General features: G+C 40.2%; 5 protein-coding genes across 6 annotated transcripts; 3 read left to right on the top strand and 2 right to left on the bottom strand.

The window, feature by feature from the left end:
• The first annotated feature begins 1925 nt into the window (after positions 1-1925).
• Positions 1926-15443, top strand: THSD1 (thrombospondin type 1 domain containing 1). The gene is made up of 5 exons (XM_081346738.1): positions 1926-2253; positions 3720-3859; positions 5224-6174; positions 10883-11050; positions 12235-15443. The coding sequence occupies exons 2-5, from the start codon at positions 3802-3804 to the stop codon at positions 13596-13598; spliced, it is 2541 nt and encodes an 846-aa protein (XP_081202864.1). The 5' UTR covers positions 1926-2253; positions 3720-3801; the 3' UTR covers positions 13599-15443.
• A 21-nt stretch (positions 15444-15464) lies between these two features.
• LOC308679525 (fibrinogen-like protein 1) lies at positions 15465-38793 on the bottom strand. The gene is made up of 8 exons (XM_081346740.1): positions 38700-38793; positions 28143-28232; positions 27375-27585; positions 24599-24758; positions 22379-22476; positions 19441-19529; positions 18267-18457; positions 15465-15656 (listed from the first exon to the last, which is right to left on the bottom strand). Exons 1-8 carry the CDS (start codon positions 38721-38723, stop codon positions 15476-15478), a joined length of 1044 nt encoding a protein of 347 aa, XP_081202866.1. The 5' UTR covers positions 38724-38793; the 3' UTR covers positions 15465-15475.
• Positions 38794-48799: 10006 nt separating this feature from the next.
• Positions 48800-82282, top strand: LOC308677849 (phosphatidylinositol 3,4,5-trisphosphate 3-phosphatase TPTE2-like; the record flags this gene model as incomplete). Its single annotated transcript, XM_081344546.1, has 18 exons — positions 48800-48837; positions 51403-51483; positions 53574-53621; positions 54516-54677; positions 56020-56139; positions 57086-57185; positions 58405-58468; positions 62767-62831; positions 65368-65428; positions 67000-67081; positions 69415-69503; positions 70261-70322; positions 71050-71130; positions 72083-72188; positions 77041-77138; positions 78244-78339; positions 81063-81133; positions 82180-82282. 18 exons carry the CDS (start codon positions 48800-48802, stop codon positions 82280-82282), a joined length of 1527 nt encoding a protein of 508 aa, XP_081200672.1.
• A 1665-nt stretch (positions 82283-83947) lies between these two features.
• SLC25A15 (solute carrier family 25 member 15) lies at positions 83948-102460 on the bottom strand. Of its 2 annotated transcripts, XM_081318009.1 has the most exons (8): positions 102439-102460; positions 99582-99657; positions 98489-98617; positions 91866-92124; positions 89027-89164; positions 87901-88070; positions 85995-86153; positions 83948-84210 (listed from the first exon to the last, which is right to left on the bottom strand). In XM_081318009.1, the coding sequence occupies exons 3-8, from the start codon at positions 98541-98543 to the stop codon at positions 84089-84091; spliced, it is 903 nt and encodes a 300-aa protein (XP_081174135.1). In that variant the 5' UTR covers positions 98544-98617; positions 99582-99657; positions 102439-102460; the 3' UTR covers positions 83948-84088. The 2 variants fall into 2 exon arrangements, with proteins under 2 accessions (XP_081174135.1, XP_081174134.1); XM_081318008.1 differs by lacking the exons at positions 99582-99657; positions 102439-102460 and adding an exon at positions 102032-102274.
• Positions 101970-119598, top strand: MRPS31 (mitochondrial ribosomal protein S31). Its single transcript, XM_081317995.1, has 8 exons — positions 101970-102091; positions 102963-103239; positions 104296-104520; positions 107662-107808; positions 112709-112843; positions 113782-113846; positions 116352-116501; positions 118838-119598. Exons 2-8 carry the CDS (start codon positions 103148-103150, stop codon positions 119095-119097), a joined length of 1074 nt encoding a protein of 357 aa, XP_081174121.1. The 5' UTR covers positions 101970-102091; positions 102963-103147; the 3' UTR covers positions 119098-119598.
• The last annotated feature ends 13316 nt before the right edge of the window (positions 119599-132914 follow it).

Below are 132914 nucleotides of genomic sequence, written 5' to 3'. Positions count from 1 at the left end.
TTCTATATTAGTTTTATATTGTATTTTATGCTGCCCTGTAAACCGCCCTGAGTCCTTCGGGAATAGGGCGGTATAGAAATTTAAATAAATCATCTATCTATCTATCTATCTATCTATCTATCTATCTATCTATCTATCTATCTATCTATCTATCTATCTATCTATCTATCTATCTATCATCATTTCTAGCCACAGATGGCAGGGCCTATTTCCTCCTCTAGTCTAGCTTATAACCTTTCCCAGCTGAACAGGCTCTTATAGACATTATTGAGCCCTTTGCAATAGTTGTTTAACGTTTCACCCATTTTCAGATCAACTGAAAGGCCCTTCAGTTAGAATTCGTTAACAAATCATCATTTGTCCTGTCGGTTGTCAAAACCCAGATCCAAGGGAGAAGTCTTGCCGGCTACTTTTAGCTTAGCTTTAGCAAGTGAATGTGATCGCTGATGTGTGTTTCTGTGCAGAGGTAAGGAAATATGTGTATCCGGTTTCTAGCTCGCAGGAAAAACTCAGTGCCCGGACAGCGACCCTGTAGCTTTCACCAGCAAAAACGTTTCGCCTGTCAGGCTTCCTCGCAGATAAGTCAGTCCGTCACACCTTCCTGAGGTAATCGAGGCAGCCACTTCAAAAATCCCCGAAAAATACGTTGGGGGGGGAAGGGGGGAGAGAACCCCCCACAAAACCTCTGAAAAACAGCTTTTATCCGTGGGCTGTTAGGCTTTTAAATGGGATATAATCTCTGTGAATTTAATTGTTTTTAACTTTTGTACTTTGTTTTTTAATGTTTATTGCCCTGTACACCGCCCTGAGTCCTTCGGGAGAAGGGCGGTATAAAAATTTAATAAATATATAATATATATAATTTACGCAGAATTGACTTGGGAGGCCGGTGTGTGGTGTAGTTGGTTCACATGGCGTGGTAGGATGGAGGGTTTGTTGTCACTGTGTGTTGAGGGGAGAGAGCACGGGGGTGGGAGAGGCTCAGATAATCTCAATGTACACATTATTATTTTTATTATTATTTTAATTCCATTTATATCCCGCCTTTCTCCGAAGACTCAGGGCGGCTTACAAGCTTAGCAGTAGCCTTCATTCTATGTATATGCCTGCTTATTAGGGCTTTCACACACACACCAAGCGGCATTATTACAAAGTCAGCTTATTGCCCCCAACAATCTGGGTCCTCATTTTACCTACCTCGGAAGGATGGAAGGCTGAGTCAACCTTGAACCTGGTGGGACGCGAACCTGCATGTTGTACTTTGACAATAAAGGTTTATTTATTGATTTATTATTCTCCGCCTTCCGCGCCAAACCTCCACCTGTCTCCAAGCATTCCGCCCGCAGCGCACGGGACCTCCGGACCCTCCCACCTCGTCTCTTTCCCGCCCTCCGGCACGCGGAGATTTTTTCAGGGAAACCAGACGAGCGCGGGCACTGCGGGGATTCCCTCATTTCGCCCAGAGCCCGGCGACGAGCCCAATTCTCTCGGTTCCCACGACGACGTGCTGAACAAGCACGGGCGAACTTCTGAAGCAAACGCGCGCGTTCCGCTGGTCGGTGGAAAGTCCCGTCCCGCCCCGCCTCGCCTCGCCTCACGACTAGTCCCGCAAATCCCAACCGGGTGGGGGTGGGGGAGGGAAGGGGGCGGCCTTCTCACGCAGAAGGGCGAGCGCGGTGAGAGGCGGCAGGACGCGCTTCTTTCCTGACCCGCCTGGGCTCGGCGGCTGCGCCAGCGCTTTCCAGTGGGGCGGGCCGGCCAGCCAGCCTGTCCGCTTCCCGTCTCTCTCTCTCTCTCTCTCTCTCTCTCTTGCTTTTTGCACCACGCCCAAGGCCAGAAGCGCATCTCTCTCCGTTCCAGCTCGGGCGCGTCTCCTTCGGGAGCCAGGAGGAGAAGTCTGCGCGGTGCTCCCGCTCCAGACATGAACCCCCAAGGCGGGGAGAAACGGGCGAGAGGTCGGCGGCGAGGCCAGCTCTTGGCGCCCCCGCGGCTTTTGCTCCTCAGCTTCTTCACCTGACGCCCCGGGGGCCGCGGAGGACGAACTCCTTCCCTGAGCCGACTGGAAAGGTTTCCCTTGGCTGGGAAAAGTTGGGACTTGATTGCCTGGCGCTGCCCGGTCGCGCAGCCGAGGAAACGGCGCCCGCCGTCCTTCCGCGCCTTCGCCTGGCTTCCTCGGCGGTCTTCCTCAGGCTCCTCCGCCTGGCGTCGCGCAGTTGCTGGATTCTCGCCGCTGCCCAGCGCGCTTTTCAATCGGTAGGTAGGCAATGAGTTATGGTCGGTGAAGAAGGAAAATGCGTTCGTTCTCTCTCTCTCTCTCTCTGTATGTATGTATATATATATACATGTATGTATATATATATATATACATGTATGTATATATATATATATACATGTATGTATATATATATATATACATGTATGTATATATATATATATACATATATATATATATATATACATATACATATATATATATATATATATATATATATATATATATATATATATATATATATATATATACACACACACACACACACACACACACACACACACACACACGACCCGATTTCACTGAACCGATCAACTCCAGAGCAGAAATATATATATGGAGGGTTGTTTTTCTTATTAGCTGGTTTTTTTAAAAAGGTTTGTGATTCGTTTATGCACCAGTCCGTTTCTGCTCTGGAGTTAGTTGATCGGTTCAGTGAAATCAGGTCGTGTGCAGTTGAACATGAACTCTCTATTTCTTGTCCCAACATGATTTTTGGATTTTTCTCTTAGCCTTTTCATTGATTGCTCTAATACTCTCTCTGCCTTTCTCTCTCTCTCTTTCGCTGAGTTTCTGAGCTACCCAATAATTTCCCAGCAAACTAATGAAGTATGTAATTGAAATCCAGATACCCCTAGGCTACAGCAGCAAACATTTAAAAGAATCAAGGCTGGAGCAGGTCTGCAGTGGGAAAATAAATTGATCGTACAGAGTTAAAATAACTTTAAAGGACTATCATAAATACAGAGAGTGATATGTTATTGTCAGTACTGAAAGTATGTTAAAAGGGTCTAGCTCAGCTTTGTGTCCTGAAATGGAAATGTATTGTGCATGCATATATCTAAAAAATTTTCTGTGACCCAGAACCTTTGGTTAAATACACTGATAGGGTCTAGTCTGCTAGAGGCATGGATTGTTCGTGGACTTCTCATGGGATTCTGAAACCACTTTTCTGCAGGTATATTTCTGTTTTAAAACAAGGGCATTGCAGTGTAAGAACATTTTGAATTGCTTATGGTGCCAAGGCACGTTTTTGGATGATTTTGCCATGCTATGGCAACACAATCTGTATCTAGTCCAGGCTAGCCCAGCCTACTTATTGAGGTGTATTCTTGCTGAGATCCTAAATTCATTTAGTTAGCTTTTGCACAACCTATTTAAGTACAGAGAAGCACCAGTTCCAAATGTCTGGTTCCCAGAGGTCTTCCTTGTAGTTATTAAGTTTCTTATTTCCATAAAAGTCTCAGTGAGAGCTATATGGTGGAGACTGATCCTCTAGCCACTGAGACCACAGACTATGCTGGAAGAAGATGATGGACATTAGATTGAAAACAGAACTTCAGGGGAAAGTGATACCTTGGAAAGTCTAAGAATTAGAACTGCAGGTCCTCCCAGACCTAATAGGCATCCCTTTCTGATATTGTATGTCCATGGCTTTCAATTTCAGAGAAATGTGTAAGAACTGAAGTTTATTTTGGGCTGGAATAGGACATGAAGAATAAAAGGAGTCGGGAGATCACCAGATCAGGATGAAACAGAGGTTGAACATTTTTCCAAACCTACTTCTAGTTGTGCTCTGTGACTATGGTGAGTATACTGTATATCATAAAATTAGCTACATCACTCTTGTCATTTTGAAACGTGATACCCAGATGGAGGGAGTGGCAAATCCCATCATCCCTTGATGTCTAATAAAAAGCAGCAGATTGAAAGAGGTTCAGTAGGTGACTTGAGGAAACTTGAGTTGTTGTTCTTTCCTATAAATTTTACACCCCTGGAGGAAAACTGGGGCAAGCAGACTAGCCTGCTGTCCTCCCTGTTTTCTCTGCCCTCCATACGTGAAGGGTGGATTTTCTTTGAAAAGGACCCTCTCTTAATGGTGGTTTTAGATGGTAAGGAAGCAGTCAATGTCATGGATCCAAAATCACATTTCTTAACAGCAACAACGTCGGCCACCATCGAATTGAAGCAAGCAGAAGATAAAGTCTCTTACCTTGCTATATAAAATAGTTTTAAATGTTTTCTTTGGTAAATATCAAGGAAACTATTTAAAGGTTTAGCTACTAGCTTTTAGGTTAGCTAGTGCATGTTTTTAAATGTTTAACTATCTAGAAAAACAGATGTTCTTTCTAAAAAAACATTGAAATCCAGTACGGGACAGAGAATCAAAAGTAGTGGAGGTAGGTTTGGCGGCTTTAAAATTACGGTATTTGTTTGTTAGAATGGTAAGGGAGAGAAGATTTAGGAGGGAGGAGTGGAGACAGTGGGGGTTTCTTGCTTGTGGTTAAGAGATGTGCTTACTTTTGTTAAAAACAGCTGAGAATGAGAGAATTAAGGGACCTAGCACATTATAAGTGCCAGTTCATTACTGTAGCTGAATTGTTGTATAATTCAGCAATTGTACATAGGCATATACTTTGGACAGAATTACTATTCTGAAAAACAAAATTGGGCTGTTTGAATCTTTCATCTGTTCTGCATATGAACATTGGTATTAAATTACATTAAATTGGGATTATAATAGAATGACAGCGTTGGAAGGGACCTTGGAAGTCTTCTAGTCCAATCCCCTGATTAAATTTAAATTAAATTGGGATTGTAAATTAAGCAGATAATAGGCTGTGAGCTACATGTTATGTAGATTAAGGTGTTTAGCAGCAACCTTTAGAGCTATAATTCTAGCATCCCTTCCCACAGAGTATAGTTTTCAGGGATGTTGAGAACTGTCATGCCTTAGGTCAGAGGTGCCAAACTGGCAGCCTGCAAGCCACACCCAGCTCTGCAATGGCAAAAAAATGTCACGATACGTCACATGACGCGATCGAGTTTGACACCCGTGCCTTAGGTGGACTACTATACTTGGTTATATTAAATTTCCCCCAAATCATGTAAGCTCTACTTCTTCATGTTCTTCTCATTAATTATACTATCAAATTCCTTTTATTTTCCAGTTCTCGGAGCAATCAAACTTCTCTTGGAGCAACAGACTCATATAGCTTTAAGCAACGTTACAGTATCTGTTAGTTTTCAGAATTATTATGATGCTAATGACACACTGAAAAACATTTCTGTTCTACTCATGGAAGCCAGCACCAACCAAATTGTTGCCCAAAAACAGCTTCCAGAAGACCAGCGTCAAGGTGTGGTTGGTTTTGAGTGTTCTCACTTTACGAACGCTGGGAGTTACTGGTTCAAGCTGGATTCTGAAAACATCAGAGGACTTAATTCCCAACAGAATAGAGGAAGTGTTCTACTCAATGTGAAATGGCCTACATTTAATTTTGATCTGAGGAGGATTTCAGATAGTCATGGGAATTCCTTTCAGCTTGGACTGTTTACTAATGAATATTTATGTCCCATAAATGCAACAGTGATTTCTCTGGATGTAATTCTAACCAGCGACCTATACGAACTAGGGACATTGATCTCAAATGAGACACTGGGCCTGAGAACAAGGAGAAGCCTCTCTCTCTTTGAGTTGCAATCAGTGACATTGGACTGCCCTGTGATTAGCCCGGAAGCCTACATTACTACATTACTGAAATCAGCAGAGACAGGTTCAGTCATTGCTTCATCAGGACCTATAGATCTTGTGGGCAAATTTGGATACAAGCTTGTTGTATCAGAAGAAGTGTTTTGTGAGTCTTCGGTTGTGGCTTCTGTTGTTTTTCCTCCGTGCACATCTTCTGCTGGACGCATTGCTGTATTTAAGTATAACCCGTTGGGTCAAATGGTGTCAAAGCTCTATGAAAACATCTTGAATCCAGAGGACCATCAAATAGAACTCAGTTGCGCATTGTTTGACAGTGGCACAAACAAATACTGTTTTGAATTTAGCTCTTCCAACCAAGTGAATTCCACACCATGGGCAAAAGAATGTGTACGAATCCAGAGGAATGTTGGTTTGTATTACTTTTCCAAAATGTCTTTATTTTAAACAGGAGGATTTCAGTGTCTTTTTGGATGCATATTCCTTCTGGAAACTAGAGTATAATACAAAAGCATAATCCATCATCTTTTATAAATAAGTCTGCATCGGGGTTGAACTACACACATAGGATAGGATTCCTGCTAAATATGGTAAAATTTTGCATTGACAGTTTGCTAGATGGATGAACGACAAGGGGAAAGGATTGTATTCTATGTTCCTATAACTTAAAGGAACGAGCAGCTTATGAATTTTTAAAACATGTAGATAAATTGTGTATTCTATATACCATCTCTCTTATGTATGCAGTTCTGTAGATGAGGCTGAACTATACCATTAAAGTCTTGCCTTTCTTATTTAAAAAGAAAGAAATTTTCTTGTACTATCCCCCCCCCCCCCCGGCTTCTAAAGTAGAGGTACCAGACGTGAGCTGCCAAAATCCACAAGATGGCTGCAAAGAAAAATATAGGTAGTCCTCAACTTACGATCACAACTGAGCCCAAAATTTCTGTTGCTAAGTAAAACATTTGTTAATCGAGTTTAGCCCCATTTTATGACCTTTCTTGCCACAATTGTTAAGTGAATCACTGTAATTGTTAAGTTAGTAACACGGTTGTTAATTGAATTTGGCTTCCCCATTGACGTTGCTTGTCAGAAGGCCCCAAAAGGTGATCACATGACCCTGCGTCCCTGGAACTATTGTAAATGCATGTCAGTTGCCAAGCATCTGAATTTTGATCACGTGACCATGGGGATGCTGCAACGGTCGTAAATGTGAAAAACAGTCATAAGCAGGGCTTTTTTTCTCATAGAACGCTCAAAACGGAGTTCTGGCACCTTTTTTCGATGGAACCTTGTAGGATAGGCAAGGCGGGTTGTATGACGTGTGTGAGTTCCGGCACCTTTTTCTTTTACAAAAAAAGCACTGGTCATAAGTCACTTTTTTCAGTGCTGTCGTAACTTTGAACAGTCACTAAATGAATGGTTGTAAGTCAAGGGCTATCTGTGTTTCCCCCCGCCCCCACCATCTAGTAATTGTCCAGATTGTTGCAGCCCAGATCTCATAACCATCTAATCTGTATCCCCTGCCTCATTCCAAGTCATATATCTTCTCTTGTTTTATCTAAATATTTTTAAAAAATATTCCCCATTCTAGGAAACATATACTATATGATGAGGAGGAGGAGGAGGCAAATCAAGTAAATTTAAATAATGCAAAGATGCAGAATTTTAATGGGTGAGCATTAGCCTCAGATCCAGGTTAGTCACAAAATATTCCAGGTTGCCTTGGGCAAGGCATGGTAAGCTGCTTTGATTATCTACAAGACTTTATAGTGAAAACATTAGCCAGAAAATGAAAGGAGTATCCAGTCACAAGAACTTGCCAAGTTGCTCTGGTGAGATACAAATTATTTGCTGAACCAACTGGGAAAATATGTCTCTCTCAATTAATTATAGCAAATGTCCAAAGAAATTTGATGATCCTGATTGCTATGTAACATGCAGCACGTGTCTTTTTTTTAAAAAAAATGTAGCCTTACATTGTCTTAGAAAGAAATGAAATAAGAGCCGTTTTGAATCTCTTCACATAGTACATAGATGGTCCTTAATAAGATTATTGTGTAGATAATAGATCACACATGGTGTCTTGCAAATGTGCTGGGATTACAACTGCCAAGATTCACAGACCAACATATCTGTAAAATGCCAGATTGTGACAGGGTGATATAAGGACATTATGGCATTCTGTGCTAGGATTCTCCACCCAAATTCCTACATAGGACCATAAGTTTAAGTTTCCATTGCCCACCAATACAACTTGTGTGTTTGGTCTAATTTGGACCGACTCTTCAAGATATATATATATATATATATATATATATACGAATGAGTTCCAACTGGGAGAGTGGGCTGTTGCTTGGCATTATTAGAAATACCTTTTCAGGAGGTGAGGGCACAAGGCAGTCTCACCATGGCTGTTGCATGATGCTTGCTCAAGAAATAATTCTGGCAGTTGAATAGGTGGCTGCTTGCTACTGGACCTTCTACTTTCTCTGTGAGAGAAGGCTTCCAGGGTAAGCCATTGAAAATCATACAGTTGTCCTCTGGGGTAAATTGTCTTATTCATGAAGTGTTCTACAATTATGAAGAAGTTGTGGTCTCTAATTGCCAGGCTTTTTTTCTTCTTACTAGTTTTGCTCTTTTGCTTCTCAGCAGCCCAGCATACAAAAATTAAACACGACTTCTATGCCAGGAAATGAATCACCTCTTTAATTTCTCAGTTTGAAAGTGTTACTAAAGGCTCAGAGCCAAGACTGCCAGCATAAACCCTCTGGTAATTCCAGTAGAGCTGCATTTTCCCTCTTGACTCCATTATCTATCCAAGCAAGCTCTGCTCTTACTTATAGGAAATGAGAATTCTGATAGTGGACAAGTGGGAAAAATCACGCCATAAACAAGGTAACTGTCATAAGACATCATGATCAATATATTGGTACAGTTGTCCCTATTTTGAGGTTATTAAAGACCTTCCCAACCAACTGCTTCAAATCACTTGCAAGAATGATTTCTCCCATCCTAGCAACTCATTGACCAGGAAGGAAAGAAGGAGAAAGGAAATGGGCCAAGGGAACACAGTCCTGACCCAACAGAGATGAAAGTGACCCTCAACAGCATTCTTGACTCTTGATATAGAGGTATTTGCTGACCAGGTTCTTCTGGTATGGTAAACAAGTGTGACTAACCCGGGAGCTTTTAATCTGGAGAACTTTAATGCAACGGACAAACGGATGTTTCTGGAAGTTGACTAAAGCATTCCATTTGTTCCTAGCAGCCCCAGAAGATAGGGCTCATTGTTAATTTTCATTTCTTGAAATATCTTCTCTGCAGATATTTTAGTGGAAAGGTAAGAAACCTGTAGCCCAGTAGTATTTAGATTTTGATACAATCTAAATTGCTTACATAAAATTGGATCTGAATCAAGGCAGGTCTGTTCTTTTCACGAGGTTATTTTTTCCTCCTGTCCGTAGAGGAGTCATCTGGAGATTATAGGCCAGAACTAGCATATTACAGATATTTGCTTAACAGGCAATTGTTATAATTGAGAAGTACTATGTTTGAGCAGACTTTTGAGCAGCACAATTTTTCATATGGTGTTTGTCTACATTAAGCACTCACAATGTGAAATTTAGAAATTTATAGAACATCAAATCATTTATTGGACCAGCTGCTCAGGATTGCCTACTTTGGTGGGCAACAATTCTCTAGCCTTGAATCACTCCTGCCATTTATTATATGTACCTTCTTTAACTGGAGGTGCTGAGGGGCGGAATCTAAAAGCATCTGGATAGAAAAGGTTTGCTCCATCACCACATGTGACTCCTCCATCATTGTTACTCAGAGACAATCATTTAATACTTCAATACACACGACGTATCACATATTAGGAGTTAGCTGTGGAGACCTTCCCCCCCCCCCCTCAGATCAGACATTCCCTATGTTGGTTTTACCTGTGCAGAATGTTGAAAGCCATCGAGAAACAGGACAGCGTGAAGATGACAACATTCTATAGACCATAGAATTAGACCATACTATGTTGTAGCTAAGAATGCTTTTGGCTTTCTCTTTTTATATTTGTGTAAAATGTATCTAGTAATACCCAGTTAGTAACACTTTTAATCTCTCTAGCATAAGTGGTGGGGCAGAAGTGCTGCTTAAGACATAAAAGTCATTTTACAGATAAGATAGAAGCAAGGATGGGTTGCAAGGATAAAGAGATATAGCTTGTGGAAGACGGTAGAAGCTTGATCTACTGTATATATTTTTTATCTTATGCCTTCCATTAGTTTGACTTATTAGTACTCATTTTCTTCCTGCATTTTGCATAACGTTTTTTACCCCTAAAAGAAAAGTGTGATATATGTAGGCATATGTATATAGATACTGTTTCCTGCTAATCAGCCTTGGGTTAGTTTCTGGTCAGTGGAAAAGCAAGTTCACAAAAATACACTTTTCCTGAAGGGTCATCAGCTTCAGCTGTGTTACCCTGCTGTATAGCATTCACAAGTCCCAGGTCTTCTGTTACCATTTGCTCTCTGGTTAATTTATCACATCTTTTGTCTACTCCTTAACAACGGAAGTCACTAATAGTCTATAGGTAGTCCTTGAGTTACAACAGCTCATTTAGTGACTGTTCAGTTACAATGGCACTGAAAAAAGTGACTTACGACCATTTTCCACACTTCCAACCATTGCAGCATCCCCATGATCAGATGATTAAAAATATCGATGCTTGGCAACTGATTCATATTAATAACGGTTGCAGTGTCCCGGGGTCACGTGATTTTTTACAACCTTCTGATAAGCAAAGTCAATGGGGAAGTCAGATTCACTTAACAACTGTGGTACTAACTTAACAACTGCAGTGATTCACTTAACAACTGAGGCAATAAAGGTAGTAAAAACGGGGCAAAACTCACTTGCTTAGCAGCATAAATGTTGGGTTCAATTGTGGTTGTAAGCCAAACCTATATTTCGTTTAGGGATAATTCAGTTTCCAAAAGGAATTTGAATCCATCTACTTTCTAGAACATAATAAATTATTCTTATCTTGTTTTTTCTGCAGGATGTTGATAGCTTTAAGAGAATGGCTCTCTGTAGTAATGTCATTTATGTATTCCTAGGAGGATCCTGGAGCACTTGGCAAGCCTGGAGTTCGTGTAGTGCCACTTGTGGAGGTGGCATTCGTAAGCGTTATCGGGAATGCCTCATGCCTTCCCCAGTCCACATGATGCACGGTTGCCCGGGAAGGCAACAAGAGACTTCTCCGTGTTCTTTGGAGGAATGCCCCAGTACGTAAGCTTGATGTTTCAAAAACACTATAGTCTATACTACTTTGCATTATTTTTGTATGTATTCAACAGATCTCTGCCCAATATATTGTCTGGGGACAACAGTCAGCATGGAAGTCTAGGGCAGGGAGGATTGAAGGAAGGAAACCCAAGTATAGAGTTGTGTCTGATTGGCACATATGAATGTATTCGTGTAATCAACATTTCCCAGGGTACTGCCATTTAAAGCCTCCTAGAGTCCAGTGAAAATGTGGTATTGTAGAAACAAAGTTGCAGGCCCATACATCTAGAGAGCATTGGGTTGGGAAAGGCTGCCATATATTGTTTACATATTGAGCTATATCCATGCAACGGGTAGACTTGTTAACCAATTGATGTCATATGATTTTTTTTGACTGACAGCTATGCAAATACTGAGACTCACTGCATTTAACAGTTTTTAACCTTGCCTCCAGGATTACAAAGTTCCTAAGAAACTCAGGATAAGCCCTATTTGGAATTGCTGTCCACAACATGTCAAACTAAAAGATTTAGGTTGGTACAGAGCTTGCCGTGTTTTAACTAGGTTGACTGCGTGTCCTACTTTAGAGAGAATATTTCTGTGTTTGGTGTTGTCCGTTTCCTGGTCAACAGAGCATTCTGTGGGCCCAAATACCTGACTTGGTTGAGATGGCAAGCTTATTCCTTTTACACAGTCTTAATTTACATAAAAATATTTCACAAAATCATGAACACGAAGAGCACCTCCAAAATGTCCAAGTAAAGTAGATTTTTACAATAAGTGCCTTGTTTCCTGGCTAGCCAGAATAGCCATCAAGTTGTTCAAATGAGGCTGTCATTATTGCACAAATAGCACACATTTGTACTATGTTTTGATAGTGTAATACATTTTAGTTGTGACAGAGAGAAAAATGGCTCCAAAGTTATTTTGGAACAGCTGCAACACCACATCTGAATTAAAAAAAACAGTGATTACAAAGCTACATACATCCAAGCATCGGAAATCAGTCTTAAAACGGTTGCATTTCAACCTGTGAAGTTCTGGCATACAGTGATATCAGAAAGCCAATGCTGAAATAGTTAAAAAGTGCTTTAAGGCCATAGAGTGAGAATCGGTAAGTAATTTGTTGGGTTGATTGGCAGTTATAAATTGTGTTTTCTGATGTCTTTGCTCTTTGTTTCAGTCACTACAACTGGCCTCCTCACACCATTATCTCCTGAAAGAGCTGCCAATAATTTGATAACTATCACTGGGATATCGTTATGCTTATCTATAATCTTTGCAACCATCCTTATCACCTTATGGAGGAAGCTTTGCAGAACCCAGAAGTGCAGCAGTCCAGTTAACTGTGACTCCACTCATTCACCTGGCTTTCGAAAAAATTCCGACGAAGAGGATATTTGCCCAGACAGACCTCAACAAGAAAGCTTTTCTGAGGGAGAAACCTCTTGTTTTTCCCCAGGAGAAGCTTCTGACATAACCTTGAATTTCAGGAGAAGCCTTCATTTGGTCCCCGAAGATGGAGGAGGATTAGCTCATGAGAATTCGCAGTCCAGTGCCCATAAAATCATCCCTCCCATTTATAGCTATCGCCTCGCCCAGCAGCAGTTGAAAGAAATGAAGAAAAAGGGACTTACAGAAACAACCAAAGTTTATCATGTGGCTCAGAACCCTCTCATGGACACGATGAAAACAGAAAACCAAGAGGTAGCTGCTGCAAGTAAGTTTAGAATAAAATCTCCATTTCCAGAACAGCCACCTGATTATCTAAGGTTATCAGGGGATAGACCCTGTTCTAGGATGGATTGCACATTATCGCAGGCCAATTCTGTGTTGAGCCCCAATCATTCCTTAATGAGAAGAAGCCACCACAGGTATTGTGATAACAAAGGAGAGTCAACAGAAAGAGGATACCAAAAAAGTTCACAGTTCAGAAGAACAGCAAGTTTCCATGAAACTAGAAAAGCAAAACCATTTCGGAAAAGAAGCATGTCTACCCTTACACAAAGTCAGACTTCATTCAACCACTGCAGGGCCAAACTCTGGAATCATGTTATGGAAAAACAACATTGTGTTAAATCTAAAAATACAGCACAGAACACTATGGAACTTGAATTGTATCACAGCATTCCTTTAGCCACAGAGTCATTGAGTTGGGGGGGACCTATTCCTCACAAACAGAAACTTCCAGAGAAGAAACCAGATCTGGTTCACCATCGTCCTCTGGGATCTTTTGTATCTTGTGCTGATAAATCAGAACATAAGAGAACCAGAAGTGGACCTTTTTTATATCCTGCAGGTGCTTGGAGGAAGGAGTCTTCTTTCCTAACTCTTAAGGATGGTCACCAGAAATTGGAGACTCTGAGTCCCTCACAGTATAGAAAGAGCAAATGTCAAAGCTTTCCATCTGATACTGGGTGCCACTTCTATGACAACACTTCCTTTGGTTTGATTGACTCAGAACAACAAATGTTTGACCTGCCTGGATATCTTGAGTTAAATGAAGGTGAAACAAGTACTTTAACTGCTGAAAATTTGGTGATCTGAAATTCTTGTAGGCAAATGGGAAGCTGCGGCATTAGCAACTGCAAAAGCTCTTAAACTTTCAAAATGTACTTTAACAGTAAACTCCTTAAGAAGGGAAGGAGGCCTAATTATCATTCCATCGAAGCAGGCCAAATACTTGGAAAAAGTAAATGATACCCTAAGACAAAAATAATGACTAAATATGTACTTGTGCAGAATCTCTCTAAACTGTCCCAGAAATAAGATGCTTTTAAGGCCAAAGTTAGCCTGTATGCTTACATATTCAGTTTATAGTATTGGACGTTGGTATTGGAGCATATAATACATTTTAAATTGGTTAGCCTTACTATCCTCAGAATTCCTTGTCAGTGGCTGCTAAGTGACTGTGAAAATGTCTGTGACATTCTACACCGTGGCATTCACTGGCCTATAAAATCAGACTTGGAGGTCTGCATTTGGTAATAGTTAAAGAGGTTAGTGTGGTTGCAGGCACAGCTGGAATATAGCCGGTCTATTCATTTCTATTGGACAAGCACTGGATGCTTCTTTAACCACTGTTTGCATCACAGCAACTCCAATTACAAAGTTGCCTGTTAGACGTCCCCTCATGCTTCTCTTGTTTAGTTGCAAAGCAAAATTCTGATTCAGAAGAATCCACCTTAAAAAATTTTATTCTCCTTAACAAGGAAACATATCCTTGTCAACATCCTTTGCAAACTTCAATAAATTTCAGTTGAAGAAACTTTAAAATTAAGCAGTTTGGTTTTGGTTTTTCCCCACTGGCACATAGTTATAGAAAGTGTTTCTTTCAGAAAATGCATGTGAAAAAAATAAAACGTGAAACAAATGTTATTAGTGTTTTGTAACAGACAAATTCTAGACATTGATAAACAATGAGCTAATGTTTATTTTTATGCTGTTTGAAAGACGACGATATAATTGTGATTACATATTTTTGCAATGGCTGCTACTTTAATTGCATTAAATATGGCTGATGTAAATGGACTTAATAATGTCTCACACGTTAGGAATTAATATAATTGTTCACATTTTACCAGAAGACTGAGAGAACATCCATCCCAAAGCTAGGCTTAGCCCATCATGGAGTCGTAAAATTTGAAACATTATAAATTGAAAAGTTACAGCTTTAAACACATGGTGCTTATTCAGAATAATTTTTTTTAAAAAAAACCTTTTGTGAAAAATGCACGTCTAGCTTTATACATGATTAGGCAGCTGTCAAGATTCACCTTTCTTTCCTTTTTTTTCAATTTAAGAAAGTCACCAGTTTTGAAAATACAAATTTAAAAAGGACAAGGGGATGCCAAGTAAACCTGCCTTTCCGATCTAACATTCTTTATGGCTCTGTGGCAGCAGCCAGAAATCCTTTCCTTAGAACATCTCTGATGGGATTCACACAGATTGGTCTCATGCTCTCTTTATGGACCTTAAAACCCTTTCTTCCCAGTGACTCACAGACATTTTTCTGCATTTCCCCGAAAGGTGGTTAATTTTTGAAAGACAGGGAACAAAATGAATTCCCAAAACAAATTTAAAAATATGCAATGCTGTATTCAACAAGTGACTATTTTTTTGTAAAGGAAAGGTAAATAATAAGCAGAATTGTCCTTTGTGTGCCCTCAACAAAGTACAAGTCTATTTTTGAGGGCATGTTCTGTTTGTACGAAAAGCCATTTTTAAAAAATTGTTAGCTGGTGCAATGATACAGGAATAATGCAATGCTCGGTAACCCAAAGCAAAATCTGATTTTCCTCCTTACCGTGGCATGCTCCTTACGGTAAGATTTTTTTTCAGTGTGCTAAGTCTCAAGCCAAGGACCACATATACAATAATTTTGGCATGCCTGCTTCTCTTTCTCAAATGTGCCTGAAAAGATCTCAGTTGATTTCACCATTTCCACTCTCTCCATCCAGAAAGGACTGGAACCTGATTTTCATAGCTGTATATTTCAGGGAATACCACAGGCCTCGCCACGTTGACCAAACCACTCCGTTATCCAATGGCCCAGAGTAGGTCCCCTTCTTGTAATATAGTCCATTAAGATTTGCTGCATGGCACCTTGTGGAAATGTCAGAGGGGGGGAAAAACATGTTAATGAAAGGTCAGGGAATGGCCCAAGTGCATAGTAATAGTTAAAATGGCATAAATCTTAATTGGCGATATTACATTATGACCCATTGGTGTTAGAACTCTCCTTCAACCAGGTGACTTCCAGCTGCATTGGAATAAAACGGGGGATTCTGGGAGTTGTGTTCCAGCCCAAGTATTGTGATTCAGGGTCAGCCTGTGGGTTCGGCAGTTGGGTCGGACGACTCAGAGGAGGAGGGGGGTGTTGAAGACCTTGCTGAGGGGGTTGAAGATCTTGCTGATGATAGCCCCCAGCAAGGCCCCTCTCATCTGGTCACGACGCAGACCCAGCTGTGTGAGCCTGACAGCGTGGATGAAGATGACCCACAGCTGGCCCTGTTCAAGGACGCCCGACGCAGGAAGCAGTCAGTCAGGAGTAAACAGAGGGAGGCAATGGGGCACCTCGGAAGGAGGCACAGAGAGGCCACGCCCTGAACTGTATTTAAGGGGAATGTGTGGGAGGGCTGGTTTGCTGAAGGCAACCGCTTGGATTGTTCCTGCGTCTTAGCTCGTGTTTTATGGTTGGTGTCTTGTCTTGCTCTTGTTTTATGTGAATAAATTTGGCAGGCGTAATTCCAGCCTCTTGCCGTTTGTAAAGGGGTCGTCCCTGCTTTTGCTGCAGGGCCGGTAGCAGGCTGGTACAGAACACCAACAAGGGCACCAGATCAAGAAAGTAGCATACACTTTTTGTTTAATACGAAAAATTACAGTTTAACTAGTTGCTGTTAGATAAAATTGATCATTTTCTACAATAGAACCACGAGAGCTGCTTTTCACCGCCACTTAGCCTGTTGCCTGATACTGTATTTTCATGAATTTATGCTATTTCCATTTGAGGGGCCTTCAGTAAATGGTAAGCCTTTAACTTAAATGGAAGATATATAGGAAGAAAAGATGGATGAAGAATTGCAGGATTGGAAAAGTAACCTATACAATGGTGCTTAAAAGTTGTAAACATTTTTGAATTTTCAGTATTTCTGCGTAGATATGACTAAAAATTTGATCTGTTCTCCTCACAATACTGAAAACTAGATAGAGAGAACCCAAATTAAACTAAATGAGTCAAAAACATTGTCTCGGACATCCTGCCTCATTTAAAAAATAGAATTCTGGGTATTCACTATCAAAGTCTGATCATCACAACATGTGGAGCTATGTGGAAGGGTGTCAAACAAAGGAGCTTTCTGAGGATGTTTGAAAGACAGCTGTTGATACCCAACTGGAAAAGTTTACAAAACTATTTCCAAAAGGTTGGGACTCTTACCGGTCAATTGCCAGGCAGATTGCGTAGAAATAGAGGCAATTCAACACCACGGTTACCCTTCCCCAGAGTGGTTGACCAACCAAGATCATACCAAGAGAACACTACAGAAAGTCTCAAAGATCCCAAGGGTAATGTCTAAGGAAATAAAGGTGCTCCATCACTGAAGGCTTTCATAAAGTTTGAAAGGGGATAGGGTCTCCTGCCTGAGTAGGGGGTTGGACTGGAAGACCTCCGAGGTCCCTTTCAACTCTGTTAGTCTGTGTTCTAACAATTTTTAGAAACATTTAGCTGCTGGCAAAAATAGTTATTGTAGTGGGTCCGACGCAAGGAAGAGATGCCAGCCGGAGTACGTGTTCAGCTCTTTATGGGGGGGGTAGCGTACTGGAGAATGAGGGTTACCTGGCCTCCTTAAATACCTAGCCAGGTAGGCGGACAGCCAATGGGGTTGGCCCTAGGTTTCCCGCCAAAACCGTTCAGGCCAACGCCCCCTGGTGGCTGTTGCTATGCAGGTGCCTGCATACATAACAGTTATTGCTGCCACATGAAGATACACCAGTTACTGAAAGCAAAAACTGACATACTGTACTTTTGCCATGCAGAAATACTTAGCCTTCGGTCATGTTTCTCAACAAATCAGTGAACAAGTATAATGCCGTTAATTGGGTTCTCTTTATCTAGTTTTAGGACATGTGGAGAACCGATCAAAGTTTAGGTCATATTTGGCAAAAGCACTACATAGTTTGGCCCATGAAGAGACGCAATGTACTTCTGTTCGTTGCAATTCTCCTTGTCCACCTTTTGTCATGTGTAATTGTGTTAATTATGGTAATCTTTTTTTTTCTAAATCTGTTTGCATTTGAGTATATCAGCAGTGGAAAGGAATGGAGGTCCTTGCAGTCCCTTCCTGAAAACATGGAGGTAATGCTGGTGCCTGCAAACTAATTTGTGTTCATCGCTTTTCATAGTCCACCTTCTCTTTAGGGAAAGTGAAGATGCCTCTCTTTTCATCCTGTCCCGGATCTTGAGGGATAAATTAGGCTAACTGAAGGTCTCAGATAACACTGTGAGCTTCCTAGCTGTGCAGAAGTAGGAAACCTGGACTTCCTTGCTTATCTCTGTACCACATTTGTCTTTTTCTAGAACTGGCAATAGGTACATCTGACCGTGACACACAAAATAACAAACAGCCTCCACAGATTCAGACATCCAGGAGGGAGATCTGTCTCAATTGCCCACTGTTCATGTGACTTCATTAGGGTTGCTGCCAATGAACTCACCTGTTAAACCACCAGCCGCATTTGTTCTCTTCTGCACAGTTGCCTGCTAGGAACCTGTCATGGTCCCGGTCAGGAGCAGAGAAAGGCATGCCGTTGAGTGATGCAGACCATTGGCTCTCAAAGTTGCTCCCCCCAGACAAAGCATTCCCAGCAGTCCCGGAATAAAGGCCAAACCATAGCATGTAATTGTTCTGAAGGAAAGCCACAGCACCTCAGGTTACTAAGATTCAAGATTAAGGAGCGAGTCATATGTCAGAGACTGCTACCACCACAGAATATTTACAAAACCACAGAGCCCAATTACATGGAAGCCAGCTTTTCTTAGGCTTGATTGGCCCCCAGTTCAAGCTTTGCATGGATTAGGCAGAAATTGGAGCATTCCACAATCCCCACCCAATGGCACTGATTAAATACTGAGCCCCTATACGAACAGGGTTTAATGGCCCACAGATGAAAACAGCAGGCAGACATTCCCTGCCTAACCTTCGACCACCTCTCCCAAGCACCACCAATGTTCTTCTGACCTTCTTAGCCTTTGGAAACAGCTTTCTAAATGCCAACCCCTTATTTGACATTTCTGCATTTGAACGGAAGAAGCGATGGCAAGTGGTAATTATGGAGAGAAGAGGAGCCATTTCCGGTGATGAAGCAGAATGCAACACAAAGGTCATAACCTCCCTGCCTTCTTGACTGATTCCCTGGGATTGTGGGATATTAGATCATTAGGCAGTAGCACAACCACTTTAGTCCTAATATTAATTTAGATAAGACTACAGTCTTTCATATTATTGAAATGCCAATCCCAGAGAGATTAGAAAAATATTCTGGTCCCATAAAAGTTTCCAAATGTATAGTTCGTAGTAAACTGTATTTCACCTCTTCCGGTGATCCTAGTGGGTTCTTTAAAATAATAGTTACAATTTTCTAGACTTATATTCTAGAAGCTCTTTGATTTAGCAATAAGACATTTTCTTTCTGATTTTCAGCTCAAATGGACTGGAGATCGCTTCAGTTTTTTGTTCAGGAGGACCTAAATATAGGGTTTTGGTTATATATTTCATTTACTGTATTAGCTCATGAGGATACTGATGAGATAGTGTTATATTGTCTGCCAGCCTCTCATAGGACATATCATTAGGACCAATTATTCATTCTCATAGGTCAGGCTACTCACTGTCTCATTCCTGATCTGGAAATCATCATAAATTGCGTATCGTCTCTCTCCATGCCAGTCCATTAGATCAATTTTCAGTGAAATTCCTCCTAAAATATTTTTTTTAAAATAACACCTTTGGTTAATAAGGAGCATCGTGAACCCTTCACTGCAACTATTGCAGGAGTGAGCAATCTTTCACTTGAGTGACCACATTTTTAAAATATTATTTTTGGTGGGTTAGAACTACAGGGCAGGGATGACATTAAGGTGTCATGTAAACTGACAAGACTAATTTTTTTATTGAGCTGATGATAAATACGTAAGGTGTGCAAAGCATGATTAAAGGCTTTGTTCTATCTTTTTTCCTCTTGAACTTGATAGAAAACTGTACAAATAGTGATTTGTTGCCAATCTTTAGCGGGGGAAAATCCTGTTGGGATCACTGTCCTGGCCAGCAAGGCAACTGCTGTTGTTCCAATATTTTTGTAATGATGTTACATGCAGAAAGAAAAGCAAATACTACACCAAGAACTGAAAAGCAGCACAAGGACAATCCACTCTCTTCAATTGTTCCGCGTAAACATTTTAATTTTTATTCTGCCTTTCATTCTGGTGAATACTTGGGCACTGAACAAAATTTAGAAAAGAAACCTACTATGAAAGTTAAAAACAGAAATTACAATTTGTGTTAAAATTAATACTGGTATCATTTAGTAATGAAAAAAATTAGCAAAGTGGTTGCATTTTAGAGATTTTTATAAATGCAGAAAGACTGAAGACTAGATGCAACTCCTAAAACAATAGCTGGAAAGTCACGCAGAAGGGCCGCCCAGAAGGGCCTGCCTTTGAGAGTGGAGAAAATCCAAAAGGGCTGCTCCTGAGTATCTTCAGAAAAGGGCTGATAATCCCTAAGAAGCTTAGGCTCTAAATTACAGGATCAAAAATTAGTTATGACCACCATAACATTGGGCCTAGGAAACTTTGGAAGCAGGATGTACCTTGATTAACCACACAAAAAAAAGCAGTGTCCAACTTGATCATAACAGACTGCCAGGACATCCTAGAATTTTAGATTAGGACGAGAGCTTGAGAAAACACCATGGAAGAAGCAATGTCTAGCTGTTTGCATCTTGTTGCTAAGAAAACCACATGCACGTTCAATGATGACCCTAGGAATCAAGCTTGACATGAAAGAAACTTTCAGTCAAACCCAATGGAAATAGCTCCAGATAAACAGTATTAGTCAGATGTGGATGGAACTGCAAATCTACATGTTGATAATCCTAGATTATATGAATCGGAAGGAATCTTAACGAGAATCTAGTCCAGACATGTCAAACACAAGGCCCGGGGGCCAGATCCAGCCCGTGAAGTGGTTTCATGTGGCCCGCAAAGCCATCCTGGAAACGGTGAGGGAACGGCCCCCACTGCCTTGGCCCTGGTCCAGAGACCCTCCTTCTGCCAGAGACCCTCAGATCTGTCCCACTCCTGCCCAGGCCCCTATAGGCACCCTTGATGCGAACAATGTAGAGCTGGCCATGCCCACCCTGTAGGCCATACGCACTCTAGCCACCCCCACCCAGTAGGCCACGCCCACCCTGGCCATACCCACCTGGCCCCTTGAGGGCAACCGCAATGCTGATGCCTTGGTGGAGCCTTGGTGGAGCAGTGGGCTAATGCCTCCTTAAGTAACACCAGCTGCCTGCAATTAGTGCAGGTTCGCATCCCACCAGGCTCAAGGTTGACTCAGCCTTCCATCCTTCCGAGGTAGGTAAAATGAGGACCCAGATTGTTGGGGGCAATTAAGCTGACTTTGTAATAATGCCGCTTGGGGTGTGTGTGAAAGCCCTAATAAGCAGGCATATACATAGAATGAAGGCTACTGCTAAGCTTGTAAGCCGCCCTGAATCTTCGGAGAAGGGCGGGATATAAATGGAATTAAAATAAAAATAAATAAAATAAAAATGCGGCCCTCAATGAAATTGAGTTTGACACCCCTGATCTAGTCCAACCTGCTGCTTAATGCAGGAAGTGGCCATCTAGGTGCCAAAAGAAAAACGCCCAACAAAGGGCAAGTGGACAACCACAACAGGTCTAAATAAACTCTAGATGCTCAACAGTTTCTGCCATTAGGAAATTCTTTCTAATATTCCACCTGATTTCATTGGAATGTATTAGTCTTGGTCTGTCCTTGGTTTCAACACAGAACAGGTATATCCTACCTTGCATATAACATTATTTTTAATGTTTGTAGTATACACTGCTCTTATATCCACCCATAATCTATTTTGCACATGCCCTTTTTTAAAAAAAACTAAACATTTAACTATTCCTTGTAATGCTTGGTTTCTAGACCCACTGACATCCTGGTAACTTTCACATGTTAATGCAATCTGAGATCCCACTGGCATTTTTAACTGCTGCACCCCACTGTTTTTCTTAGACAGGGAAGAATACATTCCACCCCTAAGGAGATATTAATAGTCTTCTAACGGAACTAAGTCCTGCTCTGGCAACTTTAATCATAAATAAGATTATCTTGAGTCACAAAGAACAAGCATGGGCAATCTGACCCATGGAAGTCTCCACTGGATGTTGAATAAGGCTCTGAGTTCAGGTAATAAACACCCCACCTCTGACCCCATGTACACCCCATACCAAGTCAAGTCTTGGTAATATACTATACTCCTCTTCCCAACACCTCAACACCTAAATATACCTAGATTCTTACATTGCCTGTCCTTGATGTTTACCAATACTATGCTCCTTGCCATTTTGTGGGGAGGTAAGAAGAAACTTGTCAGACATATTCCTACCACTACACATAGTTTATCCTTAATAGACTCTTCCAGAATTTATCATAAGAGAAATGAAGATCTAAAGGCCTGCATTCACTAATGGGCTGATAGAAAGCATTACTTTATCTGTGTTTAAATTTATTAGTAGGTATCCTTACCATTGAAAAGAAGATCATAAATCTTATCATTACCAAGCCAATACTCATCATCCTTGCCCTGCAATTGTCCAAATCCTTCTTTGTAATCAAGCCATTCTCTGCAGCAAAGAGGTGTACACGTATTAGTCTCAGTAGACAACTTAGTGCTAAGTAATATGAAATTATAAGATTTCAATGATCATTACCTTTATATCACATCTTTCATCATAGAATTCAAGACACTGTAAATGAGATCTTTAAGGAATATTACCTATGACTTGCTGTAAAAAATGGCAGTTATCATATGTCTTCAGGCCATTCGCTCTGATTACCAACCAATTGCCTGTAAGCCTCCAATTGGATTGTGCTAATTTTTTGTTTGATTAATTAACCTATTAATTAATTAATATCTCACTTTTATTATTTTTACAAATAACTCAAGATGGTGAACATAACCAATACACCTTCCTCTGCCTCTTTCGCCACAACAACAACCCTGTGAGGTGTTGGGCTGAGAGTGAGTGACTGGCCGAAGGTCACCCAGCTGGCTTTCATGGCTAAAGCGGAACTAGAACTCACGGTCCCCCACTTTCTAGCCTGGTGCCTTAACCACTAGGCCAAACTGGCTCTGAAATACAACTCTCAAATACAAGTAGATGACTATATTTCCCCCTTTTTCTACGGCAAGAGATAGTCAGACATAGAAGCTTGATAAATATCCATGTTCTCAGTTAATAGGAGGTGGAACAAAGGTCATTCTCCTCTGCTTCATGTTTTCCTTTCTTTTTATATATACTGTGTGAAACTCTGTGTAAAAGAGCTTTGCATCAGCTGAGAATAGCTCTGGACCTGCTTGACTTTGCACTGTTGGCTGTACTCAGTAGCCAAGTCAAATTATTTTTGGTCCAGCTTGATTATACTTGAAACCATAGTAAAATTAGACATCGTTTGTGTTGTTACAGCCCTGTAGAAATTATGCACTGAGCTGCTTTTCCATCACTCTGTCTCTTTTTTTCCACGGGAGCTTTTCAGTATAGTGAGTGCAGCTTATCAGCACTCCTCAAAGCAATGCTTCATGCTTGAAGACTGGCAGAAACTAAGATGACTTGAGGATACTTCCACATCACCGCCATTTCTATTTTCCAGTCCCCCAACAAAAAAGTTTGGATCTCGTTTTAATAATCATTCCCTTGATCACTGAATGCTGAGATAACAGAGAGAGAACGCTGTGAGTCAATCGGTGTTCACAGCTGAAAAATAAAGACCACCAATAATGTTGCCCGTTGTGTTGCCTCCTGAATTACTGCAGATACAGGAACAACAACCTTATTCTTTCTGTGCTTCATATTCAGAGAAATAAAATCCATTTCTAGGGCTTCCCCTTCCACATTTCTACCCTACAATGTTTGTGCCTTGTTTGGGGGGGGGGGGAACCTAAGTAGTTTCTCTGAGAAAAACAACCTTTCTGGTTGCATAGCTGCCTTCTCCATTTAAAGCCTTCTTGTATATTGTGAAAGTAAAGAATGCCATTTTTGTAACCAGATACATAGCTAAAAAGCCCTAACCACCGCTGCATGCTCCTATGGAAGCTCAAATAGAGGAAGGTGGGAGGGAGGTACAGTACATTGCAACCATTATGGTACATACAGACAGAAACTCAAAGCCAGGAGCTAAAACAAGAATTTCTTCGATAGGAAAACAGTCTTCAAATCCTGCAGAACTACTATATTTCAAAAGAAAATATTAAGCTTCAAATAAATCTACAACTGTAAACCAAAATAATTTGGCTTTTGAATCTTGTAATCTTGGAGAAAAACTGAGAACAAGATTTAGTTCTAACTGGGGGATATGTATTATTGCATTTCATTTTGAAATATACTTTTCTAAATGTGTGTGTGTGTGTGTGTGTGTGTGTGTGTGTGCGTGTGTGTGTGTGTGTGAGAGAGAGAGAGAGAGAGAGAGATTCATAGCAAATAATGTCTGCAAATTTTATGAACATCTTTGTCTTTTGGGGGGCATTTCTTAATTTGGGATGATGCATAAAGAAACTGTAGACTCTTTTCAGGTGAGCTGTTAACTATAATCAGTACTTTTTTTGTAAAAAAAAAAAAGGTGCCAACTCACTCACGTCATACAACCCGCCTTGCCTACCCTACAAGGTTCCATCCAAAAAAGGTGCCGGAACTCCGTTCTGGGTGTTCTATGACAAAAAAAGCCCTGACTAATAACTCAGAAACTTACCGGTAGAAATTTTCTTTGCCGTTGCACCGCCGCTGAATTACCGTCCACCCTCCTCCATCTGACATATCACAGTACACAAGAAAAGGCTCTCTGTCCTGTCGGGGTTTAATTCTGTAGTACCCGCTTTCTCTTCTTCCTCTATTAAAGAGCATTGCACAATCTAAACAAAACAACAATAACTTCAAGTGATGGAACTACACCCAGCCATCCTGCACAGAACAGGAGAGTATCATTTTTTTTCTTTGTACTCTTTTATTGCTCCAAATTCATAGGCCATCACAATAAATCTAAATCATGGATGTATTTATTTGATATCCCATTTCTGTTGAAGAGCTGAAGATGATATGTAATGACTCCCTCCTGCCGTATTACTGACTTACATATCAAATATACACACCACCCATTTCACTTTCTGAGTGACTGATTTGCAAATAAAAGCCATAATCAGAAACAGAATTGAAAGCAAAGCTTGAAAAGGCAGAGGGAGTGCCCTCCTGCCACCACCCGTCCTAGGTTTGCCTACCACTCGTAGATCCCCGTGCCAGCTGATAGGAGCTAAGTCTCTAGGCTTTTCTAAGGGCGAGAAGAATGGGGGGGGGGGCTGCCTTACCTCAGGGTACAGGATGTTCCATAGGACGGTGCAACAGCAGAGAAAGCTCTCTTCCTAGACCCCACCAGTTGAAATTCTTAACTCATGGGGTCCATAACAACAACCCTCTGAGGTAGGCTGGACAGAGTGACTAGCCTTAAATCGCCCACTGAGCTTCCACGGCTGAGGGTGGATTTGAAATTTGAGTCTCCCTGACTTGACCACTACATCCTCCTGGCTGAGCGACTCACAGCTTATGTGATTATGGAGACTCTCTCTATCACGTCCCTAGTTTTCAGGGCATCTGAAACAAAACCACTAATTTTCAGTGATGTGACTTTTCCTTCATGGGGCCCAAAGAAAGGGTGGCACAGGTGAGCAAAGCTTGAGATGGAAGGAACCCAGTCAGTTCCTTTGAACCTTCCAGCCTGCGCTCAGATCACCAGTTGATCTCCCAAACAAATAAAAATGAAACACACCCCAAAAGGGTGTGTTTTCAAAAGGCAAACTGGACTTTTTTGGGTTTTTTTCCTTGAAACTGTTTGCTTCACATCCAAGAAGCAAAGGTTTTCAAGGAAAAAAGCCAAGAAAGTCCAGTTGTCTTTTGAAAAACACCTGCGGGACAACCATCACTGTCCTAGATGATTGAGCATCTCCATAGACACTGAAAATTGAAAGAGTTTAAAGGTTGTACCTCATGGTCTTGGAAAGATTGACTATAGCTTATTAAAAGCTACAAAAGAATAATTAGGTTCTGTGGAAGATGAATGTGAATGTTTCGTATGTCCCATTTGCTCAAATACCAGTCCTAATTCTGGTGTAAAAAGGTAAAGGTTCCCCCGGACATGCGTGCTAGTCGTTTCCGACTCTAGGGGCTGGTGCTCATCTCCGTTTCAAAGCCGAAGAGCCAGCGCTTGTCCGAGGACGTCTCCGTGGTCATGTGGCTGGCATGACTAGATGCCAAAGGCACACGGAACGCTGTTACCTTCCCACTGTAGTGGTCCCTATTTTTCTACTTGCATTTTTTTACGTGCTTTCGAACTGCTAGGTTGGCAGAAGCTGGGACGAGTAACAGGCGCTCACTCTGTTACACGGCACTCGGGGTTCGACCCGTCAAACTGCCGACCTTCAGATCAACAAGCTCAGCGTCCTAACCCACTGAGCCACCGCGTCCCTAATTCTGGTGTAGATACAAATAAATCATAATTATTTAAATGTATTAATAATGTTTATCTCAGAAATACAGAACTCTTTCAGCCCCATTTTGGGAAAGATTTCAAAAGCCCTACTTTCACTATGCTAGAGCCAAGGTTAAAGTGGATAGAGCCTCTCTCTGAAAAATGATCCTTCTAAAACAAATAACAGCTGCATATTCTTTCTCCCAAATTCTCAAGTTATCAATACATAATTTGAAGAAGCTGCCTTTCTACATGCTTGCTCAGTAGCAACTTTCACTAGATTCAGAGTAACCACCAGTATAAACATCTCTCATGCTATTACATTTCCAGGTAAGCAAAGTTTTACAAAATAAAAACAAGTGAAAGCAAAGAATTACATCTAAATATAGTTTACATTTACAGCACTCACCACATTTTTCTATCTTATAAACCATTCTTGCTTGTGCCATATTCACAATCAGCTTCATGCACTGCCTATTAAACTTTCCATCTCTCTCTCTTGAAAATTTCATCCATTTGACCTAACAACATTTTTCTGAGTTTTCATCTCAATCTATTCAATCTATTTAATGTGATTGTTTCATTGAATAAAACTTTACCTGTTTAAAAATAAAAATAAATTATTGAAACCAACTAAGGTTAGTATCTAGCCATCCCCAATTAATTGCTCTCAAGGCATTTTGGATTACAAATCCCCACTTAACCAGGAGATGTGGCTTTTAGGATGTTTGGAACTGAATAACACAACAGTACAATAACAAAGTTGGAAGGAACATTGGAGGTCTTCTAGTCCAGCCCCCTGCTCAAGAAGGAAACCCTATAATATTTCAGAGAAATAGTTGTCCAATTTCTTCTTAAAACCCCCATGTTGGAGCACCTACATCTGAAGGCATGTTGTTCCACTGATTAATTGTTCTGTCATAATATGACTGAAAACCAAGAGTCTACAGAATGCTATCATAATAAGGTAATTCTCAAGAAAGACAGATTTATCCCCTAGATAGTGTACCTTGATCATAGACTAAGAGACTTCCACTAGTTGTGGGCAAAAACATATCCCGAGGTACTGTCTTCCTGGCAGAGAAAACTTTGCTTTTTCTTCTGTGATAGTTGTTCCCCAGCAGGTCTTTCAACTGAAATTCATATAACTGGAATAAATCTTGAAGCATTTTCAACTTCTTCTGTAGTTTGCTGTTTTCTAAGAGGCATTCCTCCTTTTTCTGAAAGTAAGGGGGAAAATATCTGTCTGAAAAACACATATATCTTTAACTTTGTATTTAGAGTAATATCAGCAGCAAAATAAGGTTCCTAACACGATCCTCAGCCTTTATGGTTGTTTATTTGTTCAATTTATGGTACTTATGATTATTCAGCAATGGAATAACAGTAGGATTAGGCCATAGTCTCTCTCTCTTTCTGTTTGTGTGTGTGTGTGTGTGTGCGCACGCTGTCCCATACCATGTACGACTTTTTCATATTGAAGATTGAAGGCAGCATCCTTGAAAAAGGGAGCATGCTGAAGTCTTATACATTGCAACAGAGATTGCTCATTATTCAATAAGTGAACGACAGGCGTATTCATTACATTTTTAAACTTCAAATGTAAATGTTTTAGGATATTATAATCCTCAGCAATGGCTTGAGTATTGACCAAGCCAACAAGCTAACTCTCTTTGTATTGAGAACATTTCCAAATATTCAGCAATTTTACAGCCACTCAGGATTCTTTTCTTGGTGTTAGTAGAAAACTCATCACAAGTATCCAGCTTCTACATACCGAGAGTCGTGGCGCAGGTGAACAAAATGGTCCAAGGAACAGGAACAGCAGCAGAAGCAGCTGAATCACTGAGATATTCATTTGACAGAGCTGGGAGGTGAAAGGGGAGGACATGGATATCTTGCATTACATGCTGACAATCACTTATTTTCTAACCCTTTCCTGTTACTTTCCCCTTTTGACACTGAGATGGCTATCCCCGTGCCGTCTCTTCCCCTAATTAAAACGTGTTTTGGACATAGCTCTATTTTTTATTTACTAGCTTTATTTATTTTTTATTTTTACATTTTTTTTATTTTCTATTTATTTGCAGTATTGGAGAAGAGGAAAACATTATTACTTTTGGGGTTTGCTGCTGTGCTTTGCTATATCATTTTGCATTTCCTACGCACTTCCCACTGGGTGGCAGTAGAGATGCAGAAAGTTTTTTTTAATCTGTGCTTGCTTTGACACCAGCATTCTCCAGTATACCTATAATTGAAATTTCTTGGGTAGTTTGTTAAGACAGAAACCAAACTTGCTGTCATAAATGATCCCCTGCAAATTTGGATGCCGGATTCTGTTTGGAGATTCTCTTCCAGGACAGAGACTAATTTATAGTTCATTTGGTGCGTAAGACAGCCTCAGATTCTCGGCTTCTTGCTGTTTATTCATCTGCTCAAATCACCTTCAGCCACAGCAGTCCTTAGATTTATAGGCAGGCAGCATTGCTGTCTGATTCTATTCCAGAATAGCTGAAATATAAAGCATCACAGCCAAAGAACACAGGGAGACAAGCAACTTCCTTTTTTATTTATTTGCTACAGCAGCAGCGGGACTTTCGCTAGGATATGTTGTCATACTGGTTGCTTAGCTGATCTCCAAATATTTGTGCTCACACATGGCACTCAGTGTAAACCTTAATATGATTTAGGGAAGATTTATGAACTTAAGCCTTTGAGATGCTGACACCTGATACGTATAATTTCTGGGCTGGCTGTACTCATCTCGGTGCCAGCTTGTCAGGCAAATTGCTCAACTTCCTATCAGAAATCAGTAACCTGTATTTGCGCAAAATGGTTGAACTAGTTATGCTTCAAATATCACTCAATATGCCCAATGCAACCTGAAAACCAAGACAAGTCATAATTTATTACTTTCCCTACAAACTTTGTTTTGGCTCGGGCTTCCTGTTTTCTTTATTTAGCTTTCTAGGGGCAACAACCATCATCCCATTAAGATGAAAAACCATCACTGTATGAAAAAGGGGGATGCTAATTACCTTGTTCGTTTTCAAAATAAAGCTGATAACCCAACACCCAGAAGAGAACAGAAGAATTTTATAGGCATTCTTGCATCCTCTCCTTTTCATTTTTAACTACAGTATACAGACAGTCCTCGACTTACAACAATTCATTCAGTGACCAAAGTTACAACAGCACTGAAAAAAAAGTGACTTATGACCATTTTTCACATTTACAACTTTTGTAGCATCCCCATGATCATGTAATCAAAATTCAGATGCTTGGCAAGTGGTTCATATTTATGACCGTTGCGGTGTCCCAAAATCATGTGGTCACTTTTTACAACCTTTTGACAAGCAAAAACAATGGAGAAGCCAGATTCACTTAACAACCAGGTTACCAACTTATCGACCGCAGTGACTCACTTCACAACTGTGTCAAGAAAGGTTGTAAAATGGGGAATGTTCTTTCTCTGATCTTTTTTCCTCCTTCTCTTCTTCATTTCCAGAAGTTTTTCACGTAACCTAATTCACATATCTGTATGTTGTTCAGGGCCCAGGCGTTATTGGGCAATGTCCTCTGCATTTTCAAAGGTATTGTGGGCCACAAAAAATAACTTGAAGAACTGAATAGACTTAGAGTTTGAGACTTCTGATCTAAATCCTAAGCCTTAAGTGTACAATCTTTCCCCACGGTGGTTGAAGTGGACAGAGCTGTGCTGGAAGGCTAGTGATAAAAAAAGGGCTGGGACTGTATTATGTGTAGGGATAGGGAATTACTTCTCCCCTACTCTGGGTTTTATTTTTTTTAAAAAATGTGTTAAACTTATTAAAAATGACGGAGAGTTAATTGGGTCCTGCTTATACTGGCAATGACTGGCAATGGAACTATTAGAGGTCATGAAAATAGGATATAGGGAGACTTGTGAGGTTCTGCCAGATTTAGATTTTTCCATAAATTTACCTCACAAATCAAAATACAATAACTGATGTCCACGTATTACAGAAACCAAAAACTCCACAAACCACATAATGGTTTAGCACAATGCGCGACTAGCAATAGCACTTAGACTTATATACTGCTTCACAGTACTTTATGGTCCTCTCTAAGCGGTTTACAGAGTCAACTCTGGATCCTTGTTTTACTGACCTTGGAAGGATGGAAGGCTGAGTCAACCTTGAGCCTCGTCAGGATTGAACCGCTGGCAATATGGCATTCTAATCGCTGCACCAGCGTGGCTCTGTAGCCAAGGAGGAATTCTGTAGGTTCCACTGCACCTCCCTCATTATGCTCACTGCTTCCCTATTTCAAATATACTCATTATAACGGCACTCACATGATTGAATCCTTTCATGTGAGAGCTTATAGCACAAGCCTATGTCTGTTTGTAATTCCCAGTGATAAGTGGTTAGATAATTGCAGCCTTCTTGCCTATGAGGCAAATCTAGATTTCTGCCAATGCTTTATACATTTTGTCTGAGATCATAGACTACCTCTGATATTATGCAAACCCACATTTGTAGCTGTGTAAGAGCATATAACTGCAGCCATTTATGGTGCCCGTACCAAAAGGCAGAGACTGTATCTGGACAGGAAAAAAAGTATGACCAGAGTAGACCTATGTACTCTGTGACGAGATCAAAAACACTGTGATTATAACACACTCGGAACATTTTGTTCTTTCCCAAGATAGCCATTTTGAAATTCTGAAAGCCCTTCAAATTGTGCCTGCCAAAGTTACTCCCTTTTCCAGGAATAGACAAAATTCAGAGTAAATCACTTCTCAGATAATTACAATAATGACCTATTAATATTATTTTACTCGTGAAACTCTGAATAGCATTTAAACCATTCTTCTGGCAACAATGTAAATTATATAAATGTGCTCCTTTTTTAAAAAAAATATATGAAACTTTAACAAGTCATATTACCATCAGCCTATTTCATAAACAACACAGTTCTCAGAAGAGCTTCACTGCTCTCAGTGGTTTTGAGTGCCAAGTGAACCTACTGGCCAAGTTCACATATCACAATGTTTAACATATGTATAGTTTTAGCTTAGAATATTATGTGTGCAATCAGGAGGGACTTTACATGCTAACCTTTCCTCTCCTCCCCCCTCTATTTTCTACAGGAAAATGATATCAATATATTAAAGGCAACTTAACTTGATGTTGAATTTGATAACAGCTGCGAGATTATTGGTAGGGCAATATTGGAAGAAGGACTGTCTGCCTACTATAGAGGAGTGGACGCTTAAAGTGTCAAATTTAGCAGAAATGGCTAAGATTTCTGCTTACTTGAAGGATTATTCACAAGAAAGATACATTTCGGTTTGGAGAAGATGGATAGATTATATTCAGAAAAAATATGGGACTAAAAAGTTCCATTTAGCTTATGAGTAAATTTTAGATTGTTATAATTTAAAATTTTTATATATATATATATATACATATATATTATATATATTATATATTTTTAGAGAGTTTGTAATTATGTTATAGGCGGGTTAAAGTGTATTATGTATTTGGTTATTTATATAGTTGATTAATGTTAGTTAGATTATGATTACTATATATTTGTAACCAGTGCTTTTTTTGTAAAAGAAAAAGGTGCCGGAACTCACACATGTCATACAACCCGCCTTGCCTACCCTACAAGGTTCCATCCAAAAAAGGTGCCGGAACTCCGTTCTGAGCGTTCTATGAGAAAAAAAGCCCTATTTGTAACCCTGTAACCAGCTTTGGGAAGTGGGGGAGGGGGGTTTGGGGGGGTTTGGGGATGGGATAATATTGTAACTTTTATAAAACTTTTCAATAAAAAATATATATTAAAGGCAACACATAGCATGAATTCATAAAATAAAAATGAGAAGAGGTAATTAACAGCTTTCAAATAATGCGATGAAGAAAACTAAGCAAATTAACTTCAAATATAAAAACCTAGCTTCTGAGCTTGGCTGCTTCCTTCTTAACCTTTCATTACTCAACTAGGTAATATCATCAGTACAAGTGACTGTGGGCTTTGCTCCTATTTATATACAATAGTTTGCCAAGCCAGTATTGGTGAGATTAGGGTTTTCTCCTTGGTAACTCCTCGATTAGGGTATTGTTTTGTCCTTAATTGTTTGGATGCTGCTTATCTGGATGATGGCTGTTAAAGAGAATGTGTTCATGTCTTTTTGTTTCCTTCTTAACTTTTTTGTTTTCTCTTTTGACGAGTGTCTAAATATGGTTGGTTTCCGTGTGTCTATTGAGGGCTGAAAGGTAGATTTCAAGTGTCCTGTGTGGACCATATGTGTTCAAACACAACTTACATCAGTAGTGTCTGCAGGGTGTGGAATAGGGCAGCGATATCAAAAGTAGCAAGATGTCGGCTAGGGAGTCACAATTCAAGCCTACTCCTTTGTACATATTTTTGATGTTGCTGCACATACAAAAGCGGCAGGGCTTGGATCAGGATGTCGCATTCACCAATTTGTTAGTTTTGACACCCTCGCTTGGTTCCTTCCCCACTGCATAAGACTGTAGTGTATGCTGTGCTGGCTTACACGTGTAGCAGCCGCATCAGGAGGCGCGGAGCTAGACAGCTCCGTGCAGGAGCTGCGTTCAGCGGGAAAGCCAGATTTAAAGGGATTGGCTGCCTGACCGGCAGGAAACCAGGGTTCAAACCTATTGGTCAGGCATTCACCTGGGCAGGTATAAAGCATGCCCAGGTATTCGTTGTCTGGCTGTTCAGGCCACGCTACCAGCAATAAAGATCATGCACACACCAACGCCTGCATCTCTTCAATCCGTGAACCCGACTTAACAAGACTATTCCCACTAGAAAGAAGCTGAGCATTGGGCTTTAATGGTGCTCTTCGTTAAAGTTAGGCAATGCTTCAGTTTCCCCAAAAAAGTCCCTTTTCTCAAAATCAGCAGCAGGTGCTGTGTGATATTAGGAAATGGGGTGCTGTTTTAAAGTTGCGACAGATACATGCTCCTAAACGGAACATAATTTTGGAAACAAATCCAAGGCACTGAACATACCCAATATGTGTTTTCTAACCGTGTCAGTAAAATCCTAAAGGCCAACCACCCTCCACTGAGTTGTACTGCCTATAAAAGGATTAGGAAAAATGTGGTTGCCAGATATTGATGAACTCTAACACCTATCATCCCCAACCATTAGCAATGCTGATCTAACAGACTTAAGTTCTCATTCTGTGGAGAAGATACAGTGGTTTCTGATTTCTTAGTTCTTCAACTCTGTTTTGTTCATTTTACTTTTATTCCAGCAAGTAATCTCATACCTTACAGATGTGTTAAAGCTCGGCTCCCATAGAAGTCAGAGCAAGCATACAAAATAAGGTGAAAATTCTTATTCTAAGCTCCAGACCAGATCATTACATGGAAATACACATGAACTTTTCTTGACAGAAATACATAAGTGATTTGCCACTGTCTTCTTCCAAAATGGTTTTTTTTTAATTTTCCAAAGCTGACCTACAGTCCTAGAATTTCTTAGTGTTCTCCCATTCGGTACCAACCAGGCCTAAACCCACTTTTAGCCACTGTGTAAAATAAATGGGAGCCATTGTGTTAGTAACAGATTCCACTAAATCAAATGCAGCAACAAAAAAGGACGACAGCAACAGGAAGAAAGAAAACAAAACACAAGAGGAAAGCGATTAGGGAAATTCTATATTCTACCTCAGGGGTCCCCAGCCCCCAGTCCGTGGACAGGCACCAGTCTGCAGCATGCCAGAAACTGGGCCATGCAAATAAGCAAAGTCCCATTCACTGGATGCAGGCAGCACACCAAACCACCCACCCCCCTTTGGTCCGTGGAAAAACCTCTCTCCACGGAACTGGTCCTTGGCGCCCAAAAGGTTGGGGGCATCTGCTCTATCTTTTAAAATATGGTCTAGTTAGCCATTAATGCTGTAGAATAGAATGCAGCTGATTTGAGTGTTTTAAGTATTATGTGAAAATTAATTCCTTATTTCTTCCATCCTTGGAAGAACAACTTGGCCAGTGGTATTCCTGTGTCTTAGCAGCTGCATGGGAAGGAGAACTTCAGCAGCTCTCAGCTTAGACAGAAAGTGGATGCAACTGACTCAATAAACATACCACACCCCACCCCAATTGAGTAACTTGGCTTGTTATTGAGGACAGAAATATTTAGAAAGATGGAAGCGTTATAGCATGGACCAGCATCTGTTTCAAATCAGTGAATAATAAAAATAGATACTGGACATTTCTGCAAATTTTCAAAATAAATCTGTAAAGCAACTCAACGGTGTTAGTCTCCCAGATTGTACATATGGAATTACCTAAAGAAATATTTACTTTAGGCAATCCTTATACTGTACACTTATCAGAGGAAACCCTCCTCAATGTAGTAAACATATATAGGCTCATGCTATGAATTTATAATTATAATTTAGAGAGCTTGTGGTATGAATTTTTGTGGCTTTCCTCTTCACACTTTCCAGCTATTCCTAAATGTTGGCTCTACATTCAAAGCCAACACATGCAAGGGAGAGCAGGATTTCACAGCCTGGACACAGACAAATATCTGTACTTTCAGGATAACATGGATAACATGCTGACAGGCTGTTCGTAAGCCGTTGGTACGGTATGTTTAGCCAGTCTCAAGTGCTTCAGAAATATCTTCTAGTGAACAGAACAGTAAAACAATTTAATTCTGTCCTAACCAATGCAAATTCCAGTCAAATGTATATCTTGAGGTAATAACATAAGGACTTTAATGAAACCAGAGTTAAGACCAAGTCCCTTAATACAAAATGCAGTCACATTTCTCCTGGCCTTTCCTTAAGCAAGCCACTCGGGGTTTCTTACAACAGGGGTGTCAAACTCGCAACGTCACGTGACGTGTGGTGACGTATCGTGACTTTTTTGCCATTTGCCAGCAATGGAGTGGGCACGGTTTCGTTATTATGCATCCGGCCCATGGGGGCGGCAGTTTGTCACCCGTGCTCTACAATAAGCATCTGCTACATCTGTTCTTTCTTTAGTTTTACACACAGGTAGATGTCCTAAAGGATGTATAGCCTTTCTGCAGTCCAAGTAAAAATAGGAGCGGTACCCAGTGACCAAGGGGGGCCTAACAGCAGATAGGAAGATCTCCTGACATCAAATACATCACTACCATGTTAGATGACATCAACTAGCATGTTAGATCACCCAAAACTTTGTTAGGAGAGGAAGGAAAATAACACTTTTGAGTTGGAAAAGCCAAAGATTACTTTGTTACATCAGTTGTTGGCTGGGGGTGAGAGAAAAGCTGCAGCATGAGTATGCAGCATTTTAAAATGCTTATCGGGTTCATGATGCAATTAATGAGATGTGAGGAACACTCAGTGGCATTTCTCTGTTCTATTAATTACCACAAACCTATCAGCCTGACCTCAATACCTGGGAAAAGTCTGGAAAAGATAATCAAACAATGAATCAGCGAACATCTAGAGGCAAACAAAGTCATTTCTAAAAGCCAACATGGGTTTGTCAGAAGCAGATCATGCCGACAAATCTTATTGCATTCTTTGACCAAGTGACAAAACTAGTGGACCAGAGGAATGCTGTAGATATAATTTACTTGGACTTCAGTAAGGCATTTGATAAAGTAGATCACAACCTACTACTTGATAAGATAGAAAAATGTGGGTTAGCCAGCATCACCACCAGATGGATTCGTAGCTGGCTGACCAGCCGTACTCAGCGTGTGGTCCTCAAGGGAACTGCATCTACATGGAAGGAAGTGTGTAGTGGGGTGCCCCAGGGCTCTGTTCTGGGCCCAGTGCTCTTCAACATCTTCATCAACGATTTGGACGAGGGGATAGATGTGGAACTCATCAAATTTGCAGACGACACCAAGCTGGCAGGAATAGCCAACACTCCAGAAGATAGGCTTAAGATACAGGAAGATCTGGACAGACTTGAACACTGGGCTCTATCTAACAAAATGAAATTCAATGGTGAAAAAGTAAGGTTTTACGTTTAGGCAAGAAAAACCAAATGTACAGGTAGAGTATAGGTGGTACCTTGCTCAATAGTAGTAACTGTGAGAGGGATCTCAGAGTCCTAGTGGACAATCACTTCAATATGAGCCAGCAGTGTGCTGCAGTGCTAGGCTGCATTAACAGAGGGATAGAATCAAGATCATGTGAAGTATTAATACCACTTTACAATGCCTTGGTAAGGCCACACTTGGAATACTACATCCAGTTTTGGTCACCACGATGTAAAAAAGATGTTGAGACTCTAGAAAGGGTACAGAGAAGAGCAACAAAGATGATTAGGGGACTGGAAGCTAAAACATATAAAGAACAGTTGCTGGAATTGAATATGTCTAGTTTAAGGTAGAGAAGAACTAGGGGTGACATGACAGCAGTGTTCCAATATCTCAGAGGCTGCCGCAAAGAAGAGGGACTCAAGCTATTCTCCAAAGCACCTGAAAGCAGGACAAGAAGCCACGGATGGAAACTAGTCAAGGAGAGAAGAAACCTAGAACTAAGGAGAAACTTCCTGACAGAACAATTAACCAGTGGAACAACCTGCCTCCAGAAGTGGTGAATGCTCCAACACTGGAAGCTTTTAAGAAGAGACTGGACAGCCATTTGTCTGAAATGGTATAGGGTTTCCTGCCTGAGCAGGGCGTTGCACTAGATGACCTCCAAGGTCCCTTCCAACTTTATTGTTGTTGTTGTTGTTATCATTATTACTAATGTGGGTGAAAACACACAACTTTTCTATGCATGATAACACCATATCATATTAAATTGGCACATGGTGCACCATGTGTAGTTCAAGGAGAATAAGAGAAATCTTGAATATAAATTTCAAATAATTAGGATTTGCAATATTACTTGCCCTATCCCTTTCCTATTCTCTCTTCCAGAGCAATTGGAAGTTAATTATGGGCAACTGAAAACAAGAGACCTCATGTAGAGTTTTCAAGGCTGGAATTTGCAAAGTGCAATTTTTATTAAGCTTCTTTCTAAGAATCATATCCCATATGGCTGGTGCTTCCACTGAGCCCTGACAGCCCCGAAGAAGCGCTGATCCTGGCGCTTTTGCTGAGCCCTGACAGCCCTGCAGCTCCAATCGTCTCTCGCTCAGGCTTGTGCGGTGCTGCCACCGGTTCAGCTCATTCCCCTTCCCCGCTACCACTTTTCTAGGATGGTCGCGTACCACCTGACAGGTGCAAATGTACCACAGGTGGTACCTGTACCACTGGATGAAAAGCCCTGATCTAATGGGGAGAACTATAATAACCTCACATTTATGTATCTTTTTAGTCCTAACAACACTCAAATACATTAAAAAAAATTCTAAGAACTAACATTGTTTACTGATAGTTTTCTTCAGCTTCTTGGAAATACAGGGATTTCCTGGTTTGGGCAACAAATTGAAATATAATTTCTTGCAAATACACCCTATCGTATTATGGAATAAAAAGGAACAGTAACATTCCTTGTGTGGCTTTGTACAGCATTGGCTAACTAACAGCCAGTGCTGTAAAAAGACAGCAACACAAGGAATGTTACTGTTCCTTTTTCTTTCATAATATTATAGGTACAAACCATGTTGATTTATCCAGAACAATACTGACTTGAGGAACTTCAGTTATCTTAGGTAAGTTTTGCAAAGCTAACCCTGAAGAAGTTATGGCTGGAAAAAAATGGAGAGTAAAAAAGACAGTAAGCACAGAAATCCCAGAAGTGAGAAGAATAAAGTCACCACCCACTATAAACTGCACTTCCCCCCTTGCTTTTACATAGGAGAGTATAGAAAAGTCGAAAGTCCTATATCTCGGCCCATTGAAGAATATACAGCAGAGCCTAAGAATTACTACAGTCGAGGGAAAATGCTACTTAGTGTGATAGGAAGAATACATTTATTTTTAAAAGGTGATTAAACATCAGATTTTATTTATTTATATCTGCCTTTATTTTATTTTTTTACAAATAATTCAAGGCAGTGAACCTAACCAACACATATCCCTCCTTTTATCTTCTCCATAACAACAACTCTATGAGGTGGATTGGGCTGAAAGCCAGGGATTGGCTGAAGGCCACTCAGTTGGCTTTCATGGCTAAGGTGGGGCTAGAACTCACCGTCTCCCACTTTCTAGCTTGCTGTCTTAGCCATTAAGCCAAAGTAGCTCATCCCTTCAAATTGTATAAACTAATTAAGAAATACTCACAGGCTGTAAAAACTAGTATTATCAATTTATCCAAGAGCTTTTTTAAAATTATTAAATATAAAACAAATTGAAAACGAACATATGCAAATATGGTAGAAGGATGTAAACGAAAAAAGCTTACCCTATTTGTCACGCTTCGATGCATTCAAGTGCTTGAGCAACTGAACATGCAGGAGTTTTGCTTCTTCTGTAGAGATAGTGTGCATGCTTCCCTATCTTCTTCCCTCCCTACCCTGTCAACAAATATAAATTTATACGTAGGAAAATAAAAAGTATGTCAAAGGATTTATTAGAAATACTTTCAGCACCCTCTACTGACAATAAAGGGCACAAACTCTTTCTGAAAATTTTGGAAAAGATTCTTTAATGACATAAATGCTTCAATATGCAGAAAGGAGAGAATCTGAACTTTTGTCCTTTCACTGGAAAAAGAGAAGAGATAGGAAGAGAGAAAAAGACAGAGAAAATGAAAAATAAAGGCCAAAATTCTCCACCTTTATGTTGCTGTAACACTTCTGAAAGCCAATGTGGTGTAGAGGTTAAAATATTAGACTAGAAGTGAAAGATCCAGGTTTAAAATTCTCTTACGTCATTTATGTTGGTGTAATACAGCAGGGCTTTTCAACCAGTGGTACGGGTACCACCTGTGGTACATTGGCACCTGGCAGGTGGTACACGACCATCCTAAAAAGTAGCGGGGGAGGGGAATGAGCTGAACCAGTGGCAGCACCGCACAAGCCTGAGCGAGAGACGGATGGAGCTGCAGGGCTGTCAGGGCTCAGCAGAAGCGCCAGGATCAGCGCTTCTTCGGGGCTGTCAGGGCTCAGTGGAAGCACCAGCCATATGGGATATGATTCTTAGAAAGAAGCCTAATAAAAATTGCACTTTGCAAATTCCAGCCTTGAAAACTCTACATGAGGTCTCTTGTTTTCAGTTGCCCATAATTAACTTCCAATTGCTCTGGAAGAGAGAATAGGAAAGGGATAGGGCAAGTAATATTGCAAATCCTAATTATTTGAAATTTATATTCAAGATTTCTTGAGATCAGCACTTCTTTGGGGCTGTCAGGGCTCAGCGGAAGTGCCAGGATCAGTGCCAGGCTCCAGCTAGAGCTCAGCGCTGATCCCGGCACATCTGCTGAGCCCAGAAGAAGCGCTGATCAGCTGGAATGTTCCAGCATCTCCAGGGTCTTGTGATTTACATTCAGATGCTTGGCAACTGATTCATATTTATGATGGTCACAGTGTCCCAGGGTCATGTGAAGTGACCAAAACCTGCTGCAACCACCCAGCAGACGGGGGGAATAAAAACCAACCCCCACCCTACCCCACCCCCGCTGCCAATCCTCAACAGAAATGCTCACAACAATGAAAACCTCGGACAGGACGAAAAGTGCTGCCGGGCAGGCAGGCAGGTGTCTTGCTCGGCTGTGGCTTGGGGGGCACTTTTTTCAGTGCCATTGTAACTTCGAACAGTCACTAAGCGAACTGCTGTAAGTTGAGGACTACTTGTACTTCATCACTTTTTTTCCTTTTTTTGGTCATCAAGCTTTTGACACCTTGCTAGGTGACTGGTGGTACTCGGATGCTGCCATATCCTAAAAGTGGTACAGTGGGTGAAAAAGGTTGAAAAGCCCTGTAATACAATTTCTGATAGCCGGTGGAGTGTAGAGGTTAAGATACCGGATCAGATTCCAGAGTCTAGAATGGTTGGGTAACATTGGGTGAGTCATTCTCTCTTATCCTAGACTGGGAAGTCCAAAAACATCTATCAACCAACCTGTTCTTGACCAGTGTAGTGGACTATTGTCTTTAACTTTATCAAATTTATAATGCCACCCATGTATTCACAAAGCTCTGGGCAGAGAACATATAGTATAAAACAGATGTAAACTTTGTTCAGTATACCAAAAAAAAATTGAGAGAGAGGCCCCTTGTTAAAAATCTCAGGGGGAGCCCATATCATACATACATGCACCAAAGTTCCAGAACGAACAGCCTGGCCCCAATGCCTGGGGGAAGAGCCAGGTCTTCATAGCCTTCTGAAAACCCAGCAAGGTTAGAATCTCTGCATCTCCGGGAGGGGGGGCTCTTCCATAGGGCAAGCACCACGATAGAGGCGGCACATTTCCTAGGAAATGTCAGGTGACATTGCCCTACTTGAAGGGACTTGGACCATGCCTACCCTGCCAAATCTGGTGGGATAGGAAGAAGCCATCAGGGAAAAATGCTTCCATAAATAACCTGGCCCCATATCATTTTTAAAGATAACCAATAGCAACTTAAATTGAACCTGGAACCCCACCGGGTCACAATGCAGTAATGTACAGGTGGTCATTGTCTTACAACCACAATCAAGTCCAAAATTTCTGTTGCTAAGTGAGACAGTTGTTAAGTGAGCTTTGCTCAGTTTTGTGACCTTTCCTGCTAGAGTTGTTAAGTGAATCAGTTAAGTCAGGGGTGTCAAACTGCCGGCCTGCGGGCCAGATGCGTCATCAGGAAGCCGCACCCACCCCATTGCCAGCAATGGTGAAAACTCTCCAATACGTTGCGCAATGTTATGTGACGTCGCGAGTTTGACATGTCTGAGTTAAGTTAATAACAGGGTTGTTAAGTGAATCTGGCTTGCCCATTGACTTTGCTCATCAGAAAGTTGCAAAAAGTGATTGAATGACCTTGGGACACTTCAACCATCCTAAATAAGAATCAGTTGCCAAGGTCCAAATTTTGATCATCTGACTATGGGGTGCTGCAATGGTGTCAAGTGTGAAAAGCGGTCATAAGTCACTTTTTTCAGTGCCGTGGTGACTTTGAGCGGTCATTAAATGAACTGTTGTAAGTCAAGGACTACCTATACACAATGCTGCAAGTGCAGTTGCATTTTGTTCAGCTAAGGCCTCTGAATACCTTTCAAAAGCGACCCTAAGTAGAGTGTGTTGTAGTCACGTGACTAGCAGTGCTTCTCCATTGAGAATGGGCACCACTGACATAATAAGATGCATTTGGGTGAAGGCCCTCTGAGCTACAGCTGTCACCTGCTCTTGAAACTGAGGCCATGAGTCCAAAAGGAACCCCAGACCGTGCACCCACTCTGCCTGGAGGAGTATAATCCCGTTCAGAATTAACAAAGGAAAATTATCAGACAGAAGGAGCCTTAAAACTCATAGCTACTCAATCTTTATCACGTTGGTCAGCTGTATAGCTTACACAAGACTAAGAAACCCAAGACATATAGAGCAGGATTACTTTCATTATAAAGCTATCGCAACAGAATCTTGCAAATCTGAATGTGCTTCCCTCTTTCTTCATCTTCATGTGAACCAGGGAGGGATTTATCTTAGACGTTTTCTCAAGTCAGTTTCTTGGCCCAGATTCGTCCTACTTATCTTAGTAAATCTTCCTCCTGTCCTTCAGTCCCTACTCCCTCTACGAAGTTCAACCCTATTCAGAAATGCAAAACTTCCAGGCACTGAGAAAATACTTTGACAGCATCACCTGGATGGCCTGGGGCAGGGATGTACAATTTTAGCAGAGGGCTAAGGCTGAATTCCCCCCCCTCCCCCACCAAACACCAACTTGAGGCAGCAAAGGAAGAAGTTTAACAGCTGAAGAACAGTGTTTCCTGCTCCCAGCCCCCTCAGCTGGCCCAGAATCAATTATAAAGCCATTGACAGATCAAGAATGGCCAGGACAGGTATCCTCCCCAGAACTGAGCTCTCAAGAGGTCATCCAAAAGTGTGATTAGTGTCCTCTCTGTGCTATATCGCAGCCTGAACTCTGACTGCTACAGTATGTGTCCAGATAACATGCTTCCTATAGAGCAGGGGTGTCAAACTGCCGGCCCACAGGCCGGATGCGTCACGCCAAAACCGTACCCACCCAATTGCCGGCAATGGGGAAAAAGTCGCAATATGTCACGACATGTCATGTGACGTCGTGAGTTTGACACCCGTGCTATATAGTCACTTGAAGTTGCAGGCCTATCATCTTCTCACCTAGTTTCCCTAAAGACAGGTGGAACCACACCATCCTAGCAGGGGACATTTACTACCACTTGACATATCTAAATATCACCTCCTGAGGGACCCTAACGTGCCAGGAGGGAGATGAACGTAACTTTCAAGTAGCAGGATTCAATGTCCCAGACTCTGTAACCAAATCAGACTCAGCTCAGATAATCAGACAAAACTGTACACTTCAATGAAGAGAGCCTGTTATCCTGCCATAGCATGGTCTAATTTAGGCTTATAATAATGTAGCTTCTGTATGAGGCTGTTTCTATAGATTAGAACCATTCTGATTTTCAAACTGGCATATGCAGGAAATCCAAATATTGCTGTTTTTAATTTATATCCTACAAAGTTTTTTCATCAATGAGAAAGACAGAAAAGTCATAAATAATTTTGAACACTAATAAAATGAAACATGTTTCAAAACTCTTCCAATCCTATTTATATTGCTGTAATTAATGGGTATGGCTCTATATTTTTGAAAGGGGGGGTGGGTTTTTACCATTTATTACACTGAAATAAATGATTGACATAAACCCCATGCATATTGGCTCAGAAGTGAGTTCTTGTGAATTTAATGGCACTGATTCTAGGAATTTTTGAATGGTAACTCTAAGTTTTGAATAGTCTGGATCTTGAAGCTGACCTCAGTAACCACATATGCATAGTTTCAAATAGTTGAGTTCATGCAGTATACGAAGAAATAAACCAAGGGGCAGTAAACTTTTTGGGGACTAAGGCATACACTTAAAATAAATAAACCTGGCCTCCAAAGTCATGACAATGATTTAATCAAAATTATTAATCATTTTTTGTTTATTGCTGTGGGGAGAGTGCGCTTTAGCTACCAAATTAAAATGCTTTAAGCCTCCAGCATATTTTAGGCATATGTTATATGAAAGAGAAGAAAAATCATGTTGCCAAAATCTAGTTTTGAGCAGTGCAATTTGGGAAATCTGGAAGTATAAAAATAGAACTGGAGTCCATGGTTGCCTATTATGGTCATAAGCCATAGTTTTACAAACCACAATGGCCAAGTCTATACATAGCGACCTTGGTCTTGAGCAGCTGCTGGTAATAAGGCTCATCCAAGCCTCATCTGGTGAATGCTAACAAATTCTCTTAATGGAACCCCAATGTTTTCCTATAGAAAGCCATGTTATGAAATGACTTCCTTCTTGAGGTCAAATAACCGTCCACCCTAATGGCCTTCTAGAAAATTTTTAGAATTGGAAGATGAGTATTATCTGCACCACTGTAATTCCTTCTTTCTGTTTATTACCTTACTTTTAATATTATTTTATTCAGGGCTTTTTTTCTCATAGAACGCTCAGAACGGAGTTCCGGCACCTTTTTTGGATGGAACCTTGTAGGGTAGGCAAGGCGGGTTGTATGACATGTGTGAGTTCCGGCACCTTTTTCTTTTACAAAAAAAGCACTGATTTTATTGTTGTAAATAAGGCTAATATGGGTTAGAGTTTTATGTACAGCCAGCATATGTGGATATATATTTAATATATTTAATATATATTTAATATATATTTAATCACCCTGTAAACCGCCCTGAGTCCTTCGGGAAAGGGTGGTATATAAATGTAATAAAATAAATAAATATATAAATATACCAGTACCTGATCAAAATAAAGATGCTAAATCGGAATAAAGCACCCAGTCTTCTACATTCCTTTGCATTGTGATTAAAACAAATCGCGGCATGCCGCAATGCACAAACCAAGGACCTGAAAGGAATCTAAAGTGGTGGATTTGTGCAAAGCCTAGATTTATTAACCTTTATAGCTTGGCATATTATCATACGGTGAGAATCCCTTAGGTATACCGTCACCCCTTCTTCTTATGTGGTGCAGAAATACAGCCAATTTCGTCTAATAGTCAAAGCAAGGTTTAGAATCAATCACACACCACCAATCAATTGTGGGTTGTTGGTTTTGTTTTTCCAAAACAGACCAGGGTTAAATAAAATCTAAACTTGATGAAGATCAGAGGACAGTCCAGCGTTACTGAGGCAGGCGAACGCCTCGACGAGGGAGGGGAAAAAAGCAAATCCACCCGCTTTGCGCCCTTCCGAACCGCCGAGCGCGCGCGCCCATCTCGCGCGCCTCGCCAGGGAAGGAGAGTCGCCGCTCGCCGCGATAATGGTCGCCTCTGACCTGAGCCGCGCGGCCTTGGCAACGGCGTTCCGCCAGAGAACTTTGCGGGAAGCCGCCGCCCCGCGCTTCTCCCGCCAGTGATGGCGATAAGCAGGCCCGAGTCCCCGTCAGGTGGAGTCGCGGCCGAGCCAGCATGAGGAGGCGCCCCAAAAGGGGCGGCTTTTCTCAGCCATTCTGGTCGCCGCTGCTCGTAGCCCGAAACTCCCAGGCAGGGGCTCCGTGGTATTGACCCGGAGAGCCTTGGACGGGTCACCGTAGGTGAGCGAGAGGCCGGGCGGCTGGGCGGGAACTCGGTTGTGCCGCCCAGATTCCCTCATACGGTTAAGTACAGTAGAACGTGAGGTAGCCGGGCAGCCAGTTCGCTTGGGAACCGGGCATCTTTGCCGTCAGTGGAAAATGAAAGAAGCGCTTCCTTTGTGCCCCTTCCTCCCTGTAAGCCCCGATCCGGCGAGTGAGCCTCTGCGCTCCCTCCTCCCCGCAACATCTTAGTTTCCCTTAGCAAGGAGAACGAAAAACTTGAGGGTGGAAAACCCGGAGTCTTCCTCTTTCCTCTTTCAGCTGTGATTGGATTGCATCCGTTAAGCTAATTTCCACTTATTTAATTAATTTATATGGCGTTTAAAACTGAGGAAAACAGCACAGAAATAAGATACACGTAGTCCTTGACTTAACAGTGCTTCATTTAATGACTCTTCAAAGTTACGACGACACTGAAAAAAGCGACTTATGGCCGTTTTTCACACTTATGACCGTTGCAGTATTCCCACTGTCAGACGATCAAAATTCAGACACTTGGCGATTGACTCATATTTATGATGGTCACAGTGTCCCGGGGTCACGTGTTCATCTTTTGCGACCTTCTGACAAACACAGTCAATGGGGTACACAGATTAACTTAGCAACTGTGTTACTAACTTAATGACTGCAGTGATTAACTTAGCAACTGTGGCAAGAAAGGTCATAAATTGAGGCAAAACTCACTTAACAAGTGTCTCAATTAACAACAGAAATTTTGGGGTCAATTGTGGTCGTAAGTGGAGGACTACCTGTATATAGAGAGAGTGGCTGAGGAAATTATCCAATTTAACACTAAAGTGAAGACACCAGGCCCTTAACACATTCAGAGCCTAGATGCAGGCACATAACCAAATTTTTAAGTCCTGATGGAAGGCCAATAGGGTTTTGCTTATCCAAAATAGCTCCACATAGAATACATCTCAGTGTTCGCTTGGATGGTAACAGAGACCCACTTCAAAAGGTTGTTGTATGGACATAGGAGAAAGAAAGAGCATTATATATGTTTGTCTCGAGTTGTTTATAAAAATAATAAAAGACGGGAAATAAATAAATAATTCTAATACATAGCTCACCAAGTCTGACTGGCTCATGAATGACTGCAGCTGGCACATTTTTTTTTTAATCCCATTTATATCCCACCGTTCTCCGAAGAGTTAGGGCGGCTTACACTCTAAGCACAAATCAATTTGCTTAGCAATAGCCTTCATTCTATGTATATGCCTGCTTATTAGGGCTTTCACCCACCCCCCCAGCGGCATTTTTACAAAGTCAGCTTATTGCCCCCAACAATCTGGGTCCTCATTTTACCTACCTCGGAAGGATGGAAGGCTGAGTCAACCTTGAGCCTGGTGGGATGCAAACCTGCACTAATTGCAGGCAGCTGGTGTTACTTAAGGAGGCATTAGCCCACTGCTCCACATTAACTATAGAGGTGCAATCGTTGCCACAGCTACTTTGCTGTTCTCAATATTTGACAGAAAAGCTGATAAATTGAGAATGGTAAGAAAGTGCTCTCTTTCACTTTACAGGAAATATTTTTAAAACTTGATCAGGTGACTTTCTCATTCCTGTCTGAGGTAATGGTGTAACCAACTTCACCGTTGAAAAATAGGCTGAAGCCAGCTTTCTCTAACACTGGTGTTCTTTAGACATCCACCTGCCATGATTCCCATTTATCAGTGATCCTGGAGCTTGGGACTTGATTTAAGGAATTACGTAGTTATTTGATGTACAGTAACTAAAGTCTGGCCAAAGTGAATGAGACTTCCAGACAATGTTTTATTGTGCAGCCATCCACTTCCATTTGATGCTTTTATTTATAATCCTCTTGTATTTTTTCTTATTTTTTTCTTTCTGAAAAACAAAACAAAGAGAAATGGGATATGTGTTTACAGGTCATCTTTGACTTACAACCAGTTGCTTAGCAACTATTTGAAGTTACGAAGAACCTTCCTGTGGGTACTTACAACCTGATTCTAAACTTCTAAAAACTGCCCCCCCTCACATGACCCCATGGCATTTACTTCTGATTTTCACTAAAACCAGTTCATAGCAGACAATTATTTTGCTTAATGACTGCAATGTTTGCTTAACAACTGCCACAAAAGTATAAAATCGGGTTGGTTAAGTGGGTAACCGGATATATGACCATCACAACTAATGACCCTGATGGGCAGGCTCCATTATAATTGTAAACTGAGGACTACCTGTAATTTATTTTCTTTAGTAAACAGAGCTTTTAATCTGGAACTACAGTAATGAAGCCTTTCATTACTGTGAAAGGTCTGTGTGTGGCTTTGATGTGCCAACCAATTTATAGACAATGTATAGTTGATTTTGGTAGATTAACTTAAATAGCCTGTATGTATACATTAATAATAAGGGACGCAGTGGCTCAGTGGGTTAGGACGCTGAGCTTGTCGATCGGAAGGTCGGCAGTTTGGCGGGTCGAATCCTGAGTGCCGCGTAACAGAGTGAGCGCCTGTTACTCGTCCCAGCTTCTGCCAACCTAGCAGTTCGAAAGCACGTAAAAATGCAAGTAGAAAAATAGGGACCACTACGGTGGGAAGGTAACAACGTTCCGTGCGCCTTTGGCGTCTAGTCATGCCGGCCACATGACCACGGAGATGTCCTCGGACAAGCGCTGGCTCTTCGGCTTTGAAACGGAGATGAGCACCGGCCCCTAGAGTCGGAAACGACTAGCACGCATGTGCGGGGGAACCTTTACCTTTACCTTTATACATTAATAGAAAGAAGCTGTGCTTGACAGGGTAGCATGGAGAGCACTTGCCTATAACCAAGAATCGGATACCGCTAAATGATGATGATGATGATAACTTTATTGTCACTTTGAATGTACACCAATTGGCATACATCAAAATGAAATTTTGTTGCATACAGCTCTCAAAGGGTCACCACCTCCGATATATACTCCTTGTTCGGGGCCCGCTCAAATTTCACATTGTCCATTTTAGTCTCTAGGGAGTGAACGATGGCAAACAGGACAGATGGAAATGGGGCTCCATGTGGATTAGCCCTCAAATTCGCTTGTATTCTGACAACCTCGCCTTCTTTCCTTTTTCTGATCCTGACTCTTCCACCCTTTCCTTAAAGAGGCCTTGCTTCTTTTCGCCCCTGGAGCACGCTGCTGCCGCCGCCACCAACTCTCCAAAAGCCTCTCTCTCTTCCTCTGGGCCTGCCAACAGCCTCATCCAGTTCCTTCACTCCATAAGCTCCAGGGCCTCTCCTCCTCTGCCTCCTCTGGAAACAGCCCTGATTTGCAGTAGAATCCATCACTGGGCCAGCAGTCAGATCTTGCTGCTGGCAGAACAAATTCAAACAGCGCCAACGACTTTTAACGGTCTCACCAACAGTTCCAAAACAACTAGAAACTCGCCAGGCCAGCAAAGATTGTCGGTCGTATGTCATATGTTACCTTAGTTCCACCATGTTGCTCAAACACGTTAAAATCTTCCTGATCATGTGGCCTATAGCCCTTACTATCCCTCCCAAAACTATTCACCTTCAAGAGCCAATGCAGCCGCAGCCATTCCAGGCGCCGCCATCTTAGAACAATATAATGGTAAACAATGGTAAACAACATACATTAATAATTTATTTTACATTTATTAAGCAAGTAACTTGTATGTATAAAATACCACTTTTGTTACTCTCAACAGTTCCTGTGTTTTTTCTTTTCTTAGGCAGTATCCCTGCCGTGTTCCACTACATAAGAAATAAAATATAATGTCAACTGTAAAAATTGAATTAGAAGGCTCCGTTCGGTGAGTTATTCTGGTTGGAATATAAATGTAATCATAGTTCCATGGCAGCATCTATACTCTAAATGCAAAGAACTTCAGATTCAGTTGCTAGGGCCTCAAGTTAATACTAGATCTGTAATAACATATCTACCCAAACATATGAGAATACAATTTGAGTCCAAGTTATATTTTTTTGAAAGTATGAATTAATTTAATTGATGTGTGTTTGGTTTGTGGGATTTATAAATCCTTGAAATGTTTTGTCTTTCCTATCATCTTCATAATTGTTCCATTATACGGTATATTAAAACTTTACAGTTGCTCTAAAAATAAAAACTTACATCTATTGCAGTAAGTTCTACTTTCTTCCATCAGATTTACCTTAAGTGCAGGTGACACTCCTCTTTTATTTCAGAAATATTAATAGATTTGCTAGCTTCTTGTCCTGGTTGTGTTTCAGGGGAGGGGCAAAGATGGACAAATTATAAATAGCATCTTAAGAAGACAGTTATTAAAATGGACTACATGTTATATTCTAAAGCATGCTTGTACCTGTTCTTTCTTTTTCTGGAGACAAGAAGCAGAACTGTTGCTTTTTGCTGTGGTCTCTACCAAATAAAAGTACAAACATTAGAAATATAAGACAGATAATTTGAATTTTCAAATAATAATACTAATGGTGAGAACGTTAAACCATGTTAACGTAAGTATGCCTACAAAAGGTATTCCAAATAAGCTTAAAAAGTACACCGAAAATTCTTATTTTCTAATATAATTGATATTATCCTTTTTTTAGATTAAACTCATTTTTACTGTTTGTTAACTACCAGACAACTTTGGTTATTGGGCAAATTATAAATACTCTATTATCAATTAGATAAAATGAAATAAAAGAGAAATGGATTTTGGATGCCTGCATTGCAGCTGTCATACTCTTCAAGATGCTGCTGGCCTAAATTATTTAAAACTGCATAGTTAGTTCAAAGCTCTTTTCTGTGTGGCAGCACCTACCTGCCCTTAAGGGAGGATCTCTAGGAATACCAGCAGCGCAGTCTGGGGGAGTGGGGGCAAGGGGGATTCACGTAATGCCAGCAGTGTTGGCACATAAGCCTATAAGGAAGAGAGTGATCTTCCTCCATTTGTCAAAACATCACAGACATACCTCAAAGGAGTTAAGTTGCACTCTGATACTGCTTTTGTCGGAAGGCCTGTAGGTCTGCAAGCAGCACTGAATGCCCAGGCTGTAGGCTAGACTGAAAAATAAAAGACAAAAGATCAAAACAAGTCTATGGCAAAGCACTCCTGTTTTATTGGTAAGAAAACTACACAGAACTGTCTATGAAAGCAGTCGGAGTCAAGCTCACCTGGAAGATTTTACATTTTAGTTTCAGAAACTGGGAATGGAAATATTTTTTTAAGATGCGCTCTTATGTTTGGTTACACACATGATAGTAAGTTATGGTTTATTTTATTATGCTTTATGGAAAAAGCCATAATGTCCCCTTCTGTATATAATACTATTTTTTAAACTACAGTGGCTACATTTGTATATCATGCTAAGTCATAATCAAATCAAATGACAGTATATCCTATCATGTGTGAACCTAAATAAAAAAACTCAGTTGTGCGAATTAATACTTTATTATTTAAATCATTTAAATTTCCCCTCATTTCAATGGTTTGAACTGGGCAGTAATATTAACAAGCAAACTTCCATATTTCACAGTAGATGAGACATTTCATTTGAATTCCAATTTGAATCACGTATTGTGGTGTGCAGGGCATTTTGTGTTTTGTCTGAATGTGGGAAAAACTTGTATGAACAAGTGTGGTGTAGTATATCCCATAACATTATTAGTCTGCACATTTTCCCACTTGAAACTATCTCAGTTTTACCCACAAGTGGATGACTTTCATTGGAGCAAACAGAAAACTCAATACTCCTGGTGATTAGATATATGAAGAAGACACATTCATAAAACACTTTTTCAGGATTTGCCCTTGGTTGTTCCTTTCCATCCTTGTCTAATTTTGATTCCTGCAGTTTTTGAAGAAAGAGAAGGTACATGTTTAGAAAGTGAACTATACTGTAAAAATATGTTAGAGAATGTCTTTTCATTCAGAGTTAAAACAGCATCTTACAATTTAGCATCTTCCAGATGTAATAAGGGTAAAATCATTCTTGAGTCAAACTCAGTTCCTGGTGATTACATGGACATATTCATATGGAACACCAATAATTTGCCTCTGCCTTCTGGGATATTTTTCCACTTCCCAATTTACTCTACAACCCTAGAATGTGACATGTGGAGGGCAGTGATTAGAATGGGGGAGATGATGTTGTATGTTGCCTTTGAAGAAGAAATATTAACTATAGCAGCTTGATTAATTCTGTGGCAGAAATCAAGTGACCAAGGAGATTACTGAAGAGGATGCAGGCACACGTACTAAGTAAGTTGAATTTCCTGAACAGTTTGAAAATTTAAATTACACAAGTCCTTTATCTTTGGGATAAATGGAGTTGATTATGTTACCATTGAAGAAAAAATGTTATAATAGTAGCTTGACTGATTAATTCTATGGCAGAACTGAGCTAACCAAGGAATCTGTTGTTACTCTTGATGATGGTGTTGAGGAAGAAGATTCTGATTCAGACTCATGGACAAGGTAAGCTGATAAATTTAAATAATACACAATATTACATTATAAATAACATTTCTCTGTTATTGAGCTAACTTAGTTGAGAAAAAGACAGGATTTTTTTATGCTTACATTTAGCAAGCATTTGCACGGCAGCAATGAGTTCTACATGGGGCTGTGCTTGAAGAGGATTTGTAAACTTCAACTGGTGCAAAATGCAGCAGTGTGGACAGTTCTTGAGGCCCTTAGGATAGGCCATGTTAACTACTGCTCTGTGAACTGCACTGGCTGCCAGTTTGCTTCCAGGTACAATTCATGGTGTTAGTAATTCCATTTAAAGATCTGCATGGCATGGGTCCAGGTTACTTGAAAAACTGTCCCATCCTTTTGGGACTGGCCCACCCCACCCATGCTGACAGAAAGAGCATGCTGCGGGCCCCACAGTCAAGCAAGGAGGCCTTCTCTACCATGGCTCCTGTCCTTTGGAACATCTTGGCCTCTGACATGAGATCAGCTTCTGACCTTCTATAAGGGCCTGAAGAGCTGGCTCTGTCAGATGGCTTCGGGTGCCAATGGCGGAGCATCACACTGGAGGTGATTGATGAATTAAGAGCTCTCCCTCCTACACATCCTACTCTCTCCCTTCCCATCTTTTAACTATAATTTTACCTCTGTAATTTCCATTTTTATTGTTTAGAAATACTTATATTTTATGAATTTTAATGCTTTTAATGCTATAAGCCACCCACGGTCACTTCAAAATGAAATGGCAAATAATTCTAATCAATCAATCAATCAACCTAATAGTGGACTCCACAAAACTTCACAGAATTATTCATGCATTTATTTCTGAAATGTACAGTATAGGCAACCTCATATAAAGTAAATTCCTTGTCCATATATACCAGAATGGCAATAAAGTCACACAAGGTTGTAAAAGTATGTATAAAGGGAAAATGTGGCGGTGGTGAGGGTGAGGGTGGAAGATCCAGTACAAATCAGAAGAGATTAAAAATTTCATCGAGCATGTAATGTTGGTTTCATTGATTGAGTAAGACTACTGTTTGAAAATATACCATATTTGTTCCTGGTCCTTTTTGGTTTATCATTTTATTTAAATTTAAAGTGTGCATTTAGTTTTTAAAATGTGACATTCTGTTAGTTCCTGTCAAGTGGTTGTTCTGGAAAATAAAAAGCACTTCCTAAATTGTCAATGTAGTTATGAGAATCTATAGTAAATAATTATAAATAGTAAAATAACATTGAAAAATTAATCACTCAATTAACAAGCATTAGAAACATAGAAAAAAGCAAAAACAATTCTTAAGGATATAATCTGAATATAACAAACTTCAGTCTCTAGTTCTAAGTTGCTTATTAATACAAGGGTATGCAAGGAAAAATAATGTATTTTTGGAGAAGAAAAGCAGTCTTCTGTTTTGCAGGCATAGTTGATCTATGAATCCAGGGTATGCACACAATTGGTTTTCTTATTTTATTTAATAGATTTTTTTATCCCATTTTTATTACTTTATAAACAACTCAAGGTGGTGAACATACATAATACTCCTTTCCCCTATTTTCCCCACAACAGTAATCCTGCGAAGTGAGCTGGGCTGAGAGTGATTGGGGCAGAATAACCCAGCCAGGTTTCATGGCTAAGGCAGGATTAGAATTTTCGATCTCCTGGTGCCCTGACTACTAAACCAAACTGGCTCTCTTTCTTGATAGAATTCTGTTTGTTCTTCTTTTTGATAGGATTCCACTAATCACTAAAATTTATAGTTATCTTTTAAAGCCTGGATTCAAAAATTCTTGAGAAAAATAGAAACAATTGCTGCTTTGATGAGTTATAAGGAAAACAAAAAGGATTGCTAGGAAGATTTAACTAGTACCTAGCAGGCCTAAAAATGTGAGTTGTTACTGAAGGTATAATTCTAGAATCTACACTGTCTTATAAGTATAATAAAAGTTTCTGTATTATTGATACCACTATATTAAACTTGATCAAGGAGTACAGATATAATTCTATTTTGATAGGCTTGATTTGTTCCTTGAAATCTTAGTCAAAATTTTAACAGTTTTTCTTTTGCTCCCTTTCTCCACCAACTATTCAGCAAGATGAAAAAAAAGATATCTCCATACGTGATGTCTTTTGGATTCAGGTAAGTATTAAGATTGCATGAAATGTAATTAAGTACAGGGAAAGAATTGTACAGGAATTTTTTCCCTTTCAATTCTACAGAATTACTGTATCAGAAAATATTGCTCAGTTTAAACATTTTTATAAACCATGGTTTGTTCAGTAAGACAGTTTGCTGGATTCATTCAACTATTAAGTCATAATTTATAATTTACAATCCATAGAGTCTGACTACACATGACACATAATATCAAACTATAATATGGTGTAGCACAATGTAAGAACCCAGTCTATAGTGCACATGCCTCCAGCGTATAACTACTACAAATTTCTTGATTATTTATTTTATTTATTTTATTTTATTGGATTTGTATACCGCCCTATTCCCGTAGGACTCAGGGCGGTTTACAGGGCAGTTAAAACCATGAATACAAAAAATTAAAAACAAATAAAACAATTAAATTAAATTCAAGCCCCAAGAGTAAATCTAAAACCCAGTTAAATTAACAACCCCACATATTTTTAAAATAAATGTGGGGACACTATCTGCATTAATAAAATAACTGACTGTTTTTTCATGTCTTTTCAACTATTTTAGTTCAACTGATTTAGTATTAGTGGGCAGGTTGCACATCACACTTGTGGCTCTCCAGCACCTTGTCGTTCCACTACTGAATTGGTAGGGTTTGATAAGATCGTTTTCTTTCCAAAAGAAGCATCCCCAGAATTTATTTCTCTACAGCTCTCATTATCAAAAACTATAGTTAATGGTAACTAGAGATTACAGAAAATGTGGTCCAAAACCAACTGGATCTTAATACCTTATGTAATAGAAAAACAAAAAGTACAGAATTATGACTTGCATTCTTTTTGTTTTGAAATATACCTACATTTCTCATCTCCCTTACACTTGCAGATTTTTTGGTGTGGTGCTTATTTTTGTGGATGTTTCACTTGTGATTCTTTCTCTGGTGATTGATGAAGCACATGATTCTGTTGAACACATGATTGGAAACCTCTCTTTCAGTATAGCATTATTTTTCTTCATAGATGTAATCCTGCGAGTGTTTATTGAAGGGTAAGAGCATATGTGGATATAGAAATCTGCTGATTTTTACAGGCATCTTGATGGAATGAAATATGGGAATTTAGAACTAGCCCTAGGGATTGAAGGGAGATCTATGTATTCCTATAGTAGAATTGTACTGGAAATAAATTGTTTTAAAGGTTTTCTTTTTAAAGGTTTAAAGTTTTGGGGGATCTGTAAAAAATAGTTTGGAATACTCTTGTACATATTTCTAGAGACTGTATTAATTTTTTGAGACACTGAAATGCTTTCAGGTACATTGCAGCCAAAACAAGATATTTTCTGAGCTTTTGTTTCTCTTTTTTAAAAAATTTATATGTTTCTGGTAGAAAGAAAAGATGAAGAACTTGATTAGGAAAAGGCAGGAGGCTTCTAAGTGGAATTTTATATCATCTTGACTGTCTGTAAAATATCATGAATTAGATAGCACCGTTGCATCTCAGAGGAATAATCTAGAAGCAAACTTAGTTCCACTTCTCCTTCCAGTTTTTGCCTCAAGAGTCTGTATTTTATGATCACTGAACATGATCAGTGCTAAGCTATTTCTCATAAATGGATTGCATATCTAGCTTTCTAAAATGACTTTTTTTTGTATTTTTTAAAAAAAACATTGCGCTTCCCTCAGAGGTGCTGGTAATAATAAAAGAATGGATTACATACAGATTCTGAGATGATAATGTATACAATGTGAGTTTTACAGCAGACTGTTGCAATATGGAGAGCTATGGCAGGATATTTTTGAACCAGGAATAATCAGATTGTCTCAGATTTGATAAAGACTCAAAGCTTTAGAAACTGGACAGTTCCTGTTTGTTTTTGAATCTCCCTTCAACAGCTTGGGGAGACTTTTAGTTTAGTTTACAAAACAAGGAAAGCTTACAAAAAAAAAGAATTGTAAATTATAAGGGTCTTTAACTATTTCACAATTTTGTATCATATTAATAAACTATCTTTTAACTATTTTCCACGTGCTTTTTATCTACACTATATTCTGTATCTTCCTGTCTTTCTACTATATATCTCTCTAATATGTTTATTGCTAATACCTATGCTTCTTTTGTCATAAAATCTACATGGACTGTATTGTCACCCTGTAGAACTATACTATTTTCTACAGAGTTCATTTACAGTCGGAGGGAAGAAAAATATAGGTTCTGTTCAGAACTCCAAGGTAGACATCTTGTGTTTCCTCCTCCTCTCTTGTCTCTTTAGCAGTGAGGTCTTATTGGCAGTAGCTATTTGATGGGCAACTGTCATTCTGACACTGGGAGAGGGAAACCATTAAGCTAATGTTACTTAGTGTTTGAATATTCTTATCTGTTTTGCATTTCAGATTCAAAAACTACTTCAAATCCAAATTAAATATTCTAGATAGCATCATTGTTGTGGGTACATTGTTGGTTGATATTGTATATATTTCCTCTGACTTGGCTGGAATAACTCTGCTTCCAAGGTAAGAAATATGCACTTCTTCAGCTCAAAGGTGCTTTTTCAAAAGACAACTGGACTGTTTTTCCCCTGAGGAAGAGGAAGACGTTTTGCTTCTCTTCCCTCTCTCCCAACAGAGAGGAAGGGACACTACCTATCTCCTATCGTACAACACAGCCCTTGCAGCAGCTCCAAGAAGATTCCACCCCCATTTGCACACGTGACCCTGAGGGCACAGATAGCCCCCCAAGAGGCTTCAGTAGCTCTCAGGGAGAGTGCTAACAACCAGATGACTGCAAAGAAATGATCCTTCCAGACCCCCACCCCCACCCCCCATCCTTGCCAGAACTAATCCTTCCATTCCCCCACCATCCTGCTAGAACTGATGAAGCTTCTTGGATGAGAAGTGAAACGTCATCTTCTTCCTCAGGAAGAAAACTGTCCAGCTGCCTTTTGAAAAAGCACCTTTCAAACAACTATGACATTGCATGACAGAATTTCCACAGGCACCTGATCAGTCTAACTCGAAAATGCGGAAATGCTATGTTTTATTTCTTTCCTGTTTGTTAAAGACCTCAATTTTTATTCTTTAAAAGGGAGAGATGAGCAGATTATAAATTATCAGGTCTTGCATGCATTGATTTTTACCTAGCTTATTGTGGGGGGTTTTTTTGTTTGAAGAGTGATATCTTTTTGATATATAACAATAGTGCTTTCATTTGTTCCCAAAACAAAGTAGATATTAAATGGCATTCTTACTCCTTCTTCTACCACAATAACTCTGATATCTATAGAAATTCTTTATCTGTGGGAAGATATGGCAGGAGATGAGGTTGTATAATAATTTGGTGCGGTTGAAACTTACAGATTCCCAAAGTTGAATACCATTGTAGAAGGGGCTACATTGTGATCTGGGTATAGCCAGAGTTTGCACTAATAGTAGATATAATCCCATTCTTTCTTTTTCCCAGAACAGTTGTCATTCTTCGAATGTTGAGGGTTATAATTCTGGTAAGGATTTTTCGATTGGCTGCTGAGGCAGAACGACTTGAAAAAGTGACTCGGAGGTTGGTAAGTGAAATAGAATGTTGTCAACTCTGGTGCCTACATTTGCTGAATTCACTTTCTGAGAAGGCTGATATAGTGCCTTGTGGGCTTGTTGTAAACAGGTAAACTGAACCGGGTTTTTTGTGTATTATATTTTGAAATCTCTGATTGAATGTTCTTTCTTTTAATAAACATGAATACATTAATTAATTTTTAATTGACTTTTTTCCTTAAATTCTGTGATAGAAAGACTTGAGGACTTTTTTACAGGAGATGGAAGGCCCACATTAGCTTAGAATAGATGGTTGCATTTCCAGTCTCTCTGAAGAGCACCAGACAGGAAACACTGAGGTCTTTTGTTGGAAGGTAGACCTTTTCAGATCTTGTGATTCCATGTAATATTCAGGTTTTCATTCAGAGTTTCGAATAGGTCATCTGCTTCACATTGATTAAAAATTTTGCACTTTAAACACTTATTCTTGATTTTCTGAAGAACCCATGATAGTAAGGTGAAGCTATCAAATCAGCATCTTTGTGAATTTTATGCACTGAAAGCCTGAACTCAAAGTAGTGTGTGTGTATGTGTGTTTGTGCGTGCTACTTCATTTTAACAGTGAAACAGCAGTATTATATATTTGCAGATGGGTGATAGTACATCTCTTTGATTTTGAATAGAATTTTGCTTAGTTGTACCACTTGATTTTTTTTAAAGATACCATCATGGATGTGTAACTTGTCTGAGGATATATTTAAAAAGCCATCTATAGTAGATTAGGACAAAAACTTGGCTACAGATAGTGCTTTCTTGCAAATTACCTTTGTCTGACTTCCAGCACCTACATTTCCATCTTAAAATGTGACCAAAGAATAGCCTGATTTTTTGAAAAAACTGCAAATTTTACAAAATGTATAATGTTTAAGACAGATTACTGTTTACTGAACCAGCCTTTGCAGTATTTTTTTTTAAAAAAGTGTTTTTGTACCTGCTGAATTAAACTAACTTATGATTTTGAAGACAGAGTGCTTCAAAGTTAGGCAGAAAAAATATTGGAAAAAGTTTCAAGAAATAGTCAGTGGCATATCATTTCTCCACCATTGTGTTAGGCAGTTACCAGGAGATGAGTGATTTAAAGGTCTCTTCATTTTTAATGGGATAATTTGTGGAATTTATGCTTCCATGACTGACTACCTATTTCCTAACATCACTATTTACTATTGCTTTTTTTCCCCTTTTGACTGACAGGTCTCAGAAAATAAAAGGCGTTACACAAGAGGTGGCTTTGACTTGGATCTCACCTATGTCACTGGTTGGTATTTCTTGACTAGTAGAGAGATTAGTCATAACTGGAGATCTAGGCCAGGGCTTTTCAATCTTTTCACCCATTGTACCACTTTTAGGATATGGCAACATCCGAGTACCACCAGTCGCCTAGCAAGGTGTCAAAAACTTGACCAAAAAAAAAAGGAAAAAAGTGATGAAGTACAGGTTGTCTTCGATTTACAACAGTTCACTTAGTGACTGTTCGAAGTTACAATGGCACTGAAAAATGTGCCCCCCAAGCCACAGCCGAGCAAGACAGCTGCCTGCCCGCCTGGTGGTGCTCTTCCTCCTCTCTGGGGTTTTCATTGTGAGCATTTCTGTTGAGGATTGGTAGTGGGGATGGGGTGGGGGGTGTTTGGTTTTTATTCCCCCCGTCTGCTGGGTGGTTGCAGCAGGTTTTGGTCACTTCACATGGCCCTGGGACACTGTGACCATCATAAATATGAATCAGTTGCCAAGCATCTGAATGTAAATCACAAGACCCTGGAGATGCTGCAACATTCCAGCTGATCAGCGCTTCTTCTGGGCTCAGCGGAAGTGCCAGGATCAGTGCTGAGCTCCAGCTAGAGCCTGGCACTGATCCTGGCACTTCCGCTGAGCCCTGACAGCCCCAAAGAAGTGCTGATCCTGGCGCTTCCGCTGAGCCCTGACAGCCCTGCAGCTCCAGCCATCTCTCGCTCAGGCTTGTGCAGTGCTGCCACCAGTTCAGCTCATTCCCCTCTCCCGTTACCACTTCTCTAGGATGGCCGCCTACCACCTGCCAGGTGCCAGTGTACCACAGGTGGTACCCGTACCACTGGTTGAAAAGCCCTGATCTAGGCATAGAAAGATAATGGAAGAATGTGTGTAAGATGAACACAAGAAGAACCCTTTGTTCCATTTTCCATCTATAAAGACTGCTTTTAGGGAAACGTAGTCATCCCTGGGCTTCTCTTCACTATTGCTTCTTTGTGTTAAGAATCAGTGCTTGCTGAGGTAGACCTTGGCAATTATACTGAGCAGTTAAAATCTAACCATTTGCAACAGAATATTTGTACAGTGAGAGTCATGTAAAAAATCTTAATGTGGCCAAGAGCCAATGCCACCTCTCAACCTTTTCATTCACACAGTCATGCCTCTCTTTGTATGAAAAGGAAATTAGATCTTTAATTCTGTCATTATGCTTGGTTATAAAGTCTTATATAATAGAGAATGTTTATGCATACAATTTAGATATCATGGGACAGTTATGTTCCTCACAAAGGACAGAATGCTGGTCCTAGGGAATGAGGAAGAATGGCGGGGGGCTGGGGGGGAGGAACACTAGTGTGAATTAATTACATTAGCAGCTTTTGCCAATGACTGTGGTGTTACCTTTTCTTGTTAGTAATTCATGAGTGACTAGATCTTGAGCAGGTTCTTCGGATGTAGCTTGAAAGAAACTATAATTCATTTTTCCTTAGTCTGATGCCCTTCAAGTGGAATTACAATGCCCAAAGTAACAATAGGTAACATAGCCATTGGCATGCTGACTGGCAATTCTGGAATCTGTGTTAGTGTATCTGGAAAGTATTAGATTGTGGAAAGTTGCAATACCTAATATATCTAAAATTGGATAAATTAGATTAGTAACATGTTTGTCTTTCTCCATTTGTAATCCATTTGTACTGCAAAATATATACAGTTACTGATTGATATTGGGATTTATTGATATGTGCCAATAAAATACTTCTTTATTTAGGATTATTTCCTTAAAAAATTCAAACTCTCATAGCTATAGCATCTTTTAAGAGACCTGATGGTATGACACTAGTATACATTGTTTGATCCTTCACCAAGTCAACTGGTGATCATGTTTTACTTTTTAATTGTTGGATGTCTTTTACATCTTTATTGTAATACAACATGTTTTTTATTTAAAGTACCAAATTTATATAGTATGTATAAGTCCTCAACTTACAACTGTTCATTTAGTGGCAGTTCAAAGTTACCACGGCACTGAAAAAAGTGACATGATGATTTTTCACACTTATGACCATTGTAGTATCCCCATGGTCAAGTGATCAAAATGCAGACGCTTGACAACTGTCAAGTATTTATGACAGTTGCAGTGTCACAAGGTCATAAGTCGAAGACTATAATTCCAAATTTTATTCTTTCACATTTGCAAAATATGATCATTTTTTAAAAAAGCTGAGATTATTATTCGTTCATCAGTCCATTATGGGGAGGACAGATTATCAGCTTTCTACTGTATATCTGCAGTGGTCTGAGACTCTGGAGAAAACCTTTTAAATTGGAGAAGCCAGTTTGATATATTGGGGGAAAGAGTCTGAATTACATATTAAACTTAGAGAAAAAAAGGCTGAATCTACTTTAATATAATCTGTTTGGAGCAAAGCACTCCATCATGGGCAAAGCCTGGTAGTCTCCTGATTCTATAGTACAGCATCTTCAGTCCATTTTTCATTATATTTGTTCTGCATTATTAATATGCTAAACTGTGGGGTATTTGTTAAGTTATTGACAAACGTCCTTCCCTGATTATATTATATAGATTCCTAATCAAGGAACTATTAAGAAAAAAACATACCCCTACCAACACTGGAAGGGGCAAGCTACTGTACTTTGCTATTGTGGAGCAAACCTCACACACTGATGATGTTACTTAGTTGGTAACGAAACATCTGCAAGCTTAGAGACCACCATGGACTCCACATTTACTTTTTTCCTGCATAAAATTTAGTGTTTGCTTGGTGGTGTTAACTTTAATATTGTCCTCTTCAGTTTTTAAAAAAATCTTTTGTACTTCTGAACTGATTAAGTCACTAATTAATCCAATTCTCTCCCTTTAAAAAATGTTTTACCAGAGTTACATCTGCAACTATGACCACAGGATCTCAAGCTGTCACGTTTTTGCTTAAGAGAATGTACAAATTCCAAACCCCAGAGTTGTATTTGACAGGAAGAGCCTTGTCATAATCTCTAAAATCATGAAATGGTGGTTCTTGCTTTTAATCTACAATAATCTGAACAATACACTCCATATAAAGTTTTTTCTTTTTTTAATATATGTGGATATATCATTTTATCTTCATTCAAACAGTATATAAATACAGAGGTGATTAATTGAAGAAAAAACTCTATAAAATTAACTTTACAATAATTAATTCAATAATAAGATAACAAAAAAAGAGCAAATGTGTCATTTCCTTTTGTGGAAAAATAAATATGCCTTTGGCTCTAATACCTGGTATTACCTTTTTGATAGAAACATGCTTTTCAGTTGGTATCAAGTTCTTCTGGTGAAATGCTGACTTTGGTTTTCACCAAACATGTCTTCTGGTACTGTGACCAAATAACTCTATCTTTGCTTGTTTGTCCATAGCACATTGTTCTAAAAGCCCTGGTCTTTGTGTAGATGTTTATGACCAAACTTTAGTCTTGCCCTGATGTTCTTTCTGGACAGCAAATATTTTCTCCTATATTCCACATGGATGTAATTTGTGCAGCTTCTTTACAATAGTAGACTCCTGCACTTGGACATCAGTAGTGGTGAGAACTATCTGTAGGTCCTATGATGAAATTCTGGGGTTTGTAGATGTCCATTTGTAGATGATCTTCTGGATAGTGGAATCATTGATGTTTGACAACCTTTTGAAATCTTTCCCAGACTCATAGGCATTATAATCTCCTTTCTGAAGGCTTCTGAGAGTTTTTTGGATCTAGGCAGGTATTCAACAAGAAAGAACAAAATCAATTAAATGTTTGAAGTTTTAGTAATATTTTTTTTAATGACCTAATCTGGCACACCTGAGTCTAAGATATTTGAGATACAGTAGTGATAAATGTTGGGGGTCTACTTAGTTTTTCTGTATGCAAAATTTGCATTTATGTTTGTTTAAATTACACAATGCACTACTAAATGTAAATGGCACATATTTCCAGTGGTAGGATTCAGCCGGTTCGCACCACTTCGGCAGAACCGGTAGCTTAATTTTTTTGTTGCCCAGGCCCAGAATGGACTTCCGGAAGCGGCATCCACACAGAGAACCGGTGGTTCACACATTTGAATCCCACCACTGCATATTTCTAATATTTTATCTACGGTATTAATATTGTTGAAATAAAGATCAAATATTTGTATGTTGAAATAGGTTGAAAACATTAAAAAAATGAGGTATACTTACTTTTTCACATGACTCTACTCAAAAATAGTGAACCTATGGAAAAATCTCCCATTGGTCTCACAGTGCAGATCTTAACGTTTTCTTTCTTTTTTGCTTATTTGTATCTGTTCGTTAGCTCGTGTTATAGCAATGTCGTTTCCATCTTCTGGACAGCAAGCTTTCTACAGGAATCCTATATCGGTAATCTAAAGATTAAAAGCTGATGGAAATAATTTCTGTTATTCTGTGAATCCTCCTTTTTGTTTTCCTCTACTCCCAATTGTTATTGGTGGTGTTTAATTTTAGTATGACTGTAAGAGATATCACATTAATTGCAGAAGAAAAGACCTCTTGGAAGTTAAAGCTATATTGCAAGTAAAATATAGTCTGCCCTTGGGATTTTTTCCCCTCATAGCTTTAGGCACGAATCCATATATAATTTTAACATCTACTTAACATATGAAAAAATGGGTTTCAATGATAAGCAGTGAGAAATAACTACTCAAGACCTGTTCACTATTGCTATTTTTTTGAATGTTGCTACTGGTATTATTATTTCTCAATGAAACGGTTTTCAACTGTTGATTCATTCAAGGATGAGCATCTCATATGGTGAATGGATCCTTGGCAGTTGATTATGCATTCTGAGGCCTGTAGAACTTACCAATTTGGAAGAGGGATTTAATAACATTATTAACAGAATAACAGGATAACAGATTTGGAAGGGACCTTTGAGGTCTTCTAGTTCAACCGCCTGCTCAAGCAGGAAACCCTATGTCGATGATACTCGACTATATATCACAACCCTAAATTGTGCCGATAAAAGTGTCAATGTACTAACCAGGGAACTGGAGGCTAAAGGTATGAAGAGTGATTGCAGGAATTGGGTATGTCTAATCTGATAAAAAGAAGGACTGTGGGGACATGATAGCAGTTTTCTAATATCTAAGGGGTTGCCACAAAGAAGAGATGGGTCAAAGCACCTGAAGGCAGGACAAGAGGCGATGGATAGAAACTAATCAAGGAGAGAACCAACCTAGAACTAAGGAGAAATTTCCTGACAATCAGTCAAACGACTTGCCTCCAGAAATTGCGGTTGCTCCAACAGTGGAAGCTTTTAAGATGAGATTGAACAGCCAAGTTGTCTAAAATAGTATAGGGTTTCCTGCTTGAGCAAAGGGCTGGACTAGAACAGATCCCCAACCTGTGGTCCGCGCCCCCCCCATAGTTGTGCTAGCACTGTGGCTGCGGGGCACAAAAACAGGATGCCGCTGCGCCTTGGGGAGCGAAAACAGGATGCTGCCATGCCATGGGGCGCAAAAACACCGCTGTGCCATGGGATGTGAAAATGGGACACCGCAGCGTGCAAGAACGGGGCACGCCACCACGTTTGCAGCGCACACATGCTCTTGGACTCATTTGTGCGCACATGCACATGTAAAATGCTTCCCCCTCCCTTTCCCTCTGGTCCGCCAACTGGGAAAGGTTGGTGACCTCTGGACCAGAAGACCTCTAAGGTTCCTTCCAACTCTGTTTTTCTGTTAATATAATAATGGTATTCAGTGGTATTCAATTCCTCTTCTAAATTGTTCTGCAGAATTCTGACTATCTGGCTCCTTCAGCAACTATCAAATTTAGCAGTGCAAAGTATAATCCTTTGAGTTTGCAGATAAAGCAAAAATGCATTCTGCGTTTTGAATAAAAAATCAGTATGAATATTTACTATAGGTCCTCCACACTATGGATTACGGTATGATAAGCACGTATCCACATATACTCATGGATCAGCAGGGAATTTTAGCTGCCAAAATATACTCCCAAAACTAAGTTCAGGTTGTCCATGGATGGGCTTATATGGTAGTACTTTTTAAAAATACATATACAGGTTGTCCTCGACTTACAACAGTTCATTTAGTGATTGTTCAAAGTTACAATGGCACTGAAAAAAGTGACTTATGACCTTTTTTCACACGACTGTTGCAGCATCTCCATGGTTGCATGATCAAAATACAGATGCTTGACAACTGACTCTTATTTATGATGGTTGCAGTGTCCCGGGATCATGTAATCACCTTTTGTGACCTGACAAGCAAGGTAAATGAAGAAGCCAGAGCCACTTAACAACTGTGTTAATAATAACTGCAGTGATTCACTTAACAACTGTAGCAAGAAAGGTCATGAAATGGGGCAAAACTCACTTAACAACTGTCTTGCTTAGCAAAAGAAAGTTTGGGCTCATGGTTCGTAAGTCAAGGACTACCTGTATATAAGCAGAGAATCTGACCCTCAAATTTTTAATCAAAATACCATGGATAATGTGCCACCTGAAGATAAGCAAATTGTGGAAATTAAAACAAATTTTTAGGGTTGGCTAACCTGGGTGATACATTTTTCATGGTACAGCATTTTGATTAAAAATTCAAGAGTCAGCTTATCAATGGATGGACTGATCTGTAAGAATATGTACTGTGGTTTGTCTTTTTCCCCGAGTACTGCTTTAGTTTATTGATGGACTTTAGCAATACCAGTATTTATAATTTAGCCAGAATACTGGTTGGAAATTATGAAAGTAGAAGTCAGAATGCAGGAGGTTGCTGTATGTCTCTATATCAGCGTCAAAACCCTCTGAGATTTGAATCTTCCTCGAATACTTTCTATCTGAAACCAGTTAGATAAATAAAGTCATTAATAATTCAAGCCACCTTGACAATTAAAATAAATTATTATTTTTTATAAGGAAGTTGCAAAGTTCTTGGATACAAAACATGAAGACCACTACAAAGTCTACAATCTTTGTAGTAAGTATTACTTTGTTTCTTAGTCACCAAGACTGGAGCAGTCAGGAAAACTTCAACTGCATCTGTTCTCATCACAAGCCAGGCCATCCACCACCTTCAGTCTTAGCTTTGCCTTCTAGATATGCAGTGAATGTCCATAGTTGAGGGAGGACATGAATCTTGGTATCACATATCTTAACCATACCACACTAAATCAGTAACTGCTTCCTTTTAAAATAAAGGTCTGAATGATACAGAACTCAGTCTTTATGATAGCCTTAAGCTATATACATATTCCCACTTTTTTTAACCTCTTCAGCATAATGACTGTTATTTAGTCTACCTCAGTTCATGTTTTCCCAACTTAGTGGTCTCCATCTGATGGGTTCAATACCTCACTGACTGAAACTTCTTGAGTTGTAACGTCAAAACACCTGGAAGGTATAAAACATCTAGAAGAGAAAAAACTACTTCAGTTATAGACTATTTTCTTCAGTTCACTTCTTAATGTCAAGCCTTGTGGCAAGTGTTAAATCAAACTTTTCTAGGTTTACAACATCTGTGTCATTCACTGATAAAAGATTCTGGTCCTAATTGTGGTCGTAAGTTGAGGACTACCTGTAGCTCAGCAACTACCTAAAAACCATAGATGTTAACTGTTTCTGTCAGCAACAAAATTCAGTATAATTGCAAGGAGAAGGGTTGAACATATTGCTGTTTGCTACCCTGTCAACTCCAGTAGAAATTTGGAATTAATATAGCTTTGCTTTTTTTTTTACACAGTTTAATGGGATGCATCTTTGTGTATGTATTTAATAAACCATATAGATATTGACACTTCAGAGGGCCATGCCCTGCTGGGCTTTGATTACTGAGATGAAATACATATTATAATTTGATACATCTGATTCTATAAAGCAGAAGAATCATAGATGTTTTTGTTGCTAATTTTAAAAAACTCCAATCTGTTGTCAAAACTGGAACTTCCACTGACTAATTAGAGGGAGGGCAAATTTACATCAAACATATAAAATTTGGTATAGATCAGAGGTTGCCAGCCTTTTTGGAATGGGTACATTTAAAGTTTGAGAACAAGTGGTACTGTTGCAAAACAATTACTGGTAAAGATTGCCTGATGGCTGGCAGGGATGTAACCAATTTCAAAGTAAAGTTTTGCCAGAATGTTACCTGCCATGTTGTTAGTATTCCTTTTATTGAATATGCTATATTGCCCTGGCTTAGTGTTGCCCTTTTTCTGAGCAGATGGGCACACTTCAAAACTAAAGATATTGATTAAAGTTGCTTAACATTTTTATTTTCTTAAGGAACCCAGATATTCAGGAAAGAACAGAGAAGGATGAAAATACGCAGTTTCCCATTTTAAAAGCTGTGGGTGTGCATTTTAATGTAAAAAAAAATAAATAAAAATCAGGTGGAGCAAGGAGTCTAGTCAATGCCCAAGGGGAATTGTGGGGTAAATAGTGCCCAAGTACCATTTAAGATCTAGATATTTGTCCAAAGTATTGCTTTGGAATCTTCCTAATGGATCTTTGTTTATATACATAATATTTGTATAATATTTTTTCCTGCAGGTGAGCAGGGCTATGACCCAGAGATTTTCCATTATAGAGTGGAGCGGATGTTTATTGATGACCACAATGTTCCCACTTTGGCGTAAGTATGATTCTGCAATGGTGCTGTGTAGATTTGACAGTAAATTAAGGTTGAATAAACCAAATCCAGTTGTTTAAAGTTTGCAGATACCTATAGTCTATGAAAATATATAATCTATGAAAATCTATAGTCTATTGAATTTATATACTGCTATCTCACAACTGTTGGCAGTTCACAATAATAAAGTACAAATAAAATATAAATTAATTAAAAACTCTGTATAACCGAACCCTGCAACATTAGTTAATACTCAAAGGCCCTCTGGAATAACTTACTTTTAACCTGTTTCCTGAAAGTTATAATCAGTGAACTCAATCTCATCTCCAGAGAGAGACGATTCCAGAGGGCAGGAGTCATCAGAGAGAAATAGTGCCTCTGGACTTCAGCCCCATCACTTCCTAGAAATAAAGCAATACTAGCAGCTTCTCCCAAGAGAAAAGCCTTGGACAGGTCAAATCCACTTGAAGGAGGCTAACCTGAAGGTACTAAGAGCGAAGCCATAAAGGGCGGTGTAGGTTATAACTAGCACTTTGATTTCCATCCACAAGCCACCAGGACATTACTGCAGGATTTGCAGAAATGGTATAACATGGTCAAGCACCTGGCTGCGCACAGACTGCCACATTCTGTACGAGCTGTGGTTTTTGAATGGTTTTCAAATGTAGCCCCATGTAATGTGCTTTGCAATTATCCCAGCAAGGGGTGATGAGGGCAGGAGTCATTGTAAGAAGCTATTCCCAGTCAAGGCAGGGCTGCAGCTGGTGTACCAGCTGAAACTAAGGGCCTCATTATTACAGCTTGGCCTACTCTTCTATTAGGAGTTGTGAGTCCAAACAAAAAACAACTCTATTTTGCTGGGTTTAAGTTTAACATGTTTTCTTCCATCCAAATGCTAAGAGCATTGGACAAGACTTGTATAGTATCTTCAGCCAGACTGAACTGGCATATACAATTAAGTATCATCAGCATATTGCTAGCACCTCATCCTAAACCATCAGATGCCTTCTCTGAGTGGTTTCATGTAGATGTTTAAAAGTAGAGGATGCAGCCACTAGGTCAACTCCTCCTTCCCCGTTAAGACCGGAACCACCTATTCAGGAAGGAGCAGAACCACTGAAGAACAGTTTTTCCAATCCCTAGCCCTCTGAGGTGGTCCAGAATGAATGCCACGGTGGATGGTATTTAAGAGCTGCTCATGAGGGGTACACTTCATCCATGTCCTAGCAAAAGTTATTAACCAGAACGACTAATGCCCTTTTATTCCCATGCCTGAACCCTGATTCAAAAGATTTCAAAGACTTCTGTGTCTTAGGACATTTTCTATCTGTTCCATAATCTTTCCTACACAGAAGAGTGTCAGAGATGAGATGTTAATCATTAAAACAGCTGCATCCCAGTAAAACCTGTTAAGGGAGGATAACATAACCTCACAATGACTCCCCTTGAAACAAAGCACTGATAGCCTTGTTTCAAGAGGGTTCATCCTGGCTCCTAGAAGAAGCCAGAAGGGCTGTCGAACAGGTGATGGAATCATGCTGGAGAGTGGGCTGTTTCCTTCACAAAAGTCAGTGGGTCAAAAAATCCCAGGGAACAAAGTGCTGTACAAAATGGTTGTTTTATAACCAGCTGTCAATCCTAAACCCAGAGACGAGACAGTGAGATGCATGATTTCAGTTTCCTATCTGGTCTACCTTGAAGGGCTGACAGTATAAATCCAGAATCAAACTCACCGAATAGAAGCAGGGATGGTCATCAAATTGTTTATTGCTCTTCCTCACAATTGCTTTTCTGGGCCTCATCATGTACCTCTCCATCCATCATAATGGATTGTCCTGCTGCTATCCTTAATGGTGTGCTCATCATACATATCCCTCCCTTACAAGGTCATAATACATATGCCTCCCTTACAAGCCAACATACACCCACACACTGGACTCAGTAGTCCTGCTTTTACCAAGAAAGACTACTATCCTATAATGACCCTTCCTCTGTTCCCATAATCTATCTTAATATCTGTCAAAATGCCCTTCCTCACAAAAGCCCTCCAGCCTAATCTGCCTGTCTCCTCTCCCCAAAAGAAGAAAACTCTTAATAAATTCAGCTTGTTTCCAATTGTGAGCAGCAGTGCAAGTCTTTTTAGTGGAAAGTCCTTAAAAATCTCTCCTATGAACTATGTTCTGGCTTATCTCCAGAGGTAACCTAAAGATGCTTAAATGGAAATGGTGTGTGGTTATAAGAAATTCCACTGTTCTGATAAAGGAGAGAACATTTTAATTTTTCTACAGTAATATATACATAAGCTCTTAAATAAGGCATTCTTCCTTTTCTTTAAGGGAGATGCTCATATTCACTGCCAGTGTGAGGCAATGGATGGAACAGGACAACCACAATGTTATAGCAATACACTGTAAAGGTGGGAAAGGTACGCGAACTCTCTGGCTTGGAAATCCCAAAGATCCCTCTTTTGACAATTGTTCTGGGGCAGGAGAGTGTGTAAAATGGCTCCCTGAATTGGACTCAAGAGGCTAGCATCTGTCAGTATTAATGCTGAAGGGCTGATAAAATGTTTTCAGATAATGTATTAGTTAAGGGATGTGCTGACTGTAGCCTCACATGGTCTTGAAAAACAGCCCCATGCAGAATGCACTGTAGTGATCCAGTATCTTTCAGCCATACTCAAGGGGAATGTTATTTTTAGCCCTTCTGAAAACCTTAGATTATCAGTCATTATCTGGGATGCGTGGAAATTCAGCAATAGCAGTAGCACTTAGACTTATATACCGCTTCACAGTGCTTTACAGCCCTCTCTAAGCAGTTTATATATTGCCCTCAACAATCTGGGTCCTCATTTTACTGACCTTCCAAGAATGGTAGTTTAACACCTGAACTGCTGGCAGCCGGCAGTCAGCAGAAGTAGCCTGCAGTACTGCATACTGACCACTGCGCCACCATGGCTCAATAGATTTAGCATTCACTGAAAGTAGCTATCTGCGAAGACTGTTTGCATTACTTGGTGTTAGATGTGCAGGGTGAATTTTTCGTAAGTTCAGGTTTCAGATTTAGTTTGGAGGTGCAGGGGTGGGATTGCTTAATACTGATGCTTTCATAGCCTCATTCTTCGGGACAAGTCAACACGATATCATTATTTCTAAGTCACCGATTTCCCCTTTTTGATGCAGGTAGGACTGGAACTATGATTTGCATCTGGCTTATTGACACCGGCCTGTTTAAGACTGCGCAGGTACCAAAGTAATGTTGATATTTTCCCTCTTGTTTCTGAATGAGTTAAAAGTATCTGAAGTGCTACCTCCCATAGTTTCTTCTGTGTGGGTTCCAGATGTAAAATGGAATTAAAAACTGATACTTTCAGTCTGGCTTGACCAAACCACCTAGCATACAATTTCTTGTTTGTTCAGTATCATCTTTGATAAGGAGTTTGAATCTGCCATATCCAAGACTTCATGTAATAGAGCCGAAAAAGCTGTTCTGTCACCGTGTGAAATTCCTTCAACAAAGCTTCTTCCTATATGTGTCGAGTTGTTCTTTTTCTCAGATTACTATTTTACCTGCCTGCCTGCAGCAAATATTAAGTTGACCAACTTGTAATTATTTGGATGTCTCCTGGAACTATTTAAAGTTGGTATTAGCTTAGTTGCTGCCCGTAGTTCTTCCAAAAATTGCTTATGAATTGTAATTTACAATATGACTGAAAAGGAAAATAATTAAATATGTGTTAAAGTAATTGTTTCTTTAATTAAATCCAAATTAAGTTTTGCTGCACTCTGCCCACTTGGTTTACTTGAGCACATCTATTTTCTGAAGTGTAAGCTCTGGCATGCCACTTACAAATGTGTAGCCCTGAGGCACTCTGCTGACCCCCAGTTGTGCACTTTTCTGATATAAGTTCTCTAAACCGAATACTGTAAGATGCTGCAGTAGTTATAGTAACACAATTCTCATTTTTAAAGGAAAGTTTGGAGTACTTTGGTAAAAGAAGAACTGATGAAACTGCCAGCACCAAGTTTCAGGGTGTTGAAACTCCATCACAGGTAAAAAAAATTTACTATGAAGCTATGTGTAAGGTTGAATAAAAAAAATAATACAATTGATTGGCACAAAAATAGCTGTGTAATTTAAATACTTATTTTCTGTTTTTACCTTGCATTTTTTTAAGTTCTGCTTCACTGCCTTTCCTCCAGTCCTGATAGCTGGGGTTTGGTCATTTTTGGTTAAGCAAAGCTTGGGACATGAATATTAAATTCTCCCCCTTACGAAGTCAAACATCAGAGAATGATATGAGAAATACCTTGGGAGACGGGGCAAAGAGATGCTGCCTAGGGCAGGGGTGGGCAACCTCGGCTCTTTTGTGACTCGTGGACTTCAACTCCCAGCATTCTTGAGTCAGCATGGCTGGTTCAGGAATTCTCGGTATTGAAGTCCAGAAGTCATAAAAGAGCCAAGGTCGCCCACCCCTGGCCTAGGGAATGATCAGATAAGAGACAGCGTAGCCCACAGCTGGATAGTCAGTGGGGCAAGAGGTTCAGAAGGGATGCTCCTTAGTTTTTCAGGCTGTGCCTTCAGACTTTCAAGTTTCTATTCATGTAGCTTCACAATCAAGTAGAATTAGCTTATGTGATCTTGTTTCATGTCTGGTCTACTTGGTAAGGCTGACATCAGTTTTGCAAGTCTGAAAGTACAATTCTCCTACTGTCTCCTTTACAACCTGAGAAGCTCAGGGAGGTCCTTTCTGTTGCCCCGCCTACCATCCAACTGCAGGGTACGCTGTTCCTCACTTGACCATTTCCTGGGCGATATCTCTTTGCCCCGTCTCCCAAGGACTTCCCCACATAACATTATAAATGGACTTTCCATTTTTTGGATTAATAGGACATTTGCTTTCCTTAAGATTTTGGTTTTATAGAGGTATGACTATTTATATTTACTATAGATTTCTATATAAAATTATTTTTGTCTCAAGGCACTCCTAAATTTTATTTGCAGAGTCGATATGTAGAATATTATGAAATCTTGAAATCAGAATACAACCTGATCCTCCCACCAGAGAAGCTTTTCAGAATCAAATGCATAAAACTCTATGCTATCCAAGGTAAGTGCCATTAAAATACAGTAGGAAGGGGATTGTCCAGTTGTTTATGCAGTCTCAGCACTTAGATCACAGTTGGGCTCCTTTCATCACACAGTAGTACCATCAGAGTAGGGCTGTGATGGGCAGGCTGAATATGCTTGACAGTTACAGCCAGCCGGACTCATCCTAGTTGGTCAGTTCATATCCACTAATAAAGCATGGCTCTTGGTTCTGTTGAATCAGACTGTCTCATCTCCCTCTGTTGGAGATTGAATTTGAAAAACAAACAAACAAAGGCTTGGGGAAGAACTTGGAAAGAAGTTACAGAACTAAGGTGGAAGAAAGAGTGGAGTTGTAACATCTCTTTGAACGACCTCTATTAAATGGCTAGAATGTTTATGAATCAAAGGGAAAGTCTAAGTAGTTTAATCAGAAGGAACATCTGATTTAAGAGTCATTTATCATTTCATTATCATTTATTATATTTGTATACCGCCCTTCTCCCGAAGGACTCAGGGCGGTGAACAGGGCACATAAAAATACAGAATACAAAAATTAAAAAAGAATTAAATAAGAGCCCGAGCTAAAAACAGTAGAGTAATAAAAATCCCCAATAAAAACCCCAGCACATCCCCCATCAGGCCAGGCCGGCTTGCTCAAATAGGTAGGTCTTCAGGCCGCGTCGGAAGGAGCGAAGGTCAGGTGCCATCCGGAGCTCAACCGGCAGCTGATTCCATAAAGCCGGGGCGCCCACAGAGAAGGCCCTCCCCCTGGGGGCCACCAGCCGACATTCTCTGACCGGTGGCACCCTGAGGAGGCCCTCTCTGTGGGAACGCACAGGGCGGAGGGAAGTTGACGCCGGCAGCAGGTGATCCCCGAGGTACTCCGGACCCATGCCATGTAGGGCCTTGAAAACCATTACCAAAACCTTGAACCTCACCCGGAAGACAACTGGTAGCCAATGCAGCTCGCGGAGCAAAGGTGTAACATGGGAGTACCGGGAAACTCCCAAGACAACTCTCGCGGCTGCATTCTGTACCAGCTGGAGCCTCCGAGTGGTCTTCAAGGGAAGCCCCATGTAGAGAGCGTTGCAGTAGTCCAGACGAGAGGTCACGAGCGCGTGAGTGACCGTGCACAGGGCATCCCGGTCTAGATAGGGCCGCAACTGGCGCACCAGGCGAACCTGGGCGAAAGCCCCCCTAGTCACAGCCACTATATGATCTTCCAAAGTAAGCCACGAATCTAGGAGGACTCCCAAGTTGCGAGCCCTATCTACGGGGGGTAAAAACTCACCCCCCATGGAAAGAGGTGGAATATTCTGAATATCCCGGTATGCACAGCCACTCAGTCTTGTCGGGGTTGAGTTGAAGTCTGTTCCTCCCCATCCAGACCCGAACCGCCTCCAGGCAACGGGACATCACGTCGAGGGCATCACTGGGGTGGTTTGGGGTCGAAAGGCTGGGTATCATCAGCATACTGATGATACCCAACTCCAAAACCACGAATGATCTCACCCAGCGGTTTCATATAGATGTTGAACAGGAGAGGCGAGAGGACCGACCCCTGAGGAACTCCACAAACGAGAGACCTCGGGGTCGACCTCTGCCCCCCTGCCAACACCGACTGCGAACGTCCCAGGAGATAGGAGGAGAACCACTGAAGAACTGTGCCTCCCACTCCCAATCCCCTGAGACGCTGCAGCAGGATACCATGGTCGATGGTATCGAAAGCCGCTGAGAGGTCTAATAGGACTAGGACAGAGGAATATCCCCTGTCCCGGGCCCTCCAGAGATCATTCACCAGAGCGACCAATGCCGTCTCCGTGCTGTACCCGGGCCTGAAACCCGATTGGTACGGGTCTAGATAATCCGCTTCATCCAGGACCAGAGGGAGCTGATGCGCCACCACACTCTCAACAACCTTCGCAAGAAAGCGAAGGTTGGAGACCGGACGAAAGTTATTTAACACAGCTGGGTCCAAGGCAGGCTTCTTGAGGAGAGGTCTCACCACCGCCTCCTTCAAGACGGCGGGGAAACTACCCTCACTCAAAGAGGCAGATATAACCGCCTGGAACCAGCCTCGTGTCCCCTCCCGAGCTGCATACACCAGCCAGGAAGGGCACGGGTCCAATAAACATGTGGTGGAGCTCAATCTCCCCATAATCCTGTCCACTTCCTCAGGGGTCACAGAATCAAACTCCTCCCAGATAACATTGACAAGACCGCCCGTGTCCTGATCATCAGACTCCGCCTAGCTGGAGTCCAGACCGGTCCGAATCCGAGCGATTTTATCCGACAGATGTTGACCAAACTCCTCGGCACGACCCTGCAAGGGTTCCTTCCTTACCTCCTGATTAAGGAGGGAGCGGGTCACCCTAAACAGGGTGGCCGGGCGGTTATCTGCGGACGCGATAACTGCGGAGAAGTAATTAGACCTCGCCGCCCTTATCGCTGCGAGATAAGACCTAATGTGGGTTCTTAGTCGCAATCGGTCGGATTCGGATCGGCTGGACCTCCAACAGCTCTCTAGGCCCTGTCTCCGACGCTTCATCTCCCAAAGCTCCACGGAGAACCATGGAGCTCGCTGGGATCTGCACTGGGTCAGGGGCCGCAAGGGTACAACTCGGTCAAGTGCCTCCATGGCTGCCCTTTCCTAGGTTTCCACTAAGGCATCCGCCGAGCTGTGAGCAATGGAGGCAGGTGGGGACCCCAGCGCTGCCTGGAACCTATCAGGGTCCATTAAGCGTCTGGGGCGGTACCATCTAATTGGCTCCATATACCCACGGCGGGGGGTGGCAAAATGGAAGACCAGCCGCAGGAGATGATGATCGGTCCATGACAGGGGTATAATAGTTGGGGAACCCCCACCGAGATCATCAAACCACCGTCCAGATAAGAAAACCAAGTCAAGGGTGTGGCCTCCCTCATGAGTCGGTCCAAGAATTACTTGCGTCAGGTCCATGGCCGTCATGGAAGCCATGAACTCCCGAGCTAACTCAGATGATCCTCCTAGGGATGGTAGATTGAAGTCACCCAAAACTATAAGTTTGGGGAACTCAATCACCAACCCCGAGAGGATGTCGAATAGCTCAGGCAGGGCTGCCGTTGCGCGACTAGGCGAAAGGTACACCAGCAGCAAGCCCAACTGCGCCCCAGGACCACATCTCAAAAAGAGAGACTCACACCCGACTATCTGGGGAACGGTGGTCTCCCGCGGACACAAGGTCTCCCTAATAACTACCGCCACTCCCCCGCCCCTGCCTTGAGCCCGAGGCCGGTGTAGCACCCGGAAACCTGGTGGGCAAAGATCAACCAAGGGAACACCACCCTCTGGGCCCAACCAAGTCTCCGTGATGCAAGCCAGGTCCACATGCTCACCCTCAACTAGATCCCGAACAAGGGGAGCCTTATTAACAACGGACCTGGCATTCAGGTACACCAGCCAGAGCTCAGGTGGCTGCACATCCTTGCTCCCGGGACCTTGGGGAAGAAACAGAGGGTCGGAGCGCCTCACCGCTTGTAAATAGCGGAGATGCCCTCCCCGGTATCGATGCGGCCCTCTGATCATACACCTGCTACCATTCCCCAACGTCGTGGGAATTGGTAGTCCCACGACCCGCTCCCGAGTCCCGGAGGCAACCGAGCCCCGCTCTCCCCCCACGCGACCAATCCCGGACCTGGCCTGAACAACGGTTGATGGACCACCCCCCCATTGCCAAACAACCATAGTCCACACCCACCCCCCTCCCTAACCCCACAAAAAATTTTGCTAAAAAATTAACCAGGGGCCTCTTATTAGATTTATACTGGAGGCCCCTGCCCCTGCCCAGTCACTCATTTTTTATAGAAATAGGTAAAACATGATTTTGCATTAGATTTTTAGTTTGTTTTCTCTGGCTGTTAAGTCTATTTTTTCTGTACTTCTTTATGCAGGATAAGACATTGTCTATATTATGCCCAGTCTTTTATCCCTTATTCAAACTGGACATGAAGACACTAGATTTATTTAGGATACTTTTATGAGTTGGGATCCCTGTAGCGTCTCTTCTGAGTTCCAAGCAAGTCGCTAGAACAGACCAGTACCATCTTAAAACAGGATGTTCAAAGCCTCCAGTCTACTTCCACACATGTTCAGCCAACCATTTCAGCAGGGTAGCAGCTATAACATATCCTTGTGTTGGTGCCGTTTTAGCCTACTGATGTTATTTCAGGAAGTGAATTGACCAGCTGCCTTGTGTTTGATGGAGATTCTTTACTCAACCTGTCTCTCAGCATTTTAGGTTTCCCATTGTAGAAATGTGCTTGCACATTTGGAGAAAGTACACAAATACAAAATGGCTGGTTTAGCAGCATTGCAAGTTTCAGAAGGCAAGTTTGCTGTCATGAAATTGAAAGCTGTTGAGATTTTTCATTGTACCTGCAATTTTTAATCTACCTCCCTATTGCATAGTTTTCCTTTAAACTATAACTGCATTTTTTCCAAAATCAATGGATACATAAATGCATAGACATACATGAAACATAGAAAAACACAATGTCAATTTAGTCTTTTTGTGAAGAGTGAAAAAGGAATGCTTGCTTAGATATGGATCAAGTAAAAGGAGGCATTTATTGGGCAGCTTGAAAGTAGAACAAGCTAGGAATAATGGATTGATAGACTAGCAACCCTGTAAATATTATTGTATTCCTAGCATTTACATAGTCAAATTGTCAGAACATATTAAACTGGATTGGAAAGGACTAGGAGATGAAAAAGCTGGTCATTTTGCAACATCACAGGATATTTTTGTTTTAAAATATGAATTCTGTTGTTTGATTCCAGTAATTATCTAATGCATGTCTTTGTCTCCATTTCTCCTTTTTCCCCTCTTTAGGAGTTGGTAAGGGCAATGGGACTGATTTCAGAATAAAGATAATCATGAAGAAGGAAGTAGCATTTCAGTGCATTTGTGCAACATTAATTAACTGCAAGGTCAGAGCTTCGTGTTAATTTAAGGATCCTGCAGCCATGAAGGCCAGGATTTGTTGATAGAATTCCCATTCATTCCATGTTCAATTGCAGCACAGATCTGCGTACTGCAATGAAAACTGATGCATCCTTGCTTTGAATTCACTGATTGAACAATTTCAAATAGGCAGTGATGAATAAAGTAGTGAGAAGGGCCATGCTTAATAGATGCAGGCCAGGTATTTGTTTCACTTCTGTCTCTAGAACAGGGGTATCAAACTCACAACATCATGTGATGTGTCGTGACATATCATGATTTTTTTCTCCGTTGCCGGCAATGGGGTGGGCGTGGTTTTGGCATGACGCATCCGGCCCGTGGGCCGGCAGTTTGACACCTCTGCTCTAGAATCTATAAATGGGAAGGAGAAATTTCTTATTTGAGATCCTGGAGAACCAGCATAAAAAAGAAAGCGCTAGGCACACCAGTAATCTGACTTGCAGTATGGCAGCTTCTGCTATTCTTATTGGCTGTGTTGTGAGAATAACAGATCCTTTTGCAGTTTTTTTTACAAAAATAGCTAGCGTGCTATTTGACTAGCATCCAGAAAGGCTGATAGATTATTATATGTCAGTTAAGTTCCCACAAATAGTGATAAATTAACTAGAGGTGGCATTAATCCATCTGAGGGTCAGAGAAGAATGTGTTTTTAATGTTCGTGCCTTGAAAGAAGCAATTTTTGAGAAGCAAACTAGTCTGTGAAAAGCTGCATTCAAAATAGAGTTAATTTATACCTAAAGCACTAGTGGAGACCTCTTTAATATTGCATGAGGTTATATACTTATAGAACTGTATAATCTGTTCAAGAGCTAAATGGCAGTTTTATGGCATGACTTCTTACCTTTAAAATTTCCTTTTGAGCCAGAATGGGTAATGCAATATGCATAGGACTTTCAGTCTCTCACATACATAATCTTGTCCTCTCGAGTGGAGAGACTTACTGAAATATTAACAGATATCACCTTCGTGGTGATTTCAGTGCATGAGAAAAAGAACTAATAAATTACAGTCTTGCATTGAGTGAGAGAATTTTAGTGAGTGAGAATAAGATGTGTTTATATTTTGTTTCAGTTGTTCCTTGATCATGAAAATGACCTGGTAGTAATTGGTTTGAAGAACTGTCCTGTCATCAGAAACGATGTGAAAGTCAGATTTGAAGCTACTTCTGTAAGTTGAGAAATGGTGAATTTTTGTATACCTGTCACATTTGTAACTGTGTTGAAATAGTCATTCCATTCCATCTCAGGCACAAAACCGTTAAATTGGTTTTAAGTATCCTGCTGACCTTATACCCACCTACCAAACTTGGCTGACTTTGAAAAACTAAGCTTGGTAGGCCTGTTTTGGAGTCCACCAGGAAATGCCAGACTAAAAAAGCCTAAAAAGCAGCGGCAAACTACTTCCATATTGTTATTAAGGAAATTACATAGCCATGTCTCAAACTGACCAATTGTTGATTTGGATTGAAAGAAACTTCAGACTTCTCTGTTTTGCAGCCTTAAGTGGCCAGATTTCTCTACATAAATTGATCAGATGTGACCAGCTGAAGACATGTTATGGATTTCAGTTCTTTCTTTTTTTATAATATTTTATTGATTTTCTAATTTTACAATTAAACATTTAAAAAGCAACGTGGTGACTGGGTAATCAATGATTCCATAACATACACAGATCTTTAGCACAAATCTCAAGTTACACCATCAGATATTTCCTCGCTTTATCCTTTAATATCTACTATCTCATATTGAATTAATATAATTCTTATTGTTATCAACTAATTAAAACCATCTTTGTTACATTTATCAATAATTTTAACCTTATACATATCTTAATTGTGTTTACATTCAATCCTATATACATCAGTGTCCTGTTGTATCCTTTTTCCCCCAGGCTTTCATTTCTCCTCAATATTCAACTTAACATTTTTTATGTTATAGTTTCAAAGCTTTAGGTAACTAGTGTTTCCCTTATCTCAACTTCTACATTTTCTCCTTTTTATAACAAAATCTAATATTCTAAATATACGTCTTATCTATTTGCATATAATCTTATTCTATTTTCTAAAAATTCTTTTTTTACTATATTAAACCAAAAATCTATTAATCTTATTACAGATCTTACCTATTCAGTTATAATATTACTTTATTTTCTAAAAAGAATTATCTATATTCAACTATCTTCAACCTTCTAATCAATAGTATAAAATCCCCCCCTAATAAATCAAAACCCTAGTTTCTTTCAGCCTTACTCTGGCTTTTTTCCTTTGCCAACTAACCAGCCATGTCAGTACTTTTAATTCATCAAACAGTTCTCCCTCTATTATTGTGTGTATTATTTGAGTTAAGAAAACCATTTAATTACATTTTTTGGAAGAACTAGCCCCATTATATTTCTTTGATCACCTCCCCATTATACCAGTTTCCCACAGTTTATCTTCCATTCAGTCTGTTCTTCCTTTTCCTCAAGTTTCTTCTGATTTATGAAAAAAATCTTTTCCATTTTCAATGTTGTCACTCTCTTTTCCAATTTCCCCATTGGCTGGATCTGATGGTCTGTTGGGTCTTCTGTTTTAATATTTAGTTGTTCCATTTCTCCTGTTGCTTTCAGCATTGTTGGATCTTTGGTTGTAGTCAAAATCTGGGTCTGTATATTTAAGCTGGCATCTTGTTCCTTTATGTTGCCTCTTATTTTGTGACATGCTGAAAGAATGGTTTCATGTATTGATTTCAACGTAGAAAGGAATTTTTTTCCTGATCTTCATCCATATTCTCTTGATAATGTATTAAATTAAGGATTTTAAAATAAAATGTTAAAAATAGTTTTTGTAGCTAGATGTGTGACATCTGTTTCACGTGTTGTGGATAGTCTTATAGTGAAAATTGCTTGGCAGGTAAGAATTTATAGTCCAAAGTATTCCATCATCTCGTGTAGTAACAAAGACTTCTCAGGTGAAGAAATAGGAAAACGATTTCTCACATATAATTCTGAAAGTCAGTAAAGGTTTATCTTCATAGTTCAAACAGGCCAGATAAACCGTCTTGCAGTTCCTTCTTTACAGCTGTGTTTCTCACAGGTGGTATGTCAAGGTTCAGAGGGTTTTTTCTAATTTCTGGGTTTCCAGCCAAGTCTTTTTAGTCAATAACAAATTGTAATAGCATATTTTACTGCAAGATGTCACCAATGATGTTTAAAAATTTTTAGATCCTGAGTTTAATAATAGTTTTTCAAGATTTATTTCTTTTCTTTTTAAATAAAAGCCAATATCTCCAGTAAAGGTAGGAAAACTTTTAGTTTCCAAATTTCAAAGGTATATGCATCCAATTAAGTTAGAATTGTTCTTACAATTGCTCTTTTTCCTTAGGTAGTCAATCGCCGCTGTTCTTAAGAGGGTGGGGTAAGAATTCCCTTCCCTCTCTCCTCACAGGGGGAAGAAATACTTTGGGCAGCTTTTCCAGGAAAAATATTTAAAGTCTTAAAGAGAAGATCAAATCTCACCCAGTTTCATCCGCGTTGCTTTAAAGGTGCTTGGTTGTAGTTTTGACTTCGGCTGTCAGCAGCTTAATGACGAGCCATATTGCTATGGCCGATCTTTTCCCCGCCAGTTTGGAGAGCTGCCCCAGATCAAGCGGAAGGGCTACTGCCCTTCCGCAATCAAACAGGGGTCCTCTCCTTGCTCATCGCCCCTACAGGGCAACTTTCAACCCTTTCCAGGGTCCCCCGGCGGGATAAAACTGGACACTGAAGACGGAGCTCACCTCTATACGTCCGCCAACACCGCGATGGCAAACCGGAAGTCAATTTCAGTTATTTCTATGATTTGGCTGTGATGATGGCTTGATGTTTTACCCAAGTAGCATTAACTGTATTTCTTGTCTTTTAAAAAAATTTAGGATATTCCAAAAGGCTATGATGGCTGTGCTTTCTTTTTTTGGTTCCATACAGCTTTTATACGGGACTACCAGTAAGTTTTATGTTTAAGTACACATGGAAAAGAAAGCCAAAATGCACCCAGATCTGTGAGCGAGGGTATAAAAGACTTTAGGTTACAGAAACCTAGCTCAAGCCTCCACAGAAACAGACCGGCATTTCTTTATTTCTATGGGATTGTGTATATTTTATGGATAATCTATAGAGAAAAGGAGGCCTGCCTTTTCATATTGCTTAGTATGAGTCCACTCCTCAGAGAACACCAACTTAAAAAAAATGCCTCTGCCATGTAGAGGGATGTTCGTATTACAGTTTTTACTTTAATGGATTTATAAAGCTTACTAAGCCTCTAAGAAAAGTTACGGTATGTAATTATTTAGTAAAAGTTCACAACGTTTTTTGAAAATAAGTCCTCAATGGTACCATTCAGTTTGTCACTGCAGGTAATTTTATTTGCCATGTAGGAGATACAAAATACTAGGGTGGTACCTAAGTGCTTTTAAGCAAGGGAATAATTTCTGTTGCAAGTGTTAATTCTCTCTTTAGATTATTAAGCTACATTTGACATTACTTGTTTGCTAATGTTGGAAATACATTTAATGTTGACTAGAATTTATTTTGCATTCAAGCTATTATATTCTTTTCCCAAACTATGCTCTTCTCAAACTATTTATATTTACCTATTTGAGGGCATTTATACGCTGTTCCCTTCCAAGTGCATCAATTTGTGTCATCATCATAAATGAGTATTGCCAAATGCCAATACTCATGAAAGTGTGAGTTTTATGTGTTTGAAAATTCAGCTTTCTTAGATATGACACACCTGTCTTTTTTTCTATGAATAATGTTTGGAGGTGAATGATAGCATTTGCAGAGTCACAATGGCACTAGCCATGCACAGGAGGCAGGCATGTGCATTCTTAAGGGGAACCGAAGGGTTGCTGAAGAGCTGAATATTTTTCTGGGAAAAGTTATTTGAAAATGCAGTGTTATTAGAAAAACTATTTTGTTCTCTTCTGTGCAAAAGTTTAAATACAGTAATTTACATTAGAGAACTGGGTTTTTTTCTCTTTTCCCTAGACTTTTCCTCACAAGAAATGAAATCGATAACTTAAACAAGCCAAAGATGTGGAAGATGTTCAGAGATAATTTTGCTGTGGAGTTATATTTCACTGACCCATGACTGAAGCAAGCAGAAACAGACTTAACTGGGAATTGCATAATAATTTAGTAACCTGGTTTTGCACCTGATATGCAATTGTATTTTGAGACTACTCCTTCTCAGTGTTCAGAATCACCTTGAATGTAAAAATAAAACTAAGGCCTAGTGCACTATCATGATGACAATTAATTTTGCCATCTGGATTCTGTGTAAGAAAATTAAAGGGTCTTCAGTGAGTTTTACTGCTCTCTTCTGTTCCTATCCCTCTGTGTAAACTCAGTAACAAGTTCACAAGTTCTTCGTTATCTTATTCTGACCTTTTAAAAAGCTTTTATCTTTCTATCCCCCCAAAATGACTGGGTTATTGGCCAATTTCCAATTGCAATTTATGACTGGGAGTCTGGAGATGTGGCTTAACTATATTGTAATGGCTTCTAATGCCAGATTCATCAGATTCATGTGTGAGCCATGATGCCCCAAGGTTGGAGAGATTCTACCTGCTTTTCCTTCCTCTCTGCATTCCATTGGCCTTTCACTGAGTTTCTGACCTGGTGTATTTTTTATAATTTTTATCCCTCATGTGGGAACTCCATTTTTGTAATATGTAAGGCAGGTTTAACATCTAATATCGACAAAAATCATATGCTGTATTTTTATTCTGAAATGTTGTCAGTCCTTCTAATCATTTGTATGCAAACCTGTCAAGCAACATTAGATATTCTGTTATATAAACTGTTGCAGATATTGCATACTTGTCAACTTTTAAGTGGTATGAACTTCAACTCTGAGACTTCTCCAGCTAGTATTCTGGCTAGGGAATTCTGGGAGTTGAAGTCTGCACATCTTAGAGCTGCCAATTTTGAAAAAAGTGATCTAGTGTTTAATAAGTTATTAATACTACTTTGAGTTTCCAAAATTAGCATCTAATGCGGAATTTGCTACTACTGTATTCCAAGATGTTTGACGCATCTAAAATTAGTTTGTAACATGCATATTTGTGAAGGATACTGTTCAGTACATTGAGTTTCAGCTAAAAGCTTGTTCTGTACGTTGAATTCAGATGCAGTGTCAGTGAGCTAAATGCAGACTAAAATATCACTCCATTCCAAAGCATTGTTATAGAAGCTGAGCCAACTGTTGTCCATATTGCTGCTAATAACATGCTACACCTAAGAAATGTGATTATAGCCAAAGACAGGAGATTATATTAATACTTTTTAAAGAGAAATGTTTAGACTTGTGTAGATAATATGTCATTAGAGGATGAAAAAAAATCTGATTTCTCTATCAACAGAATGCTGATTAGAACAAGAGCATTATATTCTGGGAACATGGAACATTATAGAGAAATATTGGGTACTGGATTACAAGTGATTTTATCTGCAAGGTGCTTTCCAATGTTCTCTGTTGTGTAAGAATCAAATCACCAATAAGTAGAGTTGTATACAAATTAACTAATGTGGAACATTATAAAAACCTCTCTGCAATGTACCTCCTGCTCAGCTTTCCAGAATATTAAGATACTTCTAATGCAGTCACTTATGTTGCAAGCTTACAGTTAATTGGTGTTGCAGCACATTCTTTTTTTAAAGTCCCATACCTAAAATTTCTATAGAAGTGAGTAAGATCACGTAGTATCAGTGCTGGTCTAAATGCATAAATCCACAAAGCACACAATATTTAGAAAATACAGTATTTTTACTGAAATCATTTTTTAAAAAAAATCGCAGTCATTTCACTCTCGGATTTTAAAATCTGTCACTCACACTTGGACAATTGCTGTGGTGACCACAATAATTCCAATGATGTCAGTCTGTGATAAAGGTTCTAGCTATCAAACTGGTTCATCATCAGTTTACGGCTGTATTCGTAGGCAAGAAACAGGGCACCGTTGGCTGGGAACGCACGGATCATAGTAGGTTTCAGTCCAGAGTACAAGGCAAACACACCTATGAGGAAGACGTTAAGCATTAGAAAAACTACCTTGGAATTTCATTTCCATCACTTTTTTAAAACTCAGACTATGTTGCACTGATTTAAAACTGAAGAAGGAAATCCAACAAAAGCTAAACTTTTAGGAATTTCAGCTTGCCTGCAAATTTGGAAGAAACGGTTAAATAGTTTTCGGTTGATCAGACGATTTTTCCTTATCTAAATTTATTATTTACTTTAACATGTAGTTGATAATGTTCAGAAATGTGTTAAGCAATTTAATCTGTTCGAAAAATAAAGGAAGAAATTACTGGTATAAGACTGAAATGACGGTTACATTAATAATAAAACTATATATATAAATCTATCTTGCAATTGATTTGGATAGTGCATTTGAAAGGAAAAATAAATCTAAATTTTTATCTGGACTGTGACTATCATAAGTTCTCAATCTTTTTTTCACCTTTTGTGGTCATGGACCCCCAAGACTTAAGATTTAAATCATAACAGTTCTTCAAACCTTTGTGGACCCTCTCATGATAGTGGACCACAAGTTGATAACCAGTGTCATAGGTTAATTATATCTTAAAAGGGTTAAATTAATCATGGATTCACGGGTTATGCAACTTAACTTTCTTACAGAAAGTTAGACCAGAAAGCTGCTAAGTCCAAGAGAAGGAATCTGAACAACAACTGAAATGAGTGTACAGTTTATAAAAAGTATAGTATAGGTCGATATAATACAAATAATGTAATTATGTAAAGTCATATTTGAGTCAAATATGTAAGTTGCATCATTTGCATGATGACATACACATTATTTGCCCTTCACTTAGGAGCCTTTGTTCTATTCTAAAGCCTTAAAACAGTCACAATACGATTTGCTTTTGGATTACTGTGCTGTGATATGGAACGTTACTGGAGATGATGTGAGCTGCAGCCCAAACCTGAAGGGGGCAGGTCAGGAAAGCCCGCTGTATGTGAAAAGAGGTTGATCCTAAAGACTAATTATGTAATCTTTCTAAGGGCATGAGATGATGGAGACAGAGAGGAGCTGGGTTTACACATTATACTAAGTTCAAATGTGGGTTATTGTTTGTGATTTAATCTCTTCTATAAACCCAGCCAACTGCTTTATTCAACAAACCATGAATTAGCACGAATGAATCAGACCAAGGCAAGAAGACTCAAACCTAATACACGAGAAATCGACATCCTGTTACCGTGACTATACACATTCATATACAGGCAAACTGTCCTACAACAGTCCATGACTAAGTTACATTTACCTCCTAAGCACTATTTCAGGTTCATGTAGTAATAAGTAACATTTTAAATCCTGTCTTTGTAGTCTTTTTGCCAACCTCAGCCTTGAAAAGTGAAAGAGTCTTACTTTGTTCTTCCTGGCTGTATTCAACCATCATTCCTAAAATTAATGGTTATCTGATCATGCTGATAATCCATCCTAATCTGGCCCTGCAATTTAACTTCCTGTCATTACAAAGAAAATGAGTAGCAGCACCAACAGATGTGAATTGACAACCAGCTGGTTCTTTTTAGCAAAGTGTGGTCCAGGCACATGTTATTCTGAAGAGAGAAACTACCTAATGCTACCAAAAGTAAACACATGACCATCACCTGTGAAAACTAAGTAAGTGCTCTCTGGAAAACAGCCAGATTTGTTTTGCCCCCCCCCACCTCCCCTCATAAAAAAGTATAAGGAACAGCTGACAGCTGTGGCTTTGCAGAAGTTAAGAGATACCGTCACCCATGGGCTCATTAGTCTCTTTCATATTCTAACCTTCATTCTTGACAACACTTGCAAACGTTCTCATAAAGCCAGTCTGTTTTCCTGCCATGGAAAGAACTTGGATCCTAGATTTGATGCAGTCCACTGGGTAAACAGCAATCCAGAGACACATGCCACCGAAGCCACCACTGAGCACCAATGCAACTGGACCTATAAAAACAAGCAGCAGGAGCTTAATATATTGTCGCATATTCTAATAGGTCAACCCCTAGGCCCCTTAGTTGTGGGGTGCCTCAGGGGTCGGTGCTCTCGCCCCTCCTGTTCAACATCTATATGAAACCGCTGGGAGAGATCATCCGTGGCTTCGGGGTGAAGTATCATCAATATGCTGATGATACCCAGCTTTTCATCTCCACCCTGAACCAACCCAGTGATGCCCTCGATGTGATGTCCCGTTGCCTGGAAGCGGTACAGATTTGGATGGGAAAGAACAGGCTCCGGCTCAACCCGGCCAAGACTGAGTGGCTTTACGTAGCGACATCTCGTTTAGTCCAAGAGGTTCCATCTTTGATTATAGGAGGAGAGATGTTACCTCCCGTTGATAGAGCACGCAATCTAGACGTCCTCCTGGATTCACGACTCAGTTTTGAAGATCATATTGGAGTCGTGGCTAGGGGGGCATTTGCCCAGATTCGCCTGGTAAACCAGTTGCTCCCCTTTGTGGACCGAGATGCCCTACATACAGTCACCCACGCACTCGTTACCTCGCGTATAGACTACTGCAATGCTCTCTACATGGGGCTGCCCTTGAAGACCACCCAGAGGCTTCAGCTGGTGCAGAGTGCGGCTGCACAGGTAGTGATGGGAGCACCCCGATACTCCCATATTACACCCCTCCTGCGTGAGCTGCATTGGTTACCGGTTGCCCTCCGGGTGAGATTTAAGGTGCTGGTACTTACCTTTAAAGCCCTACATGGCTTAGGCCCGGGATACTTGCAGGACCATCTGCTGCCGGGAACGAATTCCCATCGCCCAGTACGCTCACACAGAGAAGGCCTCCTCAGGGTACCGTCGGCTAGACAATGTCAGCTGGCGACCCCCAGGGGAAGGGCCTTCTCTGTGGGAGCGCCAGCCCTGTGGAACCAGCTCCCCCCTGAGCTTCGGATGGCCCAAGATCTCCAGTCCTTTCGCCGCGGCCTCAAAACACTCCTTTTCCACCTGGCTGACCTGGACTGACAGGGATTTTAATTATGTTGACAATTTTAACTCTAATCTTTAATTTATTTCAATTTTTAATTTTAATTTATTGTACAGAGACCTTTAATTTTAATTTTATCTTAATTTCTGTATTTATTGTATGTTATTGTTGTTAGCCGCCCTGAGTCCTTCGGGAGATAGGGTGGGATATAAGTCCCATTAATAAATAAATAAATAAAATAAATAAATATGATAGCAAAAAACCCTCAAGTGATTTCCCCCAACCTGCAATTTTTTTATTAAAAAAAATCTCCCGTTATCCTACTAAAGCAGGTAAGCATGTTTGTTTTAAGGTACAGTGTATTGGTGAGTTAATGAGAATCACTTGAAACATTATTTGGGTGTATTGGCTATTAAGCTGTCTGCTAATTCTCTGACCTGGCTGCTGTTAGGTTGTGTTTTTTTTGTGTAGGTCACGAACTGAAGGAAAGAATGGGCACTGGTTCTTCTTCACCTAATTTGGATTGGGCTTTTTTTCTTTAATCAGCAGTAATCTTTAAGGCTGCTAGTCTATGTATGATATGCCATAAATAAATAATTTAAAGCTACTGTGTTTATAGGAGAAGATTCTGAACAGGCAGCAAGATTTTTTTATTATTATGCAGAAATCCTTTGGGTTTAAAGTCAGCAAGGGTGGGATTAAGAGGAGCTGTATTTATCTCAAGACAAGAAGTCATATTGTTAGCAAGCTCAGACATACCTAATTCCTCTTTTGGCTTTCCAAATGCCAAAAAGGTCCGACTGAATTCATAAGCTCCAAAGAATAAAAAATAGCCTGGAATTTCACGTAGTAAAGTGCTGAACCAACCACGATAGAAGCCAAGGGGGCCGTCCTTTTGCAGAACACTTTTGACTACTGACCAAACTGTACTAGGAGAAGAAATAGATTATTATTATAAACAGGTTGCCAGCTAACGATGGGAAAGGCTAGCTGGAAAAACTGCTTCCAAAGATGTCTAGTTCCTGTCTTGGAACACAGTACATATCAATAGTTAAAATTAAGCTGTGTGTTTCTCAAAAACCCATCTCAGAAGTAGTTTGGTACAAATTTTTGATTATAGATATCTAGATACTACAAATCCCTGATTTTAAAAAAACTTTTTATCTTAATTGCCAGTGGTTAAGCTTCTAGGAATCTTGCCTATTACTTAAAACAGGAAAAATGTAATAGATGTTGGACAGATCCTAGAGCTGCAGTTCATTCGCATCTGGTGAGGCACAAATTTTCTAGTCGTGAGAGAAAAACTAAACTATTCCCTCATTTGTTGTTGTTGTTGTTAGCTGCGAAGTCGTGTCCGACCCATCGCGACCCTATGGACAACATTCCTCCAGGCCTTCCTGTCCTCTACCATCTTCTGGAGTCCATTTAAGCTCACGCCTACTGCTTCAGTGACTCCATCCAGCCACCTCATTCTCTGTCGTCCCCTTCTTCTATTGCCCTCGATCTTTCCCAGCATTAGGCTCTTCTCCAGTGAGTCCTTCCTTCTCATTAGGTTGACTAAATGAGGGGCTGAAGAGACTTGTATAATATCTAAGAGGAGGGACTATATGATTATAACTCGAATTGAACAAAAGATGGGAAGTGATTCTATTTCCTAATTTTTGTTTGTTTCTCTTCTTTCCTTCCATTTATCTTTTACTCTGTGAAAAATTCTTAATTTAAATTAAAAAACCAGTAAATCAATAAAAATGTAATAAAAAATATAAGAAACATAATTAAAAAAAATACAAGCATCTTAAGTACAGAGAAATAAACTCATTAAAAAGGCCATATCACTTCCAAACCTGGAAAAGGCAGGCAGGGTTGAGGCTAACGAATTACTTACTTGTGCTGTTGCACTATCTTCCCAGATAATTGCAATTCATGCATGGTCTGCAAGCGGCACTTCACAAGCTCTGTAGGGCAGAGGGCCAAAGTGGCAAAGGCAGAAGCAAAGGAGCCAGCCATGGCATTTTGAAGGTCGCTGCAAAAAAGACAACACGTATCTGGTATATGGAAATCACATGAAGCTCAAGGCTGGCATGCCTTGACTCAGTCACTGCTGCAAGTAATTCTAGAAAGAGATAGCAAAGGAGCATTTTAAGCATCCCACCTGACTTGAGTGAACCACAGGGTGGTTGTTGTGGGGAAAACAGAAGGCAGGAGTATTAGGTATGCTCGCCGTCTTGAATTTTATATGTATAATTAGTGGGATAAAATCATTATATCACCATGATCATGCTTTCTACACTGGATTTAATGAAGCACCTTTTAAATTCCCTGCTGTAAAACTGGATGCAGTATAAATACCATTAATAGATAAGGGTCTTTTTGTACCAAGATTAAAGGAAAAGAGTGGTATAGCCTCTTTTTGTTGTTTTCAATGGGTAACTGGTCAACAGTGATAAACACTTCCAGTAATGAAATTAGGGGAAAGAAAGAAGTTGGGGATGTGATAAGAGTTTTGTATCCATTTTTTTTCCAGTCACCATCCTTTCTTGCTCAGTGATCCAGCATATTTCCACAGTATTTCTATTTTTGCTTTGCCTATCCTTGGATGCCTACATGATCTAAAAGGAGCAGTCCTGCAAAAGTTTTCAAACTCCAGAATCATTCGCTCCTGTTGGCTTCTATCATTTGTTTTCCAGGCCTATCCATTGTCCAGAGTATTCTATCTTTTCAAAAGTTTCAAGTGTCCTACATCCATCTTCAAGAATCCTTTAACTTAGCACAACTCATAGGCATTAAGAGTATGTTAATACTCCCTCTAGGTTCATCTACTTTCACACCAAGCTTAGTAGCCCTATAGCTGTTTTGCAATCTATTTGGCTTTAAAAGAAGCTAAGCTGATATTATATATTTTATTTTTTGTTCATTTTAATTTTGTCTTGGGATTTTTTGCAATTAATGTTGTCAACAATTAACATTTAAAAAATCATTAACTGGGCTTACGAATAAACAGGTGATCTAATCATGCAACTCTCTGAAAGAAAATCATATATTTGTCAAAGGTCACAGGTCAGATTAGCAGATCCATGGGGGATCTACTGAAGCCTCACATGATTCTGCCAATTGACTAAGAGCCGCAAACAGGTAAATTCCAGATATAATTCTTTAGGAAATCGGATATGGAAAAAATATATTCCCTGCATGTTGCTGACCTGAAATCTATCAACTGGATTTTCATTGTAACACCTTTTGCTATAGATATCTGACTAGCAAGGAATACAAAAACCTCATCTGAAAAGAAATCAGTGTCTGGATAAGCTGGTAGAGAGTGGATGGATGTAGTTTATATATTATGCAAAGCCATCATATGATTTGAATTTTGGTTCAATTATCATATGACTCTAGCCACTGTGACTGCAATCTATGCCTTATCATTTATCATGTTGTAGAATCAGCTATTTAGGATTCCTTCAGCAAACCATGGTTTAAAACAGAGGCGAGCAATTTCTTTAGATTGGGGACCTCAACTCAGCCGCCTGATTTTCTGGGGAGTCACAGGAAACCATCCAATGACACAGTGACATCAACAGAAGAGTTCAGTATTTTTCACCTGCTTTTCAAGGTGTTGTAGGGATGTACAGTGGGAATAGGAGCAAGCCACTTTTATTGGAGCAAGCCACTTTTATGGAGCCTTGGTGGAGCAGTGGGCTAATGCCTCCTTAAGTAACACCAGCTGCCTGCAATTAGTGCAGGTTCGCATCCCACCAGGCTCAAGGTTGACTCAGCCTTCCATCCTTCCGAGGTAGGTAAAATGAGGACCCAGATTGTTGGGGGCAATTAAGCTGACTTTGTAATAATGCTGCTTGGGGGTTTTGTGAAAGCCCTAATAAGCAGGCATATACATAGAATGAAGGCTACTGCTAAGCTTGTAAGCCGCCCTGAGTCTTCGGAGAAGGGCGGGATATAAATGGAATTAAAATAAAAAATAAATAAATAAATATTCCCATCCTTATTTAAGAAACTCCCAAAACAGGATGAAATTGCATAACTGAGTTTCTGCTTCCAATTCCAGCACCTGGATTGCAAACATGTTTTTAGGCCTCTGAAAAGCCTCCTGCTTACATTCCCACTCTTGTATTTGGAAAAAAAGAAAAAGCACCCCCCCAAATCAGACATTCTGCCACTGAAGTTCAGTGGCTCAATCTGGGGCAGATGAAGGACTACGTGCAGCCCGTAAGCTTCCCATCCTTGGTTTAAGGTAAAGTAAGGACAAAAAGTCCCATGTTACAAACAGCAAGTTTTCTTGCCATTCCTTCAGGAATAGGAAGGCAAGGAAAAGATTTTCAGAGTTTCTTCTATGTGACAAAAGAAGTAGTTCTTGCAGACTCTTCTTTAAAACAATCTCACTGAGAAAGCCATAGTAGTAGGCTGGGTTGCCTGGAATACTGTCTGATGCATTACCTAATTAAGTGAATTAATCAAAACTTAAGGATTTCATCCACAGCTGTTTCTCTTTTAAACTACTGTTATTTGTCCTAAGTACCAGAAATGCAGAGGAGAATCAAGATGTAATTAGAAGAAAAAACATGTGAATCAAGCAGCAGCATTTCTATTTCAACAGGATCTCATTTTCTGGTGTGGGAACTGCACTTCTACGTCTGAACTGTGATACTTTAAAAAAAAACCCAAAAACCCTTCTATTAGTTGCAGAGCGGTTGAGGGAATAATACACTAACCTCAGCTTTGCTTTCCTGTCTAGGCCGGCAATTTTCCTCACAATATTTTGGCAAAAGCCATAACACATAAAGAGCACGGCATTTTCAGCAATGTTTGCCACAAGTGCAGGGGTGGTCCCCTTGTAGAAGCCACGGAACCCTATTTGCTTATAGGTCTTCACAAAACAGTCCACAAACCCTTGGTACATGGTGGGGAATGTCTGCATTTTCACCTTTGCGGTGTCAAATGGTTGACCGGTTATCACACAGGCAGTACCTCCTACATGAGAAAGGAAAGTAAAAACATTAGAAATGGGAGTTGTTGGGGGGCTGGGTTTTGTTTTTTGTTTTTGCAATTACGTGACATTCTCAAACAAAAGGAGGTGAACTGGAAAAAGAAAATTATCCATGACAAAAAAGGCACATAAACATTTTTATTTTATTTTGTGTGCGTGTGTGTATGTGTATAAAGTTGTGCGTTGCTCAACTTTTCCGAAAGGGCACCAACTGGCAATTTCATATAGTGCTAAAGCTATCTTAAAAAAATATTCAATAAGCCAAGTCTCATGAATCTGAAGGCAAGAGCATATTTTCTGAGATTTGGATTATGTTTCATTTCAGTCACTCCTTCCCTCTTTCAAAATAAAGAATAATATATATTAAAATCATGCTCTCTCTTTTTACGACCTTACAATCTCTTAATTCAGGGTAGAGTCAGGTGACTGGATGGAGTTGATGTATTAAAATCATACTATCCCAATTTTTTTTTTTGAAATAAGGGACTTATTAAAACCTTACATAGTGGTGCTTTGGGGGAAAATAGGAAGTGAGAGCATTATGTATACTCTCTTGAATTGCACAAAATAATACTGCTGATGACTTGAATTGGAAGACAAGAAAACTAATGACATTGGACCATGCTTTGTACTCCAAGAATTGAAGAAGCTAGAGCCTTGGTGGAGCAGTGGGCTAATGCCTCCTTAAGTAACACCAGCTGCCTGCAATTAGTGCAGGTTCGCATCCCACCAGGCTCAAGGTTGACTCAGCCTTCCATCCTTCTGAGGTAGGTAAAATGAGGACCCAGATTGTTGGGGGCAATTAAGCTGACTTTGTAATAATGCCGCTTGGGGGTGTGTGTGTGAAAGCCCTAATAAGCAGGCATATACATAGAATGAAGGCTACTGCTAAGCTTGTAAGCCGCCCTGAGACTTCGGAGAAGGGCGGGATATAAATGGAATTAAAAAAAAAAAATTCTAAAGGTGAAACGAACTGTGGAGAAAAAAAAGCATGGTCTGAATGGCTACATTAAGAAAAGCCAAGAATCCTTGCTGAAGGCAATCAAGGATAGCTCTTGAAAACTGCAAAAGTGAAGGCTGAGTATAGAAAAGAAACAACTGGAAACTGACATTAATCGAAAGAACAAGTCAATGCATGAAAGATGTAGAAGGAAAAGCTGATTTAAAAAACCCCACATGGAGTTGGTTAAGACCAGGAGTGTTAAAGAAAGAAACTGAAGGCTTTATTTTAGTAGCTCAAGAACAAACTTTGCCAACTAGTTGCGTGAAGGCGAATGTTTAACATGTTACAAACAATAGCAAATATTGCCTTTGTAGTAAAAAGGCTGACACAATTGACCATTTGATTAGTGGCTGAAGCAAAATTTCACAAACTGCCAGAAACAGTCAATGGAAACATTGCCAGAGGTTTGGATTTGAATTTGGGACCATCAAGTTGAGAAGGTTTTGGAAAATAAGTAGGTTAACATTTTATGGGGCTTTAAGAACGAAACAGACAAGCATCTTGTTAATAACATGCCTGATATAACATTTATTGAAAAGAAGAAAGTCTGGTTCATTTATGTTGCTATTTTGGATGATGCTATGACTGAGGATTGAAGCCTTTGAACTATGGTGCTGGAGAAGACTCCTGCGAGTTCCTTGGACTGCAAGGCGATCAAACCGGTCAGTCCTAGAGGAGATCAACCCTGACTGCTCTTTAGAAGGCCAGATCCTGAAGCTAAAACTCAAATACTTTGGCCACCTAATGAGAAGGAAGGACTCACTGGAGAAGAGCCTAATGCTGGGAAAGATCGAGGGCAATAGAAGAAGGGGACGACAGAGAATGAGGTGGCTGGATGGAGTCACTGAAGCAGTAGGCATGAGCCTAAATGGACTCCAGAAGATGATAGAGGACAGGAAGGCCTGGAGGAACATTGTCCATAGGGTCGCGATGGGTCGGACACGACTTCGCAACTAACAACAACAATGACTGAGGAAAAACAACTGGAAAAAATTATGAAATATCAGAACTTGCAGACCAAAGCTGAATGCTGATGGAAAAAAGAATCTGTTGTTATACAAATTTTGAATGGGGCCCTTGGAGCATAACCTACTGCTAAGCTTGTAAAGCCGCCCTGAGTCTTCGGAAAAGAAATTAAATTAATTGAAATTAAAATAATTTCATAATTAAATTATTTAATTATTTAATTAAATAATTAAATGGAATGAAATTAAAATAAATAAATAAATAAATAAAAATAAAGGAAACGCCCTAATTTTACAAAATTAGGAACTGGTTGGAACTGCCTATATTTTTAGATACTACTTTAATCATTTTTAGGTCCTTGGTTAGGACATGAATGAAGTTTCTATCAGTCTCAGACTGTGAATCTCACTGTAGAGTACCCACAAATATCAAGAGCTGAATCAGTGTAGTACAGGAATCCCCATTCCCCCAGGCTGCAGCCCACTATTAGGTTGTGAGCCATTTAAAACTGGGCCACAGAAGCAGTGAGCAAGCACGCGCGCATCCCCACTTATGTGAGCAGTGGGCGAGCACGTGCGTTCCATTTGGGCAAACAGTGTGCCCACCACTCATGCAAATGGAGCTGCGCATGCGCATGCTTGCCAGCCGCATGCGCAGAACCATCTCCTCTCTCCCTCCGCACCACCAGTCCGCAAAGCCAGAAAGGCTGGGGAACTCTGGTGCAGCGCAAGCTTTTTGTAATCTGTAAGCTGTTTGAGAATAGCAATTTAAAATTTCTCAGCCAATGCAGCTTTTGGCGTGCTGGTGAGAAATTCTGGGAGTCGCGATATATGGAGTACATCAGTTTAGAAAAGTAGCACAGAGGGGATCTGTGGCTACGACTCAGATTTAGGAAACCAAAGTTCAATTCCTCACTCAGCATGGAAAAGAACTGTGATCTAAATCTAATCTCATCAGCGCTATCATAAAAAAGTAGAACAGCTGCTGATGCTTGCTCTAAGATTAAGTTACCTGAAAGAATTATGGGATTTCCGCATGTTAACAATATATAATAGTAGGAATCCCAGCACAAACTTTTTTTTTCTTCTGAAGAAAGAAAGCACAGAAAAAAACTAACGTTCTCCTTACTTGGAAGTGCTCAGTGATCAAAGTTCTAGAGATGTAGAAGAGAGGCACAATACTTCTCAGATTTTTTTTAAAAAAAGCTGGGAAACGTTCAGGAATGGCACTGAAGTGCTTAAGATGGTGAAAAGAAAAGAAATGGAAAGCGACTTCTATGAAATCCTGCTACCCTGAACAGAAGAAACACTCATGATGAAACATCTGCAAGAAAACAATGAAACTCAAATAGCACCAAGGACCTACAGAAGAAATACTTGGGAGCAAAAAGTTATCTTCCCATCATTCTCCTCCAAAACCAAAGAATCAAAGGAATCTGAAGGCTTTTCTAAGTGAAATGCTTTGAACTATAAAAAAACAATTCTTTGTATCCAAAAGCACACGTTATACAGCTGAAATTAATTATGTTGTGCTCCTGACAATCATTTTTAACAATTGGATGCAACTATAGAAAAAAACCCTATTCTTCCACGGTGGAGACAACTACACTGGCTTAAGAATTGCAAACAAGGTACAAACTTGGCTCTGTCTTAGATGAGGCTAGGTCTGGTGTGGATGTGGGCATTGCTGGCTCCTGCTTTTCCTCCCTTCTTAAAGAACAGAACAAGCAAGCAGCTAAATGATGCTTGCAAATTTCTCTTTCATATACAGGTGAAACTCGAAAAATTAGAATATTGTGCAAAAGTTCATTTATTTCAGTAATGCAACTTAAAAGGGGAAACTAATATATGAGATAGACTCATTACATGCAAAGCAAGATAGTTCAAGCCATGATTTGTCATAATTGTGATGATTATGGCTTACAGCTCATGAAAACCCCAAATCCACAATCTCAGTAAATTAGAATATTGTGAAAAGGTGCAATATTCTAGGCTCAAAGTGTCCCACTCTAATCAGCTAATTAAGCCATAACACCTGCAAAGGGTTCCTGAGCCTTTAAATGGTCTCTCAGTCTGGTTCAGTAGGAATCACAATCATGGGGAAGACTGCTGACCTGACAGTTGTGCAGAAAACCATCATTGACACCCTCCATAAGGAGGGAAAGCCTCAAAAGGTAATTGCAAAAGAGGTTGGATGTTCCCAAAGTGCTGTATCAAAGCACATTAATAGAAAGTTATGTGGAAGGGAAAAGTGTGGAAGAAAAAGATGCACAAGCAGCAGGGATGACCGCAGCCTGGAGAGGATTGTCAGGAAAAGGCCATTCAAAAGTGTTGGGGACTTTCACAAGGAGTGGACTGAGGCTGGAGTCAGTGCATCAAGAGCCACCACACACAGACGGATCCTGGACATGGGCTTCAAATGTCGTATTCCTCTTGTCAAGCTGCTCCTGAACAACGTCAGAAGCGTCTTACCTGGGCTAAAGAAAAACAGACCTGGTCTGTTGCTCAGTGGTCCAAAGTCCTCTTTTCTGATGAGAGCAACTTTTGCATCTCATTTGGAAACCAAGGACCCAGAGTCTGGAGGAAGAATGGAGAGGCACACACTGCAAGATGCTTGAAGTCCAGTGTGAAGTTTCCACAGTCTGTGTTGATTTGGGGAACCATGTCATCTGCTGGTGTTGGTCCACTGTGCTTCATTAAGTCCAGGGTCAACGCAGGAGATTTTGGAGCACTTCATGCTTCCTTCTGCAGATGAGCTTTATGGGGATGCTGACTTCATTTTCCAGCAGGAATTGGCACCTGCCCACACTGCCAAAAGCACCAAAACCTGGTTCAATGACTGTGGGATTACTGTGCTTGATTGGCCAGCAAACTCGCCTGACCTGAACCCCATAGAGAATCTATGGGGCATTGCCAAGAGAAAGATGAGAGACATGAGACTGAACAATGCAGAAGAGCTGAAGGCCGCTATTGAAGCATCCTGGTCTTCCATAACACCTCAGCAGTGCCACAGGCTGATAGCTTCCATGCCACGCCGCATTGAGGCAGTAATTGCTGCAAAAGGGGCCCAAACCAAGTACTGAGTACATATGCTTGCTTATACTTTTCAGAGGTCCGATATTGTTCTATGTACACTCCTTGTTTTATTGATTGCATGTAATATTCTAATTTTCTGAGATTGTGGATTTGGGGTTTTCATGAGCTGTATGCCATAATCATCACAATTATGACAAAGCACGGCTTGAACTATCTTGCTTTGCATGTAATGAGTCTATCTCATATATTAGTTTCCCCTTTTAAGTTGCATTACTGAAATAAATGAACTTTTGCACGATATTCTAATTTTTCGAGTTTCACCTGTATGTACCGGCTTCTTCTGGATCTTTGTCCAGAAATACAATAGAGTCAGTATTCCTTAACTTGGTCAACTCTTAAGATGTGTGGACTTCATTTTCCAGAATTCCCCAGGCAGCACGCTGGCTATTAAGCTCCACTAATTCAGACTGGCCTCGCTGACACACCCAGGTCAGACCTAGAAGAAGGAAAATGCAGTAGTTCTGCATCAGAGCCAATTTGGGGGGCTTCTGATATCAGCAGCATTTTCTCTGCAGGTCTCATCAGAAGGAAAGGAGTCTCAAGAGTAAATTTGAAACTTTCCTCTAGTTTACACAAACAGCTGGTTTTCACTTTGAAGTATTATGCGTTTCATGTGTCTCTAGCTTATAGGCTTCCCATGAGCAAATGCTTGGCCTGGGTGGGGGGGGGGAGAAAGCCCCCCCTACCAAGGAGAGCTTTATGCTCCAAACCTGGACAGGCCTTGTTCTATATCTGTGGTTGGCAGTCTTCACTTTTCACCTGGGTAACAGCTGACACTATAGAGAAACAGCAGTAGCTGCCATCTACACTGCTGCATTCCTGAAAGCAAACAAATAAAAGGCAGTTGACTAAACCAGCACACCACTTAGATATACCAAAGAATGCAACACAAAGCAAAGATTATCTTGTCTCTCCAATCACTCTTTGCTCAACCTTTTCTTGTGACATATTTTGAAATGCTTGTGTAAGCATGAAATAAGGGCTCAATAAATTGAAAGCTGCAGTTGGGAAATTATTAGACAAAAAATGCTTACACATTTACTTTTCCTCCATAGGAAGGGATTAGACGAAAGGAAGCAATTCATGGGAAGATCATAATTCAGGGCAAGGTCAAAACATTATTCCCCTTTAGTGGCCTCCACTATAAAAGCCACTTTTAGGACTCACACTGCTGTCGACAGAATTGCCTTATACCTCCAGAGAAGATCTTTGTTTAAAGAGCATAAAAGTATCTGCTATCAGTTCTTAACAGGATTTATGTAAACAGCAATGCCTAAGACTTACCTACAGCCCCAGCTGTGAGGTCAATGGCAGCTTGGATGACAGGATTTGTTTTCATATTTTTTATTTGCTTTGTGGTGACTCTAAATCACAAAGTTTCCTGTAGCACACAGGGAGTTGGGGTGGGTATCTCTAAATTAGATTTGGAGAGAGAGGGAAATGACAGTGTTAGTCTGACAGCAAGTAAATGTGTCACGCTGAGCACCATGTTGCATTTAAATATATACTGAGTTGTTCAGGTGTTTTGGTTTTTTATCTAAAAATTATTCCAAATTATTGGGATTAGATTTCTCATCCAAATCATGTGGAAAAGTCACGGGAATACAAACTTTTAAAATAAAAAGTTAGCAAAAAGAAAGTACAGGCAAGAGTTTCTTGTTAGGATCTAAGCACAATGATTCCAGAACTATGCTTCAGATCTGAACAATTTCAGGGATTTTTACAGGAAGTTAGCTCCCAATAAAAGCATCAGACACAATAAAGCCATACTGCAAAGCACCATCAAACTCTCCTGCCCAAGCATCTTACTATTTCCTGTTCATATTTCCTCAAACTCTATTGAATCCTGCCCAGTTCTAGCACTCTCTCTTGCTATAAAGATATGCAGGCTTAATACAGCTAAGGAATTGTCAGATAACTGAAGTCTGTTCCAATACATTCTTTAAAAATCTTTAAAATATAGATTTCAGGAGACATATTGTGATTTCTTTTCCAAGACGTCTCCGGTTGAGGAATGATTTATTTTAAAATAACTGCAAAATCCAGAAGGTGCTGAAGACAGTAGTGAGTCACACTCTTGCCTCTATCAACTACTTGGAGCTGTCTTTGAAAATAACTCCGAAGGCAGAGAATGACACAACTTATTTGCTGATTGGTACCAATCAGTTTTACAGAGCTACACTGATACTAGTATAGGAGCTACATTGTTTGCCAGTAAATTTATGGCTCAACATGAAGTGCTGGGATTATCTGGTCAGCCCCATATGGCTTGGAAACATGTTAGCTTTAGGACCATCTTTTTCATATAGACTCTGCTTGCCCTACAAGGAGTCTTATCCTGTAAAAAAAAAATCAGGGGATAAAGGATTATACCCACTAACGGGGCTTGAGATACTCTTGGTAGCAGGCCCCTTTCTTTAGAACAGCTTGACAAGGTCAGGTGTGCTGGTACTCTGAGGTAAAAAAAAAAGAACAGTCCTTTCCAAGAGACCATTCAGATATAAAAATTTGTCCATGAGCAACAATTTTGATTGCAATTTTTTAACAATTTAAATTTTAAAAACTAATTTCAAAAATTTAAATTTTAAAAACTAATTTTAAAAAATTAATAATGTTCAGTGATTTTAACAGGCTACTATTGTATTTATGAATATTTTATAGATGGGTTATTGTATTTATTGTAGGATGTGAGGGCGATCTGGCTGGCTAGGCAGGTGTCCCCTTCCTCCCTCACCGCTCCATGTGCATCCCTCCCAAAGCTGCATGCTCGGTGGAAGAGGATGACCATCCCAGATAGAAGGAGTGTACCGATCTTCGGTCAAGGGTATACGGTATTTATTGAAAGCAGTCTAGAACTGCAAGAATAGTTACAATAATTGTAATGATTATACAATTAATCATTAATATATAAATACTAAATACAAGAATCCCATCATTAGCTAACTAAAATTGTGTCTTTAAGGATGGTAGTAGACAATTGATGGCAATCAGTAACAACAATAATAACTTTAATGGAGAGGTATCAGTGGAAAACAACATTTATCTTTATAGCCACACTCTCCATCTACCACCTACAGAAAAACTTGGCATCCTAACAACAAAAAATAGTCATCTACCTACCAATAATACCAAGGGATTAGAATTTTGCCAATCTCAGCCAGCCAACAAAACAAACATAATTAAATATTATATATCTATTCAAACATTTTATCTTTGTATTACTAAATCTATTATACAGTATATAAAACTGGTGATCATCAGGACTGAGAAATTTGCTGTTTAAGGCATCACAATGTAAGGCTATAATGGATATATTACTTTCTTTTGACTCCTTTATTTCAGCTCTTGAACTATGGGCCAATCTCTCTCTCAGTTCTAGTAAGAAAGCATTGGCAAACCATTTAGAAAATATTGTCAAAAATCTGCAGGGCACTTGCCAGGAGTCAAGAATGGCAACGCACACACACACACACCACACTTCTGAACATCTTGTGGGGGGGGGAAGTACATGGACAATTCACACACTATCAGGTTTATTTTTTTTATTTATGTGTTAAGTTTTTGTGCTGCCCATCTCCCCTATAATGTTAAACCAACTACTTATCTAGGTTTTTTTCAAATCCTCCTTCTTTAGGAAGCTGAAGTTTTCTTAGTTGTAACAAGTTAATCTTTAGGATAATTCACATTAAATTAAAATTACCCATTGCAAAGGAATGTCTTGGGAAAGCCTTGATCATATTCACTTACTTAACAATTTGCATAGCTCAAAGTTAATATATTACAGGTAGTCCTCGACTTACAATCTTTCGCTAAGTGACCATTTGAAGTTACAACAGCCCTGAAAAAAGTGACTTATGACTGGTTTTCATACTTGTGACCATTGCAACATTCCCATGGTCACGTGATCAAAATTTCAGCACTTGGCAACTGGCATGTATTTATGACAGTTGTACTGTCCGAGGGTCATGTGATCACCAGCTGCTAAGTGGCTTCAGACATGCAATGTCAATGCGGGAAGCCAGAGTCACTTAAGGACCACACAATACACTTAACAACTGCAGTTATTAATTTATCAAAGGTTGTGAAATAGGGCACAACTCACTTAACTGTAGAAATAGAAATGTTGAGCTCAACTGTAGTCATAAGTCAAGGACTATCTGTATTGGCAAAATGTATAGTTTTCTTTTTCAATTTCTCAGGAAAATACATATAGGTTTATTTGTCTCAAGCAATAATATCCTTCTTGCAACATTTCTCAACACAGAAACAGCCAAAGCACAATAATCAATATTAATAACACAACTGATCACATGAATGGAGTATTATGTATGTTCCCAGCCTTGAGTTACTTATACAGTAATAAGGGCTGGATACAAATCGTAAGGGCAGGATATATATATTTAGGCATATGGTTACTTCATGTGCCTTGTTCATGTGCTATATGTATATACCTAAATCAGGGCTGGGGAATGCTTCGGGTTCTATTCCAAAAATCTGCTTTAGCGAAGACAAGAGCGTGAACCTAGCATCAGTCTACAACTCTTTAAAGCAGCTGCATTTTGCATCTTTTGCGGGACTTGTGGGCCAGCTGATCCAGGGGAGGGACTTAGCCGTTTTAAAGATCTGCAGGCAGACGCTACATCCATCTCTCCGAATGCAAAAGCAGTGATAGCTTGCGTCTCCCACAGAAGATCAAGTGATGCATTATTTAAAAATGGGGGTGGGGGGGTGTAGAAAGAAAGCCGGCACCGACACGAGATGAAAGACTGCAAGACCAACGAAGGACACCCCCCCCCCCAACAGCGCCAAGAAAACAGGACTTCGCACCGGCCGATCCCTGCAGACCGAAGACGGCAGCTCCCGAGGGAGGGACGGACAGTGTCCCAGGTGGGTGTCCGCTGAAATCGGCTACTTTTCTCCGCTGGAGTTGTCGCCGAAAGCCTTGCGCTTCTCTTCGGCTGCCTCAGCTGCATTGCCTCTCCAGAACGGCTCGGCTCGCTCTCCTCGCAGCGAGCGCTATATACCTGCGGTGGAAGGGGCGCCCGCCCGCCACGAGCCTGGCTGGGGAAAGGACAGGAGGAGGAGCTGGAGCTCGGCCTGGGAAGCGGAACCGGAGGCGGTGATGGTGCTGCTGCCGCCGCCCCCAAAGCCCGCCCCGAAGGCTGGCCAGGTGGTCTTGGCAGCCTTAGAGGGAACGGGGAGATCGCGAGTCTCTGGGGCGTTCTGCAATTTACCTTTTAAAGGAGAATATTTGTAGCTCAGGGTTGACATGAGGGATCCTTGGTGCTCTCTGAGGTTGCTTGTTTTCTTGCAGATGTTTCATTACGCAATGAAACTAGGTAACCTCACCAGTGCTAGCAGTAGACGATCAAGTGATGCATTATTTAAAAACAGGAAAAGAAAAAAACAAGCAAGCCGGCACCGACACGAGATAAAATACTAGATGATGTTATCTAGCAATGAAACATCTGCAAGAAAACAACCAGGCTCAGATAGCACCAAGGACCCCTCAATTTGCCTTTTAGGCGTTGGTAGTCGAGGGGCTACCATTCCCTTCTTGGATCTACCCCTTTTGCATGCAGCATATAGACTTGATTGCCACCTCGCTCTACGTGTAGGTTATGTAGCTCGTTCGGTTTGGGCCTTAGGGTTTTAGGCGAGCCTTACCAATATGATTTGGAAACCCTAATTTCCCACCCTCTGAATATTAGCATGTATGCAGTAAATATTTAAACGGCGGCGTTCCTGTCCCGTTTAGAACGAGAAACGACCATATCCAAAAGACCGCGAAAGATACCCTCTCTTCCAAGTGATCTGGCTGCGGAACCAATATTCGAGGGCTTGCGTTCCGGACGGACTGGCGGAAGCTTATCGGAAGCTTGCGGCGGAAGTACTTTGTGGTTGCAGAAAGCTTGTGCGTGACTCCTGGCTGCTTCGAGGATAATGTGGCGGAGAAGCGTCAGGGTCCCCGAGAGGTTTTGTGCTCTGGTTCGCTTCGGTGCTCCAAGAGAGGACGTGGTTGTGGCCTTGTGCAGGTACATGGGAGGGAGGGGCTTGGTGTTTGATGCCCCATTTCAAAGGCAAAATAACAGTCTCCTTTCAGATGTTTGCCCCTTCTCAGCCACTTTTTCCCCCCAAATGTTGGTGAAGAATCATGCGCAGGCAGTAGGTTTTAGAGGTGAGAGAGCGATAAGAAGCCTGGTTTATATTAATTTCAGCTCGTTCAGAAAGTTTTGGGTTAAGTTCACGAAAGACACTAGATTTGGCTGTGGTTGCTACAAATTTGACTAATTCGGTAAATCAGAATAGTGTTAATGTGCTGTGTGAACACGGGCATTGATTCAGCAACAGTAGTTTTGTGCATGATTACAATAACAGAATAACAAGAGTTGGAAGGGACCTTGGATGTCTTCTAGGGCCGCTAGGCCAACCCCCAGCTCAGGCTGAAAACCCTATACCTTTTCAGACAATCTCTTCTTAAAAACCTCCAGTTTTGGAGCACTCATAAAGTCTGGACGCAAGTTGTTCCATTAATTAATTGTTCTAATTGTCAGGAAATGTCTCCTTAGTTCTAGGTTGCTTCTCTCCTTGATTAGTTTCCATCCATTGCTTTTCTCTCGCTCTCTCTAACGCGCGCGCACACACACACACACACAATTCCAACTCCAGTGTCATCTTTGGGATTTTCTCATCTGATAGCCCCCATTCTGTAAACCCAAATCCTTACAAGATTGTTTCTAATCAATTTTTATGTGCAATCTGTTTTTGCTCAAAATCAGTATACTATTGGCAGAAGATATGGTTCTTTTCCAGAAAAATATTTACTTGTAAGGCCTTGAAAGCCTAGTTATGTGCTCTGGTTTGAAATCCTGAGTATGTGAAGGAGTCCATTTTCTGGTTATATTAGCATTTATGGATTATCTCATTTTCTTGGCTGCTGTATGTATTTCATTATTATTTTTTGTATTGTGATTGTAATTTGTATTTTAACTGATTTTGTGATAATGATCTCTTGTTATGAGAATTTTAAGTTGTAAAAATTTTAAAACTCAGTTTGCATCGTTAGTTTGTGCTTTCTACATCTTTCCTAGTAAAGCACCCAAATTCTTCAGCACAACTCCTGTCTTCTGCACTAAGGAAGATGACCAAATCAGCAGCACCAATAGAAATATTTCACCAGCTCAGGAGCAGAAAACACAAGTGCAAAGAAAGAAAAATTTGCTGCAGTTAATCCATGGAATGAAAATAGAACTAAGTACAAAGAAGAAGGTTATGGAGAATGCCAAAAGCAGATTGCTGGAAGATGATGAAAAAAGGTAAACTTATGGGAGTATACTTTCATGCTGCTTGTCTAAAAATATTGTGGTTGTTTGAAGAGATACTTAACCAAAAAGGGGTAGTGATAAATAAATGGTGTATTAAAAGGGAAAATAATAAAGAGCCAGAGGGACATTTGATATGTGTTCTGTTTGATTCAGAAATGACCAGATTTATTCACTATGTTGTGGAAAGAAGGAAAAATTCTTCTGACTCTTTATTCTGATTTTGTGTGGAGTCATTCTCAGTGAAGGATTCAAAACTTGTGGGCTCTGGGTATGACCCCAAGAGTTCTCTCCTTAAATTGTTCTGCCAAATTGTGGTGGCAGGGAACAAAGAAAAACCCAACCAGTTTCCAGGAGCTAATTTTATGTTTATTTATTTGTATCCTATCTTTATTATTTTTACAAATGACTAAAGATAATCAATACTCCTTCCTCCTATTTTTCCCAAAACAATAACCCTGTGAGGTGGGTTGGGCTGAGAGAGAGTGACTTGGCTCGAGGTCACCCTTTTGGTTTTCATGTTAAGGTGGGACTAGAACCCACAGTCTCCTGGTGTCCAGCCTGGTGCCTTCATCACTAAAGCACACTGGCTCTTTGCCAGGATACCTGCTGCTGTTTCTGTTGGTTTTAGCAGTTTATTAACCCAGTTCTGCAGTACCACAGCTAAAGCCTTATATGGGGACCCCAACAATCCCAGGTTTCTTTTCCTTGTGTTACTGTTTCTCACATCACTTTTCGTTCTAAGCATTGGCAAGATTTCTTTCCTACTTGTTCTGGTGTCCTGGCTTCAGCCTTTTCATTGTGAATCACAGATCATCTATTAGAGAATTTTGGTTGGCTAACTAGGCAGAAAGAATTCTGTCTGTCGCACATGAGAGGGACTAGGATGTTAAAATATTATACAGGTTGAAGAAAGTAGATTAAAACTTCAGTTTTCTGGATAACATCTGGAGTCCTGAAGTCCTGATGCTGATGTTTTATAATAACTACAATTGATGAGAGCTAGAGTATAGCAACCTATGGAGTGCAGTAGTTTTGACTATTTCGGGTTTACTCAGGATATGCAGATACATGTAAACATTACTGATAGATCTTTGTGTACCAATGGGTAAGGTTTTTTCCCCTTAAAAATGAAAATATGAAGATAACCAGAATACTTGTTATATCCTGTCAGTGCTAGTACTTTGCAGTTTTAGAAATTCGTTATCTGGAGCCTGCTTCATGTTGAACAATTTATAAGATGACTGGTCTAAATATATTTTTTTTAAAAAACATATATTTGGGTTTCATTTCATTTTTCAGAATAAACTTTCTTGAGAACAAAGATTTTGTCATATTAATAGTAATTCAAATTTCCCAAGGGGAAAAAAAGGAATTGGAAAATTTCCTATGCAAATTAAGGTTATTTGAGTAGGAAAATGGCCAGTTTGAAATGCAAAGTGTTGTGATAAAAAGAGTGAATAATTTAAAATATTTGCCGGGGGTTATCCCCTGAAAAACAATAATTGAAATGTTAAAGATGTCTAATACTGTATCATGCAATTGGTATAATTTAACCATTACTAGATTATTACATTTATGAAGCTATTTTTCAATATAAATATTAAAGCCTAGAAAATGTTTCCTTCCCATAACTACCGTATTTTCCGGCGTATAAGGCGACCCGGCATATAAGACGACCCCCTACTTTTCATGTTAAATTATAGGGTTTGGGCTAATAACTCAATATTTCACTTCCTGGCACACAATCTGCATATTAACAACTCGTTAATAAATAAAAGAGGTAAACTTCGTGACCCTCCCAGCCCGTGCATAAAACAGAAATGAAAAGGCTTAAGCCTTTCCGTTCCCAAATACCAAGGTTTCCCCCGAGTTTTGCGCGGTTAATGTTTCTCCACGGAGCACAAAATTCGCCCGAATTAAGGAAAGTGGGGAGCTAAAGAATCTGGGGCTACAGGGAATACCTCTGGCACGACAGGCAACCCTGGGAAACACGAGGACTGTAGCGGCACGCTCAGTTTGCACAATCCGATCCAGAAAGCGCCCGGAGGCTCCTTCGTTACTTCTAACTGCAGAACGTCTCCACGTCCTGCCCGCCTTGCCTTTTAAACCCCGCCCCCTTTTCCCCTGTAACGTTTCTCTGCTCTGCCTGCTCTGTGATTTGCCCAGCTTTGCTCCTTCCCTGCCAAATGGACGCCTCGCCTTCTTTTCTCTGAGCTCTCTCGCCTGGTGCGCTGCTGCTCTCAGTTCCGGGCAAGGGGCGCCAAGTGGCTGCAGACAAGAGGCGCTCCATCTCTCTTTCCCCCCACCCTCCCGCCGCCCAAAACCCGAAGATTGATTGGCAGACTCACCACGCTGAAAAGAGCGCCCCGCGCGCCGGAGACAATTCACGGGCAGCGGCAGTGCGCGAAGCCGAGGCGTGACCGGGCAAGCAATTCTGGTCGGCGCGAGTCAGGTGGTGCCTCGGCGGGAGCAAAGGTGCTCCCTTCCTACGGTCGAGCGGGGCGCCTCTGGGGACTGCCTGCCCCTCCTCTCATCGGGGACCTGACGGCCAGCATTGGAGGCGCTAGTATGGCCAGTCCTAGAGAGAGCAACGGCGGCAGCTGCAGTAGCCGCCCCAGAAGCTGACGAGAGTTTGCCCTCCTTCGCCGTTCGCCGTCAGCCGCTTTACCACGGGTCGCCATGCCTACCTCCATTCACCCAGCGATCCCGCCGCCCAGCAGAAAAGAGAAAACATCCGAGAGGTATTTTTCCGGCGTATAAGACGACTCGGCGTATAAGACGACCCCCCAACTTTTGAGGTGATTTTCATGGGTTAAAAAGTCGTCTTATACGCCGGAAAATACGGTAATAAGGAATCGAGTGGACATATGTCCTGCTTTACAGAGAACAGTTCTCTATTTGAACGGGTGTCACAAGCTAACTTGGAAAGAATAAGGGAGAGAAAGGTCCTTGAAGCTGTGTTTGTTGTACATTGCTAGTACAGTATGACCATCTGAAAATATTGGATGATGATTTCCTCATTCATTATTCATTTGTTCATTATTAATTTTCTGTCTGTTTTCAGAAGGTTAGCGAAATATGGGCAACAAAGAATGTAAAATGAGCATTTATATTTTATATTTCTTTTTTCAGCAACCAACGTATTCCAGAATTGGAGGAAGCAGCCTCTGCTGTTGCATCTTCACTCCCTTTCGATAAAGAAAAGACAACTTCTGAACTGTTGCATTTGGTAAGAAAGCACAAGGAAGAAATGAATGCGCATAGAATGGCTGACCTAAGGTTTGTAGCTATCATTCTGTTCCCATAATATGCTTGTCACATTGAAATGAGACAAATAGTGATAATTGCTTTTATTTGTCTTCCTTTGCTTTATTTTAAAAATGCACATTTTGATTTGGAGTCAGAAAGTTTAAAGCAGTCTTAGCCAGTCTCTTCGTTTCCATTATTTCTTGAGAAGATGATGATGTACAGCACATTGCTGTAATTTCTCATTTTTCTGCTTCTGTCTCCTTTAGTAAATTTCACAAAAGAGTGTGAAATCAAATATGCAGCAACAAATGGTATTGAAATATTTGCAGTAATATATTTCAGATTTTTTTCCCCTCGATACTGGCTAGAACTGGTTTTGGGGTTACCAAGCTTAACCGAGAGATTAATTAGTGAAGTTTATAAAATGCATTTATATTAAACCTGCTGAATCAAAGTGCCAGCTCAGAAGAACCATCTATTAGACAGCTTCTTGCAGAACAATTTATGTAAAACCAAATTACACTAAGCCTGAAGGAGGAAGATATTTGGGCTGTCCAGTACTTTAGATTCAGTCTCCAAAAGGTGCTTTGGAGTACATGCAGGACAAATGGCGGCGCCTGGAATGGCTGCGGCTGCATTGGCTCTTGAAGGCGAATAGTTTTGGGAGGGATAGTAAGGGCTATAGGCCACATGATCAGGAAGATTTTAATGTGTTTGAGCAACATGGTGGAACTAAGGTAACATACGACATACGACCAACAATCTTTGCTGGCCTGGCAAGTTTCTAGTTGTTTCTCCCCATCCAAACCCGGACCACCTCCAGGCAACGGGACATCATGTCGAGTGCATCACTGGGTTGGTTCGGGGTGGAAAGAAAAAGTTGGGTATCATCAGCGTACTGATGATACCCCACCCCGAAACCACGAATGAGCTCACCCAGTGGTTTCATGTAGATGTTGAACAGGAGGGGAGAGAGGACCGACCCCTGAGGGACTCCACAAACGAGAGACCTCGGGGCGGACCTCTGCCCTCCCGTCAACACCGACTGCGAGCGGCCCAGGAGATAGGAGAACCACTGTAAAACAGTGCCTCCCACTCCCAACCCCCTGAGACGCCATGGTCGATGGTATCAAAAGCCGCTGAGAGGTCTAAAAGGACTAGGACAGAGGAACATCCCCTGTCCCGAGCCCGCCAGAGATCATTCACCAGCGCGACCAATGCCGTCTCCGTGCTGTACCCGGGCCTGAAACCCAATTGGTATGGGTCAAGATAATCAGTTTCCTCCAGGAACAGAGGAAGCTGATGCGCCACCACGCTCTCAACAACCTTCGCCAAAAAGCAAAGGTTGGAGACTGGACGGTAGTTATTTAAAACAGCCGGGTCCAGGGCAGGCTTCTTGGGGAGGGGTCTCACCACCGCCTCCTTCAAGGCGGCAGGAAAGATGCCCTCCTTCAAGGAAGCAGTTATTACTGCCAGGAACCAGCCTCGTGTCTCCTCCCGAGCCGCATAAACCAGCCAGGAGGGGCACAGGTCTAGTAAACAAGTGGTAGAGCTCAGTCTCCTCATGATCCTGTCCACGTCATCGGGGGAAACAGGGTCGAACTCAGTCCAGATAACATCCTCAAGACCGCTTAATTCCTCCATGTCATACTCTGCCCAGTCAGAGTCCAAACCGGTCCGGATCTGAGCAATTTTGTCCACCAGATGACTAAACTCCTCAGCCCGCCCCTGTAAGGGTTCCTCCCTCACCTCCCGATCAAGGAGAGAGCGAGTCACCCTAAACAGGGCGGCTGGGCGATTATCTGCGGACGCGATGAGGGCAGCGAAGTAATTAGATTTCGCCGTCCTCATTGCCGCGAGGTAAGACCTTGTGAAGGCTCTTAGCCGCGATCGGTCAGATTCAGACCGGGTGGACCTCCAACCGCTCTCTAGACCCCATCTCCGACGCTTCATCTCCCGGAGCTCCACAAAAAACCATGGGGCCCAACGGGATCTGCGCCGGGTCTGGGGTCGCAAGGGTACAACGGTCGAGTGCCTCGGTGGCCGCCCTTTCCCAGGCATCCACCAAGGCATTGGCCGGGCTGTGAGTAAGGGAGATAGGTAAAGACCCAAGCGCCATCTGGAACTGTTCTGGGTCCATTAGGCGCCTGGGACGGAACCACCTGGTCGGTTCCACAGCCCAGCGGCGGGGGGTAACATAGCGGAAGACCAGCCGCAGGAGATAATGATCGGACCATGACAGGGGGACAATAGTTGGCAAGACCCCTCCCAAATCATCCAACCATTGCCCAGATAGAAACACAGAAACCCGGAGGGCACAACTCAACTAGAGGGACACCGCCCTCTGGGCCCAGCCAGGTCTCCGTAATGAATAAATGTATCCCTGTGTAACTGAATATAGTCTTGCATTTCTTTGGTTTTCTGCTAGTAAATTATGGCTAAGCTTTTCTCTGTTTGCAGTGATGTAAGATAGCCTGTGGGTGTCGCTGCTTTACAAAATCTCCACTATTAGTTTGGTTTGTAAACATAAGAAAGACTGAATATTTGCTGAATGGAAATTATAACAATACAGAATTTGACGGTGGAATGAGTATTCTCTCAGTGGAAATTATGGCATAATTTCACAAATGTGTTAAAGGTTTAAACTTTATTATAAATAATAACATTTAGAACTAAGATACATCTTCATTATCCCAGATCTTTAAAATAAAGTTGATATTCAAAGGATGGCATTCAGACCCAGATTTTGTATATGTTCACAACATTTTCTTTCTCAGTCCCACTGTGCTCTGACATAATAAATCATTGAAAAAGCCTAATACAGATCTTGTTTAATTCTAGCTCAGATGGGTCAGAAAAAACACAGCAACAATAGTAACGTGTTGTTTAGAGGAAAAAAGAATACATTCTAGAGTGCTTGCTCTTTGTATTAAGAGTGATTTTGAAGAAAAAATTCAGGGCTAGCCACTTCATGGATGTTTTTACCAAATCAATATAATTGGTTTGTTCATCACACTGCTTGTCAATGATGAACATTGGCATACTAAAGGTAAAGGTAAAGGTTCCCCCGCACATGCGTGCTAGTCGTTTCCAACTCTAGGGGCCGGTGCTCATCTCCGTTTCAAAGCCGAAGAGCCAGCACTTGTCCGAGGATGCCAAAGGCGCACGGAACGCTGTTACCTTCCCACCGTAGTGGTCCCTATTTTTCTACTTGCATTTTCACGTGCTTTCGAACTGCTATGTTGGCAGAAGCTGGGACAAGTAACAGGCGCTCACTGCTACGCGGCACTCGGGATTCGACCCGCCAAACTGCCAACCATCTGATCGACAAGCTCAGCATCCTAACCCACTGAGTGGTTAATTAAATTAAAACTTTAGTTTCCCACAAGCCTTTCCTTTAATCTCATCTTCTCCAGGCCACTCTCCTACAGATTTCTAGTCTGAGCTGGCAGGTTGCAGTCAGTGCAGTTGATACCTCTTTAAAAATGTGACAAGTAAGCCTCCTTCAAAACAACTAAAAAAAGTAGAGCAATCTTCTTCAATGGGTGCTCTCCAGATATTTGGCACTGTAGTCCCAGCATTCCTAGACCAGTTGGCTAAAAATCATGGCAGCTAATAGATCCAGTGTTTCTGAAAGATGCAAGATAGGAAGGCTAAAGTTTAAATAGCTAAAGGTTAAAATAGTTTGGCATGTAGTGTTTTGGAGGGATCCTTGTGCTGATAAGACCTTTTAATACCTATAGGGAGAGGCAGTATATATTGAGCTTTATGGAATAAGATGTCCTTAATAGGTTGTTAATACCCAGTAAACGTATTAACATCTTGAAGCGGGTGTTTGATAATGTCAGATAGAGCCCTTAGGTCAACTGATGGAGTATTTAGTCAATATGAAGACTACGGTTAAACCACCCTGCTTTCTTATTTATTTAAAATCCAATATAAGAATCTGATCCGGAAATGTGGTTAAATTGCTTGCTATTAGAAAACTGGGTGGCCAGGTACTGTATGTCTAGCCAGGTATGCTTCCAGGTTCCTGTTCTACCATTCATAGGTTTGTATATTGGAAAACTGATGCTTAGGCTTCCTTTGGAAACACTCTGAAAGTTTTGCTAACAGTATCTTTTGCCTAACCTCTAGATCAGGCATGTCAGATTGCTGGCCCGCGGGCCGGGTCCGTCACACCGAAACCGCACCCACCCCATTGCCGGCAATGGGGGAAAAAAAATCACGAGATGTCACAAGTTTGACATGCCTGCTCTAGATCAGCAGTCAGGTGCATCTTCATACTTCATTAATAGAACTTCTCTGACCTTCAGCAGCCAAATCTAGTTAAGGTGCTTGTATTGACTTACAGAATTCTTTGTGGTCTGGAGTCAGTAACTGCCTTCACTCATTTTTCAGTCTACTACTTACAAACAATACATGGTTAAACAGAGCATTTTCTGTTATCGCCCTAATGCTTGGGAAGACATTACCACTGACCATTGCCAATAGGTGCCTATTCCTACAGATTTCTAAGGCAGTAGGGAAGATAGCCTTGTTCCGGTTGAACTTCCAGAGAAGGATAGATCGAGTTGTATTATTTTGTAAATTGTGTATAAAGATGGTGGAGTTTATTTGTTGTTTTTTTAAAGCATTCTTGGCACTGTTCTTTAGTTTTATCACCATAGTTCAAATACAAAAAATATAGTTATTGCTGCTAGGTTTCTGGTCTGTGAAACATCAGATAGATTTTTTTTTTAAAAATAAGGGAAGTTGGAAGGGGGAAAAAAAAGAATAGGTTTCGGAACTTCCACACAATTGAATTTTTCTTTACATTTTCATATTCATGTTTATTGCATCAGAATAGCTAACATGAACAAAAAAAATCTGTACTATGCATCCTTCAGTACATCCTAATATTAATATATGCTAATATTTTTAATTTTAGCAAAATGATGGCAAGCATGAAAATTAGAAGAAAACCTATGAAACGAAAAGCCGTTAGCGCATCCAGTGAAATTGAATGTGATGAAGATGAAGATGGCAATATGGCACATATTAATGAAATCAGTAGAATTAAAAGGTACTTTACTTGATGAGTTTCTGCAGGTATCTCTTTAAAATCCTGAATTTGTAAAGCGTGGCGGGTAGTCCTCGACTTACAACTATTCATTTAGTGACCACCTGAAGTTACAATAGCACTGAGAAAAGTGACCGTTTCTCACATATACATAGCATCCGTATGGTCACATGATTAAAATTCAGATGCTGGCAACAACGGGCATGTATTCATGACAGCTGTACTCTCCCAGGGTCATGTGATCACCATTTATAACCTTCCTAGCTGGCTTCCGACAAGCAAAGTCAATGGTAGAAGCCAGATTCGCTTAATGACTGCAGTGAATCACTTAACAACTGGCAAAAAGTCATAAAATGAGGCACAACTCAATTAACAAATGCCTTGCTTAACAACAGAAATTTTGGCTCAAAAAAGTCAAGAACTACCTGTACAAGGATAATCAAATGTGGCTGTGTTGAACCATGCCAGGTTCTTTGTCATTATGAACCCGCCCCCCCTTTATTGTGATGTGCTACAGTGAATTAGATTTGTCATGTGTTTAATATGCCATAAAAATCAGGCTTAATAAAATAGCTAGTCTGTAAAATATAATATGTAGATTTTTAAAGTCAACATTATTCTTCAGCTGTGGATATCCAGCACAAAAAGAAGGGATGCTTTCTATGGACCTGGTGCCTAGAGTCACACTTTGGCAAGTTGGGTGGCCACATAAATCTCTACAAATAAATTTAATTTAGTTATATATGTATATATGTCAATGTATGAATATATTCATTGTTACATGCTTGAAAAATGTGTGGGCAGTGATTGAAAACAGATCAGAGGAGTATGTTTTAAGATTTCAAACTGTTTAGGAAAAAAATTGGAATTATTCATATTGGATCCTTTACGTTTTCTACCAAAAGGAGATTTTTTAATTATTATTATTATTATTTTTTTAGGAATCTCTTTTCTGGAGAAAGGCTACAGATTTTCACTCCTAAATCAAAGGGAGCACATGAAACAGGTTAGTCACAAAATAATTACTATAATCATGCCAGGAAGATAATTTGAGTGTAATAAAACTCATCCATTCTATGCTCAATGCAGTAGTCTTGAACATACCATAAACCATCTTAATCAATGTTTAACCTACAGAAACTCCCTGTCTGTATTTAGAGAAGAGGTTAATTGCTTAACCTTTTGGGCACCAGGGACTGGTTCTGTGGACAAAGGTTTTTCCGTGGACCGGAGAGTGCTTAGTTTTGTGTGCTGCCTGCATTTCCCGGATGGGGCTTTGCTTGTTTGTGTGGACTGGTTACTGGCATGCCGCAGCCCGGTACCGGGCCACGGACCGGGGGTTGGGCACCTCTGGCTTAACAACAAGGGAGAATTTGGAACCAGATATGAGATACTGTAAATAAATAAATAGAGAATTTTACCTGCTCTTTACGTAGAAGTGTTGAAAATTATGATAAATATAGAAATTTTGGCTCTCAATTAGAGAAGGGATTTCATTTTAGTAACTTGAGTGCAGGCTTCACATATAAAAAAGTTTGTTTTTAATTCCTGACATTTCTGGATAAGATCTTTAAAAATCCCATCTGAACGCCCAAACTAGCCTTGTCCAGTTTGATGCCCTCTAGATCCTTTGGACTGACAATTCTATAATTCCCAAAATTCATGCCCCTGCGGTGTCTAAAAGATGTAGGCTAACACATTAAAGGATTCCAGGTTGGGGAAGCTGCTTTCAACACTTGTACATAGCCAAACAGTTCAGTAATCTGACTTTATCTAAAGCAGCATCCTAGGTTCCCACTAATGAGGAACTTGAGGCAGATACAGGTAGTCCTTGATTTACAACCATTCATTTAGTGACTATTCAAAGTTACAACTTCACTAAGAAAAGTGACTTATGACCATTTTTCATACTTACGACCATCACAGCATCCCCACACTCACGCGATCAAAATTCAGACCTTGGTAGCTGACTCATGTTTATGACAGTGGCAGTGACCAGGGGTCATGTGATCCCCTTTTGCGACCTTCGGATAAGCAAAAGTCAATGGGGAAGAAGCTGGATTTCACTTAATAGCCAGGTTACTAATTTACCAACTGCAGTGATTCACTTAACAACTATGGGAAGAAAAGTGGTAAAATGGGGCAAAACTCACTTAACAATTGTTAGCCATGGAAATTTTTGGCTCACTTGTGGTCATAAGTTGAAGACTACCTGTATTGCATTTTAGGTTTTTAATGGGATTTGGAAAGGATATTCTTAGAGGTATTTTATCAGCACATATTCCAAAGCATTTTTAGATATTTGACCGCATTTACATGCTAATTATAGAAAAGCTGTATCCCCAGAATAAGAAAATTGTCCATCCTGTTCGTTCTCTCTCTCTCTCTCTCTCTCTCTCTCTCTCACACACACACACACACACACACACACACACACACTCCTTCATTCAGTGACTGTTCAAAATTGTGACAATGCTGAAAGAATGGACTCCCATCCCATGTCCGAAATTATGGCCATTGCAGCCCCCCTTCTCCCCACCAGTGGTCGTGTGATCAAAATTTAAGTGCTTTGTAGCCCACTCACATTTACAGCCACAGGGACACAGTTCTACCCAGCCCCCTATCTCCTTCATCTATGCCCTTTTGGCCATCATTCTGGGGCAGCAAACCTCAGCAAGCAGCAGCATTCATTCACTCCCTGCAAGCATCAGCGTTTGTTTGCACGCCACAAGCAGGATGTAGGGTAGCCAAAAGGGCATAGAATTGAGGAGAGAGATAGGGAGGTTGGGGAAGTTGACCCTAACCCTAAACCCTAACAACCACAACGAGGAAAAAAAGGGATTATGGTTGGTAAGTGATGCGATCATGTGACATCTCGTTGCTTAGGGACCAAAACCCATGTCTCAGTTGTGTTTCTAAGTCAGGGATCACTTGTAACTATAACATTTGCTTTAAGGAACAGATTATATAGAAGCTAGAGAAAATTCCTCCAGTTGTTTTTTTTTTAAATTTTTCCACTTCAGACTGAAACACAGGGAAATAAAATTATAATTTCTCTTATTTTTTCCTGCTAGTTCAAATAATGTCCAACAATGTCAAAGGGTACTTATCTTCATAGTACTCTTCATTCATAAAACATTTTTGAACGTATTTTCAAATTATTGTTTTTTTAAATTGAAATATCTATTTAGTCAGTTCTGAAGCTAATAAAGCAAGCAAATTGAGAAGAGAAAGTGATAGGGAAAACAGTTGTCCTTTTATTGAGCTGTGCTATGCTGTCCATGCTTCCATTCATAATGTTGACACTAAATTAGCTTTTATTGCAGCACCAACAGTGAAAACAGCCAACATTTTGGAATTTTGAAATTGGCTGGGGTTTTTTGACAATATATTTGACTCGATAGAGAGAGAGAGAGAGAGAGAGAGAGAGAGATTTGTCAATTCCAATGAATAGCATTTCTGTGGTTAACTTGGCTTGATGTGAGTTTTTTTTAATACATTGACAATTTAGACGCAGTAGCAATACCAACAATTTGGGATCTGGAATTTGCCGAAACTATTACATCAACCTTTTCACATCTACCACAGAATGGTTTTGAGGAGATGATACAGTGGACAAATGAGGGAAAACTTTGGGAGTTCCCAATTAACAATGAAGCTGGTGAGTATCCTAAAAGAACTCTGCACTTGGTTCTGCCGCTCTTCAGTGAAAATTTGGGATGGAGATTTTGGGGAGTTGGATTTGGAGGGAGCTAAAAAAATGTAATGTTATACGATACGATATGATATGATATATGAATTATATATTATATTAGTGTAAGTCATTTGCAGAATTTGCATATTGTTTTTGAGACTTACCTTTAGCTGGTTTCAAATATAGCTGTTTTTTATTTTATTTTATTTTGCTTGAATAAATTAACAAAGAAATCAATTCTGAATTAGCATCATTTTTATGATAATCTCTGGGAAAACAAAGAGATCCCTTTTTTTTAATTGAAAAGTTTTACAATACATTTTATCTTTAGCAAAACAAAACCCCTCCCAACCCCCTCCCCTCCCACCCTCTTCCCACTCCCCAACCCTCCCCAACCCCTCCCTCCCTTTCCCCTCCCCCCCCCAACTTCCCAGATCTGAATACAGGGTATAAAAATACAAACAATCATAATCTAACTTGTGCAAACAATCCTAAACTATTTAAACTATCGCACTTTAACTCATATAGATAAACTCCAAACGTATATATATCATATCAATAATTATTCAAATACAAAATAATACTTTTTAGTCCCATATTTGCTCCGTAGTATCTCTCTGTTGCAAATAGTCTTTCAGGTGCACTAAGATCTTTACCATATCCTCGGGGGAAAAAAAACTTTACAGTCCATTCTTCTGTAGTCGGTAATTTTACCTTTTTACTAGAAATCTTACTACCATAGTTAAATTCAACATCCATTTAATATCCACCACAATAATATCAATAATACCCAATAAGAACAATCACAGATAAAACAATTTTACATCAATTATTAAAAACTATTCTTCTTTCCAACTAGACTTTAAATTTCCATACTAAAACCAAGTTTATACAACCTTTCCTTCTCCTAATATATTATACAACTTAAAATACCATACATTACTTTCCAAACTTAATTTTTTTTTATATGATCACATCATTCTTATATTTTCTATTACATGTTTCATTATTACCCATAAAAATATTACAAGTTAACTTTCATCTATAATTTTTCCCAAAGTTGCACCAGAGCATATCACAAAGTATATACCTGGAACACAATATCCACCTTTTACTTTGTGTCCTCAAAATGAGAATTAAGGGCTACTTCAAATAGCTGAATGAAGAAAACAGGACATAATTTCATTTGATAAGCGAAAAAGATAAAACCTATATGTATGAGGTCCCCTCAGATACACCTTAATCAAGAGTCACCTCGAACTGCAAGATGGGCAAGTACAGTGGTGCGTTGGTACTCAATTGCATTGAAACTCATCAAATTTAGTATTCAACACATTTTGATAAGAAAATTTTGTCCCTGTACTCATCATTTGGTACTCAACGCACAAGCTAGAACTTGTCGGTGTCAGCTCCCTTGTGACACTACATTTTTCCTTATGGGAAAAAATTGTTTGGTACTCATTGTTTTTGGTACTCATAGCGCCTCCTGGAACCAATTAATGATGAGTACTGGGGTATATGCAAGGGACGTGGTGGCTCAGTGGGTTAGGACACTGAGCTTGTCGATCAGAAGGTCGGCAGTTTGGCGGGTCAAATCCCGAGTGCCGCGTAACAGAGTGAGTGCCTGTTACTCGTCCCAGCTTCTGCCAACCTAGCAGTTTGAAAGCACGTGAAAATGCAAGTAGAAAAATATGGACCACTACGGTGGGAAGGTAACAGTGTTCTGTGCGCCTTTGGCGTCTAGTCATGCCGGCCACATGACCACGGAGACGTCCTCGGACAAGCGCTGGCTCTTCAGCTTTGAAACGGAGATGAGCACCGGCCCCTAGAGTTGGAAACGACTAGCACGCATGTGCAGGGGAACCTTTACCTTTAGCTTTACCTTACTGAGGTATATAATTTTGATAAATATAAATAATCTGCTCTTTTTTAGTTTTATCAATTTGACTTTTTAAAAATCTCTTTAATAGAATGTAAGTTGAATGACAGACTCAAACATTTAGATGTCTTTTTGAGATATCCAGATAGCACAAGATGATGCATAAAGCTTTTCATTCCACATGGTCAGCTGAGCAGTGTATTGAATTAATAAAAACTATTGCAGTATTTCTAAAAACAAATAATTATCAGAGTGGCTTTTTAAAGCTCAAGATATCAACGGGAATATTGGCTTAGATGACAATAGGGATTAATGTTTGCAAATAATTTGTGAATTATAAGACGACGGTACTGCAGTCTGCTCAGGGAGGTTGTGAATTGGAAGTGTTTTGACAGTGATTGTATCTTTCCCTTAACTTTATCAGGACTTGAAGATGAGGGTGAATTTTACGAACATATATTTCTGGATAAGCATTTGGCAGACTTTCCTAAAGAAGGACCAATTCGCCACTTCATGGAACTTGTAGCATGCGGCCTTTCCAAAAACCACTGTTTAAGTGTGAAACAAAAAATAGAACACATTCAATGGTTCCGGGATTATTTCAAGGAAAAAGAACAATTGCTTAAGGAAATTGAAGCCCATGAGAAGGAAGCCTTGATTCAAATAGAGAACATATCGAAATGAAAACTCAAAAAGTCCTGCTGTACATCATAATCCGGAAAGAGCCTGATTCAGAGATATCAAAACTGGCAATGGTGGTTTAATCTGGCTTGCAAATTGTTGAATAAAAGTGTATAGTTCTCTGTTTATTAATGTTGTTAAGATAGTGTTTACAATGTTTTGCTCTAAAAAATATTGGAGTAAAATCAGTCTGAAGATTAAAGAGAAACCACCAACAGATGTTCGTTGGTAATGCTGACTAATAGTATAGCACTTCAAGATAAACCTTTCTGTATTTTTAGTTTTATTTCCCTATTTTCAACACAATTTAAATAGAATTAGATCATGGAATATTCTACTTGTTTATTGTTTGAGATTTATTTCAGAAAAAAAATATCTTGCAAAAAGATATGGTGTTCCTCTCCACGTGGATCTATATACTGCACCACCTTATGTTTTCTTTGCCTTCATTCTCAACTCTGCATGTGTGTGTGTGTGTGTGTTTATATACAGCCAATCAGATATGAAAATTTATTTATTTATTTTATTTTATTTAGATTTATATACCGCCCTTTCCCGAAGGACTCAGGGCGGTTTACAGGGCATTTAAAAAACAGTCAATACAAACGTTAAAACAAATTAAAAGAGATTAAATAGAACCCTGAGAAAATTAAAACCCAGTTAAAATTACAATTAAAAATATTCTCAGCCTGGGCCCGAGAGCTCGAAGAGCCAGGTCTTCAGGTCCCGGCGGAATGAACGGAGGGTGGGGGCAGTCCTAAGCTCTGCAGGCAGCTGGTTCCACAGGGCAGGCGCACCCACTGAGAAGGCCCTACCCCTGGGTGTTACCCGCCGGTAAGCTTTTATTCAGACTCATTGATTGCTTTGGAATTTGAAGAAGATAAATAATACTAAATACGGCTTGAAATACAGTTTTAAAACAAATCTGAATTACTGATCCCATGTATTTATCAGCGTTGTCTGATTTTTCAACTCTCCCATTCTTTTCAGTGTTTTTTTAAACATAATTTTAAAAATCATTTTACCTGTGTTGTAAATTCCATTTTTTGGCTAATTATGCCACTTCGGTTAATGTTTCTCTATTTTTCTATCCAATACCTTTTCAACAGTTCTCATGAGAATAATGTACATATATTTTAATCCCATCCAATAAGCAGCTTAAGTTATATTCCAGTCTTCTTAGTCCCTAGTAGGTTTACCGTTTTACAAGGACAAGATAATGGCATTATGCAAATGAGATCCTTTCAGTTCAAAGGAAATGCTGGTTGTTGAGCATGATATTGTGGTTTATTTGCTTGGTTTTTAGATTTCCATCCTACCTTTCATTCAGGAGCCCAAGGCTCGCTCTCTCTGTGTGTGTATTTGTATTTGTGTATTTAGTTAGTTATTATTAGATTTTTATCCCTCCTTTATCACTTTATAAGTAACTCAAGGCATCCAACATACTTAATACTCCTTTCTCCTCTTATTTTCACAACAGTAACCTTGTGAAGAGGGTTGGGCTGAGAGAAAGTAACTGGCCCAAGGTCACCTACCTGGCTTTCATGTCTAAAGCAAGAAACCAGTCTCCTGGTTTCCTACGCCAGCACCTTAACCGCTAGATCTGCCTCCTCCCTCTTTTATGTGTAATAAGAGCCTATGAGTTACATTGGGTTAAGAATGATGGAGTGGCCCAAAGTCATAATGAAATACTACATGATCAGGAATGATCTGAAAAAAGCCAATCAAATTTTTCTGTTGGTGTTGGACAAGTAAGTATAAGGTAGAAAATATCAGTGTTCTTGCAAAGAATTTTGCAACTTTACATGTTACAGAGAAATTGGAAAGGTTTTTTGAAAAGATGGAATTGGGTTGAGAGACTTGGTATTCAGAAAATAAGAGCGCTGCTAATATCTATAGAACTAGAGTGCAGAAACAATCATCTGTTCATCTTCATATGGACATAAGCACCATATATTTTCTTATGTTCCCTTTAATATAACTGCATATAACTTAATATAATTATCTTCTGTAGTTTTGTAAGCTGCTTAGAAGGTGTTAATCTGCTTTTTGATTAGGGAAGCTTAGGAAATCAACTTAAGTCAAGCTCATTTTATATCCATAATGCATGACTTGAGAAATAATATTGCCTGATCATAACTCTGTAGGAGTAGATAAGATGGTGTAAACTTAAGCTTGGGCAGTGCAAGCCTAAAGGATAAGTATCACTTGGATTGAAAACCATCTGTCAGTATTAAGGACCAGGACCAGCAAAGAAAGAATCTAAGCCTATAGTTAAATATAATTAGCTACATAACGTAAACATTTAAGGAATGGGATTTAATATAATTCATATACAGTTGAGGATTATATGCAAAAATCTGTTTGATTATTAGAGGAAGCTATACTGTACCACATTTTCTCTCCCACACAATGTCAGTGTTGACCTATTTCACCTTGCTAAAGTAAACATCTCCCCAGACTCCAAGGAAGAGTAACCCTATAATAGCTAAGCAATAGCTTACAAAAGAATTTGCTATTAAAGCAAGATAAAGTGAAAGCATTTCTTATTTTTTTAAAATAATAACTTTTACCTCTGTTTCTAAATTTAGTATTATTATTTTTTCTAGAACAAGGTCACAAACATTTGAATTTAAAATAACTCCTGGCTATCTAGTTTGGTGGTGTAGGGGTTAAGGTGCTGGTTAAGAAACTAGGAGAGAGTGAGTTCTAGGTCTCTCTTAGACCCAAAGGGTGGCTGGGTGACTGGGCTAGTCACTCTTAGAACAACCCACTCCACAGAGTTGTTAGGGGGAAAATGGGAGGCAAGAATATTAGGTATGCAATGGTGATGAGTATCTATAGCTCGGGTGTAGGATGAGGGTGAAGGTTCGTTCTCCGAGCTTGTGGGTTGGTTTCTGAACATTTTGTAACTAGGTAACATCTTCAGCAGAGTTTAGGGGACGTCGGTGTCATTGTTCTTCTGTTTATAGGGGCTTCAGGATCACAGACCCTCACTTGACACACTAGGTGTTGGAAGTTTTTGGACATCTAGTAACGTGGCAATTACAAATCAAGTCCACTGAGATCTAGAGCACCACTTCAACACTACTGGCATTGACAAAATCACCATCAGTCAATTGCAAAAGACAACTTCACTTGGAACAGCTTACATCAATACCTTTAATAATATTAAATACCTTTAATAATATTAAACAACATCCGCCTATCCCAGGTTCTTGAAAAGGACTCGATAGGTAGACAAAATTGCCAAATCCAATTTAAATACCTGGCTATGCACTAACCATAATTTACAGTAGCCTCCCCATCAAGTCCTGCTGTGTTTCTTCATAGTGGTGGGGATGTTCCTGGCAGACATGAATAGAACACCAGAACTATACTCCAAGGAGGGTCACCCAAGATGTGAAAGTCATTCTGAGTGCCCAGCTAAAGCAAACATGCTCCTATTTTGGGCAGCACTGACATAAGAAGAGGCTGGTAGTGGATGATCATTTTAGTGACAATAGCAAATGCATTATTTCATTTTGCACAGGAGAAGCAGTGTAAACCATTCCTGTAATTTTTTTTTCAAGAAACCCACATGGATAGAAAATATTAAATTATGCCAATAGAGTGCCAGATGATGGGCCCCTCAGGTCAGATGGCACTAAAGATGAGGAAGAACTGAGCATCTCAAGAGTAACTAATGATGTTTATGATGTGGCTAAATTAAGGCCTTCAGGACATCAAGTTGCTGATCAGTTGCTATGCAGGAGAAAAACATCCAAAGTGCAGATAGATAGAATGGCAATGGGAAGATGAACATGGGAAACCTTAACTTAGTGAAAGATAAAATGAATCATTGACTTCTTAGGCATCGACAAATGAAATGGATTGGAACTGGACATTTTCACTCATGATATCATGCTATTTACTATTCAGGACACACACAGAAAACGAACAATGTTGCTTTCATAGTAAGGAAGAAGGTAGCAAAGTCAATACTTGGGTACAACACAGTCAATCAGTGGATAATATCAATCACACTTTACAGACAAGCCTTTAATATGTCAACCACTCTATTTTATGCTCCAACCACTGATGCAAAGAAGAGGAGGTTGATAAGTTTTATGGCCAAGTTCAATCTGAAGCTGACAAAATAAGCAAGCAAGATGTGAGACAAATTCGCTAAATTTCAGAGAGCTGAGACGAGTAGCAGCATTACAACATCCGTAAAGATGTTGAAAATGGAAACAGACATGGAAAAACAGGGAAACTCTTAGCAAAAGATTTTTCCAAACTCAGAAGGAGGTTCCCACCTGGGACTGGTATGCTAAAGGATGCCACTGAATGGGTAGTTACTGATTCAATGAAGATCAAAGAAAGAATGAAATAATATACTGTAGAGAGGTCAACATTCAAGATAACTTAGAATATACTCTGGTCAACACCAGATTGGAAAGTTACAGGAATTAATGAAGAATCTATGGCAAGATATTTCAAGAGATTTAATAGGCTGTGCAAACTACCATATAATATCTTTAATTTTATATGCTATCAAAATGAGGCTTAGAATCATGCAATGCAGAGTAGAATTCCAGAAGGAAAGGGATATGCCAGATGTTTAAGATGGTTTTAGAAAAGGTCAAGCAACAAGGTACATTTTTGCTGATGCATAGTGGATAGTTGAACAACAACAAAAAATCACCCCTAAAAGTCAGTATGCACTTAATTGATTATAGAAAGACCTTCAGTTGTACAGTGGTGGCCAAAACTGTGGAAACGTTTTGGGAAAAGTGTATTTTTGAGGTTTGATGGCTAATAACACCACTTTTGGGGGGGAGTAGTACCATAAAATTATATATCAATGGAAAGATAATTTAATCAAGAATGTAATGCAACAAAGTTTGTTCAATTATCTGTACTATATTCTATGAAAAGTTATAGCCAAATAACCAGAAAAAGGAAGCACAACTTGCTTAGGTTGATATCAGGTAGCTTTCCTTCATCTGATTCTAGCCAATGAGCATGAGTGTTTAGAGAGCCAATCAGGTGTCATCTTGTTTTGGCAATGAGCCAGTCAGATCACAGTAGGAATCAGTTATTGAAGCTGAGAGGAGGACATTTGTCAGTGTGTTATGTGATCTCTATCAAGTTGGTTGGGTTTTTCCCCTCTCATTTAGTGAGCTTGTAAAACATAATAAAATTAAAGCAATGGTGCAAAGAGTTGACTGGTTGCCCAGAAAGCGATGTAAAATAGTATTATTAAGTGAAAAAGGCTACAGTTATAAAGAAATTAGAAGAAAAATTGGTGGAAACTTAACCAAAGGTGGCATTTCTACTGTACACTTTCCCCAAAAGGTTTCCACAACTTTGGGCACTACTGTATTGATTGTGTCAAGCTGTGGAATGTCTTTAGAAAAATGAGAATCCGAGCACATTTCATTGTGCTGATGTGAAACTATGGGCAGAACAGGAAGCCACAGTCTGGATGGAACATAGAGAAAAAATCTGGCTTCAGGTCAGCAAAGAACTGAGACGAGGTTGTATACCCTTTCCTTATTTATTCAATTTATATGCTGAACATTAATTAAGAGAGACTGGGTTGGCAGAAAATAAGCATTGTTTTAACACTGGAAGAAGAAACACCAGCAACTTATACAATGCTGATGACACAGCTTAAAATGCAAATAAGGGACTATGATTAAATACAGTATAAAGGCCAAAGTAATGACAACAGGTATAGCATCTAGGCCAGACATGTCAAACACAAGGCCCGGGGGCCGGATCCGGCCCACGAAGTGGTTTCATGCGGCCCGCAAAGCCATCCTGGAAACAGTGAGGGAACGGCCCCCACTGCCTTGGCCCTGGCCCAGAGACCCTCCTTCTGCCAGAGACCCTCAGATCTGTCCCACTCCTGCCCAGTCCCCCATAGGCACCCTTGATGCAAATGATGTAGAGCTGGCCACGCCCACCCAGTAGGCCATACGCACTCTAGCCATGCCCACCCAGTAGGCCACGGCCACCCTGGCCATGCCCACCCGGCCCCCTGAGGGCAACCACAATGCTGATGCGGCCCTCAATGAAATTGAGTTTGACACCCCTGATCTAGGCTTAGAATTGATAATGAAGATACTGGAGTAGTAGATAGCTTCTGCCTTTTAAGACTGGCTACAGACCATAAAAAATAAGCAGGAAAGATATGTCCCACAGACTAGAACTTGGTAGGATCGCAATGAAAGCCTTGAAAAAGATATTCCTATGCTGTGACCTGTCTATTTGGGGAAAAAAATATCCCTGCACAATTCTCATCTTTGTAAAGAGAATTATTCAGGGTTTTGTTTTTCCCCCCCTTTTGACACTCTATGGAGCAGCTGGTAAATTAATCAGGGAAATATCCTGATCTGCATGGAAAGCAGTAGGGGGTTGCAGAGCTTGTGAGTCTGGCATTTACTTTATTTCATTAAGATAAAGATAAAAGATAAAAGGTGGCAAGCACAATGAAGCAAGAAGTCAGTTTCTTTTGCCAAACACCTGGCTGAAGAAGCAGGTCTTTACAGCTCTTCTAAACAACAGCAGAATGGGAACCATCCACAGCTTGCAGCGGGGAAGGTGCCTCAAGAACTTAATCCTATTAAGTAGCCCAAAGTCACTCCGGAGTTGGGTGGCCTAGAAATCTGTCCAACCAATCAACCAGGAAAATGTGGGAGAATGACAAAGCTGCAACTCCAGGATCTTAAGCATGAAGGGATACTGTAGGGACCAGTGAAAACCTAACTCTGATGTATCAATTGCACTAGTTTAGTTCTATTGCTGTGTGGAGGTCAGCAACCTGATCAGAAGTAAACAGTATTGTGAGAGGATTGGTCAGCATAGTCTGGGTCAATGAACTCCTGTTATTCTTTCCTCCCATAAACGTGAGCATAAAGCTGCTGGCTTTGGTGTCAGGTTTCTTCCAACTGATATTAGAAGCCTTGCAGGCAGTGATTCAAGAATGTCGATCTTTGATAAGTTATGTTTATTGCAAGAACAATTAAAGCCCTTAAAGTACAGTAAAGATCCAGCCACTACCAAGAGTAAAATACAAGCCCTGTTTATATTAGAAGCAAGGTTCAATTTGAATGCTTCTTTTTCTATACTGTGGGGCATTACAGGCTGAGAGCTTTGTGTCTTTAGTTGAGAGGAACAGTTAACCTCTGGATATTGTTGTTGAAATATTGTTGCTGATTTCAGGCTGTTTACTTCTGACCTTACATAATTATTTGGGTTGTATAAACAGAGGCATAGAATCAAGATCACACAAAGTATTAGTACCATTTTATAGAGCCCTAGTAAGACCACACCTTGAATACTGCAGCCACTTTTGGTCACCATATCACAAAAAAGATGTTGAGGGTTTGGAAAAAATTCAGAGAAGAGCAACTAAGATGATCAAAGGCCTGGAACCAAAATATATGAAAAACGGCTACAGAACTTGGGTTAGGCTAGTCTAAAGAAAAGAAGAAATAGAGGAGATGTGATACCAGTAATCCAGTATCTGAGGGGCTGCGACAAGGCAGAGGGGATCAGGTTGTTCACCTGAGCACCAGAGGGAAGGATGAGAAACAATGGTTGGAAACTGATCAAAGAGAGAAGCAAACTGGAATTAAGGAGAAACTTCCTGACAGTGAGGACAATCAATCAGTGGAACAGCTTACCCCCAGAAATCGTAGGTGCTCTATCAGTGGAAATTTTTAAGAAGAGACTGGACAATCACCTGTCTTAGATGGTATAGGTTCTCCTGCTTGAGCAGGTGGCTGGACTAGAAGACCTCCAAGGTCCCTTCCAGCTCTATTCTATTCTATTCTATTCTATTTCATCTTAATAGATGGATCATTTACCTTCTTGTGGGACATTCCCTGTGTTTTGGATAGGCTAACAATAGCTTAAAGCAGAACCTGTGTATTGTGATGCAGGGCTTTTCAACCTTTTCACCTATCGTACCACTTTTAGGATATGGCAACATCCGAGTACCACCAGTCGCCTAGCAAGGTGTCAAAAACCTGCTGACACCCCCCCCAAAAGGAAAAAAGTGATGAAGTACAGGTAGTCCTCGACTTACAACAGTTCCAGCTGATCGGCGCTTCTTCTGGGCTCAGTGCCGAACTCTAGCTGGAGCCTGGCACTAAACCTGGTGCTTCCACTGAGCCCTGACAGCCCCAAAGAAGCACTGATCCTGGCGCTTTCGTTGAGCCCTGACAGCCTTGCAGCTCCAGCCATCTCTCGCTCAGGCTTGTGCGGTGCTGCCACTGGTTCAGCTCATTCCCCTCCCCCGCTACCACCTTTCTAGGATGGTTGCGTACCACCTGCCAGGTGCCAATGTACCACAGGTGGTACCCGTACCACTGGTTGAAAAGCCCTGTTGTAATGAATGCAGCGCATAAAATCTTCATACAACCAACAACAACACTTAACAAGTATATTATTAGCATTAGCATTGGCTTAGAAGAGTGTATAGGGAATACAGATTCTGTGACAATGACAATAATCTGCCAGGTACTGGAACCTTTGATTCAGTACTGAGATAATACTCCATCCCGTGGCTGCAGCTCCTGAAATACGACTGTACTTCCAAAAATATAGCACAGAATGCCATCCTTTATGTCCGGGAGGGAGAAGAACTAGTGTACAGGTAGTTCTCGACTTACATTTGGACATTTAACAACTGCTCATCTTTATGGCCGATTGCAGTGTCCTATCATGACCACGATTTGCAATGTTTTTTGTTGGTTTCCAGTGTTTATTTCAAGTTTGCAACAAAAAAATTCCATTGGGGAAAACTGAGTCACTTAACCACCATGTATTAACAATGTTGAAAATGTTGAAAAATCGGGTCCAGTCACGTTATGCCTCAACTTAAAACCACAAATTTTCCCCACAACATCCCTGCCAGGTAGGTTGGGCTGAAAGTCAGAAACTGAGCCAAGTCACTGGGGGTGCTTCTGGGCTAAGGATGAATTAGTATCTGGTTTTCCTCAGGCCTAGCCCAATATCTTATGCTCTGTGCCATACTGCCACTTTGGGCAAATAAATGATAAGCAAGAGAGCCACGTAGGAACACTTTTTCCACCTCTAAAAACTAAATTTGGGAGTAAAATAAACATCGTATTTTACTCTTCTGGCAGCTCTGACAAAAGAATAGATTTTTTTTCTCTGTCTTTTTTTTAAAAAAAACTTATCAGTAGCTGCCAAATTGTTACATGTAGCTTGGTTTACATATAACCACAGGTGGCAGTTTTCCTGTTACATGTTTGATAACATTGTTAAAACGAAAAAACAGGGTTAATCCATTTACAAAAAAGCCCGATACAATGATGCTTTGAATACTTAAAACCAGTGGTGTAGCGTTGGGGGTGCAGGGGGGGCCGGCTGCACCGGGCGCAATATCTGGGGGGGCGTGCTCGCACTCGCAGCTCTCTGCCCCTGCCTGGCTCACTCACTCTCTCTCACTGCAGTGCTGGCTGTGCGAATCCGATCCGAGTCGCCGCCCACTGTGGAGGGGGTGGTGCCAGGCGTGCGGTGCGGTGCTTGCCTTGCCCCGGGTGCTGACAACCCACGCTACGCCACTGCTTAAAACAAATCTTAAATTTCATAGTTTTTGTAGCAAAGGACTAAACATAAGCACCCAAGGCCATGCACAGATGTTGTTTGAAGTTCATTTAGCAGTAGTGGGAAGCTACAGCCAATTCTGGATCCTTGATGGGTGGCCATAACAATTCTGGGCAAGTACAAGGGGGTTCATCCATTGGGTGTTGTGAAGGAGGAATGGGATGAGTGAAGCTTGCGTAACTCCAGGCAATGGTTGCCAAGGGACTGGGATTTTGGAGGGGAAATGGGGTGGGTGGGAAGGACATTCAGTTAACACTTTGACAGTGTGCTTCTGGTGATTGCATGGGTTTAATTAAGTATCCTTGTGCAGGTATAAGCTTAGGAGATCAATTTTCACACTCACGATAACATTCAGGATGCATCATTCAAATGCCACTGTGGAAAGGTGATAACATCCCAAGATCTGTGGAAGGGAGAAAAAAAAAGCCTAACATCTGGCATCAAAATGGAGACCACTTCACAACAGCTGCTCACCTAGATGTCTGGGAGGGACCAATTAATTACAACGTCACTCTGCTAAACCTCAGAGATGATCATAATTTCACCCACTCTTGGTATCAATGACAAAAGGTAAACATGAATGTCTAAACCTGATATGCAAAAAATACCCAGAGTGGTTAATAACACAATTCTTCTTTTGTCAGCTTTTTCTCCCACACCTAGTTTGGTTCTGTTGTGTGCTGTTTTGGTCGAGTTATCCTACTGAGAGATGAATAGGTGTTTGGACAAATGGGCACAACCCAGAGCCCTTTACTATACATAGTTTCTTTTGAACGTTCTGTTGGGTTGCATTGAAACAAATTTAAAACTGTGAGTGGCTTTTGTTCAGTACTGTTTGGAACTGTGACAAATAGCCCAGAAAAAAATAAAAGTAGACTGGGAGGGCAAGACTATCACAAGGAGCCAATTTTGTGACTGATCAAATCTACCATACCACCCATTTTGTGAGAATGCACATGACATGCTTTTGAAATTCCACATTTGTCTGCCAGTCCCTAAGGAATCATAAGATTTTATCATTGTTCTTCAAAGCTAAAATCTGCTAATATTTAGGACTATAGATGCAGAGCTGAAGCTTTTAGAAAATGAAAAGAAAAATATGAAAAAAACAGAAAATGGGTTACAATAAGCTGACCTTATTTCATCTTATTAAATGTAATTTTCCAGATCTAATCAAATGGAAAAAAATACATTTTTGACATCCAATACCAATAAAATTTCACAAATATTTGAAGCCTATTTGGTAAGCAGTTGAGGCTAAGTGACTGCTTTATAGGCTCTGGAATTTTAACCGGGTTTTATTTATTTCTGAATTATCTGCCTTTTAAAATATATTATGCTTTTTATTTTTATTATGTATTTATTCCATTTAATTATGTTTGTATTCTTGTAGTTGGTTGCTTTAAAACCATGTGGTTGAAAAGAAAATCCAGCTTTAACATATAAAATAGTATGAACCAAAGAATGTCCTCAGTACTTGACATTTAGTATAAATTCCAAAAATTTGCACTTCTTACAAATGTCTAGCATTTTTCATTGGAATAAAACATTTTTAGCAAATAATACAGTAAATAGGATTCTAATCAATACAAAAATTAAAGCAACAGTTTTTTAAAATCCCCAAACATTAAGTAAGAAGCACATTTTAACAAAAAGCTATAGATCACACAGAATACCTGGATCCAAAATTCCCATTTCTCATTTTGAATATAGTACCTAGGTCTAAGATTTTGTAAATTTCTCCCATTTTATTGTTTTTATAGCAAGATTTTAAAAATGTAGAGTACAAAAAATCCAAACATTAAATAATAAAAGGAACAATGAAATACTAAAGAGAGTTCATAATACCCCTAAGTATACAAACCAAAAAATAAAATACCAATCTAATCTATTTGTCTATTTGTCTCTGTCTGTCTGTCTGTCTGTCTGTCTGTCTGTCTGTCTGTCTGTCTGTCTGTCTATCTATCTATCTATCTATCTATCTATCTATCTATCTATCTATCTATCTATCTATCTATCTATCTATATTATAATACTATATAATTAACAAATAGAAATGAAAATAAATTATATAAATATAATGACATCTATACTAAGAAAAACACATTGCTTCATTTTCTGATTAGGTGAAAATATTGCTTTTCTGAAAATGGATAATTTACACATTTTCAAGAGCCAGTCTGCCATCCATACTTTCAAATATATATTCTCTGGGAAGTATAATAGATTTGAAATATAATGTTTTGGTGAATCATGTTAATCTCAAGTCTATTGTTTTTAATTAAGCATTTTTAAGGGGTTGCAAGCACTGATGTGGCATTTTGAGACATTCTATATCTTTGGTCCATGGTTGATAAAGCCCAGTGCTATCCACTCAATCAATCAGTTTTATTTTGGTTATAGATGAACATAGAACTAATAACATAACAATTGCTCTAAAGGAAAAATAAAAAGTACTATTGACAGAATAAAATAGGGTATTAACATAAAATTATAGAGTATAGGAATTAAAATGCCAAAAATATTCTTTAAAATTATAACTAATTTAACAATGAATAAAACACCACAAATAAAAAGATAAAAAGACATAAGTAATGCTAGAATTTATTAAACTATGAGGATGTAAAACTATGCTAACTTATATTACTTCTAATACTTGCTAAGACCATGCTAGGGTTTGTTGGGATTAAGACAATTATGGTGCAACAAATTATAACAAATAGCAAAATAAAACAAAATGGTATGTGTATTTTTATATCTGTAATTCTCTCCTAAGATGGCACCAGGTAATTTTCACCAAGAAGCCTAGAATTTGTCTTGAAAAGTCAGAGGCCTGACAACCTAGGTTAAAGATTAATTTGAACCAGTAACTTATATGTGGTGTTTGGGCACAAGTTTTAATTGGACCATTCATTCTGAAGGGTTGAGTTAGAACAATGAACCAAACCAGGTTCCTTAGGAAGCATGATTGAATAGCTTCTAATGGTTCTAGGTTCTTGGATGCACATATTTGGGAGCCCTAGGGCAGCTGTGATATTACTGCAGAACATATTTGGAGAACTACAAAACTGTATTAAGCTTTGTATCCAAAATGATGGTGGTTATGTTGAAAGTTAACTTTCCTTCAAACAAATATGCTAAATCTTAAATAAGATTTCTGCTGCATTTTACACTGTCTGTATCTTATACAAAAGTGAATTTATTAGAAATGAAAGCTGCATCTTAAATAAATCCCTTCTATGGCATAGATGTGCATGCTTCTGTGTGTGTGTAAACTGGGCACAACTTGAAAAAAAAGATATGGGCCCTTAATTGAAAATGTGCTAGTAATCTGGGTTTCTACAGCTTTCCTGCTAAAAAGCTGAGCCAACGTCTGGCCTCAGAAGTGCTACTTAGGGCACGGGTGTAAAAACTTGCCGCATCACATGATGTATCACAACTTTGTTTGCATTGCAGGAGCTGGTTTTGGCATGGCCTCTGTATGATGCAACCGGCCTGCGGGCTGGCAGTTTGACACCCCTGACTTAGGGTAACCTCTAATTTATTGGACTGGGGTCTTTCAGTGAGATTTGCTTCTGTGTAAAAAGGCTCGGTGTATGACATTGTAAATGTGAGTGAGTCACATCCGTTACATTTCCCCACTGCATATTTTATTATTGAAGGAGTTGGGAAGCTCTGAATCTTTATGGAAGTAGGTGGCTCTCCAAGTATGACAAATAAATTAATTGATACATCAATTATTTAATAGCTAAAAAGGTAAAGGTAAAGGTTCCCCCGCACATGCGTGCTAGTCGTTTCCAACTCTAGGGGCTGGTGCTCATCTCCGTTTCAAAGCTGAAGAGCCAGCGCTTGTCCGAGGACGTCTCCGTGGTCATGTGGCCTAATGCTAACATCTGATTTACAGTTATACAATTATATACATTGTTAGGCATATGGTGTTAGCCTACAATGTTGGGTTGAAAATATATTAACCATAATGCTATGTCTTTAAGTTGTTAATTGGCCAATGGGTGTGTAAGTGTTCTCATGGCCATAAGAGGAAGCTAGGAAAGTAGCTTCTCTCTCTCTCTGAATTCACTGATCTCTACTATTACTGTTTTTGCTCTGCTACTGTTGTAAACCTGAACTGTGTATTGACCTCTGGACCGGTAAGAAGACTTTGTAGCTTGGACTGTTGCTATTGTTTATGACCT

Source organism: Vipera berus, assembly GCF_964194415.1.
Source record: "Vipera berus genome assembly, chromosome: 1".
Classification (NCBI taxonomy): domain Eukaryota; kingdom Metazoa; phylum Chordata; class Lepidosauria; order Squamata; family Viperidae; genus Vipera; species Vipera berus.
Note: the sequence above shows the minus strand (reverse complement) of the source record. Positions and strands in the feature narration are given on the sequence as shown.

Coding starts and splice junctions, on each gene's coding strand:
- THSD1 (XM_081346738.1), top strand. CDS start 3,802: ATGAAACAGAGGTTGAACATTTTTCCAAACCTACTTCTAGTTGTGCTC. Junction 6,175..10,882: donor ACGAATCCAGAGGAATGTTG/GTTTGTATTACT, acceptor ATGTATTCCTAG/GAGGATCCTGGAGCACTTGG. Junction 11,051..12,234: donor TTCTTTGGAGGAATGCCCCA/GTACGTAAGCTT, acceptor TCTTTGTTTCAG/TCACTACAACTGGCCTCCTC.
- SLC25A15 (XM_081318009.1), bottom strand. CDS start 98,543: ATGAAAACAAATCCTGTCATCCAAGCTGCCATTGACCTCACAGCTGGG. Junction 86,154..87,900: donor AAAGCCAAAAGAGGAATTAG/GTATGTCTGAGC, acceptor TTGTTTTTATAG/GTCCAGTTGCATTGGTGCTC. Junction 84,211..85,994: donor AAGTGTTGTCAAGAATGAAG/GTTAGAATATGA, acceptor TCTTCCTCATAG/GTGTGTTTGCCTTGTACTCT.
- MRPS31 (XM_081317995.1), top strand. CDS start 103,148: ATGTGGCGGAGAAGCGTCAGGGTCCCCGAGAGGTTTTGTGCTCTGGTT. Junction 104,521..107,661: donor CTGGAAGATGATGAAAAAAG/GTAAACTTATGG, acceptor TTCTTTTTTCAG/CAACCAACGTATTCCAGAAT. Junction 107,809..112,708: donor CATAGAATGGCTGACCTAAG/GTTTGTAGCTAT, acceptor TTTTAATTTTAG/CAAAATGATGGCAAGCATGA.
- LOC308679525 (XM_081346740.1), bottom strand. CDS start 38,723: ATGCATCGAAGCGTGACAAATAGG. Junction 28,233..38,699: donor ATCGAAGCGTGACAAATAGG/GTAAGCTTTTTT, acceptor TTCACCTCCCAG/CTCTGTCAAATGAATATCTC. Junction 15,657..18,266: donor TGCGGCTGGTGGTTTAACAG/GTGAGTTCATTG, acceptor CATTTCCACAAG/GTGCCATGCAGCAAATCTTA.